At 42.3% G+C, this 144,179-nt stretch overlaps 1 protein-coding gene across 1 annotated transcript; it reads left to right on the top strand.

Moving 5' to 3' along the window:
• Positions 1 to 56,601: 56,601 nt before the first annotated feature.
• On the top strand, positions 56,602 to 97,484 carry ESRRB (estrogen related receptor beta). The gene is made up of 6 exons (XM_014893494.2): positions 56,602 to 57,007; positions 65,864 to 65,980; positions 79,928 to 80,038; positions 80,631 to 80,792; positions 86,651 to 86,920; positions 93,026 to 97,484. The coding sequence occupies exons 1-6, from the start codon at positions 56,611 to 56,613 to the stop codon at positions 93,268 to 93,270; spliced, it is 1,302 nt and encodes a 433-aa protein (XP_014748980.1). The 5' UTR covers positions 56,602 to 56,610; the 3' UTR covers positions 93,271 to 97,484.
• The last annotated feature ends 46,695 nt before the right edge of the window (positions 97,485 to 144,179 follow it).

Below are 144,179 nucleotides of genomic sequence, written 5' to 3' on the forward strand. Positions count from 1 at the left end.
CCTTTCCAACCCAAACCATTCTTTGATTCTATGAAGTATGTAGTAACTGTAATAGTAACGAAGAAGTGTTAAACTCTATCAAGTTGAGAAGTAAAAGATGAATGGTGTTGGGATGATCAGTGTACAAACCTTATGCTGGTTAACATTTCCATGCCATGTCTGATATTTGCTATAATTTGAAGAGAGAATGTGATGAATAGTAGAGGAAGTAGACCTTTGTCATGTATCCCTGTCATGTATCCTATTACATTTTGTTTGTAAGAATTAGAGTTGTCTATTGTAGATGTCTAAGAAATGTACCATAAAATCTTTTATATTTTCCCCTTTTTCTCTCTTATTAACTATCTCAAATACTCGAAGAATTTGTTGGCCTATTTAGGCTGTAGAATGTGATGCTTCTCTCAAGGATGACTAGTATTACTGTTGGCTGGTTGATGACTTGGAAAGCACTGGTTCCTATATATGCTGCAGGTAATGGTTCATTCAGGAAATAAAGTAAGGTAAACCTATCAAATATATTTTAACCTGTGTAAGAAACTGAATGTGTGTTGTTTGCAGTGGCTTAACTGCTCAGTTTTAACAGTTTCATCAGATAAATGTACTGTGAGGTTTAAAGACAACACACAAAATAGTGATGCCAGGGTACCTAAGAGAGGAACTCTCACAAAAATCCCCTTAGGCAGGGCCTTGCATTAGTGGCAAAAGGAGAGGAAAGAAAAATTTAAAAAATATAACAATCTGTTCTTGTAAGGGTCAGACAGCAAGAGGCAGCACATGTGCTGGGTGGGAGCCATCAATGAGAGCTGATTTCCCCATGGGATATACAGACCTGGACTATCAAAGTAAGCTGGGACTAGGACAAGCAGATGTTATGCCAGACACGTCAGCAGAGTTAGTCTGTTTTGCATAGGTGTCTGATCTTACTTGGCATGCTTTAAGCTCTCTTCTGAATCTCAAGGTGGAATATAACCATTATGATTTCATCCTAACTGCTCTGTTCTCCACATATGATGCAACTCTTGGGTATTACTTCTCACCTAAGCAAGCAGGAAGCTGAGGCACACTATGGTGGGTTGCCAGGTGTGCAGCCCATGAGTGTCCAACCCCAGCCACACACCTCTGCTTCCCTTGAGCGAGGGCAGGAAGGGAGCCTGGGGTCACTGCATTACCAAAGTAAACAGTCTTTGCCTACAGGTGTCTTGTTGATAGAGTTAGGAAATGTTAGTGCCCCCAAATGGATGTTTTAAAACGCCATCCTGAGGCATCCCTGCACAACAGGCACTCTGGTCTCTGGAAAACTAGCTTAGGACAGAGTGGGGTAAATTAACCTGAACATAAGGGCTAGTGGCTCTCACACCTTTGTGGCAGGGCAGGGGTGAGGCCTTCATTTGCAAAAACTGTGTCTGACCAGAGGGTATGATCCTAACCTTGCTCAGGGCCAGGCAAGTTGGAGTCTCGCTCTTACACACCTGCCAAGCAGAAAGTGTTTATTTCCTGCTCTGGATCCACGATCCAGGAGGAATGAATAAAAGTGATTTAATCTTCAGCGTGAGGAAAATCACCTGACTGAGCAGGACGCAGAGGACAAATGGGACAGGTGGCCTTAGCTTGCCTGGCCAGGAGGGATGGGAAAACAAAAGTGAGGCACAGCATCAGAATCGCTAATTGTTATTTATTATTAATTTTCTAATTTTTCTCTTGATCAGATTCCACAATTGCTGGAAATCAGGGTTCCTCTGGCTGTCTGGGTGCATCTGTGACATTGACTCTGTCTTTGAGATGGGGAGCACCCTCTGGTGGTTAAGGATAATCTGACATTTCCTGGGATTGGAGCTCATCGTCCTTACAAGCCGCCAGTTAAGGTGGACAGGAGGCAATGCTGACGTACTGTCACTGTTGGGAAGGGTATTTGGGGCACAAATACTCACTCTGACTTGCTAACCCAAGAATCTGATTCTTAGGACCCATTTTTTAGCACAGTGAAAAGCCTGTAATGTGTGTTTGTTCTCCCTGCCCTGCTGTTGTGTAAAAGCCACCTACATGCCCTTCTTGCTTTCTCCCAATGAGAGGGCAAGTAAAGCTCAATTTGCTTCATTAATTCCCAGTGAACACAAAATCATACCCTGGCTCTCTCCCTAGGGACTGTGGTTTCCTGCTTCAGCTCTTGCTCCTGTCTCCCAAAAGCTCTAGTCTTGCACTCAGAGCTTTCCCTGGCCCATTTCTGGCTGGATTTGCTCTGCCTAGAGTGCTAAAGCCAGGACAGTACAGTCCCTTGCAGGGAACAGAGGAATTCAGCTCAGGTTTCCCTTCTCCTTCCCTAAGTGGATTAACAGGCTGAAGGGATCGTCTCTGCCTGCCTGCTTCAATCTTCATTAGCGAACATGTTCCGCCAGCCGCAGTCACATCGTTGTCCGGAGAGCTGCTTGACAGGAGTGGATTCTGGCCCCAGACTCTCACAAAGGCTGTTGCATCTTCTGAGAGGTTTTTCTTCATAACAGGGCTCTGTGGGCTGCCCTGGATGGCAGGGACATAGGGCAGGAGTGTTGCAAGATGTACATTATTGCTCTGTCCCCTGCTCACTTTACAAGAACTAATCTACATCCTCTGCTGACTGCAGCCCTGCACCTCTGTGTAATGTATGTGCTGTATGAGCGGCAGAAAACGTTCCGAAGGAGCACCCACATGTGCTTTTTTTTAATCTTTTCCCCTCCTGTTTCCCAGGCAAGGGAGGATCCTGAATATACTGGGATGTCTCAGAAACTTTTGTAACCTGACTGTCACTTCTGGATGCCCTGTCTTAGATGCTTGTAGGCAGTCAATTTGAATGCAGTATTTCCTAACAGGCTGTGTGCAAGAAAGTGACCTTACCTCCTCCTCAGCTGCTTCTTCCTGTTGCTTTGTAGTAGTCATTAATGGGTTTTGCACCCTTGCACAGGCAGTCATTTATTCCACCAGTGCTGTTGTTTCCTTGGTTCAGAGAAGATATTTTCTTACATGAGTAAGATGTACACTTCAAATTGCATTGATTTTGGAACAATCCATTTAAACTACTGAAAATCCAAATTGTGGATACTCTCCTTCCAGTTTGAGAATGTTTTATTTTTGCTCATTGGTTGTCTAAACAGATTAAGTTTCAGTAGTAATGAGTGTCCCTTGCACCAGCTTAAGTTAATAAATTTCAAATTGTACCTTGAATTATACTGTGGTAACATTCTCATACAAAGAAAACCCCCAAGGAGAGGAGGTGAACAGTAGGCATCACTAATACTATCAGGGGCTGCCCAGGTAGTAGGGAGGCAAATGTTCTTGTGGTTTTGTAATCTGACCATTGCAACAGGGCAACTTGGTGTGCCATGCTCTGAAAGCAAAGGTGAGTGGCCAAGAACAGAATCAAAATGGATTTTTTTTATTTTAGCAAGTTGGAAAGAAAATAAAAAAAACATATGAATACGAAGGGGCAAAGGACACTACAGACTCTGAAGGATTTTAGAACCTAAAGCTGTATTTAGCAAACTAAGGGGTGAATTGAATTTCCCAAACAACGTATGTTAAAGCACACGAAGGAATAACCCCAGCACCTTTGAACTAACTGTGTATTTGGTTTGGCCCTGTAAAGCCACAAGTCAATGGTCAAAGCAGAACAGTTCTCTGGAGAGCCCTGGATTGCTGGTTCTAGCTCCCTGGGGGATGCAACCATCTCTGGAGCACTTCCCTCTCGGGGCTATGTAGCTGTCAGTGCTCAATGATGTGCTTCCCAGAGCAGGAAACAAAGGTTACACAACTCTAAAAACATAACCTGTCTCTGAATGGGCAGCAGAAGAATTTTCCTTTGAGAGGCCAAGACCTGTTTTATTGAAAGGAAAATGGATCCCTTTTTTACTGCCCTTTGGAGGAATATAAGCTGTAAGAACAAATCTGGTTTAATATGTTTACAAGTAGCAGAAATCCCTTACATGTGGGGAGGAGCAGACTGGGAAGGAGGCAGTTAGGACTTGCTGAAACACCCTCATGGTTAGATTTTGTGCATTTTTGATCTTGAGGTTGCCTTGGATCACTGATCTTGATGATCTCTTGTTTTTCAGTACTTTCCTTTTCAAAGGCTTCCCAAAGCACTTTATGCATAATGAGTTATTTTGCTATCAGAACTGCCTTTGCAGTAGATTTGGCACAGTAGATTTGATGGCACAGTAGGTTTGATGGTACTGATTTGAGACCAGAGTTGAGGAAGAACATTATTGCTGTGGAGTAATAGAAGATATACTAGCAGAGGTTGAGCAGAAATAAACTGGGACGGTTGATTGAGATGTGTCTAAAGCAGTAGTTTGCCATCTGCTCCTGCCCTTTTCATCTCAATCTCTGGCATTTCATCAGTAATGAATTGCAGGCAGATATGAATTAACACAGTGCAGGCTGTACCTCTCTCATAATCTGTACAGTCCCCATCACTGACCTCTTGTAACACTAGTTCTGCAACAACTTCTAGTGAAAGATTCTGGTAGTGGTTGGTAGTTTCCACACCCTTCTACCCCTCTCTGGCCCTCTTGACCAAAGCCAGAAAAAGAAGATCATCACCAGGTCTGGCTGACTGGGCAGATCTGTCTCTCTCTACAGCTTTTTTTAGTTCATTATGAAGGATCATCACTGAATACTGAAGGGTGTTCTTTTAGGGAACAGTTGATAGAAGACTATCAACTGATTCTAGGGAATAACTCCTCCTCATCCTCCAGTTTTGGGAAACAGTAAGAAATTGCATTGAGAAAGACAGTACTGTATCTTGAAAAGGAATTCTTGATACCATATCAATTATTCTGTATTTCCATACTGACCTTTTTCAATTAATATATTTCTTCATGTTTACTCTGCTAGTCTTTCCCTCCCCTTAAGATTAAAATGTTTAGGCGAGCTTTGGATATAGACTAGACTGATGTGCTTTCTGTACAGTTAGAATTTGGTTGCATGTAACTTCAGGGTTGCTTTCTCAGACGTGGATTGAATTGAGGATGTCTATTGGGAGTTTCAGGTCTTGGTTTTCTCATTGGAGGTCCTTCCATCAGGCGGGTCTGTTAAATGCTTGCTGGGTCCCTAGAGACACTTGATCTGTGTTTAAAGGGAAGCAGCTGAACCACAAGAAGAGAGAAATGGCTGTGTACTCAAGCACTATTGCTCTAAAGGGATCTTGCTGAAAGCTGTGCAAAGCTTGCATGGCAGTCTGGGTGCCTGGGGCTCTCCATGTGCTCCATCCCAGCAGAGATCTGTGTGATGCTCTTGCTTGCCTTTCCTGCTCTGAGAAAGATAAGCTGATGGCTCCAGGATGCTTTGAGCATGAACTGTGTTTAACTCTCCTGAGGCCCAGACCAGGAAAATCTCTGGAGGATTCCAAGCAGCACCTGCCTTTTTCTCCCCACTCCTCTTAAAGCTTCCCCAGTAGAGAGATCTGCCCAGGGAGAGCAGGAAGTCCATAAATAAATAATTCCCTCTGTCTCTCCTGATCAGCCCAAGCAGCTGTGATTGCTCCTGAATGCCTAGGTTGCTTTCTTCTTAATGGCTTTTAAACCAATTTTGCCCTCATCTGATGACCCAGCTTCTCATCCTAGTTTTAGAGGAACAATTTCTTCTTTTAGAGAGAGGGATTTGGGGGAAATTTATGTTGTGTCGAGAGTTTTGGCTGGGTGAAATAGTATAGCAGTGCCAGCAAAGCCACAGTTCTCTGGTTCTCTCAGGCTGCCCCAAACCTTATTTTGACAAATCTCTACAGGACATATCCAAGGGTATTGCAAATAGGATTGACCCTTGTTTGAGAGCACTGGACGCACGTGACGTTCATGGACATCCCACAAACATTTAATAACTCTTACACCACTCTTAAGACACTTTACTTTTGGGATATGTTTTACTGTTGGGAGAGCTAATCACTGAGACCTCTGAGTGCTTATCCTTTGCTCCACAATGTGTAGGTAAAAGTCTGGGAAGAAGTGTAAGCTCTCACTTTTCAGTTCAGCTGAAATACAGCATCTCATTAATGGGCATTTGACAGCTTGACAAATATTTAGAACTTTTATTGTTGCTTTTGTACCTTATGTGTATGAACTGTAGTAGATTAAAAAAAAGTGCTTCTTAAATAGCAAGTAGATAGTCAAATCTAAATATTCTTGGTTTGTATCCTAGTGCAATCCTTGGAGATATTTATTGCTTCTCTAATGGGTGTCATCTAGGTTTGTCTATAGAGAAGTATTAGCACTATCTCCAGCAGCAGAACCTACCTGCCTGGCAGTAGGACATGCAAGGCATGTTCTGAACATCCTTATGGTGCTGGCCAGGTATCCTGTGGGATGTGTACTAGCACAGCCTTGTGTTGTGTTGCAGGCTGATGACTGTCATCCCCATAGTGCCTTTGGAAAAGGCACTAGTCTGTCTGGGTGGAATGTAGCTGCTCTGCCTGTGGTTACAATGCCAAATGGGCTGATTCAGCCCAAATAGTTGATGGCTAATGACCTATAAAATGAACTGCTAGAAACAAAGTGGCATCTCAAGGTAGTATTGTTGCCTGGAACCTTCTATCTCATTAGCAAGGCATGGCCCACTGGGTGCTACATCATTGGTGGTTAATACCTCTGTATCTGAAGCAGTGACAGTCTTTCCCACTGTCTTCCTTCTGTTCTGTTTCTGTCTAACTTCTTGGTACTCTGGAAGAGCAATGTGTTTAACAAGAAGTGCTGTCCCCAGACTGTATGGTTCCGAGGACAAACCTGGTAGTAACACTTCTGAATGTCACAAAAGCCTACCCCTTACTGTGTTGCTGACTGAAGCAGTTATAAAATACTGCCAAATGTTGAGGGACAAGGTCTAAAAGATGAGTTAAGTAGTACTGAGTTCAGCTGATTGGAAATGTTTAATGGAAGATTGCTATGTTCAACAGAGGAATAGAGAGGGGAGGCATTGGTAGTCACTGATCACCACTAAAATAAAGGCGTTCGAGAGATTAGCGAAAGACCAGTACTGGATTTTCTTTTGTAAGTGATATGGAGACCAAGGGAACCTGTTGCTAGGAGGCTGCAGCACCAAAGTCACCCTCTGACCACATGGGACTGAGATTTGAATTTGCCTTAACAATGATACTGAAAAGTCATCCTTTCTACTGCTGCCATAGGAACAGTGAAGCTGGCAACACGTGACTATGAAGGATGAAGGTATTTTTGCTGAAATCCAGTGACATGTTCAGGTCTGTCAGGAGAAGATTTTACTGCTGCCCACAACTGCCTCTGTGCTGAGAAATTTTAAGATTTGCAACTCATTCAACAAGAACTTTTCAAAGGGGGCTTGTACTTCCACACAAGAGAGATCGCTGTCTTTTGGAATACGTAGAGCAGCACAAGAGAATTCAAACTGAGCTGGTGAAACTTCTCCTTTCCTTTGCATGGAAGAGCCTTTTTTTCTGGTAACCAACATCTGTCTCTGCATGATTGGCTTCTCTCTTGACACTGTATGTTCATATATTGTGTAGCTAAAGCAGGCATGTTTTTACGGTCCTGAGTTGCCTTACCTCTTCTAAGTGATGCTTTGCGGTATAAGCAAGGATTATTTTTCTCATTGTTTTTTCCTCTTTATTTTTTGGAAATGTACTGCAAAAATTCGATCATTCATGGTGTGTGGGCATAGTGTTTGAATATTAATGACTTGTAGACAGAACAGTGGCTTCCTAATGCATTTACTTGAAGGTGTTTGAATGTGGCGCAGACATGTATTTCATGATGATACTTAAAAGTATGTTAAAGAGCTTGGGATGGGGTTTGCTGGCATAGCTGTCTAATCAAATAATCGGCCACAGCAACTTGGTCCTGTCCAACAAGTGAAATAAATGTTATTCAAGTAATAAATAAATTCAAGAAGGAGCTGTGTAAAAAACCTGCATTGCTCTTCAAATGCTCAAGTTAGTACAGAACAAATCTTAAAAAAGGTCATGTACTTAACTGAGCTGTTTGGAGATTCAGAGCAGAGGAGATTTGAGGTTGTTGTGCTGCTGATACAGCATATCAGAATGAAGCTGGCCTGTCATGTGTGGTTCTAGCCAAAACCTGTAGTCCCTTACTATTAGAAACTGAAATATTCTGAGGCTGGAGATGGTGACCAGAAGAGCAGTCCTGATCATCTGATATCTCTGCTTTTGCCAGACAGAAACTATATCAAGTTTGCTAATGTCACTCGGGACCTGCAAGTTCATCTCGCTGTTAAATACTTTTGTATAGATCCAGTGTTGGTGAGCTCCTTTGTGTTTGGCCTGACTGACCTGGTGAAGTCAATAGTCTTCTATCAACTGTGCCCAGATGAGGGTAGATGGAGGTTCCTGCAGGGAAAGGAAGGTCTTTAATCCTTGCTTTCTTCATCCCTTACAGCCTGGGAAGAAAAGTCCTTTCACTGCTTTTCTTCTTTATAATGGCCTACCTCATATTCTGAAGTAACTCTGTTACTTACTCAGAGAACCCACTAAGAGGAACCTGCACACTTACTCACTGTTTTTTGTCACATCATTGTATTCAAACGCAGCCACCTCATTGCTGTTGCTGGGAAATAAGTTATCTTGCATATGTTTCCATCACAGTCTTGGAAAAATTACTCTTTGCCCTCACTGCCTGACCCTCAGTAGCCATACTTTCTTAACAATAGTAACTCTGAAGCATTTTGGTTCTTTAAGCCCCACTCCTTTCCTGGGTTGAGACACTCAACATTATCAATGCACATGCACATCCAAAAGTGTTTTCATTTTTGGCATGCAGCATAACAGTAAGTAGCCATTATTTCTCCTGACAAGACAGATATACCTTTTGATCAATTCAGTGAGTAAGCTAATACTGTGAATTTTAGCATCCTAGGGTGATTAGAATGGACGGGCTTGGTGTGCATGGGCTTGGAGAGTAAACCAGCTAACCATCTCCCCAAATCAGAGCTAGGAACAGGCACCTCCTGTTCTACTGACCATCCTCCTTGGCCTTTTGCGATACCAGACTTGAAGCTAGAGTGATTTTAGGAAAGCTAAAGTTGAAAAGATGCTCTTTGACTTTATAGCCCATCTGACAGGATGAACCACCATACTAGGAAGGCCTCGCTTGTGATGGAGGATTTGCAAGAGCTAAGTAGAGGTAGATTCCTTAATGCCTTGTGTTCTCTCCTTCCTCCTGGTAGCTGAGCAAATAGCCCAGCTACTGCCCTGTGGACACCTAGGATCATGGAGGGGGAAGGATTAATTTCTGCTTTACTAGAATTGAAAGAGTATAGGAAATATCAGTTACTTTGCTAGTGAATTATGTGTAGCTGTGAGTGTGAATAAAAATCACTTTCCAGTCAAGGTCCTGGCCATGTTCTGCCTGACCACAGTAACCCAGCTGAGGATTAGCATAATATATAATGGAAAAAAGATCACCAACAGGTTAAAATTTGGAGCTGGATCACAGCTCTCCATTGAAGTCTTCTAAGCCTACAAGGTCAACCTACCTCTCTAATTACCTGCCTTTTCTGAGGAAGGCTCCTGTCCACTTAGTTAAACAACAGTTAGGCAGAGACTGACTAAGGAGTAGGTTGACAAAACATGAAAAAAGATACACTGCTGTAATTCTGGGCAAGTAGGATAGAAGTTCTTATCAAATACCCCAGCTAACTGATGATGCAAGGAAGAGCAGAATCTATATAATTTCTATATAATCTATATAATTTCCTCTCCTGTCTCTCCCTATGTTTCTTATTACAAATTCTTCCATAATCTGGAAATAAATGTCTCTCTTCTGATCGTTTTTATTCTTTCCCATTTGGTAAAATACTCTCCACCTGCTTCTTACTCTGATGTTCTGTTTTAATTTTACAAAAGTTAGATTTCCTTTGCCTGTTTTGTGCATGTGTGTCTTTGCAGTGAACGTTCATTAAATATGTCAGCAGAAACATGTTCTGCTGTAGAACTGAGTCCTGCTATTAATGCTGCTATTAACATTAGCAAAGACAAAAATGGATTTACAGCCACACAAAACAGCATTGGCCATATACCAAAAAAACAAACACAGAAAGTTATAATGGTAATTAAAAGAAAGCCTTGACTTTTCATTGGCAATGTAGAGACTATGTTTGTTTTAACTCAGGGCTCCAAACACTGTTGTATACAAGCACAGAATTTAAGGTCCCAGTTTTGGGACAGAGAATTCTCATTTAAAGCAGGACAGTAAGGGTTAAGACACTTAGACTCTTGTGCTACAGATCTGCTCAGACTGATCTGGGGCAAGCCACACAACCTCTTTATGGTAGGATTTGGTAGTCTATGAGTTGTGAAATATAACAGGTTCCAAAGACTAGGTAATGTTTGAAGCACCTCTAAGTATGTTCAAATGGGTGTTCATTGTTTAAAAATCACAACACGAAAACAATTTTCTGTTTAAATAGATATTGAGCTTCATTATGATACCTTTAGATGGAAGCATATTATTTGCAAGGCAAATTTGATTTTTGCTGAAAAAAAACCCCTATTGGAGTTTGGTAGAAAAGAAGACATTTCTTTTGGTGGGGAGAGCAGACTGTTTTGTTTGTGTGAGTAAGAGAAAATAGAAGAGAGCCCTAAATAATGAAGGTTGGTCTGTAAGAGCCTACCAGGCATCAGGGACCTATGTTCAGAGTACCTAAGCTTCTCTTTAGGGCTACTAGCCCTGCAAACCAGGTGGATCAGGGCACATAACACAGTGACTTGTGTGAAGTCAGGCAGTTCTATTGGCCTCAAAGGTGTGAAAGGCTTGTCTTCTGAATTCAACCCAATTACCCCTCTGTAACTTAAATGAGACAGGGGCTGGGAAAGATTACTCCTCTTCCCCCAGCAGACAAGATTAAAAAGTGTATACACAAAACTGCTCAGCCCAGTTTAGGTCTACTAATTATTATCTTTTTTTTTTCCCTGTGCAGACTGCATTTCACTCACTTCCTTGTGAAAATACAATAACAGAGGCTTCACAAAAGGAAAAAAAAATCTCAAACCCTAAAAGTAACTAGATCTCTTCCTCTTTTGCATTTTCCTTAGTAGAAAAAAAAGAGGCACCTTATCAGCACGTGAAATCAAGTTTGTTTGGCATGATTTCCAGGTTACTCCTATATTAGACCAAATGAAATTTCTGTCAATCAATCCGTCAGCTTGCTAGAAGTTGATCATTATTCCATGATAAAAGTTTTTTAAAAAACTAAAAAATTAATTTATCAAAACCAGATTGGTCATTAAAGGCTGGAAAAATGTCTTCAAAGAAAGTCTCTATCCGTTATATCTTGGAAGAGCCGGGAAAATTAGACACATGTATCACAATTTTCTTTTCTTTTCTTTTCTTTTCTTTTCTTTTCTTTTCTTTTCTTTTCTTTTCTTTTCTTTTCTTTTCTTTTCTTTTCTTTTCTTTTCTTTTCTTTTCTTTTCTTTTCTTTTCTTTTCTTTTCTTTTCTTTTCTTTTCTTTTCTTTTCTTTTCTTTTCTTTTCTCTTCCTTCTCTTTTCTCTTCCTTTTCTCTTCCTTTTCTTTTCTCTTCCTTCTATTTTCTCTTTTCTTCTCTTTTCTCTTTTCATATTGCATGTCTCAAAAAACTGATACTGCCTATCACTCCATCAGCCTGTAGTGATCTGATTGTGATCTGTCAGCCTAATATTGATGGGACGTTGTTCCTCTGCATTGGGACAATGTGTGAGGAGAACAGGTGACCTCAAAAGCCAGAAGCTGCCTTATGAAAGTCATCCCAAAGGGTGGCATATACCAGAGCACCTCTGGGTAGGCTCTGTTCAGAGGCCACAGACTGAGTTGGCTGGGATGGCTCCCTGCCCCTCCTGCAGTGAGAGAGCAGCAATTCCAGAGGAGGATTTGGTCAGGGCAGCAAACAAAGGCTGCGCTCACAAACCAAGCCTGGTACTTCTGTTCTGTGTGGAGTTCTGCCTTGGATTTACCCTAAGAGAGCTCTTTTGCTTCCAAATCTACCAGCTTAATCTTATTGTCCTATCTAACTTCGTCCTGGAACTGTTTTGAAAACCACACATATCTGAAGGTTAGCCATGTTGAGATCAGTGTTTCCTTCTTTGTTCTTTGGAGGAAGAGAAATTGGCTAAAGCTGTGAGAGGAGCTCAGCTGTGTGTGGAGGTTTGTAAAGGATGACGCTTTCTGAAGTTCCAAAATCAGCTTGCAGGACTCTTGTTCTCTTTCTTAGGGAATTCAGGTTGTCAGATAAAGCCCAGCCAGCAGAGACTTATTCCTTTCCATCTTTCTCAGAAAGGAAGGGTCAGACCTCTGCACAGGTTACTCTCAAGGCAGGGGAAGCTCAATTTGTCCATTTGCACTGGGTCAGAAGAGATTATTATGATGTTTCTGCACCACTCTGCAAACGACCACCTCACCCAGGTAGTCCTCTGTCAGCAACAGCCCATTTCCAGAGTACAAACCCACTATTGTACTATTTATATCAGTTAATTCAGCCCTGTGGACCTTGTGCCAAACAATCTCATGGCTCCCTGCTTGCATCGCCTCAGCCTGGATAAAAGTTAAAGTGCAAAATTAAAACATCAGCTATTGGGAGAGCAGGACCTTCTTGCCAAGCCATTCCCACTCTGGTCTCCCATTCACTGAGAGCCTACACCAGTGTTAATCTCTGCACAGTCAGGATCCAGCCAGGGTGCACCTTTCTGAAGAAAATTTTTTCCTGTCAAAATCAGCTCACTGCAAACACCCTGACTGCTCTTGAACCTGTCTGCCTAAGTCTGCCTAAGCCCTGAGCCTGTGTGCCTCCTCCTGCCTCTCTTGCTACTGCACAAAAGGAATCCTCTTTATGGGGCAACTAAGTCACCACTCAGTCCCTCTCTGGCCTCAGCTCTCTGATGGAAACACAAAGGTGCTGTCCTTGCCTCTGCTTGGTCAGGTGTTCTCTGATGTGGTTAGTGACATTCCTTACAACCTTGGGCCCCACTGATGCTAAGGCCTTGCTAAAGCTTGTTTCTTGTCTCTTCAACATTTAAAGCATCTTAGAGTTTCTGCTGTGATGATGTATCACTTAAGTGTACAAAGGTATATGTATATATGTTTCACTTGTATTAATTCTGGTAGAGGAAAAATGTATAATCTGAATTTTGTCACCTGCAACATTCAGGTAATTTGATTCTACTCTTAACACTGGATATGTCTTCTCTGTCTCCATTTTTTAAACGAACCTGTTTTCTGTGCTGCCTCCATGTGTACCTTTTACCATAAAAGACCTCTGTCTTGACATCCTTTAAAGATAGGCGATCAGAATCACATAACTTGTCCTCACATGGCCTGGGGACATTTTAGGGCACACCATTAGTTTATATGCACTTGTTAAGATCTCTGGTAGAGGAGGTAGTTACACTGGCTTTGAATTTGGATGTTCCTCTTTTCCAAATATTCTCAGGTTTCTACAAATACTGATTGTATGAAAAGTTGTAGCCTAATTTATTCCATGTTTATTGCTTATTGCTAAGCCACATTGCATTTTCTTTCATTCTGTATTACTCTCATCATCCAAAAAGCTGTAGTCTGTCCTTTGCCTCTCCTGGTGCTGTACATCTTTGCATCAGATTAGATTCTGGGTTTTATATTTAGAAATACTCTCCTAATTTCTACTTTTTTTTAAAAAAAATTGTTTGTCTGGCATAAGAGCATGAAGCGTTTATCCAGGTATAGTTGTATGTATTTTTGTTTTAGAAAGGCCTCTTATTTATGTCTACCTCCTAAGGATATTTTTATATATTTGACCAGCAAACATCTAAACATTAACTAGAAGCATAGGAGAGATACAAGTGAGGTTTGTGAGTGCAGATCGAAAGGTAAAGAGTAGGTAGCAAGGGGCAAACAGAACCTTTAGTGCAGCTCCGTGTGAGTCAGGTGTTCAGTGCAAGACTGTGTGTGTCATATACCTGAGAGGTTCGTGTGCTTTTATGGAGAGGGACCTTCAGATAGGTGTTGGTGTGTTGCTGTATATACGCAGTGAAATTGTGTGAGTGTGAAAACGTGTGCAGGAGCTGTGAAAGGACACAGACTCTAGCAGCAGTCAGTACATATGCAGAGCTTTCAAAATGTGTCCTTCGTGAAATTAGATGTATGTGCCCGTTTTGATGTTTGTGAAGACTTCTGAGGGTTTGTAGCTATGTTTTTTGTGCCTGGAAATGTGTGCTGTTATCCTGAATGCCTGATTCTGATCTCACGTGCCACGACTTATCCAGTGTGCTTTCCTAAACTGCACTGAAGTTACATCTGAATTACACTGCTTTGAAACGGAATTCGAGCGCCCTTCTGCCCACTTTTGCAGCAATGGTATAGATATGGGAAAACAGATTTCCGAGTGCAGCGGTTGGGCTGTGCCCTGCTGAGACGCGGGTCTGCATGTGCACGAAGTGTGTGTTTGTGGAGTCGTGTGTTTGCATGGAACAGCGCCTGGGACACGCGTGTTCCAGCGGCACGCTGGCGCCTTGTGCTGAGCATGTGGGATGCTGTGTGGGCGCACAGCCGCCCGCCGGCACGCCCGTGGAAATAGCCGTGGGGCATCCTTTACCTCAAGTTTTTGCATAACACTAAACTCTACAGCCGCTGTCCACGAGAGACAGACCGGTGGGTAAGAGGGAAGGGGCGCTGCCGCTGCCGCCGTTCCCGCGGCGGGACCGAGCCGGAGCTGCTATCCCGTGTCACGCCGCCGCCGTGCCAGGGGCTGCCGGCCCGCATTGCGCCCCGCGGCGCGGGGACTCCCCTGCCCGTCCCGGCGGAGCGGTGCCGGCCCCGGGCTGTGCGGTGCCGCCGGCCGCGCTGCGGTGCCGGGTCCGGCGGCCCCCCCCGGCCGTGCCTCCCCCAGCCGCCGTCCAAGCCCAGCCCCTGCGCGGGAGCCAATAGCCGCCCTGCCGTCTCCATCCGTCTCCCGGCGTTAAAGCTACAGCGGGGCTCGGGGCGGCGAAATCCCCCGTGGCCGTGTCCTGCGCGCCGCCCGCCTCCTGCCGCCGTCAGTGTGTCCGCACGCGGGTGCGAGAGCGGAGCGGCGCTGCCTCCGTCCGCCGCCCCTGCCCTGCCGCCGGGCTCGGGCCAGCTCTTCTTCCCGGCGCTCCCCACCCTCCCAGCCCGCCGCAGTTTAGTAGTTACCTTGTATTTTTTCTTTCTTTCTTCTTCTTCTTTTTTTTTTTCTTTTTTTTTTCTTTTTTTTTTTTTTTCTCCTCCAACCGGGAATGCTCAAACTGGACTGATGGACATTTCCGAGCTGTGCATCTCCGACCCGCTCGGCTACCACAACCAGTGAGTGTGCCGTGCCGGGACCGGGCGGGCCGGGGGCGGGCTGGGAGCGGCGTTGCGTCCCGCTGCGGGTGGGATGGGGCAGCGACCCCGCAGTCCCGCTGCCCCCGTGCCGCAGAGCCGCCGCCGCCCACCCCCGCGGGGCTCGGCGTGTGCCCGGAGCCTCGGAGCGGGCAGGGCAGGGCAGGGCAGGGCAAGGCGCACCTCCGCGCCGGCAGGTGCGGCGGAGTCCGCGGAACAGCACTTGGGGGGTAGGCGTGCTGGTGTGTTTCTTTCGTGCCGTGTAACTTCTCCCTCTAATGCTTCATCTCCTAGGAACAGGCAGCTAACAGTGAGCACTGACAGTCCTTTCTGCGCAGTTTTACTTTCCGTCTGTGCTAGGATTTTTATTAGATGAATTACTAGGTGCCTATAAAGAGATGTACATATAAAATTATACGAAGCAGATCCATTAAAGCACCCTCTTTTACTTTAAAAGTCTGTTTTTCATCTGAAATGCACTACGGAAATTCAGTTTCCCACAGCCTACTGTTTTGGATAGCCTGCCCGGGGAAAGAGTGGAGTGAGTCGGAGGGCTGGCAGAGAGACATCCCAAGCTGGGACTGGTGGCTGATACCTTAGCACCTGCTACTGCTCTTTGTATTCCGAAGTGGGCTGTGCCTGGTAATGCTGCATTTAAAATCACTTTAGCGTGTTAAGTTTGGTTTGATCCTGTTGGAGAAGTTAGGAAACAAGGCAAAATCTTTTCAGCGTTTACATCCAGCTGACTGGAACAATTAATTTTAAATGCATTTCTCCGATAAACCTCACACTGAGCAGAGTCCTCTTTTGTGTGTTTGCATGTTAATCCGTGTGTCACCTATGCAGGTTTTGTGTCATCAGAGGAGGGAATTAAGTAATTTTGCCTATTTCACTGCTTTTGTCTTAAGGATACATTGTATTTAGTAAAATTAAAATAATTAAAATCAAACAAATCATTCACAAATACCCCTCTTTCCTCATTTCAGCTTTTATTTGTCTTTCTGTACCTTGTTTTCTGATATTCCATCTGTCTTTACACTCATTTCTCTTTCCTTTAATCCCCAGCTTCCAGCAGTTTCATTAAAATGAGACTTTGTATTGTTAATAGAAATTAATAATCTAACCCATGTGATTTTCTTTTCCCCACTGGTGCTACACTTGTGGCTGCTCCACTTTGAATTGAAAATAAACAAACAGTTTCTTAAGGGAAATGTATTCTGTATGCTGCTGCGAGTCTTAATATTAAGGCAAAAATAGAAGATGCATTTACATTCATAAAAAAAGAAAAAAAGAAAAGAACAAAATGGCACAATGAAAACCTAGATTTCATCACTTACTATATTGTCTCTTAACTTTTTCCTTTTATTTGTTGTACTTTTGGAATTGAGGAAAAGGAAGTCAAACAACATTAAAATTGGAAGAAGTAATCTGCATATTGTATTGCCATTCACCCTTTTTACTTTTTCATGGGCTTTCAGTCAGCTCTCAAAAATGTCAAGTGCACCTTACCCATATGCACAGCTCCTTGGCTGCTGAGTAGACAGATGAAGGTGGCCCTGGGGGAAGTGCCACTGAGCCCCTATGGCTTTACAGCAGACAGAGTTCTGCTTTTTGAGATGAGAAACTGTTGGAGAGCTCTTTGTTTCAAGAGGTGCTGGGTTCTGTGTGCCAACTGACCTTCTCTTTAACATTGTTGAGGTTTGGTAAAATAGAGAAATATAAAATTTTAAATATTTCAACCTCAATTTTTTCAATTTTTTTAATTTAAAGGAGTATGACGGTGCAGGAAAGTCTGAAAAAAGTTACTGAGAGAAGTAAGATATGAGCAGCTTTTAAAATACAGTGTATAGAAAGGTATATGTGCAGTGTCAGGTACTGATTTGATTTACATTCTGGTTTTATTAAGGCTAGATTTCACATTATATCCTGTAGCGGAGGATGAGCTGGCCCAGTCTATATCTGGTTTAGAAGTATCTTTTTCTCCCACTATAATACAATTACCCTGTGAACATACAAAGTAAATATAGGTGTTGTATTTGTGCCTGTATCCCCTAACTAGCTGTGTGAGCATATTATCCTTAATGTACTGATTTATTCTTTTGACTGCTAGCTATTGAAATTATTTTAAGCTATTTTCTTACCTTTTTTTTTTAATTTTTAGATACCACTTTTAATTCTCTGGATGGCAATTTTTGTCACATTAAACCTTAAATTAGGAACAAATTTAAAAATATTGCAAACGACTTCTTATTGTTTAGTTTCTTATTAGGCTGTTAAGCTATAGGAAAAATATGAGGAAGATGCTGGAAGAGAAATGGATGTGGTCACTCAATATATGATCCATATAGTTCCCTGGAAACTGTATTTCACCTCATAATTATTGAAACAGAGAGCAAATGAACAAGGCAAAGGAGAGGAGAAGTGACTCCTTTCACCTTGGAGTTTGATGAGATCTTAGTTTTTGTAGAAGTCAGACCCGAAAGGAGTCTGAACAAAACCTAAGCAAAGGAATTCCTTGCCTCTGATTAATTCTTCAGGTTTTGTATTTATCTTCCTCAAGCAGTGAAAATTCCTTTTCCATTGCTTGTGTGCTGATCTAGGTGATTGCACCAGGAACCTGTGGAAGGTCTGTTTAGCAGGTGTGTGGTTTTTCTCGGTGCAGAGTCTTTCAGGGAGAGTAACAAAATGCTTCTTCCTAATTTTGACCTTCTGTGCATTTATTCTAAGGCCATATATGTTTTATTTTCTTACACAGAAATCCACTCTTTAGCGACTGCTTACTACATTTTGGTACTGACCTCTGGGAGAATTGTTCCTGGGGTAGAGGATGCAGCTCCAAGAAAGAAGCTTTTGTATGAATTGGAATTTGTTTAAAGCGTTTTCAAATTGGGACATTAACAAAGGCAGTGATTTGTACCTGCAGTTTGTCTCTCAGGTGAGGGCATATGGTGAGAATACATTAGTTAAACTGTACTGACAGCGCCTGTCTGCGGTGCGGCAGGAAGGGAATGCGTCTGCAGACACCACGAATGTACACTCTGCCATATGAAACACGTCAGTATAGCCACACACAAACATGTGTGTGCATCTGTAAATGTTCGTGTGTACGTATGCACACAGGTATACGCACATGCATGTGTATGCTCATGTGGAGTACTGGTGCTGTATCTCCCTCATATGCAAACCAAAGACTGTTTCAGAAGAGAGTAGAATACGGCATTTTTACTTTCCCGTATTAACTTCTAAATCGCAGAGAATTTTGTTTTCTGCCTCATTGTATTTGCAACTAGAAATGTTGATAGGACTAAGAAATTGCCATTTCTGTTTCTTATTAATATTCTACATGACAGATAGAAAGTGACCAAGGAGCCATTATGAAGGTAAAATAAAAATCTCTGGCAAATGAGAACATCCTGCCAGGTGCTATGTCTCTTACGCTGTTTCCTCTACAAGAGGTACAAGAAAGACACGCGAGTCAATGATGTATTAAAAATAAAAATTATTTTATGAAAAAAAGGAAAAAGTTGAAAGGAATAAATTAAATATTTGATAGAGAGATGGAATGGTATAATGTTGGAATTTTAAGGCAGTAAAGGAGCAAATTCCAGACCCTGCGGCAGAGAATTAACAAAGTTGCTGTCACTGACCCTAATGCTTAGATTGAAGTAATGTGACTTGATTTCAGAGGTTACTGTAAATCTCCATATTCTGTGTATGGGAGGAAATCTGAGTCAGAGAATCTCAATGTAACTATCTGCTCTGAATATATCTCAGAGGCTAGGATTGGGAGGAGTTGTTAATTGGAGAGAATAGGATGAAGTTGTTTGTTTTGTTGACAGAATAAATTGAAAAACCTCTATAAGGAATTGGTGTAGTTACTGGGTTTCTGACAAGATTCTCATCATAAAATGGGGTCTCAATACACTAAATGTAGTGAGCGCAGAGTTGATGAGGAAATCAGTACCTTTAGAGTATTTGTATTAACTTTTCTCTCCTCTTCTAATTCCACTTGTAAAAGTAAACATGATCTAATCATTATCAATTATTGAGAAATATGGAAAGATCAATATATTTAAAAAATAGGATTTTTTCATTGTATCGATTTGAAGTAATCAATAAATATTGCATTTAGCCTGAGAGGGGAAAGACTTTGGAGAGATTGCATCAGAGAAAGTTGCTGTGATAGAGGTTTCATATCCCATTTTCTTCCTTTCCAAGAGAACGTTGTTCTACTCTCTGTGCCTTTTCCGCTGTTACTTCCCTGCCCTGTTTCTGCACTGTAACTAGTGGTCTGAATTTCATGTTGTTTGAAAATACCTGTATTCTTCAAATTATTTCAGTTCAATAAGAAGTTTTGTGCATTGTGTCAGTGGGTCTTTGTACAACATTTTCTGCGGCTTGAAGGATACAAATTCTCTTAGGGAATAGAAACAGGGAGCAGGTAAAAGGTTTAAACCTGAGTGTAGATTAAATTTACGGGTTCTGTCACGAGCAAGGTAGAATTTCTCCAAAGAGTGCAAAATGTCTAAGAGATATTTAACGAAGGAAAGAAATAGTAAAAGTAGAAAAAAAAGTGGTGACAAATCTTGGATAAAAAGGCCAAAATCCTTTCCCCATCTTCTAACTTGTGCTCCTTGGTTTAAGAGTTGGGGGTCATAGAGCTGCACATCAGCAATTCCAGTGTAGACTGCAGAGGCTAGGAAATTCCTCCCAGTCAGACCTGTTCTTTATTCTGTGGAGCTATTGGCAGTAACATTACAGCCAGGGAGCACAACAGAATTTTTAGTCTGCGCAGTGTGAGCAAGTAAATATAGCATCTGCCCAGAACCCAGCAGTGAGCTTCTTAGGTAATGCTACTGTAGAAACTGGGGGGAAAAAGGGGTAAAGATCAGACTTTCCGTGATGAACTATGAATCAGAATGGTTGTTTGTTTAGTGAAGGAACTTAATAAAGAAGATACATGCTTTTGGCGACCTTGCCAAAAAACAAAGGAAACATTTGGTTTCTTTCTGTCTTTGTGGTATTAGCTGCATTAGAGTTTTGAATGTAGTCATTTCTACGTAGCTTGCATGTGTAAAGTGCTTTGTGCCTGTCATTGGGAGCAGAACACAATTTAGTATTACTTGTTAGTAATAGCTATTGACCTGGCAAGTTTTACTTCTTAAGAATTAAATAGTAGTAACTTACTCTTTGCATTTGTTTCCATTCCTGTTATGCTCCCTCTCTTTAAAGCTTTGCCCTGTCTCTTCAGCGCAATAGAGGTGCCCACAAAAAAATGATGCTTGCAGCTGGAGCACAGTGCACTTTGATTCTTCCAGTGCTTCAGAGTCTGGCTGCTGGCAATGACTGTCCATGAGGAGAAACATGTCTGCTCAAGGTGGAAGGCACTGTATAATAATATATTTGTCATGTTTGTAATTGCAAATGTAATTAGCAAACAAGCTCAGGGGGATTGAGGACTTGAAACTTTCACTGCACATCATTTGACCCTATCTTGACTGGACCGGAGCTTATGTGTCACTGTTAACCCTTGCTGTTCTTGCAGAGAAATGCTCCTTCTGATGTGACTGCTGATAAGTTTCTTGTCTTCTCCCTCTCCTTGGCTCCTCCTCGCCCCCTCCCCCACCCCTCCTTTTTTTGGCTATGAGCAACATTGTACCTGTATTTGCTTATACCTTCTTTTGTTGTGATAGCAAGTGCTTATGTTCCTCCTGTGACACATGCACTGATATTTCCTTCCCTAGCACTTCTGACACAGCCTGGAAAGCATTCTGCAATGCCCTTTGTGAAGAGCACTGGGTACCAGTAAGTGCTTTTGCATACTGAGCTGTTCAGTGCATTCCTATCACCACAGGCAACGTTACTACTCAGTGCCCCTTGCACTTCACAGAGACAACTTGCGAAAAGCAGGTGGCAAGCTGTTATCACACAACCTGCGATGGCTCTCTGTCCCTGCTGAGCTGGAGTTTTCTTGCACTCCCTTTCTGAATGGGGGAGGAATAAATATCCAGTAAATCCTATTCATTTTATGGAATCCTGGCAAATCTCAGTCTAGTCACCCTTAGGATGACTTTTTTGTCCTACAAAAGATATTCTCGATCCATATGGATTTAGTGAACAACACAGAATCAGTTTATAAAGTCACAAACTTATGTGTGCATAGGAAGCAAAAAGGGGCTACTTCACTTTTTCATATTTGTAGTCTCTTTTTTCTTTTTTTGTTTTCAAGACAAGACTTAAATTGCAATAAAATTTATGATAGGATTGTTCTCGTTTTGGACAGAGTTCTATTTATTCTTGCATTTTGGTATACATGAAAGGAAATCAGTTAAATGTAGAGAGGGGTGGCTGTTTTATATAGTTTTTGTCATGACAGTAAGGACATGCCGCAAATATTGCATGCTGTAGGCTTGGAAGGAAAAGGAAACCTATTCTAGTTTATTCTTGGTAGGATAAGAGTGTTTGATGAGGACCCCTTCTTTCTGTCCAAATTTTCCTTTTCCATTTCTGGAAATTGTATTTGATTTACCATTTATTGTAAGAGTCATATATTTTTCTTAAATTAGCATAACCTATAATGTGGGGGATGGCAGTGGGACCTCCAGCTTAGAGTATCCTGCATAACAGGAGAACATTTCTTACAGCACCTTTTGTTTTGAATTGATTGTCTGTGTTTTACTGCAGATCTTTTTACAAGATTTTTTTCTTGCTGTATGTCTGCTGGTCTGAAAGGCTGTTTGTGCGTACAGCATATTAAGAAGTGTTATTTTCTAGGTTTTCCCCCCCTTTTTCTCATGTCACTTTAAAGTTCCCTTTTGTAATAATGGCCCTCAATCTCCGGTGATGGAGCCGTCACTGTGAACAATGCTGGTGAGTGTATTGTCTCGCTGTCCTTTCACTCAAGACAAAGGTCAAAAGAACAGCTTAAAAAAAATGTTCAATTCTCCAATTATGACTTTGTCTATGAAGATAGTTTTAAGAATGTATAAGCACTTGGGCGAAAATAAAACAGAAATACAATTTTTCCATCAGTTTCCGCTAGTACTTTTTTTTAAATGTACTGACATGAATAATTACAAACCAAATTTCTCAGTGAGATTTACATCATTTTACGTATTAAAAAATTAAAGAGCTGAAGGACACTAAAGAATTATTCTTCAACAGATTTTATTTTTCCAAAGTCTTCTGTGTTGTTTTTCTTTTTGTTCAGCCAAACTGACAAGTTTCTCTTTCTCAAACATATTTCTTTCATGATTTAAGAAATTACACTTTTCTAGATGAGTTTTTCACAGAGGTGGCAATATAGCAGTGAAGAGCATAGGATGTTACTGATTTCAGGGATTTGGTGTAAAATTTATTTTTACTGCACATAACCAGAATTAACAGAAACACATTTTCAATGTGTATATTTTCTAAATGCTTCACTTATAACTTTTTAAACTATTTATAATTTACACATTAAATTTAAGGACTTGCTGTTTTTTTTATTTTTCTTTTTTTCAGGACCATGCATGGCATGTGATTGCCATCTAGTTTTAACAGTTCGGAAAGTGTTGTAGAGGGAGAGCGATTTAATTCTTTAGACCACATAAATTCAGTCCTGCTCCAGTTCCTTTTCAGACATATATGATGTTGCTTCTTCTTTTATCCTTAAGAGTTTAATTCAGTTTCTTCATAGTTTTTATATTTCTGCTGATGAGGGTGGTTTTTTTGTTCTTTTGTCATTTTTGTAGGCTAAGGGTGTGACGGTACAGGGAGATACTGAAAAAATTCTAAAAGCATCAGTGCCTATTGCCCGACACTCTGTAGTAGGCAATTTTTGTTATCAGATTCATCAGTAGTGCAAAGGTATCGGGCTGGATGAAGGCTCTCCACACACACCTGTGTTAAACAGTGACTTGGAGCAGTGATGTGCAGCCTAACCAGGGACTGTGACAGGGAGGAGGCCACAGCTGTCTTGTGCAATCGAAACTCACCTTCAAAGCCAAGGAAATCCCGACACGGGAACTTGCATTTTCTTGGGCATCTTGAAGGATGATGACTTTACCTTCTCCGGGTTCTCTTTGCCTTGATAGATCGTAGCAAATATGATCTTATAAAAATGATGTTTAAGTGTATCATGCATTCATAGGTATTATTTTACATCGATGATACCAGATGCATCTCCTCTGAAATAATTGATACAACTTGTGTAAGTGCACCAAGCATGCTGTGGAGGACTAGGATGTGCCAGGGTAGGACAGAAAATAGTTTTCTTGCATTCAGGAATCTGTGAGTGCATGGATGGATGTGTGTCAGGAGTGTGTATACACACTTAATTTTATGTAATTGTGCACATGCTCTAATTTAACAGAACACACACATATGTAAACTATATCATTTCATATATAATCAAGTGTTCATTTGATGTTGCATAGTGAACTGTTTCACTTTTCCATCCAATGTCTTTTTGGATGCATATGCAAGACTTTCTGTGTGTGGTTATGTATTTCTGCATGTGTTAGTGTATAAATGTATAGAAAGAAATAAGGATAGGTCTGTCTGTCTTCATCACAAGATTATTCCCAATCTTTATTAATTCAAGCTTGTAAATCTGTTCATGGCCTTACATAGAAGGTGTTTTGTAAACGTAAAATGCAGTACAAATATACCATCCAGAACATACATTTGCGCTGAAAAAAATGGTTGTTTCTCTGGAAAGATATATTATTTTAGATAATATAGAATTAGGTGCTACTAAATAACTGCAGTGAGATCATCTGTTTATAAATCGATGAACTGGTGTTTTTAAAAGAGGAGTAGAGGTTTTCTTTAAATGGAATATCACAGAGTAATTTGAAAAACAGTATGAAAAATGTAGATCCAGCTATAACATTGTCAAGATAAAGATGGGCTCGAGTGCCATAGCCATAAAAGTCAGCTATTTGGAATTTTGGAATTTCTTTTTCTGTTTATTTAATTTTTGGTGGTTTTGGAAATTTTCTCTCTTTTTTTTTTTTTTTTTTTTTTTTTTTTTATGTGATCTTGGTTTTGTAAGCCACAAAATATAATGTGCTTCCCCTTATGGAACAACTTAAAAGGTTATTTGATTATTAAATATTTCGGAGGCTTTGTTTTAATTTCATCACCTACAATATATCTGAAATTTTTCTTTTTATTCTTTTTTAAAGTGTTTTTTATTTTCCTACAGAGGAGTTTCTTTTTTGCTAGAAATTACAGTTAGGGCACTGTCATTACAGAGCAACTACAAGCCCTAATCACTGCCCATGATCATTACATCTCTAATAATATGGACTGTCTCTTGAAATTTTCCTTCTTGATTTCGTAGTATAACATGGACTTGTTTCTTAGAATACTAACAAATTTAATTCCACGGCCTTTTAAAATAACATAATTATGAAACAAAAACAAAAGCTCTCACAGTACAGTGATGTGCTATCTATACATGTTTTAATGTGCTAATTTTCCTTAGAATTTTCCCTTGGGCATTTAGGGAAAAACAGATTCAGCCCTCTTAATTGTTCATTGAAAGAAGAAAAAATACCTGCTTTTGGTTCGTTTACTTTCTCAACATACTGTTACTTTTCTTCGGTCTCTGAAAAATGTTATAGATTCAATTCCCCTGCTGGACCAAGAGTTAAAAATTAATTCACAAATAATAAAAGCCAATCAGTCTTGTTGAGTTTAAGAAGGATTAGAAGAAAGATTTTTGTACAGAAGCAGTTATATATCTTGGTTGTGATATTGTTGGACTAATAGATATTGTACTAGGTCCCACTGGTTATCTGATAAAGGTAGCTGATTTGCAAATAGGATTGTTATCCTGCTGACTAACGAGTCTAACATTGGATGGGTTGAAAGAGAATGGGCACTGGTGTCTATTATAAGTTCTTGACTCCCTCTTAGAAGACAATTACTTGATTCATATGGATAGATTGGAAGGGACCAGGTAAATATAAACTATGAAGAAATGGTTCCCTCTATGATACTGCAGTTGGAATTTTCAAGTAGAGTGATCTGACTCGGGCACTGAATTCCACTGAGTGTCACTGTGCCTGTGGTGGGGAGCTGTCCATAATTGTTGAGAGACCTGCACAGACATCAGGCTACCCTGTGCTCAAAGCATGTAACTGATACGAGGATGACATAGAAAAGCTCATTAATCCCTTGAGGTAGAGGAAGGATTTGCACACAAAATTTTGTGATGCAAAACCCCCCATCCCCACACAGATCTGCTGTGCAACACTGGAGAAAGTAAGAGACTTTCCTCCTTCGGAGCAAGTAGAGTATCCAAAGTGACAGAGATATCCATTTTATTATTTTGTAATGGATTCATTGCTAAAGGTAGAGTTTAGGGGAAAGACAGTGGATGAAGATGGCTTTAGGAACAGTGCTTGAAGTATAGGAAGAAGGCTGCGAGCCCTTCGGCTCAGTTAGGTGGAAGTCTGGGGAAGGGAGAAAGAGGGTGTGGCTGCCCTGGGCAAGACAGGCTTGGATACACCTTTTCAAATATCTGCTCTATAAGAGCTCCTTAGGACTACAGACCCTTGGTATGAAAAGCATCGTGAGCAACAAATTGTTCTTGTGCATGGGGAGTTCACTGTCACATGCAAGAGCCACAGCATCTCTCTTTCAGCTGTCGTCGTGGGAAAACTTGTAAACAGAGGATCTTTGTGAGGTTAAAGACAGTGATATTCAGCCTGCAGGCGACTGGCTGTTACTTTTGGGTAGAAATAAAGGCAGCATAGAGAGGTGTCCATCTTTTGAAAGGAGAACAATTTTGCTGCCTTCAGTGCAGGACTGGCCGGTGTCCTTGGCTCCAAGTGCCCCTCGCTGTGGCGCAGGTGGAGCTGAAGAGCTCTGCAGCCATCTGCAGGGCTGCGCTGACAGTGCGCCGGGCTGCACCGGGGCTGCGGGCCGGCCTGGACACCGCCTGTCACACCTTTGTTTTCACAGGCCAGCTCTTTGGAAATGTTCACATTACTTTGTGCTCCTCCAAAAGTACATACAGGTTTCTCCTGGGCATCTTGACGGTGCTCCTATTACTGCATTAAGAAAGCATTTCCATGTTATGGACCTGATGGAGTCTCCAGGGAGACTCTGTCATCCCTGCTGTGCACTCCCTTCAGCATCTTACTAATACAAGTTTGGATGCCTGAAGGGCGATTCCACAGTCTATGAAGATCTCATGCTAAGGAAGCTTGATGGGAAAAGAGAAATCTTTGTGTTTTGCATATGTGTTTCATGCAGTCTTTAAGAAATACATTAATCTTCATGACTGCATCATTTGTGTTTTTGCACACTGTTTCCAAAGTGGAGCTAGCTTTTGCTTTCTCACAGAATCACAGAACTGTTGAGGTTGGAAGGGGCCTTTGGAGGTCATCTGGTCCAACCCCTTGCTCAAGCAGGATCATTGGGCTGGTTGCTCAGGAGCAGGTACAGACTGCTTTTGAATATCTCCAATGGGACACCACAACCTCTCTGCTCTCTGAGCAATTTGTGCAAGTGCTTGGTCACCCATAGCAGTGAAAAAGTGTTGGCTTACATTCAGAAAGACCCTACTATATTTCTGTTCATGGCCTCGTGTGTCCTTTGAGGGTTTTTATCTCCTGCTTGAGTTTACCCAATCATTTTATGGTGTCTCAAAATTCTTTCTAGTTTGTCAGTCACTTCCTAATAAAGTGATAGACAGAAATTTTAGATCCATTTAGGCTAAATATATGTGGAAGAGAAGTATCCCCTACCTGGTTCATTTGGAGTATAACTGTCATTGAGATCATTGAGAGCTAAATTGTTGGGCTCTGGCAACCTGAGCTAAGAATGGCAGGTATATTGTCTTAAAATTATAATCGGTTCACCAAAAGCATCTATTATGTCTCATGAGGATATACTGGAATTTCTTATCTAATTTAGAGTATAGCTTATCCACATCACAATATGATGAATGTGCAGGGGTATTTGTTTTAAATATCCTCTATCTTTTTTTAACTCAGTAGCTGGTTTATCATCTTGTTTATCAGCTACCCAGTCTTGTCTTAACAGGGTAAATGAATAGCAATGAGTAACAATTAAATGCAGATTTAACCAGGAACAGTCCATTCATTTGGCAGTTGCCCATTACTTTGACTGCTGTTCTCAATCCTCATTGTCTCTGGTTCCTTCTGGAAGAATGCCATCCCAGTGGTCTCATTGTAGCTTTTGTACACTGCAGATGTGAGAGTTAGGACATGAATGTAGTCCAGTGTTCATGATGTGGACTACTGAACCAGGGAAAGAACCTTGAATAGCCATAGAGAAAATTCTTTGAGGAGAATGCCATATTAAAATTACTTCTACCATGATAGAAAACCTTCTGCCTCTAATAATGTAGCCAGTACTTGCAGTCTTCTAGAAGTGACTACTGTGCTAACAGGTTGCAATCACAGCAATAGGTAATTTATATCAGGTTACCTCATCTTCTGAGAGCAGCTAACAACCATGAAATGCTGTCACTGCTGTTGAGAATTTACATGGGAAACTAGATAAGCAGAAACCACAAGATGAAGCCATCTACAAACTTTGAGCATGCTTTGGAACTTTCATTTAAAAACTGTCTTCCAAGGTACTTTGAATATGAATCTGTTGTCATTTTGGCTACTGTAAATGACAAGGAACTCTGAAAATCAGATTGGTTACACCAATGTAAAATTGGTACAAGAGTAATATTAGGCCATTCAGTTCCACATCACAGTAGAAAAAGAAGTGTGTGGAAGCCATGTAAAAATCATATTGAAGTGAGGAGGCAGGAATCAACTAAAACTTTGTATGGAAGTGGTAGAAACAAGCTATTTTCTTTCCATAAAACTCTGCCAGGTGCTATCAGTTCCTCAGATCACTGGCTGATTCTTTCAGAGTTCAGGTTTCATGCTTCTAATGCATGAAATGATTCTTTCACCCCTTTGGGAATAATTTGGAGTATGTTGGAGAAGGCTGCATAGTGGTAATTGGGGAGCAGTTTGATGCATTGCTAAAATGCACAGAGGACAAAATGCCAAATGAGGTGTGAGAGCAGGTGAAGTGTGAACTCGCTGAAGTTGCAAAGAATACTATCTGGATAAAAACACACCAGAGGTGAGTAAAGCAGGACTCCAAAGAAGCATTCCAGCATGTGGAGAATTCCAGAGATCTCCAGAGGAGAATGCCCTTTGCCAAATTTGTGAGGATGAAATCCATGGAATATGGATGAAACTCATGTCCTGTGCAAAGGAGAAAGAAGACTGTAACAGGACAGCTGGGAAGAAGAGACCCAGCTCTGGTTTGAAGCTTCTTTTAAGGTATTTATATATATATAATGCCATCAAGCCGAGTAGCAATTGCATCTTTATAGCAATAGATAAAATCAAGATAAAGAAGAAGGCAAATGTAACAAATTAAGTGCCTTAAGCGAAACCTCTCTGTGGATAGAAAGTCTTAGTACCATCTGATTCTGTAGTATCCTGAGAACTCTGATGTGCAAGGAAATGCAAGACACAATGTCAGACAATATTCTACTGCTCTACACGAGATCTGAAGGAGAGTTGATGATTCAGAATGATCTTGAGCATTTTGAGCTGTAAACAGTGGAACACTGTTGGAGCTGTGTTTGATTGGAGCTGGTGCACTGGGGGAAGGACAAGCAAGGGTAGAACCTGTGTCATGGAGCTTGAGGTCAGACTGGGACAGAGAAATGGTGGCTGAAAAGCCAGCAGAATGGCACGGTCCAGTCATTGTGGCTGTGTTCTGATTTATGACTAAGATTTTTGTCTGAGGTGTGGTAGAAAACATCTGTTTCTCACAACTTTTCTCATTTAACTTTACTGCAAATCTTCTGAAAACACACAGCCATTCCTTCCTGCAAAAAGATGGAATTTGAATAGAACAGCTTTAGGAGAAGGAGAGATCACAGAGGAGGAAGAAAGATTCTGCTAGCACATGCACAGGTTTCTGTTGCTAAAATTGAATGAAAATTGGCTTAAAAATTGGGGTCAAACCTTGCAAAACTACTGCTTTGTTTCTGTCACAGCCTTCTAATTCAGTACACTCTGTGTGGCTGTTGCTCTGGAAATGGACTTTTCTTCATATTTACAGACTGTCTTGTTTTGTCTTTCTGCTGCAAGGTGAAAGTAGTGATCAGCATGTGTGTGAGGTGAGGAAGAGGTGCACATTAAAAACTTGCCCACAGAGGTCCCTTCTGCCTGGTAGCTCTGTCGTGACCCTGTCACTGGCTGAAAGCACAGCCTATCCCCGTGGTGGGGAATCTGAAAGCTGGGTGGTGATAGCAGCAAATTGTCCTGTGGTAAAACATAAAGCAGCGGATCTTCCAGAGGGAAGAGGAGCATTGACATGGAGCTTCTGACATTGGGAAGAGCTGCTGTGTATAATGTCATGGGGCCTGGAGAAAGAGAACTGATCCCTTGGGATGAGGAGATTTATTGCAGTCTGTTTAGCACCCCTGCAACTAGAGAAGAAAGATACACATTAGCAGCTGGTGGGAGGCCTGTGCTGCGTTTCTGCTCCAGTGGAGAAGGCAGGAATGACACATTGCTGTGAGGTGGGGTGGGAGTGGAGCTCTGCACATCGGCTGGGGCAAATTAGAGGAGCACTGACTTGGCATGGAAGAAGGAAAATGTTAACTGATGTTTTTCACGGGGATAGGAATACTACAGGATATCTCCCAGAGAAAAAGCTCAGTCAGTGAGCTGGAAAACAAGAGAACTGGGGACCACTAATCAATTCTAAAAAAATTTCTGGCATGTTCTGTTGGCCACTGCTGGGTATTAATATGGTTTCAAATCTTCATGCTGTGTTCCAGGATTACATGTTGCTTACCTATTGACTCTTGCAGTGTGGTACAAGAGATGGTTTTCACTTTTCCCCAACTTTTATCTGAAGTCCTTCCTGTTGAGTGGGATGGAGGGAGCAGAGAAGAGGACATGGCAAACCTCTTCTGCTTGAGAAGTTAATGAGCTGATGAAGTAGCTTTGTATTTCCTGTTCTGGTGGCTCTTTACAGTTGTGCAGTACTTGCTCTAGAAACTGTAAAGAGAGATGGGGAAGGAAAGAAAGGTTACTTTCTGTGTTTTTACCTGGTTTTGGGGAATACTTCGCATTGTTATTCATATAAATACTTCATATGCCAATGAACATAAGGAGAGTAACATGGTGTCTGTCTTCTACTTCTTGATATAAATTAATTGCTACCTCACCTATGTACCTTATGCATGCACCCTTTGCACACCTCTTGTGTGTCTCCAGCTATGCTAAAGCAAGCAAGGATATCTTCTGTGAAGCTCTGTCTCTGTTGCAGGAGATGCTTCTTGCTGAACTGAGTCTCAGAGCATTTCTTGGCTTAAGGAAGGTACTGTAAGGATGACTTCTGTAAAGGTAGTACCTAAAACAACATAACAGGAGTGTGAATTCTCCATGAGAGAATTCCAGTAGGAGTTGGAGATTTGGGACTGGGCTTTTTGAGCCAACATTTATTTAAAGCGTCATCAGGACTAAAAGGTACTTTGTGGAGGTCAGTTGAACAGCATTTGTTCTGAGTAGCTACAGTTTTAATGGACAGGGAGTAATATAGTGCTGAACAAGAGTCTGCCACCTGAAAACCTAGTTTTGAAAAAGTCAGTTGTAAGATCTTGCTTAAACAATTTTGTTGCCTACCTCCAGCTTTCTGGAAGGATTTAAAGGAGCAAAGTGGAAGAACTTCACGGGAGTAGGAGGTAGGGCTGAGCCATGTTTGCATGCAGTGGGGCTGAGTCCCTGTCAGATATGTACTTTTCATGATGTGCATTCTGACATTTCCTTATCACTTGGGGTACAAGGATGCATCTTTTGCTCCAGCAGCCCAGCTGCCCGGAGAGAGTAAATATTGCTTTGTGGCCAAAGGGTCCTGTTAGCCTCCAGGAGACACAAAGCAGCAGCACTCAGAAAAATTAACAGCAGTAAAAGTACATTATCCAATTCATCGATCTTTTGTTTTCAACACTGAAGCAATGCTACTTGGGGCACACAGGTTATACCAGGGTCAGCACTTTCATTAGGAGAGCCTTGGTCCTCAACCCTCACCCCAGCACCCTGGATGGGTGCCTGAAGTAGGTGCAGAACTTGCCTGGCATGGATGGGTGAGGCTGGAAGCAGCTGCTCAGTTCTAGGCAGCGTGAAAAATCAAAGGCAGTTAGGTACGAGTGAAAATATTATAAGCTTTCCTGGTGTCAGCACAGGCCAGTTCTGATTTTTAAAATGAAATATGGCAGCTAATTAATCTAGATCACAGCTTAATCGCCTGTGGTGGGTTTTAAAAAAAAACATTTTTGTGTGAATTTAGCACTTATGAAAGTGAGAGGCTGGGATTTCTGCATAGACCAAAGCACAGCATGGATAAGCTGTCTCCTGCTGGCTCTGTTCATGCTCCCCTGTGGTGGCCTGCAGTAGCCACTGCTATTTCCTACAGAATTTGCCTTTCATAGCCTCATTTGCAGCAGCATCCATGCACCCAGTGTGACACACACCTGCCCTGTGCCTCCCCAGGTCCTTGCAGGAGCAGTCACAGAGGTTCAGAGGCACAGAGCAGCAGATCTGCAGGCTCACTCCAGGATGATTCAGGGAATGCCTCTTCCCAGGGCTCAGCCTGCTGTGCACTCCCAGTATTAGGGGTGTGGTGAAACATGGTACTGCCCTGGGAAAGTGTGGTGTGAATAGGGAAAGGAAAGGGACGGCAGAGAAGGCAGCGAGGCAGAGTCAGAAAGCTCGAAAGATGAAGAATTTGACAGCTCTGTTCTTTCCCTCAGACCAGCAACAGGCCTGCACTGGGGAAAAGAAAAACAATCTGTCCAGTTTTATAGGCTGAGTGCATTTATGTTTTGTACAGATTTCAGAAAGACAAACCATCATTACACATCTCACCCATCATTAGTGAGTTGCTTTCTGCCAGTGTTTTCAGTAGATGGGGGTCCTGTAGAGAGGGGCATCACAGGCACTGTTTGCAAGACAACATCAGCCAGTGGGTAGAGTGAAGTGAGGGACAGCATGGGGGAAGGCAGGTGCATGTTTAAGAGATGAGCAAAACAGATGGACCAAGCTGAGTGCATATGATGGATCACAGAAAGGATCAGGACAACGTGAGACATGACTTTCTATTAAATGTTGTGGAATTACTAAATCTGTCAGCAAAAGGACAATTTCCTGCTCTACTCAATCAACTTTTATAGTAAAAGTCTCTATAGTTAGGAGCAAACCATTTCCTTTTTCCTTCCTCCTTCATTCACACTTATGCTGAATTGTGATCCTGAGTGTTCTTGCAGGTTAGCAAAGCTGAGCAGCAGCCAAGCAAGCAAATGTGGAAGGCAGGGCAAGAGTCGGTGTTGCTGGCCAAAAATTCTTTGCTCTGAGAGCTGGCACCTCAACCTGTGATCAAGGCTGTCCTGTGTCCCTGGCACCCATCTTGGCATTGCAGTACTGATTATTTGGTGGACTCCAATGTTCTGATTAAATTTCAGCTCAGATGTTTACATTTTTCCTTCTTTTCCATTATAGTTTTAATGGGACAAACAATTCTCTTTTTTTTTGCTTCAGAAGCTCTGACTGTACACAGCAGAAGAGCTGCTGTGTTAGGCTTCAGAGATGGGATGAGTGAAATGGTCTCCTAATGTGCATACGATTTTGACTAGCCTTGTGGGTGAAACATACTGCATATTGCTTCTTATTCACTGTAAATCATAATTTCTAATGTATGTTTTTACAGTAACCTGTGAGGATAGAAAAGAAACTCTTCCATTTTGTGAAGTAATAAGGTGAAATAAAGTACAAAACCAAAAGCTTTATATAAAAATGGATTATTAATATTAATAAAATAGAATAGTACTGTTTTATACTGTAACCTTCAGTAATTATCCTGACTTAAGTGGAGCAAATACTTGGTGATTAATTTGAATTATAATGTTATTTCTTATTTTGTCGTTTAGATGAATTGAGAACATGAAGCAGTCATATTTGCTGAGGGTGTGGGGAGATCTGGAGAATACAGTACTCATTCAGTCAGTGTTTTGACCAGTAAAGTCCTTGTTTTGACCAGCAAAGAAAGTCCTGTCCTAGCATAGTAAGTAGGGAACAACGTGATCTTCAGCTTCAAAATGCAATATTCGTGGATTGGTTTTTGTTGTGTAATATTTGATCCATGAGGGCCCTGTGGCTGAAAGTCTGTAAAGCAATTTGAAAAATGTAAGGAATGTGTAACAAGGTAAGAAGTAAGAGAAGAGGTAGAGAATTTACAACAGCGTGGAATGGGTTGTAGCAGGAAAAAGAAGGGAGAATTGCACATATTAGAAAGCACTTTAAAAAGATTCAAGATACTCACATGTCCAGTAGGTCAGAAAAAATGAGAATGGGGTTTGTCCTCTTCCATGTAACATTGTTATTACACAGTACATATCCCCACAACATCTCAAATCTCACAGTTTTGTCTGAGGACAGAGTAACAGATACATGTGGTTTTGGAATACCTGTGATTTGTTCTTGCAAAACAGGACTTTGAGAAGCCTGTGGGCACACAATTAACTCATTTTAATTCAGCCCTTGTGGGAAAGGGTCGGGGTCTCTCACTCTGTCTCTTTGAAATTGCTTTGTAGAAGAGATGGTTAGTTAGCATCGACTGAGCATCTGCCATCGAGGCTCAGTGAATAATCCCGCTCTCCATTAGAAGAGGAGAGAGAAATCAGACAGGGCAAAACAGCAAGTGCAGCCTGGGGATGCATGTGGTCTAAGCAGGATTTATTTGGCTTTCTCAATTTTAATTTCTGTGTTTCTCTGTGAGCTAATCAGGACCAGGCAACCAGCAATCCCAGACATAAAAGAGCAGAGCTGATATCTCATTTTTTTTCTTCCTTAGTTTTTGTGGAGATTTTCCCCTTTTTGTTTTCCTTAATTTGTGATTTTGGGTCACAGAAAGGTGAGATCATCCCTGAAGATGGCAGCACAGCCTCCCCAAATCCTGCAGTGCTCATAGTATGGAGTTAGTGCTTTCTGGCCTGACAGAGGGAACCTTTCCCTGTTTCCTTCCTTCCTTCCTTCTCCTGCAGGCAGTCAAGTGGATGTTTCTTCTGCCCAGGATTTCCTTTTGCTGTCTGGTTCATGTTCCCAGTGAGTGGAGGTTCTCTCTACAGTGTTTTGTTTTGGTTTTTTTTCCTGACTTAGAAGGGCAGTGCTAAAATTTTGGCATGAGAAAATTAATTTTCTTTTTTCCTAGCTGTGCTGAAGTGAAACTGTATCTTTGTGTTGTTGTCATTTCTGAGTGAAAATTATCTTTCTCTTAAAATAACTGAAGCAAAATCAAACATATATCATAAAGGAAAAGAAATCCTGAAAACTGTACAAAGGTGTTTATAATGGGTTTTGGAGCAAATGAGAAAGTTTTTGCAGATTTTTTGTTGGTTTTGTTGTTGTTGTTAAAAAGAGATTTTTTTCCTGAGGTATTATGTCCCTACCAATAAATGAAATACATAAATTGCTCTTGGAAGCCCACAAACTTACTCCTGTGATTAAGCAGCTTTCCCACTTTCTGTTTCTTAAGGAGTCTGGATGCTCTAAAGCTGGAATAAGGATTGAAGCCCAGTTCCCAGCTCTTCTATAACTTCCCTAGGTGAACTGAGCAAACACTCGAAATCTCTGCTTCTCTCCCCATCTGTAAATTTTGAATCAAAACATTCTCTATCTTTTTTTTTTTTCTCTGAATGCGGGTTCTTATGGACCAAGACAGGTCTTTAATACATAGTACACTGCCTAACACTTTGGTTCAGTGAAGTGCTTTCATAATGAGAATAATGCCTTAATAATACAACCTGTCCTGTCCTAGTCATCATACCACAAATTAGTTTGTTTTCCAGTTTTGCTTTGGTGGGAAAGAAAGTGGGTGCCTTGTTCTGGGTTGTTTAGCTTGAATTTCTGTAGTAAGGATGAAAGCTTATGAACTGTGCAAATTCATCAGTGATGCCTTGACACAGATTTTTCAGCCAACAATATTCTGCCTCTTTCCAAGCATATTCCTGTATGTGTATGCATAAAGTTATATTGCACATGCCAGTCCTGATTTGCACACATGGATACTGGAGATAAGTGCATTTTGTACTTCTGCAAAAACATCCTCCTTGGTGAGGAGATCTCTGTGCATTGCAGTGTGTGCGTAAGCATTAATTTCAGAGACCTTTTAATCTTGGCAGCATCTGTATCACACTGTCTGTGTCCTGTGTCTATTCATACTCTTTGCCAAAGTCATAAATGACAAAAGGTTTTTCTTTCTTCTCCTGCTTACCTGTTGGCTTTCTCCTTTTGAAGTGTATCTGCTTCAGTCTGATCCAGATTGCCTATGACTTAAAGTTATTGGAACTTATTTTTCTGTTTCTGACAAATTTTAGAGTTTTCAGAGTTAATTTCTCTTCTACATCCCCTTTGTCCCCCATAGTTTCCGTCTTCTTATTATTATCTCACTAGTGAAATTGACTTCCCAAGACTGCATCATGTGCCTGTTAGAGCCACTCAAGGTTCACTTTTCCTCTCACCTCAGCCAGGCCTGCCCCTATTCTGCAGAGTTGCTTTGCCCCAGACTGGATGAGTTCAAGTGTTTGAATTCTACCAGTGTGAATGATATATAGCTCTGCTATTCTGGGAAGCTTTGTAACCTGAAGAAGCCAATATTGATGGTTTAATTACCTCCCAGTAAGGAGGGCAAAACTACTACTTAGCTTTATCTCCTGGGCAGTTCTGCAATATCACCATTTACTTGCCAAATTTAGGATCCCTATGGCCAAAGGCTCTTTTAAAAGAAAGTTCTGATAAGGAAACTTTCCTTGCTACCAGCACCAGAGGGGGTGGCCTGTGGATGTCTAACACTGAAGTCTCTGTACTGTGAGGCTTCAACAAATCTCTGTTCACCATCTATTTGCCTGACGAGCCCTGCAGCCACATGGCTCTGCTTGGACCCAAGCAAGGTGTAATGGTTTCCATAACAGAAATGTTACTTCCTACTTCCTTCCCCACCTAGTGGCTGTGATTTAAACACTAACATTGCATCTTCACCTGTTGGAGACTGCTGCCTCAGCAGCACTTACCTTTTTGTGGCAGGGTACTATTCAGCAGCCTACCCTCAATTTCCCAGGAAAATGGGACCACACATTACTGAACCTGAAGTGTAACAGTGAGAGTATGATGCTTGTTTGGGATTCTAGGAGATCCTTTTTCCCATGTTTTCAGTTCTAGCTGTCCTGAAATACTCACTGGAGCTAAAATGTGACAAACTGTTTCTGTAATGACAGGGGAGGAAATTTTTTTCTTTAAGAACTGAGACATCACTGAACATATCAGATACAAGAATTCTTCTTGTCCCTTCTTGTGTAGATGTGTAGGTTTCCTCAACTTGTCTTTCCTGCAGCCAAAAGTTCTGGAAAAAAAAAAAAGATTTCTATCCAAAGATTGTCATCTTGTGTAGTAGTAGGCTCCAGACTGACCTCCAGGTGAAGTAGACATTACTGGATGTCACATACAATGTGCGTAGTCCTACATTATTAAAAATATTAACAATGATATTTCTTCTCCACTGTTTCTTCTGCCTTTGAATATTGAGGTACTGCGAGAGGCTTATGCTGTCCCATGAGTTCTTCACACAAGGCAGGAAAGCCTCTCCATGTAAGGTGCACATGGACAAGACATCTCAATGCTCCTAAGGCCAGATGGTCGGCACTTCTTTCCTTTCTTTATTTTCCAATGAGTGAGTGTACAAAATGGAACTAGAGCTTCATGTAGGGCATGAAGCCAAGTCCTGAATATATCCTTGCTATATATTTATCACACTAGACCACTGTAAAAGCCACTGGGTGTTTGGAAAAAAACACAGTAATTATTTGTAAAAGACAGTGAGGAAGGTGTATAAAAATAATTATTTTTTTGTTTCTTAATGCAAATTTTTCCCTCAGGATAAGAAGGAAGTTTGATATCACCACTTGAGAGCATGAAACAGACACAGAAAACAATTTTTTAAAAATGTACATTATTTTCTGAGTTTAATGCCATTTTAATAATTTTAGGGGTATAATTTAGATTCTAATATTTTGGGTGTTTAAGTTTGGTGGCACCCCTATGGCAGGTTTGAAATTAATGAAGTATGGTGGGCTGAGCACTGCAGGGTAAATCTCAATAGAGCCTCTTAAAGTCATGTAAATGTGGGTCTGATCTGTAGTTCTCTGGAACTTCAAGACTGAAATGTCCATGGGCTGTGTTGGCAGGATGGCTTGATGTGGGACTCAAAGGTACCCATTTCTCCCTCTCCCCCTCCACATGCAGTGTGTGTTTGTGGCCGTATCCCATAATACCTGGATTTGCATCCCACCCCTTTTCTCCCCTCACCACTTGTCGAAGTTCAACAGCTAGAAAGGAAGGAAGGGACTCCTAAGTGTTAGCCCTTAGGGTACGGCAGTCGTCACCCACCCTTGGGAGAGCTGTTATGCCTGTCTTTTTCCAGCTGGAGGACAAAAACAGCAAAAAAGCTTGAGGCTCCATCCCAGATTTGGTTCTTTCTAAGTCACAAGGCAGTATCAGCTCTAGAGAGGTCTATATGCTTTCCCATCTGAGGAACTTTCCTCTTTCTCCCAGCTGTGTGCTTCTGCTGCCCAGGGTACGTTCCTGGAAGAACGCTGCCTGTGACACAGCACATCAATGGGCACAGACCCAAGTCCCTGCTCCCAAAGATCAATATGATGTTGGAGTACAACACTGGGGCTGGCATTGCCTACTCCTTTCAGGTCTGGCATCAATTAGCTGCAGCCTGCAAATAGAAGTGGAGCAGTAACACTCTGCAACCTCGGTAACCTGTCCTGAGGTGCCTGCCAGAGTCAAGGGGCTCCTTGCTGCCACTGCAGCCAATAGACCCATTTCATTAGGCTGGAAAGGTTAATTGCATTGAAAACTGCTGTCATCCTCAGCACATGATCATTGTAGAACTCCACAGTGGCGTGAGTCCTGAAGCTGTCTCAGGGAAGCCCCTCTGAGTTCTGAGAAAATTTTCTCAGCAAGGTGTCTGTGCAGAGCAGTCAGACCCCTATCTGCCACAGTTCTCTTGCTGAGGTCCCTGTACTTTGCTTAGAGAAAGCTGGTGAATTTCAATTTTTGCAGTGATTTTGTTGAAATACGACTTTCTGTTACCTTAGCAAGCATCCTCTTGTCCTTTCATTAGAAACAGGATCCTAGAAAGCAAGTAAAGACTAATGTTGGGGTCTGAGATTTGGCTTTCTAATTTGTTTGAAATATTTTGAGGTATTTTTACTGAAAATATTAAAGCAGAAGATTATTCCATGATCTGACACAGAAAACCTGGCATACCAGAGTATTCAAAATACCAGAGTATTCAGAGATAGCCTTATTCTCTGGTTAGTGGTGACTGAGCAATAGCTGGTCTATTAAATATTTAGTTGCAGCTTCTTTTATAAACCCTTCTGTCTCCCTTTTATCATCACCTTCTGTGGGCCATCTTATGCAACATTATTTTTCATGTCAGAATATTGGTTTCAGAGAAGGAAACTTGCTGCCACAGATGAGAACTTCCACTGCTAAACTGAGAGATGAGGACAGAAGTATGCGAAGATGCTGGGCACGTAGAGCAGCTGCCCTCTAAAAGGAGTCCTTTAGCATACACTGAGTCACATCTTTCTCAGGATGTGGCTGTTGTGGCACCTCAGTTGTATGTGCCCAGCGCCAGGTCAGTGCCCAGCACCTTGTGTGTAACTGCAGGGCACCTGTGTTGAAGTAGGAACTCTCCTTAAAGCTGGTCAGCTGATTTTTCACCTTGCTCACTTCTTACAGATTCTTGTGACAGGCCTAAAAGGGTTCATGTGTTCTCATTATGTCTAATTCTTAACACGTATCATGGCTCTGTAGCTCCCCTGTCTCCTCTGCCCTCTGTGCAGGGACCTTCTGCAGCCGTTTGACAGGAAGTGAATGAAAGAAGGGATTTCAAGGTCTGAAGTAGAAAGGAGAGAGGAGGATGTGAGGGAACATCTCAGGTTTGGGAGAGCTGTTTTGTATTTTGAGGTGCTCTTCCAATGTGCACAGGATTCTTGGTGGGAAGGGCACAGTGGAGAGCTTTCTCTTTAATACAGTGTGTGTTTTATCTCCGCAGACTTCTTGCAGACTTAGTTTAAAGATCTTAGCTCAATACCATTAGTGTATCTCTGCTGAAGGCCCTTTATAAAATTGATTAGAAAGTGGGCTTTTGCATGTGTGTGTGTGGGCTCTAATCTGATTTGAGTCCGAGATGGTATCTTTAATTCAGTGCATCGTGGCAACTAACTCACGAACTTCACCGAGAGTCAGAGCCCCTAATTTGGTTTGAGAATACATTAGCAAAACGAGCTCAGAAGGCCCCTTTTCGGGGAGAGGAGGAGGGGGTGTCTTGAGGGGGGCTTTGGGGAGGATTGGAAGAATTGGCTTGACAGACAGGAGTCGTGGATTTAAACAAGATCCTGGGCATGATATTTCTGCAGTGGGTCACAGGAAAAAAAAAAAGGAGGAAAGAGAGAAGTTTGATTGATTGATGGCCTTGCACAAACCATGGAGAACAAAGTGAACCTCAAAGCAGACTTAACCCCTTCTTCCCATGCAAAGAGATAGAACTGGAAATGCTCTTTATCCAGAAGTGTCTTTTCCTCTTCTCATTCCTTCATCTGCTGTGTGGGCTGCTGCTTAAAGCAGACACAAACATTGCAGAAGTAATAGTATGCTTTTGCTCTAGCAGATGATCCATACTATCAATACTTTTCAGGACTGATCCAACTTGAAGTGAAATATTAAACCACATGCATCTTCTTCCTTCCTTCTTACTTCCTGAAATAGGGAAGACAAAAAAAAATGTTAGAAAGACATAAATAGACTAGCAGAGCTGGTCTTTGCAGTGGGACAGAGAAAGCAGGGCTTTGCTCCAGGTGATGTGTAAAAGCCAGCCCTGGGAATTGTTAGACTAAGTGGAGTAGATATGTACATTCACTTACAGTTTTATATCTAACCTTCATTCCTCAGATCCCATGTTCCTGTATGATATGTAGTGGGGGTTGTGGAGCAACCAGTTGGAGCAGGGTCAGGAAGGGGAAGAAACTCTCCAGATTCTCCACGATCCTTTTAAAATAAAGAATTATTTTAATTTAAGAAATTGTTAAAATAAATGGAGGAGTAACTCATCCTAGATTCTGTTGGGTTCTATAGAAATACTCACGATATGAGTAAATATTTAATTTGAAAATGTAATTAGTAAGCTGTTAAACACAAAATGTTTGCTGTGTTAATTTGGTTTTATGGCTGAAATCTTGCACACACAGATGTCAGAAAATTCCAAGTTCTGCCTCTTTCAGTGGCAGTATTTTATTCCCCCTGCTTTATATTTTCAGTGGAGGCTCTTAAATTGTGTTTGCAAAGTATTTACAAGATGTCCATTTGATTGCATAGGCAAGGTGCTCCTGGACGTAAATGACTAATATAATTGCACCTATGTGCTTGTGAGTGAAGTTGATTGAGCCATTGGTTCTGCAGTAAAAGTGCATGTTTTGTAGCTACAATTCAGTATTTGTGTTTGTGACCCTCTCTGTGCAATGGCATGTTAAGATTGGTTTAGGCAGCGTAACACCAGATCTCCTGACTTCAGTATATTGCAAAATGTTCAGTAGAGAGGTCCTTTTTGATTCATGTTTAAATTGCATTGCTTGAGTACAAAATCAGCCTCAAACACAGAAAAACAGAGGACACACATACTCAGAGATGGTTTGAGACCCACTCGAGAAGTGCATTTTTGGAGAGGGAGCTGGCTGTGCATTCAGGAACAAGGAATCACAAAACCAGGTACCTCAGAAATGGAAGACTTTGGCAGTAGATCTTGCTGCTCTTATTTGGATATACAACTAGATCGATTCAATGCCTGAGCTCAGCTGTTGAGCCACCTTCAAGTAATTATTTTAGCTAATCTTCATGCTCTATAGATAGTTTACCATATGCATATTTGAGATTTCTTTTTCCACCTTCTATGATGAACTGCTGAGGTCAGCAATTTTATTTCAGTACCATGCTCTGATGAATTTTATTTCTATACCAGCCTTCCCATCCAGACGACACTGCAGTGCAGAGAAATAATCCAATTTTACTTGATTATTAATAATTACTCTCAGCTACTGTTTTTTCAGTTGATTGATTAGAGTAAACACTGCTCTGGTGGGATACACCAGAATCCATAACTCCTCTTCCTTTTTTACTGCTACTTTAGCTCAGGCTTCTTCAGGCACAATGTGAAGCAGGGGATTGTAATGCAAAGTGGCATTTAAAAATGTGCCTTCTTGCTGTTTTTTAACTAGGTGTGACCAAAATTCATTTATCTGGATTGGTAGAAGACTACAGGCCCTTAATAATGGCTCTGGTTTGCAAGCCAGTGCTTTTACTAAACACGTATTTTTCTCCTGTTCAATGTTGAAGCTGGACAAAAAAACTCCTATTTTTTTTTTTTTTTTTTTAGTTTTCTAAACTGATCAAAGACTATAGGTTAGCAGAAAAAAAAGTACTTCCTACTTATGATCTGGTCCCCTATCTGACTGGCTGTGTATCCTTCCAGGAAGGTGTCAGGACGTGAGTCAACTTGTAGTTGAGTGAAGTTTTTGCTGTACCAAATTTGACCGTTTATTTTTTTTTTATTTAGAAGGAGCATATTACTAGGCACTCTCTCAACTCATGGCCTGAAACCCTATCCAGCAGTTCTGCAGGGACAGAGGAACTTTAAAGTATTTGTAGATTTGTCAAGAACTTAAACACTTCAGCTAAATTATGCACAAAAAATAGGAAGACTAACAATGATGTTCATGTTTTCACCAGCTTAGTGCACAGTCAGGAACAACCTCTCCTAGCACTGCAATCCAGTCGCTGTAGCTCCCTTGCTGATTCAGCCTGTTTTGTACCATATGCTGTGAATGCCAAGGGGTGAACAGCACTGCAGCCAGTACCTCAGAAAGTCAGAACAGGCAGCTCAGGCGTAGCTAGGAAGAGCAGTGATTTTCCTACAGAGTAACTGCTGTTAACCCTGTGGACTGGCATTCTTTCTGTGGAGGTGGTTGGTACAGCAGGGGAGACAGTTTAGCTACTTGTAGCTGTTTTGATTTGCATCTTGGGTTCTTTAAATTCATTCTGGTTTGAGAATAATGCTATTTCCAGGTTGGGAAAGTGGGAAGTGAGAAGATTGCTTTAACATGAACAGAATTTTCCTCCTCTTTGCAAGCAGGAAACTTTTCAGAGGCATTTAGAGTTTTGATTTATCTGCTTAGGATGAATCCAAGGAAATAGACAAATCCATATTAGATGTTTTTAAGAAACGTGTTGTTGTTGAATTTCCTCTCTGGAGTGAACTGAACAGAGTGGAGAAGGCTGTTCGAGCTGGCAGCACATGACTTCCAAGAGATGCTCAGGCCAATGAATGTCACCTGGAGATGGAGATTTAAGAATGGATGCACTGTACCCTGTGATTTGCAATGCATAGGTAGGGCCATCTATCTGTGCAGTGTGACTGGCAGGAGAAGAGTGTTTGTTAGTGTAAGTGGGAATTTCTGAGAAAAAGTCCTCTACTGGGAAAAGTTTGCCTTCCTTTCTTTACCAGGAACATTTGAAATAAAAGTGTGTTTGGAGAAGTAGTTAAACACTAGAAAACAAGTCTCCAGAAATCCAGTAGAGGTCATAGGATAGCTGCAGTGCTCGACATTCAGATGACCTTTCAGATCCTGAGGTCCAGTTTGTGTTCAGATCAATAAGAGTCACAATTCGACTTCAATAGGAGTTGGAGCAAGTCTTGAATGAAGAGCCAGGATACTGTAACAACTACTTCTGATTTATTTCCTCTGTAGCTAGAATATTCTGGATAAGGTTTAGGTGTCAGGTAAGATACTTATACTCAATTCCAACATTTTTTCCTCAGCGAGCTGTAAAATAAAGCATTTTTTGTGGGTCACAGAGATGCTAAGAAGTAGCACTCCTTACCACGAGTGAATGAGAAAGAAGTTTCATTCAGTCTCTCATCAAAGTGAATAGAATGTCCAGGTCAATTTTTGTAAACTGATAGGCAGCCAGGGTTTCAGAGCTTCTGATCACATGCCAGCAGTGATTTCATTGTGATGGAGAGGGAATGGAGTAAAGCTTAAATGGCACCAGATGGAAAAGTGGAACTGTGTTTCTCCAACAGCACTCAGCTTTCAAATCAAGGGGACTGATTTTTGGCTGCAGGATAGTCCTTGACACATGGTTAATCTCTGAGTAATACAGGATAACCATTTTGTATGAGTTGAATGGCACAGATTCCATGATTCTCTTGAATTTCTAGAACTTTCATGTAGAATTCCACCTTTTCAGATGATTTAGATGCAGTTTATTTCCTAGTCCCAATCACTCTATATTGCCTGGCTAAAGAAGATAGCATGAAGTGTCAAAACATTTCTGTGTACATTAGAACATAGATATTTCTGAATGCATATAAGTAGAGAAAAGAGATCTACTGAGTGAAGCACAAGCAGGCTGTGTGGAAAACAGGGAGGGTAGCTGCATGGAAATTAAAATCTTGGTTCACAGAATATTTGTTGTTTGACGGTGTTATTTCATCACAAATCTGACTGCAACCTGAAATTTTAGGCAAAGTAAAAATTCCAATGAAATTTATTTTGAAGAAAGTTCCAATATTTTGTTTCATTTTGTTCTTGAAGCAGTGTGGGATTAGTTTGCCAAACAACATGAGGCACTACATGACCAACTAAACAAAGTGCTAGGAGCAAAGCAAAGTTAAACATCTAATTTTTTTAGAGTTGTTTTTGAAATTCTACAGTAAAAAACATAGCCAAAATTGACTTAGTTCTGTAATGAAACAGAATAGTATTTTTAAACAAAAATTAATTTTTTATGAAAAACTTACAGTGAAGTATAATTGTGAAAGAGAATAGAAAAATGGGTTGTATGGAGGTGTGATCAGGAGGCAGCTGGTGTGTGAAATAGCATGTAGGAGATGGAGATAGGATTAGGCAGTATTAGAGATTAGGTTATTGTGTAGACTGGGTCACAGGGGACTGGGCTCAGAGTACAGTGAGATGTAGGAGGAGGTCACAATCGGTGTGTATTATAGAAACGGATTTGTGAAAACTTTGTTTTCTTCCTCTGGCTAGCTTGCTTGCAGGAAAACACTAGCTACTCACATGACTTACCCAGGCAAACTGGAGAGCTGGTGAGTGGTGCTGCAGAAAGAGGTTCAAATTCTGCTGATAATCTGGAGCAAAGGACGTTCTGTGAGCACAGAATTTGTCTGTCCATCGTTCCATTCATGACCACCATGAGTGGTTACCACACTCATCTGCACGCTCCATTCTTTTAGTCATAGTTGCTGTTGGACTCTCAAGATGTTCCAGAGAGGTAGGTCCTTGGGGACCACGTCAGCAGGGGGAAGCAGTGTCCTGGAGAGCTGCAGTGACTTGCTGAAGTCTGTGAGAAGATCAGTGTTGAGGCTGGAATTGGACTTTGAGACATTTTGGCTGCATTTTAAGGGCTGAGTACGCTGTACTTCAGTGCCCCACGTCCTAAGCACAGATGCAGTGACTAGGAGTCACAACATGTATATGGGTCCTTGGGCTGTGTTTGGGGCATGGTTACCTAGTGGTGATCAACACATAGAATGATTCACAAAACTCTGCTCGTAAGAGTGGGCACAGAGAAAGGTTGGGCACAGAGGCAGATCTGAGAGGGAAAGGTCTACAGTATAGACTGGTTAGAGAGAGATGGGTGTGGAACACTGACTTAGTTTGCCAAGGGCAGAGGGAACTGGAAGGCTGGGCACACAGAGCAGATGAAGTGTGAGTGTGTGGAGTTATAGATCCTGTCTTTATGCATCACATTGATCTCATTCAGTGTGTTATACTTAGCATTTTGTTTATATAATCTCAGGGTGTTACAGGGGTTTGTTTATTTTTAACTCCTGGATGACTGGCAGTTTCAGTCTGAATGCTGTCTGTTTAAAAATGGGAGAAATTTGTCAAGGCCTGGCAAAATATCTTTGACAAATGCTTTCTGGAAATTGAGAGAAATGCATTTACTTAACTTATATCATCTTATCAGCTGGGAGCAAAATCCAGACAGGAAATCTGTGCATGGAGTGGTGAAAGCACTGACCACTATTTGCGTACAATGGTAAATGATGGGGTCACTTTGTTACATTTCTTTTGGGAGTTTAGGTAGGAAAAAGAAAGAGCTGTAAGGTACATTCTGCATCATGCAGGAGTCTGGTGCAAAACCAGCCACTTGGTGAAGTATGTCACATGACTAGAAGAATTTGGGACTAGAAGCTGTCTCATAACCACATGGTTATGTGGTCATGCCTGGCCTCACTGCTGGTGGCTGCTCACTGATGTAGTATTTGTATTGTGTTTCTTATTGTAGACAGGGATTGAGTGAAACCAGTCTATGGATTTGGCACAGAATTCCCTGATGTAAACAGAGTGCTCAATTAATAGAGATCAACATCTACCAGAGATTTTAGCAACACCTCTGGATGCCCCTTTCTTCCTGTATCACCACCAGATTCTCCAGAGGCAGTCGTATTTCCCAGAAGAATCCAGCAAGGATTAACAGGGTTTCCTCCCTGCAGGTTTAGATACAGAATGCTGTGTGTATCTCTAGGGCCTACTGAGCCCTGGTGGAGCTAGGCTTCAGAACTCACTTTAGAATTGACCCTGTTTGCCCTGATGGGTTGCAATGCTCACTACTGGCTTTTCACCAGACATTGATTTCTATTTCCCATTGCTCTGAACTCTTGCATGGCTCACACACAGAGAGCTCAGTCTATCTGCTATGAGCTCTTGAGGTTATTCAATGGAGGGAAAGTCTTTGGCTTTCAAGTTCTCTCACTGCCAAAACATCTGGTAAAGCTGTCTTGTTGCCTCTCCCTACCCCTTGTCCAGGCTGCTCACACCTTCTGTTCTGTGTGTTTCTGTTCCCCTTCAGCCCACTGCTGTCTGTCCATCTTCTCTCCCTGTGCATCTAATGGAGGTTGGTAATCCCGTTAGGTGCTTGCAGCGGGTGCTGCCGAATTTGCTTGCAAACGCCTGTGCCAGGTCGAGTGTCATTGCCAGCAGCACTCTTGGCGGGATGAAGGTTGCATTAGCGAACAGTAATTGAAATGCAAAATAACATTTTGATCGAGCGAGCAGGCTGTTTATTTATCAGATCAATAGCCAAAATGCCCCATCTGGAGAAGTCAGCGTGATAACAAGTGATAGCATTCCAAGGGCAAAGGGAACAAGCACAGCAGGGAGGACATGCCGGCAGGGTGGGCTGGTTTCAGTTGGGTCACACCAGGCCATCAGTTGCTGAAATTTCCTTCTTTACTTACCTTGAAGAGGGTGGGCCCCCTCCTAGTTGCATCAGCAAAGGTTTCCAGACCTCTGGAGAGAGAACAAGCTTAAATATGGGATAGGACAGATTGCAGACATATGTAAAACCATGTGAGGTCTTCTTCTTCCCATGCTCTGATAGAGACAGGAGTGTGCCTCAAGGTGCAGACTGCAGATGATATGGCTCAGTTAGGCAGTGGTTTTTGATTGTTTCTGCTTTACTGCATTATGTTTGCTGTAAATGTCTGACCACTCGTGGTGATGATCAGGAAGTATGAAGTCATAGTTTGGCTCCTATAGCAAAGCTACTGGAATGGCATCTAGGTGCATGCACATGATGAGGAAAGGAGAGATGTGAGAGAAAGGGGTTGTGTGTATTTGCACAATAAATTTATGCATATACAGAATGAAGCTATATAACATTTAAAAATATCTCAGAAAGGTACCATATGAAAGCGTAGAAGCAGGCGTATAGCTTCTTTGCTGGTGTCTGACTGCCTGTCTGCTTTGCTATGTCTGTGTGTTAGCTTCTGCTTAGCCATTAGCAGGGATGCTAAGGAATGGAAGAGGAAGAGAAACTGAGGTTAAAGAGCTTACAAGCTTGCTTTCCTTTCTTTCATATCCAGAAACAATAACAGAGAAAAGTGAAAACTTCATGGGATAAGAAAATAATCTATTCATGATGACAAAAGGATTATTTTTGTGGGGTTTTTGCAATCACATTTAAATTTTCCTACAGTGATGCCAATTTGTGAGGAAAATCAAAGTAATGAAAAAGTATTTTGCTTCAGAATTTGTTTTGGCTGAACTGGGATTTTTAGGGAGGTTTTGTTTGATTGGGGTGGTTTTTTTTAATCTAGAGAAAGGAACATGCAAGTTTTGCAGAGTATTGGGGAAAATGATGTGTTTGTTCTGCTATACAGTTTCTGTCTAATGAGCAATTTGTTGATCTCATCTCTTGGTCCAGGCAAGGAGGAATGCAGGAAGGACATTGTGAGACCTCAGGTAGGGTTGGGCTTGAGTGGACAGGAAGCTGCTTTGTCAGTCAAAGGAAACAGGGACAGTCAGAAAGATGAATGAATGAAATGGATTTACAATAAGTTATGGGGGCTAAAAGCCCCCATCAGAATTTGGGTCAGATACAGCTGCCTACTTAATATATGCAGTGTGTGCTAAGAGATCTGCTAAATACTTACCAAAGGTGGGAGTTAAGAGACTCACCAAAACTGAACATTGAGGTTATTCTAAATAGGTAGCTAAAGATAATCCTTTATGTTACAGCAGTGTAAGGTGTGCAGAAGAAAACCACTGTTTCCATATGTGGCCTATTCTCCTTACACCTGTGGTATTCATTAGCAGAAAAGGAGCCTGGTCTACAGTAACTCACAGTCACCTTGCTTTGCCACTGTATCATAGAAATCTTTCCGGGAGAGTCAGGGTTAAAAAAAAAATCAAATTAAAAAGCATTAATTGCTCTTTGTTATTTTTCCTGCTGTAATTTATGTGGAACTAATTTCAGTACGTTTTTCAAGATCTATCAGGTTTTGAGTAATGTTCTAATGATGAAGCACTTAGTTATAGATTTCTCTAAGAGCTACAGGTGGAATCTGGGCAAAGCCCATCTAATCTGTCTTGGCCAGGGTGGGAGAAGGAGGCAGAATCTCACTACAACTGTGTTGCTGAAGCATAAGAAACAGAAACCTTCCCAAAAATTATTACCAGCTCAAACCCAGAGAATATCTAAATGCATCCAGGTTGAATAACATTCAACTTCACATTTCACCTTGATAAACCCAAAGCTAGTAAGCTATTATTCCTAAAGAAATGTCAATTACTAAGTTTCTTTGCACATTGTTTCTAAGGTGATGTCTTTGATACGTATCTCCCATCCTAACTCCTTCCTCAAACATTTAGAAAAATGAAGCAATACCTCTGTGTCTCTCTTTTTTCATGCCACTGTTCACCATGACTTGTAGGCAAGGTTGAAGGGGGATGACTTCAATGAATATCTTGAAATGCAAGGAAGTGTGGGCTGAGGAATTTGTACTGGTGGCAGTTTTCTCTCAGAAATGCTGAGAGGATACTGAGCCAAAGGTCTCTGAGAGATGAGATGTTGGATCAAAAGTAAGGGATGCAAAAGCAAGTGTGATATGAATGGCAGTGCTAGAAGCTCTCCTTTCCTTGCTCATCTGAGAAGATGGAAGCAAAATTCTGATGTGTAAGGGTTTGAAATGTGCTCTACTGAGCCTCCTGTGTATGGGTCTCATTCACAGGTGTCTGAAGGACACTGAAGGTGCTTAGAGAGATATAGATTATAAGTGCTCTAGATAGGCAGTGTAAAGAAAGACACTCAAGAAGAAATGAAGGTCTAGCTGAGCATTTCTACAAGGATTGAGTTGCAGCTTTGCTGTACGCAAGCAAAATTGTGGAACTGCAGTGAATGTAGAAGTATTGGGGCAAGTGGAAATGTGAAACACAGAATGATAATGTTGGGGGGAAAGAGTGGTGGTAGAACTTGGATAGATAGTGAACATAAAGTCAGCCCTGTGGTATCAACAGTAACTACGAGAAAGAGGCATTAGCTCAAGTGCTAAAGCAATTCACTCTGGAGGAAGTTCCGTTTAGTACACCAGAGGGCAAGGTACCTTCAAAAGGCAGTGTGTTAATAAGAGAGTGAACAGATAATATGTGTCACACCTCCAGATTAATCGTCACTTCATCTGTGTAATACTTTTCACCATTTACTAACACGACTGCTGTTGTAAGGGTGAAGAGAAATTACAGTAATGAGGAGTGGGATGAAGGCTAGTATGAAATCCATAATGTCTTCTGCCCATGAGAGCCTTTTTTATTTATTAAGCAACCTCCAGACAGTTTGCTGTGGCAGCTTTTTTCAGCATGAGCTAACTTGGGCTAGAGAAGATCTACTGATATGCAGCTGGGCTCTGGTTATGCAATGGGTCAAAGGGATAAAATATCTACTGGGCATTAGACAAGCAAGTACTATTTGTGTAAGAGCCAGAATGTGAGCACTAGCTTGTCCAAAGACAAGTATGTAGTTTGGGGGGGGAGACATATTATGGACAAATGCCTTGAAAACTGGCTGTCTGGGGTTTGCCACACTCTACAGAATAGGAGCACAACCCATGCAAGCCAAAGGGAGCCATCACTAGGAAACATGACAAAACTCTTAGAAATCAGATCTGCACTCCAGAGAAAAGTAGTTAAATTGAGCTCAGTTTTGACTCTTATCCTTTATAGCAATGCAAAATACTGCGATTGAAACAAAAAATCTCTAAAGCCCATGCACTGGTGTGTTTGTATTTATGATCCTGCCCATCATGCTGGTACTACCCAAGCTCTTGCCTATTCTAGAAAGAAATTAAGTTTGTCCTGGGAAGAGAATATGTTCCTGTATGATAGAATAAGCCCAGAAAAGATTTCTGATATGACTGAGTTACCTGCAGTTATCCACTGTACAGTAGTAAAGTGACACATTGGCAGATCCCATTATTCTTAGACTGTTGAATGGAGAAAAGCTGTCAGTATAGATGAAGTCTGTAAATTATGGCTCTCTCATCTGAAGTCCATATGGGGTAGAGGAGTGTGAGAAACCAGTGTGGGTGCTGATCCCTTTCCTCCCGACTAGCACTTTAGAGGATGGTCTTGATGAGGCAAGGCTGGGAGTGTGCTTGTGAGCTGTCCATGGTAAAAGCAGGTCAACCAACAGGTGTGGCTCAGCTCTATGACATTAACTCTTTGCATAAGTGACCTAAAATTACACTGGCTGTTACTGCAGCTGTCACATCTAGCCTGACACTTGGAAAACATTATTTCTGTCTTCTGCATCTAAAAAAAAACCCTGACAAAATTTGGCATGGAGTTGCAGTCAGTGTTTGAGAAGCTGACCTACATTGTTTGTCATTCCACTGTGGATTGCAGAGCTCTCTCCTGTGGCCCACAAAAGACACAGAATCTATGTTGCCCATGATGTGCACATCCCATTTACACATGCAGTGCAAGTTTGTGCCATCTGAGCTGATAAACACCAATAGCAGAAATAAGTCTCTACCACAGAAGATAATTGATGTTTTATCTCACTTACCTTTGCTGTTTCTGCAGATTAAAGCTACTTTCGTCGTCCATGACTGGTTTAAAAATTTCTGTGCAATCCAAAGTGTGCTTTTGTCACCAGCTGGTGCCTGAAGTGAGCAGCTTCATACTGGCAGACTTCTCAGGTTTTGTCAGTATAACTTAAATCTACTTTGAGGACTTCAGGACTGAAGTGCAGTTGCACAAGTACAGCCATATGGCTCCTGGAAGTTACAAGCTGTACAGGCATCTTACCTGCAGAGTTTTACAGTTTATGGAACTTCAGAAAATCAAGATTTTGTTCTGTCTGGAATCTATATCTAGTGTGAGAGCCATCCCAAAAAAAAGTGTATTTCTGACCTTTTACATTTCTCCTTGTGCCCAGAATAGGGAAGATTTTTCCTGAGTAGAGCCTGAGTGTTTTTCTTTTCATCCATCAACTGATACTAGTTCTACAGCTGCATTTCAGTACCCATTTTAATGATAATTTCAGTCTTGCTGTGGAAAATCTCCAACATGCTGAGTTGGTGACTTTATGACTAAACCAGAAAATACTGGTGAAGGGACTGAACTACATGGCAGATCATATGCCTATTCCTTAACTTTCTTCAGGAAACTGAAGTATAGAACTGATCTATCCTTGCATTTCCTATTGAAGATGAGGTTTCAGGCACTAAGGAAGCTCAGCAGTGTTGTCACGAAACTTTTTTTGATCCAGTTTTGGAATGGTGAGTGCTGCTTGGAGAATGTAGAAGGTCAAATACTTAGGTTTGCATGAGCACTTCAGTGCTCAGATGGTATTAAGTTACTGCATTGTGTATACCTTTAGCTGATAAAAAGTACCTCTGGGGGGAGAAGTTACCTTCTGTTACAAAGCTGGGTGTTCTGGCTGTCCTGCTAAGCAGATGTGAGTGGTGGACATTGTAATTTCCAAATCCAGAAGCGGGGTAAAGAGGTGAATGTAGCTGCAAATTACTGTTTCAGGCAAAAATAATCCTGAAGGATGTGCAGTAAAATAGCCTTACCTGCATTAATCCCAAACTTGTAATCCTTGATATTTAAATGAATGAAAATCGGGGGCACTACTGTCTTAATTTTATAACTCTAGTCTTCTGTTCCTTTCTGTTCCTCCCCATCTAGCCATCCTTCCCTCTCTTACTATTGCTGTTGTTCACAAAAGATCATTAAACTCATAAGCTTTTAATGGCTAGATACCAGCCATTGCAGAGAATTAGCAAAAGATGAAAGGCTGGAGAAGAATTGAGGAAACTTGTAACATTAACCAACATTGCTGCCCAAAGGAGAGAACACTAATGGATAAAAACATAAAGCACAGTCTTGACTTGGTCTAAACCCGTGTATTTACATCCAGAGTCACTGAGGTCAGAGCATGCTTGTCTGAGGGCAGTTACAAGCACATAAAGGCTAACAACACTGTTAGTGATAAACAGCAGTGGGTTTATGAAACAGGAGTACAGCAGACAATAACCTTGATGCAATTAGATAATTAGTGGGCAAAAGGAATGCAGTGAATGGACTGACTCTGGACCATGCATGGGCTTTTGACACAAAACTGTGCAAAATCTTATTAGGGAAATTAGATCGAATTGGTTTTGATACAAATCCTGTGAAATGAATCATGGATTAAATGACAGAGTGGAAACAGAAGGGCTAGAGATCTTTATCCTTCTGCAAAGATGGTGTCCAAAAGAACACTGCTTTGACTGTAAATACTCATTAGTGACCTGGAAGAAACGTAAAAGTGGTCAGTCAAATTTACAGTTGACAGAACCAAAAGATACTAAAAAAATAAATCAGCATTGAAAAAAGAAGTGCTAGGCTGAAAAAATGAGCATTGTGAACAGGCTTTGGTAAAACAAGTGATAATGAGCACTATGCAGTTCAAAGATGATACTGGATGTACTTTGGAACAAGGAGAATCTCCAAATTTCATGTTGTGCAGAGCATGGTGGCAAAAGCAGCTTATGTTCAGAGAGGTCCCAAAGAGACAGGCTATCAAATTGTGCGAGCTGATGTGCAATCTGATGTCTGGCAAAGCTACTGCTCAGTTGGTCCATATGTCCTCCTGGCTGTGTGCTTTCCAGAGTGACTCTCCCCTGTAGTGCTGCAGCATTGTACTGTGCAGTTCAGGGCACCTTGCTGCAGCAGAGACCCAGAGAAGCTGGAACAAATCCAGAGAAGGACCACAAAGATGCTAAAGGGATTAGAAGGAATGACCTATGATGAGGAAAGGTGAAAAGAACGAAATGTTTAGAACCTCTAAGCCTGTTACATGGGCACAGAAATAGTAACGGAGTTTCCTGTGCCAGCACAGAGGAGAGTTGGATCAAGTCTCTCTCCTTTTACATTCCTATTAAGGTAACTAGAGCCAAGCAAAATGGCTGTTCATCACTTTGAACTCTTTGCAAAAAACATTTAGCTGTTCTTCTTAAAGTTCAAGATGTTGTATCTCATTGCCAGGGGACACTCTGACTGTTTAAAAATCAGCACAAGATCTCCATGACACTTGCAGAAAGTCAGAGGCCAGAAAAGAAAAGCACGTGCTCTGGAATGGCTGGAGTCACCTTAGCTGTAAACTTTGATCTATCTTGGTGTTCGGGGCTTTTGCTCTCCAGTATGCATTCACATCCAACCAGAACTCGCTATGTACTGCTGCCTGCTGGAAGGGAACAGAAGGGTCCTCAGCTGTAAGGATGTAGGGGGCTTGTTTCTTTATTCACCATCAAACACTCACTGTTTGCATGCCTTGGGAAAGAAGGCTCCTTATCGCCCTAGGCTCTTTTATTTTCCTTTTTTTTCCCCTTCTTTTTTTAATTTTTTTTTTTAATTTTATGTTTTTATGTTTTGTTTTCTCTCCACTGAAGGAAAATACCTTGGTAAGCCCTCTTGAGGTCATCCATGAATGTTGGGTTATTTGAGAAACAGAAGTTGCAATTTAGGCTCCTCTGACGGAATCTGCCAGTACAGCTCATTTCCCCGTCATTCCTGTTTCATAGTGTTTTCCTCTGTCTGCCTTGAAAATTACAACTCCAGCTGCTCTTACCATGGAGTTCCACGGTGCAGTACAGTGTTTTATGGTTGTTTTGCCTTCCATTTTAACCTTAATCTCATGTTGCTGTGCCCAGTGATCTTCATTTCTTTACCACAGATGCACTTCTCAGGTAGGGAGAGGTTCCAGAACTTGCACAGCAGGTTTCAGCTGTGCTGTGAGATGCTAAGATCTAGTCTCAGCTAGCAAAGTTTCATCTTCCTTCACACAGTCAGCTGTTGTTACACCAGAAGATCTGCAATATGTCTAAGTGCCCTGTGGGAATAGAGACGAATGCACCTGCAGCAATTTCTGTAACTGCTCCATGACCTCTAGTTCATTGTGGCCCTCCGGGCAAAGCATGGGCATTTATCAACTCATCACACTGTCTCTGAGAGGGACCAAACCCTGGATTCCTCTCAAGTAACACCAGGCAAAGCAGCTGAGGAACGTGAGATGCCTGCCCATATTCTCAAGGTCAACAGTCTTGCCAAAAAACAAACTTGGCTGATCGATCCCAGAGATAGGAGATGAGGTCAAACTTTGAGGAGGAAACAGAGAAGGGAAAATTAGGAGATACGTAGGTCAAATGAGATCATACGGATGCAGGACTGTGAATTTGCTGCATATCAAACATCTATATTCCTATCAACAGACACACAGATGTGATATATAAGAGTGTGCACTCCAGCCTTGCTGATTCACAGAATGTTTTGTCCCGTCCCCTGGCAGATTTGACCTCTTGGCAGAAGGAGTTGCCACAAATACCAGGTAAATAGGCTGAAACTGAAATAGAAATAGAAATTGCCCACATGACCATGGTGTGGTAACTTTAAATAAGCAGAGCTTCCAAGAAGTAAAGTCAAGCATCTCCAGTCAGTCAGGATTCTTTGGCCATGTCATCAGGAAAATGCATGTTTAGTTTTTCTTGAAACCTTTGACAAATTGTCTTGCTGAAGGGAAAATTTAACCTCACAGTTTAATACTATTATCAATTAAAAGGTGTCAGAGACCCTACACAGAAAAGAAAGAGAAGTCAATTTTCAGTATGATAAAGGTTAACATGAATCACCCACAAAGATCAGTATTGTGGTGTTTGATCCATGTGTTAATGATCTGGGAAGTGGGTGAACAATGAGACTGCAGGTGAAATCAAATTACCAAGGAAGACTGAAGAGCTCCAGAAGATCCTAATAAAGCGGGGTGTGTGGACTGCACAGCATAGTGGCAGATGAAATACACTGTTGACTATTGCAAAACATTGCACACCAGAAGGATTAATTTGATATTTCAAACATTTTAATAGATTCTAAATTAACTGTAGCAACTCAGGAATAGGATCAAGTGTTGCAGTAAATAACTTCTGATATTATTTGTTGAAGAAATGGTAACAATTTAGATTTTCATTTGAAGAGGGGGAAAAAAGCCAACAGTGCAAGGAGTTACATAATACATAGACAGAAAATAATATTGAAAATACTGTAACGTCACTAGGTAATTGATGGCGTGCTTTTGTCTTGTCTACTGTCCAGATCTTCATCTGGAGAAGTGATGGAGCAGTGCCAGTTTCATGCTACTGAGGAGCTGGCTCATTGAACTCTGTTCTGGACTGAACAGAAATAGCCAGACTAGAGGAAGCTCAGAGATGGATGATGAAGCAGATAAGAGATCTGCAAAAACTTCTACATAAAGAGCAATCATATAGATAATGAAGAGCTGAATGAGGAGAACATGGAAAAACTACATTTCCTGAGAAGAAAAGTGAGGAGATGTTCAGGGAGCCTGACAGGCTGCAAATATTTTATAGGCAAATAAAACCGGAATTAGTTTGTTCATAAACTGCACAAGTAATCCCATTGCTGTAAATATAATAAAATAAACATAAATGAGTAAATTCATTGCTGAAAATATCATAAAATTTAGCAGTCTTCCAAAAAAAGACTGAACACTTTTATAAGGAATAAAACTATCTGTGACTGAAATAAATATGAAGAGCTTGAAAAGCTGGCAAAGTTCTTTTCATAAACTTAAGAGTGTAACCTCTGTTTAAGAAGTGGGAATCTGTGTGTCCATGCAAAAGCTCAACACTAGTAAATAGAAGAAAGATTAAGATTTGAGACAAAAGAAACTTTTGATCAAATAACTTTCATTCTGTTTCTAAGCTCCTCTTTCAATGATGATAGTGCAGCAGGTTGGGATAAAGGGTGAGAAAAGGAGTCCAACTTGAAAATTAATCAAAGACTTCTGTATTACAAATGAAAAAATGAAAATCCAATCTGAGCAGGTCCTTTCTGCAGAGTCTGCTACTGAACTTTGCATAAAGCCAGGACAGCCCATTCTCTATTAACCAAACATCTTTTTCACCTGGTCTGCCACCAGCAAGCTTGTTTCTTTCTGCTGTCTGGGGTTAGATGGTGCTCTGGGTAGATTGTACTTCATCAGCATTCACGCCCCTTCCCAGCACTGCAGCCTGTGAACAGCCCGAAATGATGATCTATACAAAGAGCTTTGTCTTTACTCTAGTGTGAGTGTGTGGGGAACAGGTGGGCTGGTCTTAGTCAATTGTACCCATGTTCCTGAAGAAGAACCCGCACGGGGTTGAACTGCATGAGCCAACTGGAGTTGGACTGAGGTGGCAAAAGGAGGGCTCTCTTTTGACTAAGCCTGGAACCAGGTCTGGCCAGGTGGTTGCTGAGTGCCTTTGCTCTCTCCCTGCAGGCTGCTCGGCAGAATGGCCACGGAGGAGCGGCACCTCTCCTCCAGCTGCGGGTCCTTCATCAAGACCGAGCCCTCCAGCCCATCCTCTGGCATCGACGCCATCAGCCACCACAGCCCAAGCGGCTCCTCCGACGCTAGCGGGGGCTACGGCATCGCCATGGGTGGCCACCCCAATGGCCTAGACTCGCCACCCATGTTCAATGGCACGGGGATTGGCGGCGGGTCCTGCCGCAAGCGTTACGACGACTGCGCCAGCGCCATCATGGAGGACTCACCCACCAAGTGCGAGTACATGCTCAATGCAATCCCCAAGAGGCTGTGCCTGGTGTGCGGGGACATTGCTTCTGGGTACCACTACGGCGTGGCTTCCTGTGAGGCATGTAAAGCCTTCTTCAAGAGGACTATTCAAGGTATGGTGGGAAGGAATGGAAACTGAGGCATTCACTCCATAGAAATAAAGGGATGTGGCCCCAGACATTGCTGAGACTGTGGTGTGAAAAAGGGGGGAAGGGAGAATGAATGTAATGCACTTAACTCCCCGTTCTTTTGTATGCTTCCTCTCTCCTCCTGCTCAGTTCTGGTCCTTCCAAATCAATATGGACATGGACTTAGGCTATGTGATGGTAGGAACCTTTGCCAAGTTCCTAGCCTGACTGGCTACCACAACTGGGTATCTGGACTAGTGGCTCTTCCTGCCTCTGCTAGTGGCACTGATACTATGAGAATGTGGCAGCTAGTGGTGTAAGGCCTGGAAAGGAAATGCTTTGCCTTCTAATGGTGTTTTATGGCCCATTTGAAGAGTAGATGCCTCTGACAAGAGATGGAATTTATGTAGACATATCTGCACCTTGAGGTGAAAGCTCCAGCGTTACAGGAGTAGAGAAATTCTTTGTCCTACCAGTCCTGATATGTAGTCATGAACTCCAAACCTCAGCACAAATCTGGACAGAGAACTTTTGTGAGTCAGTATTTTTCTCCTTTTCCAGTTTCACCAACCTTTTTCATTAAGATGCAGATTCTTGGAAGATAAAAAAAACAGGCACTGAAGAAGATGAAGTTTTTGTCAGCCTCACTAAGGATGAGCAATTCCTCAGGCGATTTTAAAAACCTCAATGCACGCATGTGTAGGTGAATTGCAGTGTGTTGCTCCTTCATGTACAATTCATGTATGAGGAGTATGGCTGTGTCCTGACTGCTAAAAGTGTGCTTGCAGATGTGCACATGTGCAGCTACAATATAATCAAAAGCAGGAGTGCATCCAAACAACCTCCAAGATTCATGGATGCTTGGGTATACTTATATATACATGCCCCATGTGAGCAAACATGCCTGGATGTACAGATACTCCCTTTATTTCCTCCACTAACTGGAAAAAGGACAGGATCTTTCATCTTCCAGTGGAAGTATAGTGTGTTTGCCCAAGTATGGTGTGCTGACTGAAGGCAGGTCTACAGTGAGCAGGCAGCTGTGCATTTACTTGGCTGCTGGCTGGGGTTAATCCACTACATCAATACTTCCTTGCCTCCTGTGAAATTAAAGAAATGCATATATGGAGAGACCACTCACTTTGTTAATTGGATGGATCTGATTACACTCTGTTGCTGGGGATGTTCAACTCTTGAGCAGTACAGGGTGAAGTTTATCCCAGGTCTCTGCAGAAGTCACTATATCTATCTTGTTTTCATAGATTTTAGATATCTCTCCTTAATGTGGAAATACAGCTGTGGAAATAATTACTCTGCCCCACTGATACTTCCTTCTTTATTATGCCATGGCCATCCTTAGGGCATAGGCTTGTTCCCTGGCAGGGTTTCTGTGAGTTGTCATTGCTGAATCTCTGTGATTGAATGTGAACTTTTACTTGCATTTCTGTCAGCACTGACTACATCCCTTCTCCAGCCCTTGGACCCTTCCTAGTGTTTCTTTTAGGCACATTCAGGTGCTAAAACAGGGACAGGGTCTGAAGCAAAGTCCTGGGGTCTCCTAATACAGGAAGAGACCAGATAATTAACTCCTCATGGGAATGATACTGGAGGACCCCTGTGGCAGAACAGAAGAGACCTCAAGAAGGAGAAAAAGACAGGAACTTTTTAAAAGTTGTCAGACATAATCAAAAGAAAACGATGCACATGTAGAAATACATGGAGCCTGTATCAGCCAGGTGATATGCCAGCTGACTGAATCCCCAGAGGGGAGAGTGCTTCCCTCCATCTTCCTTTCCCTAGCACAGCCATATTCTTTCTCCTTGTGGTTCCCTAATTGATTGTCTGTTAACGTGTAACAGATGGGGCGAAAGGAGTAAGTGGAAATTTCTCTCACCCTGTCATCAGCTTGGGCTGGCAACTGAGGTACCAAAATGCTTTTATTCCTAAGAGTGTGAGAGTCAAGTGTGCTGTGCCTGAGGGTGAGCAATTTCATCTCTGCAGCCGAAGGCTGAGCCCAGGGAAGTGGGCAGCAAACAGGTGTGCGGACTTTGGTTGAGTCGAGAAAAGACACAGTTCCCAGGGCTCTGCTGCTGTGGACGTGATATCTGAGTATAGCCCTGGGTGTGCAGGAAGAAAGGATTTAAGGATCTCATAAAAGAGGAGTGGCAAGAGCATTTCCAAAAGGTATTTATCCTGCAACTCTGTTATATTCAGTAGCTGTTTTAGGCATCTAACAAAGTGAAAACATCTTCATCCAGGCTACCTAACATTGTAGGCTTTGCAGAAAGCATGCAGATGTGTATGTTATGTAACTGCTTTCCTGGTATCCTAGTACCAAAATCTTGCCCTGATTCAGTATGTGGGAGCAGCATTGACTTGCTTTGAGCACCAAGATGGAGCAATAACCCCAAGATTTCCCAGATGCTCAAGAGATGAGATAGGTAAATTCATCATCAGGCATTTGTGGTCTTGGACAAGCCACTCCACTTCTCTGTGCCTGAGTATTGACAGGTGAAAAAGTAATGAATACTATGACAATACTTACTCTGCTGGTATTACATCTGCATGCTGCCATAAAAAGGGTCTAAATCTGTGCTGAGTTACTAAACTACTGCAGCCCTATCTAGATGCCCCTGATCATGAAGAAGAATTTCACATGAAGTCTCCCTTCCAGCTAGCCTCCCCTCCCCTGACACAAATTACCCTGTGTCTATTAGGGGTTTTTTAGATGCATTAACTCACATAAAACCTGCATATCTTGAGGCAAGAGTACCTTGCAATAGCCTTTCGATTTCCCCTGCCACTGTAGCAGCAGCAGGAATAAAGGACATCCAAGCTGCAGACCTTCTTTAAGCATGATGACTTTTTTGCGATTCACTTTTTCACTCGGCCAGGTGAGGCCAGGCTGTCATGGACAGCACAAGGGCTGCTGCTTTTGAAGTGATGGGGAGAAGATAGACTGAGAGCCAGCATGGACATGGCTCATTATCTGAGGTCACTAATATTGCTGTGTGGGAGTTTTCTGTCAGTAGGATTTTTCCAAAGAAAAGTGGAATTTTTACCAAGTCAGATTTCCCCAAGAAAAATTTTCATGATAGGATAAAAGAAAAGAATTCAGGAAAATGCAAACCATTGATTCCCTTCTAGCTGAAATGGAGTGTTTGGTTTTCCTGAACTCGGACAGGAAGACAGGATCTCCCAATACACCTTAACCTGCCCCACAGGTTATGGGGGAGTGCCATACCTCTGTCCTTTCTTATGTTGTGTTACATAGCCCAAGGATCAAGGCCTGGAAACCTGTGTGTCATTTCCACTCGCAGTGTTGGCAATGCTTGAGAGAGAAAAGTGAAAACCTGAGGTGAGATGAGAGAACATACTCTTGGGCTGCAGGTCTTTCTCTCTGAACATCATAATTTGAACCCCAGGATAGGACTTCCCATGCTTTGAGGCAGTCAGAAATCCTAAACTGACCTGAAGCATTTTCAGTCAGCTAGACTGTCTGACAAAATTTTAATCCTGTTTCTCTATCATTGTAGTGATTCATGGGATTATATTCTATTATATATATTACATTCATGGGATTATATGGCAGTTTGCATTTACCTTACCTGACTGTGAATATTGTGGAATGTGCAGTCTAGTGCAGATAGAAGAGAATCTGAATTTCAGACATGTTTAAGGTGCTCAGGAGAGGTCTGATTTGAAGGAAAAGATTTTATATTAGCTGAATGTAAAGGAATGGATCTGTTAAATAAAAGATAGTTTGGGATATTTATAAATAAAACCTCTTAATTTCTGTTCCATGGAAAACCTAACTAATCCTTTCATCTAAATTTAGACAAAGACGAAAACTGGGTTTTTTACAGGCTAGAAATTCTCAAAGTCTATTCCTTCTCTTAATAGTTTGCTCAGTAGGTAGAGCATTATGTATCAGTCAAATATATATTCTCTTTTGTTCATTAATGGTTGCAACTAGTAGGTAGTTTTGCCTATTTTAAATATTAACTAATAACAGTGCTGGTAATGACATGACTCCTTTATTATTCCATATACTCATGACTATGACTACCTTGCATCTATTTTTCATCTTCAAATGGTGAAAATAAAGGCTATTTCTAAAATGACCCATTATTATAAAATAAAAGCTGAGCAAAACATTGCAGACTCAGAGAAGGGAGACACATTCACCATCATCTTCTGGACAGGAAAGTTGTGTGTTAGGCAAAGTGCCTGTGTCTGTGGATTTCCAGCTGGAGTCTTGCAAGCTTCAAACTCAGTGAGTGTAGCAACAGAACTGCTGTGTTAGGATGCCTTTACACCAATAAGGGGCTTAAAAAGTGGATAATGCAGCTCAGAAGACTTGCAGAGATTTATAACAGGCTTGTAATAAAGTCTTCTAGGGCTTTCTGGTTGTTGTGGTGCTTAGAGTGGCTCCCAGGAAGAGGAGAGGTTGACAGAGTTTTTCCTGAGCAGAAGAGCGTTACAATCCACATGCACAAAGGAGGTTTTGTGTCCCTGCAGTGGCAGCCACATCAGCTGGGCCCTGTCCTGACCTTCTGTCCTTCTCAGAAACGTGCCTGCTACTTTTCAGGTGGGAGTTCAGAGCTTTACAAAAACTTCTAAATCTTACTCAGGGAAAGTGCAGTATTTAATGATCTAGTGCTTGACTGCTGCTTACTATTCACAAATCTATCACTTGAATTTAAAAACCCATCTTCAGTGCAACCTCAGCTCTATTAGTCTAGTGTTTTCTGTTTGCCTCAGTACATCCTGCACAGTGAGCTCTGTGCAGAAGGATCTTTCCTGTGGAAGTTCTGTAAAATATTTCTGTGTCTGAAAACCTACAGACAAACTTGCTGCCAATAGGGAGCCCCAGAACCCCTATGTGTAAACAGGAGGGCTGATTTGAGTGAGGTTTTGTGAAATGTCCAAGCCCTCTTTTGTGAACAGGAACCACGTGTACCACCCTGAGGAGGCAAACAATGCTGATGATACAGCTAAGTGTATCCTGTTTTCCTCATAGTATCATTTGAATCCTTTTCTTTGAAAGCTGAGGCTTAAAAATTAACTTCTTACCTCATGCAGATCACTGAGAGATTTTCCTCTGATTTTCACGAAGTACCTCTCTTCACACCAGGACTTGAGCTATGACGCCTTGGTTAGAAGGACTAATTGAAGTGAATAGCAATGAAGAAGAAATGAGAAAAAGCAAGATGGGATTTTTTTAGCAATCAGAAGCTGAAAATTATTTAAGGACAGTCTTGGCTATTTTTATATAATCTTTCCTGAGTTTCCTTGCAGAAAGGCTTTCTAGAAAGGTAGCATCAGTAAGCAGGGAGTAGCTTATGTCCTCAGTGCTGTACTGATTTCAAGCCCAGTTCTCCTGAGGACCCTATCCCTAATTTAAGAAGAAGATGGGTGGAACTTTACTCCCAAGCTCAGGGAGATTTTCTTGTCTTCCCACTCCATCCTGTTCCAGAGATATAGGGTGAATATTGAATGACCAAGTTTTGGTGTGCAGTTTTCATGTGCTGCTATTATATGTGCACTAGAAATTATGTTCCAAATTGTTTAACAGTCAGAGGTCTAATTTTGCAGAAAATATGATAGTTTTGCAGTTCTCCAGCAATAAAAAACCATGATCTGTCACTTTAATAGTCCTTTGCTATTTTGTAGCATCTCTCATCTAAAGGCTTTAAAGTACAGTTACACCTTAATAATGAATAAAGACTCACAATCTCTCCAGAAGGTAGGTTTGGTGTTCATTTCATTTTGCAGATGAGCAAACTAGGACATGGAGAGGAAGAGATTTGCTCTCCAAGGTGATATATAAAGGCTTAGAAGAAATCCAAACTCTGATCTGTTCACCTACCACTTGATTTTTGAAGCAATTTTTTAGGTAAATCTTGTGCCATGCCATCGGTGAGGTTCTACCATTTTTTTCAGATCAAGTGTAAATATTTTCTAAGTAAAGGAAATCTCTCTAATAAGCAACAGCTCAAAGCAAGGCCTTGTCTATTGAACAATCCCTTTTTTTGCCCCTTCTGTCTAGGGCACATAATCTACAGTTCGTGACACACAGAGACTTGACTCACATTCTGTTGTTGCATACAGAGGTGTGTGCACCTTTGTGTGCTTACACTCTTCTGCAGGACTTTGCAGCATCCCCAGCTGCTGCAGTGAAAGGAAGCTCTCTCCGAGGCCCCTGTGCTGGCAGCTGGGCTGGTGGTGTGACTGCCAGCCACTGGGAGGCTGTTGGAATTTCGATGAGTTAATCTCATCACTTTATCACAGGGCACTTACAGAAATTACAGGGAGCTGTGAGCAACTCACTGTGCTGGCAGGCAGCCCCAGGACCCATAAAAGAAATTGAGACACACACACACACACAAAAAAAAAAAAAAAAAAAAAAAAAAAAAAAAAAAAAAAAAGAAAAATATCCAAGATCTCTGGTAAACTTTTGGAAACAATAGTTTTTTCTGGTCAAGTTCTGCTTGGGTAATGCTGATTGTGCTTTCCCTGGTGATGCTCCTGATTTCTGCAGTAATGGCAGGCATTTCCCCCAGCTGTGACTCTCAATCTCTGCAGTGCACAGCATGGTTTTGGGCCTGAAATAAAGAACTGATATAAAGGACCTGATATAGACAACTGCTTATCCAAGCTGCTCATAGTACCTTCACATACTCTGACACTCTCCCATTTAGTTGTGATGTAGGTTTTGTAGACGCTTTCCAGTACTACACTTGTCAAAGGATCCAGGGAGCAGAGGCATGGAGAAGCCTGGGGATCTGCTTGACACTGTGGAGGGACCTTGATCTTCCAGATCAGAGCTGTCACTTTCTCCTACTGCTATAAAGGCTCAGTGCCCTTACTGTAGTGTCTCTGTGTTAGGGGACAAATTTTTGGGTTTTGGACCATAAAACGAGAAATCTTGAATCTCTCCAGAGCTCTGATCCTGGCTTTGGTGAGAAAGGTTGACATTCAAACAAAGGCAAAACCTCCCAAAGTGAGACTGTGTCTGAGTAAGGTTTGCTCCTTCTCTGTTCCTTCCTGTGTGGGGCACAACAAGTATCTGATCATGAGATCAGGGCCACCATACTCACGGGTCTGTAATGTGCTGGAGGTCTGTGTCTAGAACAGGAATTGGTTTATTACCTTGAGATCTAGCTTGAATCTCAATTTCCAGCTCTCTGAGAATGTTGATACATGGCTGGCTATTGAAATTCAGATGTTGCACAATGACGAAATACATCCTGAATGGAAGCAACTTGGGCAGCACACTCTGCTCTTGCTGACAAACTGCATTTGGGGGCAGAGGAGCAGTGGGGAGAGGAATGGGGTGGCTGGGCTGAAGCTTAGGGGGAAGTTGCAAGTTTTGTGACAAAATAAGAAGCAAGAGGCAAAATGTTTATAGCTAGTAGGCTGACCACCTTTAGGCTTTGGGGGTTGTGTGCTCCTGGGGTTTCACTCAGCATGGGCCAAGAATAATGAGATAAATCAAGTGGTGCTTGCTTTCTTTTGATTCTGTGCTCTGTTTTTCCACGCAGAGATCCAGAGGGCTTTCCAATAGCTTAGTGAACCCCAAGTTCTAGTTACCACCCCCAGAGACTGATATGTATCAGATTGTTGATCTTTATTTAGAGGAGGGAATGGTCTTGCAAAAACCACAAAAATGCATTACAAAAGTCAGAATAAAAATCAATTCCTGTCCCAGTATTACTAAACTGTAAACTCTGCTTCTAATCTGATGCTATACAAAGTCCTTACTGTGTGTTCTCTCAGCTCTTACCTACACTCTCCCTACAGCTCTGATTGAACTCTCAAACCTCAGTTTCCTACTCTAAAGCATTAAACCAGCTTTTCCATTGTTCCACTGAGATGTAGAGCTTAGGTACCTTTTTCAGTGCTGCCTGATTTACCAGTAACTAGACTGCCTTAAATGTATTGTCATTGTCAATGCATCAGTGCCAAGTTTTGATTTCCAGTTCAGCTCCACAGCAAACATTGAATAGCCCTCTCCAGAAACATCAGCTCAAAGTAAATGGCATGATGGAGACAGCCATTTCTGTTTGTTGTCTTCTAGTACTACCTAACACTGTGATCCAGCATAATTCCACTTACATCCTCCCTTGCATCCACGTTTTGGTTATATTCTTGGGTTATGATAAAATGTGATGTGATTAGAAATAAATTTGGGGTGCTTCTTTCTCTTTTTGTCTTATAGGCAGTGATGAGGGGGGATCATAAATAAAAGGGAATGAGGAAAGAAAAGATAATGCTCAGTGCAGAGGATGAGAGCAGGTGCACGAGGACTAATAAAGTAAAAATGTAAAAGTTTGCAGAGAGAACCCATGTTCATTTTACAGGACGTCTTACCCAGCTTTCTCAATGCAGACATATTGCTTCCCTGCTACCTGTAGTATGCCAGCTGGCAGGAGAAAGCAAAGGAGGAAAGCTCCCTGGTTCCCTAAGCAGGACAAGAAAAGGCAGGTGACATCCATCCCACAGATATGAAGCAAGACTGGCAGCAAAGGAAATTCTAGTAATGTTTGAACTGCTCCTACTCTCATCCCTGGACCTCAGGGAACAGTACAAGTGACAAGGGGTGGAGCACAGGGGATGACGACATGCCTGAAGGACACATGCCTGGAAGCCCAGCAGTGCAGTCATCCCCTTGGCTAGGTCAGCAGGGTAAAGTCTCAGAGGATGTGTGTAAGTGAATGAGCAAACATGCAACATTTACAGACTGGTGGTAGTGGAAATATCTGGGCACTGCAGCCTGTCCCTGGATCCACGGGGGGAACATGATTCCTGGGTGACCATCTCTGTGTTTGATTACAGGGAACATTGAATACAGCTGCCCGGCCACCAATGAGTGTGAGATCACGAAACGCAGGCGCAAGTCCTGTCAGGCCTGTCGCTTCATGAAATGCCTCAAAGTGGGGATGCTAAAAGAAGGTAAGACAGAGTCAGAATAAGCATTTTTCTCCGTCCCAACAGTGCTGGGATTCCAGACCTTGCAGAATCTCCCAGGCTAACTACATGCTTGCCCTCTTTGTGTTCCTGAATGTATCTTTCTACAGGCTTTGTAAGAGAGACAGGAGGGGCAGTGACCAAGGGAGCAGTCCAGAGAAGACAGTGGTTCTAGTCAGTGCTCTCATGCTCAGATATTATTTCTAATACTTGCAAATTTGACAAATAACTGAAAACTGGTGGTGCCAGACTCTTTCCTTTCCCAAAGGAGCCTTGGGCTGGAGAGTGTTTCTCTTCTTGCCCCCCAGTAATTTTTCGGTGTTGAGGAGGAGAGGCTCTTTTGTGATCATGACTGGGTTGGCAGCTTTTCATGAGGGAAGGATGGAGTTAATGCAGAGCTGTGGCACAGTGTGCAATGAAGGTTTGCCTGTATTATCACTCAGGAGGCTTCCTGAAGATGGTTGGTAGCATAGGTTTGTCTGGGAGCTGTGGGTCCCCTGCCCTGCATACTCAGCCTGTGTTTTGCTCAGCCTATTGATCTGTTCAGCACTCTTTGAGCAGTGTTCAGCTTCTCTCCTGTGCTGTTTTTCCTCCCACACCCCCCTTTTCAATCCTTGTCCATTCAAGAAGAACCACAGGGAATTCAGTGGCAATTAAACACATTCTTATGGATTGACTTTAAAGGTTTGTTTCCCTTGGGTCCCTCTGGGAAAGGCAGTGAGGGGAGGAGGGGAAGGAAGGAGAGGCACTGCACATAATCCTCTACATTGCTATACCAGCAGAGCGAGGTCCTCTCACTTAACCACAAGAAACAGTCACTGGCTGTGGTTATGCACGAGTCCTCTATGCTGAAGCCAAGATGCCATCATACAACTTTCTTCCAGGTCATAACATCCCAGCAGCTGGTAATAAATTGTACAATGTCAGTTGAGTGTGTATTGCTTCTTGATAGAGCTCTCTCATTTCTTGAGAGGCAAGTTGATGGCAGCCAGTAAGAATGTAGATTAGACATTAAACCCATTTTGTTCTTTAATGGATGTGTAGTTTCTGTGGTTAAATATCTTCCTTCTAGAGCATACCAGTTACCAAGGGGCAGACATGCAAGCTTCTGTAGTTTGGCCCTTCCTGACCTAGGTGTAGAGGTGGTAGACTCAGAGGATCTTGATCTCCTGCTGGGAGGGAGGCACCTACTTTGTAGTTAGAGATCACTGGAAACCTGCTTCTCTTCATGTGGTAGTTCAGGGAGGGGATGTATCCCCTTACCCACTAAAGAAAATATACACTCATGAAACTGGCCTTAGTGGGAGTCCAGGTTAATGCACTGTAGCCTATTCACATGAATCCCATAAAACAACCATAAATGCCTGTAGTGGCTCCAGTCATTCTGCAGAGCAGCAGCACAGGTTCAGGCTTGCTGGCTGCCAGTGTCTGTGCTGTCCTGCTTCTGAGCAGTTGAGCCTCTTGGAGCTGGCAGCTGGGGGAACAGTCACAGGAGCTGGTGCTGGTGTGCTAACTGTGTCAGAGCATCTTTGCTTCCAGTTCTGGGAGTTCAGCACTGTTCAGAGCAGGGCCCTGTGAAGGGTTTTATGCCTTAGCCTCCAAGTTCTGTGAAAACAGTTAACTCTTTCCAGACCAGAGTTAGTCTGGAAAGCAGTGTAAATTCACTCACACCGTGCTGTGCTTGAACTCCCAAACCTTGTGGGATACTGCTCATGGCAAACTGAAATTTGTCACTGTGGCTGCTTTTGTGCTGAAGTGTATTTAGTTATTCTTATAGGGATTGATCAGGCATCATTAAAGTCACTGGGGAAAGGTGGTTTTCTATTGATGTTAGTGTATCTGTGATCCTGCCCATAATATTTAGAGCTGTAGAAAATACAGCATAAAGATTTATTGATAGCAGTGGGATACAAGAGCACATGATAATATCAAGAAGAGCAGAGGAGACTACCCTAGCAATCTGCAAATGGGGGTCATGTGTCCTAACACAGAGTGGTCAAGTGATGTTGGGCAGGCATCTTTTTGTCTTTCTTTTGCTCAGTATCCGAAGCTGAGAAATAAGGGACATACTGCTTTGCTTTGCAAAAGAATTTTGAGGACCAATTAGTTAACTTTATGTGAAGCTTGGTGGAAGCACAAAGTATTAGTATACAGAATTCAATCAATACAAATCTTTAAAAGCCAAATCCAAGAAGGGAGAAAAATGGTGTCACACTATTTGGTGTTCACAGAGCAAAGAGTTTCTAGAAAGAACAAATCCATAATTGTTTGAATTGCTCAAAATGCAGAATTGACAAGGGATTTCAGATTAGAAAAGGTTCATTGGTCTTTTCCATCTCTGATCTGTCATCCTATTAGCTCATCCATCCCTTTTCTCTGCCAAGGCACAAGAGTTCCCAACCGTACCATTCTAGTAGTTTAACTGTTTTTAAAAATCCCTGATGACAGGGTTTCACCAGAGAGCCTATTCTGCAGTCCCCAAACTCTCATTAGGACAAGATATCTCTCGATATTTGGGCTATGATTATTTTCCCTGTTAAGAGATCCCATTCCTACTTTGCCTTGGTGTACCTCTCTCCTCATCCCTGGGTTCATGCATGGCAGAAGGTTGCTACGCCATGTTCTCTGTCCTGCTTGATTATCAAAAGTTTGGAGAAATGCAGACTTTTGGTTAAAGGTAAGATCTAGAAATCAGTTCTTCACAGTTTTCTGCTTGATGTCCTTGGGCAAGCCACAGGGCTTGTAACGTAGTGGGGATGTTTCTGGGTAAAGAAATTATCCTTTTGCTCAAGGAGAATATGATATTTCACTAGTAACTAGTTAAGGGCTTCATGATTTCTTCTCATTTTCCATTATTGTTGTGATACATGATGCCACCTCCTGCCTGCTGGGCATGTTACCTCGTTCTTCGAGCAAAAGGCATCAGTACTCAAATATGGCAAAACAAATAACCATGACTTCAAGGTCTGCTTTACACTTGAAATGCTCAGCTTGATGCTGCAGGAGAGACTTGGTTCCTCCTCTTGGGGACTGCATATAAGGGTCACCAGACATCTCTTCTCCCCACATAGGCTGCTGCCAGGCAAAAAGCTGTGAATGTAGCCCTTTAAGATCCAGAGAGACTGGCCCTAACACAGACGTGCAGGTTATTCAGGCAGTGCCGAGTGAATGAGGATCAGGGCAGGAAGAGAGCCAATGGAGCAATCAATAGGTGTCTCAGATATCCAGGCCACTTTCTTTAAGAGAGCTCTGATCAATGTATTGCAACAAGGGAACTGCGCGGACACCAGAGCTTTGCTGTCTCAGGTTCTCCCGGTGTGATGCTGCAGAGCAGGCAAGACTCACTGAGGAAAGTGGCAAGCAGAAAGCTCTGCCCAGGGAGCCAAACTGGCTCAGATGTCTGAAGTTTTGGCCTGTCAGGCTGCCTGTCTCTCACTGTCCCCTTCCATCTGTAGTGTGCCCCGAGGGAGCATTAATTGACCCTAGCATGTAGGAACCTGCTGAATCTGAAGTCCAGCATTCCAGCAGACTCCAGTCCCAGACTCCAGCCCAGTGTTCATGTAGGGATGTGCTGTCCCCAGAAAACCTGTGCTCTACTGCTCTTTGCCTTCCTGAACCACCAGCCTGCAGGCAGTGGAGATGGGCATCTTCATAGCTTTGTCCAGTAGAATTGCATGCCCCTCTGCTCTGCAAAAATCAGGGAAAACTGAGCAACCAGTGATACTGCTCACGCCAAATGAAGTAGATGATATGTCTGATGTGGGGGTCTGGCCAGTGCAGGGAAAGTGTGCCCTGCAGTTTACAGTGGAGAGGCAGCATTGTTCAGAGCTGGGAATCCCAGGGTTTGTCCACTCCATTGCTTGTCTTTGCTCCCATCACTGTCTGTCTTGTGCCTACAATAAATGTAGATCTTTAACTCTGGGCTCTACAGAGTAGATCTAGATCTTCCTGGATTTCTGGAACGATAGAGAAATTTCAGTTTGGCTGCCCAAAACTCTTTTAAAAACTCAGTATACCTTGTCAGTTTTAGAAGAATATACCCTTGCCATTCATGCTCTAGCCACACATAACCTTTTTGTTCTACAGCAATTTGTTTGTCTTCAAGAGGCAGATGTAACTTCAGATGACATGATGCTTTTGTATGTGGGCTCAGAGGTTTCATTTTGGACATTGATTGGCTGGTTAAACGTGACCTCACAACTTTGCTCTCCACATCTTTGCTGCCTCTCTGATTCTGGGGTACCCCAGGTCCTCCAGAATCTGGGGCATCTTCTCTGACCTTGGTATCTGTAGGGCTGTATCTTCTGTATTTTCTCATGCCTCTCTCTCAGCTGCTTTTACCCTTTCTTGAATGTGTTATCATAGAGGCACCACCAGCATTGCTGAGCTTTGGGCAGTGGTGGGTCCTTTTTAGAGCTGTCTGGAGTGGATATAGGGACAGTTTCTGGTGTCTTCTTACAGAAACCACCCCTGCAGTCTCCTGCTACCCAAACCTTGTCCCATAAATGCAGGACTACCCATGAAAGGGAAATATTCTGAGATCATCAGAAGAGGGATGGGGATAACAGGTGAATTGCAATGAAACATCAAGGCCTCTCATTACAGAACTCATCTTTGGCTGGAAATGATAGAAGGCAAGTGGAGGATAGGCAGTATCAGACATATCAAACCATACCACACCAAAGAGAACAGACTGGCTGTTGTCTGGGTATTTAGTCCTTTCTCTTGTGGAAGCCCTGCAGAATTTTTTCTTCAAAGGATTGTATTGTTTCTAAATTCTTTTTGTGTTGTTCCCTCTTCTGTGCGGCACATCTGCAGAGACCCAAATGGAGCATAAACAGTTCTGAAAAGGAAGCAAAGCTGGGTAATGAAATGCTTTTCATGAAGTGCATGCACATGCAATTGTGTCACATCACAGCAGAAAACCATGCAGCAAAGAAAATGTCTGTAAAACAAATCTCATCCAGGCATTGAAATGCCATTGATTATTCCCCCAGCCTTTAAGTCTTGTTTTCTTTCTTAATATTAGTAATGTATATTATGTTGCTGAAGTTGTCCTCTGCTCCCTGCCTGTGCTGAGACTTGTCTCCTCAGAGTCCTGCTCATGACTGAGTCCTAAGTGCAACTTTCTGGGATGTATGAGTGGCTTCTGCCCAGTTTCTTGCAGACATCACTGGTTGGCTTCCAAGAAAGAGGACAAGGACTGAAAGGACCCTGGAGATGTGTTCTGTGATAGACCAGGTATACCTTATTTCAGAAAGTAGAAGATAGGAGTTTGCAGGAATGCATGCACTGCATGTGCTAAAAGCAGGAGTGAGGATTCCTGGGATAGGAAGCCTGCCCTGTAAGTTTTCCTCAGGCCTAGCCTCCTGGCTCTCAAGAATGACCCTTGTGTGGTGAGGATGAAGTTTACAAATAAAAGGAAGGAAGGCAGAAGAATATATAGTCTCGATCTGGATGCAGAAATGGAAGGCTTTTTAATAGCAAGAGAGAAGTTAGGCAATTATCCAGTAAAGACATGTGATTTCTCATACCTGCATGACTCTCTGTCTTCCCAAAACTGTTATGCTAGTAAGTAAGTAGTAGTAGTAAGTAGTAGTAAGTACTACTAGTAAGTAGTAGTAAGCCCAGGTACAACCATTCCTTTCCCAGGCTTTGTTCCTTTGGTCCTAATGCATTTCAATAAGAAATGCTAGAGAACATATTAAAATTCAACAGGGAACCCAAATTATTTGCTACAAATCTCCTAAGCTCTTGGACTCCTATCTGTCTAATATTATTTCTGATGTAAAGTTTGCTGGAATGTGTGGATACTGACACTGCAGCACGAGGCAGTGAACAGGAAAGAGAAGTCTACAGAAGAGAGCCACGAAGTTCATTCAGCTCATCTTCCTGTTCATTGTTCCCCTTTCCTATCTCTCCTTGGTGTCTTTGGGAATACCCTGCCTCCCAGAACCTTGCAATAACCTGGTAACCCTTGTGTTACCCAAGTGCCTGCATGTCTGTGAATGCTAGAGGTGATCCCCACTTCAGAGAGGGTGAGACTGTCATCTCCAAATTTCAGAAGCAGCTATCTTTTAAATCCATCTCCTCTTCAAGACCCAGGCTGATTAGGAAACTCTGTACTCAGTGGAATTGCCCTGGTGGTTATTCCTAACTCTTTGGTTTCCCTTAGCAGCTGCTGATGTCATAAATTTTTCACAAGGAGTCAAATTTGTCATCCTGGACAGACTTGGCTGTGTGATGTTGTAAATTTGATGCCATCACCGAGTATCTGAGAAAGGGATTCCAAGCACTGGTGATTTCAAACCATTTCCACTCACAACTTTGCCTTCATCTTCTACTAAAATCCAGATAACTGAATCAACAGCAGAGCTCCTTTTCAGCAACACAACCAAAGGGAGAGTTTTTAATTTCTGTTTTCAAGTGAAAGAATCTCTCAATGGAGCAAAGTGCTTCCAGCAGCTCTCCCTCCTGCCCCCATCCCTGCTTCCAGACCATGTGTTCTCAAAAAGATATTTGATTTCAGTGAAAGCTCAGCTGACATCCCTGCAATATGCTTGGGTTCTTGCTTTGTGCTTCCTGGGAAGGCTGAGGGCTCCTCCGGGGACCCTGGGTAATTGGGTTAGTGGCCAGCTCATGTCAGGAAATTAAAAGGTAGCCCCGATCAGGTTGCTGCTGTGTGCAATTTAATGGCTTTGTATTTATAGAGTATTCTGCCTCCAGCCACTGCCAGAAATATCACTATTGGAGGTATCCAAATGAAAAAGAGAATGAAAACATTATCTTTCTTTCTCTAAAATATCCTTGTGTTTAAAGACAGAGAGGCAACCCCCTGTCCTTTGAAACGGTTTCTCTGGGAGCAGTGAGTGGCATCTTGATGACTCTATCTTCCACACCCAACTATTTTCCAAGGCATAAATTGAGCATTTTCGGTGTGGCTGGAGCTGAGTTGTGACAGAGAGCATGTGCTGCCTTTGGAAAGTTGATGGTAATTCTCCAAAGAAGCTTCCAGCAGATGGACTGTTCACAAATTGCACAATGGGCTGAGTCCACGTGGTGTCTATTTTCTGGATACAAGAATGGCACATTCAGGACCATCTCTACACCTTCTCCCTTATCTAATGGACTATGAATCTATTTAATTTGGTTCCTCTAATTCATTTTGAATTTTGTGGTTCTTACCACACCTGGCTAGATCTCTGTTCTTTCAAGCATTGAAGTCTGGGTTCCATCAATATACATCTAGGTGGGTTCAGAGAGGCATTTATTATGATAAATATTTTGTGTATTCTGTCACCAAAACTGTGCTTAGCGCTCTTAATCACAAATACAGAAAAGAGGAAACACATAAAAACTGCAACAACCATCCTGGGATTTTTAGAACCCAGACATTGTCCTAGAAGCTTTTAGGCAGTTTTGACAACACAGCAGGTAAGACCTTCAAGGTAAGCAAGAATGGGATGGGACTGAATATATGCCCCCACTGCTCTACAGTAACTTTGGGCATGTGCACCGGTGTGTACAGTCACCTATGTGTGCCAGTGACTCAGCTCTGCTGAGATTCTCAATCCCTTTCCCTGACTCACCTTTGAAGACTGTGCCAGCCCTTGACCTGCAGGATATCCTGAGAGGGTCTTTATTCAGAACTTCCTGGCACAGCTGTTTCAATTTAAGAATTCAGTAAGAAGTGGACAATAGGTTTTAGCATTAGAAAAGCCACTGCTGAGGTGAGAACTTGAGGAGGTGCTTCAAGGCTCAAGCAGAGTTGCTATTAGAGGCTGGACAAAGCAGAGCATGGTGGGTCTAACTCCCTCACCTCTGTGGATCTTCATCACAAGTAGACCTCTTTCCATGTAGTGGTGGGGGGCTCTCCATTGTGTCACATATCAAAAATGGTTGTTCTTGATCCATGCTTATGCTCTTCTACTTGTTCCAAAATCTGCTCCACTGAAATACACTGAGTCAGAGAACTGAGCTATAGATAGCACTGGCTTCACCCCGCAAGGCTTCTCTTGGTAGTCAGTGAAGTATCTGTCACAATGCCTCCTCAGGTAAGTGTCTGGCCAGTGAACTGAATGTGGAGGTGCCTTTTTCTCTGTTGCCTGTCAAGGAAGCCCAGAAGCACAGAAGGGAGCTATCAAAGTCTAAAGTGAGTTAAATCACACCTAGGACTTCAGGTTCCTCTAGGCAGCAAACACTAGGCAGCTTTGGGGCTTTGTCTCTGAGCTCTACCTCTTGGGAAGTCAGTGGGGCTGAGACTTTGTCATCTTTCAAGTCCTGTTGTGAAAGGCAACCTTGGTCTTTTCCTAGCTGGCATGTGCCTGCATCTGTTCCTTTTGCACAGTACTCCTCAGCCTGCTGTGTGCAGGCATTGTGGCCATGGGTGACAGCCAATAGAGCTACTGACCTGCTTCAGAGTGTTTGGAGGGCTGGGAGAAGCAGTCAAAGGAGAACGTTTGCATGGACCATGGACACAGAGTGAATATGTGGATGTGTGGCTTATTACAGAGAGTTGTTGCAGAGAACAAGGTAATGAGGTATTCTTTATTCCCATTTGCCCTTGAATCCGTTGTTAGTTCCTGAGTTTCCAGAGGGAGCAAAGTGAGAGGGGCTCAGCATGGGAAGAAAGATGTACATTTGAGAGACAGCAGTGGCTAGCACTGCAGAGAGCCCTGCAGAGCTGGCAGCCATGCAGCTGGCATTGGCAGAGGAGAAGGACTGGTTTGCAAGCTCTGTGGGTTTCACCTGACTCTGTATGCTTTGGACCAACCTTTTGGAACATGCTACTTGTGTTTCTGTGTGTGAGGAGCTGACATCTTGTGTCACTGCTGCAAGGCATCTGAGAGCCTCTGGGACCAGGTATCATCAGGTATCACAGGGCTAACCTGTCTCTAAGACTCCAGGGACTCTTCAGTCAGCCCAACAGAAGAAACTTTCCTACATGACTAACATAACCCTGAAACCATCAAAGGTTTCAGAAGACTCTCTAGGGGCTGGCCTCTTTTGGCCACAGTGTTAGAGCCTAATAGTATAAAGGGATCTTTCCTCATTCCCAAGCTGGAATCTGGGTAACAAAAGGGAGCCTAGTTAGTTTGCACCCTCTCCATTCCTGTTAGGCAGAGATGCTTTTTCCTATAGTCTATTTCTTTCTCCATCTTGGCAGGCCTGACTTTTAATGGTCATCTCTGTTTTCTGTTTCCTTGACAGGCTTCCTCCTGGCTCACTCATCCCATTACCTCATGCTCTTGTTTCTCCTGAAGTTCAGAGCAGAAAGGAAGAGGAAAAATTTGTAGGAGACACTTTGGATACAACATTTCTCCCTTCCTTTCCTCTCTGCTCTTAACCTATACATTCCAGCTTCCTTGGCCAGTACCAATCCATGTACTTTAGACTGCAGCTCCCAAAGACAGGTGCTCTTCTACCTACAGACCCTGGGAGAGCAAGTAGCGTGGGAAGTGCAGCTCAAGGATTAGGTGGGCAGTGGACACAGGACCTGGCTAGTGTATCAGAGAAGCTCAGCAAAAGCAGCCCTTTTGCTTCCTGGCCAGCACTTGCCCTGTGTTCCCTTTGGTTGTGTCCTTCTTGGTCTAGACACACATTGTACCATGCAAACCCTGTAGCTTGGCTCCTCCGTTAGCTCTTTTGGCAAGATAGATCTTTCTGTTCCTATCAATCCATGGGCATGTGATAGGACTCGATGGAAAGTGAGGTGAGGCTGGTAATTTGACACGACAGCTGATATTGGGCCTTGACTGCATTTCCCACTGGCCAGGGCTTAGCTTCACAGAGCTTTTAAAAGTATTTTTAGTCCCCAGAAAATAAAAGAGAAACTAAACCTGACTCTGCGTGCTGTCGCCTCTGCATACTTGGCTATTTTTACTTCCGACAGTCTCGGCCTGGGTCCAGCTTTTAAAAAAAGATGGAATTATTTTACTTCCATTAAGAAAAAAACCCCAAGGCCTGATGTTATCAAGTCGGTAAGGGGACATCTGATCCCAAAGTTGTCGGGCAGACGTCTCTCCAAGGGGCATGTCAGAGCAATGCAGGGAGCTTGAACGATCAGCAGATCAGCTCTCCCACTGCAGAGGCTTGGTGCTGGCACAGACCTCTCTGCAAGAGTGCTTGGAACACGAGTGGCACCCACAGGACACTTAGAAAACTGACATCCCTGCCCCAGGCAGGATGCTGGGCTGAGAAGTCCTGCACAAGTCCTGGCCCTGCCCTCCTCCCTGCAAGGTCAGAGGGTTTTGGACAGGCAGGGGAGCTGAGAACAACCTGCCAGGGAGCTGGAACTCAATCCCTGAGGTGTACACCAGGGTCAGCTCCATAGCTAGTCTGATGAGGAGGACTTTTATGAAGGGTTGCTCAAAATGTAACAAAATTGAATGAACAGCAGCACTTTCTTGCCATACAGGAGAATGGGAGGAGAGGGCATGTTTCCAGAATAGATAGCCTTAATTTGAAGGAACTGCCAGCAAGATAAGTTATCAAGGAGTGGTGCTTTCGAAACTTTGTCCTATACTGTTGATCTCAACTCCTTGCTGACACAAAGGGGGGCCCAGGAGTGCCTGTAGTAGTGACACTTTTGTAGGATGTCTTCTGTCCTTTGAACTGGCCAGTTGTGGTTCATGTGAGCATAGGGTTTGTGCAGGAGCTTTATTTTGCTGCTGTCTTCTTGTGAGGCTGCAGTACCAAATCCTATATAAGTCTTCAGTATGGACAGCTGCATCTCATGCATGGCTGCTGCACCTTGCAGGTAATGCTCAGGTGGCTGCACATGTGGTGTGAAACCTGCCCTTGTGATTACAGCATACATGTCCCTCAGTTTTGCCCCAGCCACTCTTTTGTCTCCCTTCTCCTTACACTCTCTCACTTCCATTCATATCCCAGTTTACATTCCCCTCCATTTCTTCTCTGCTCAGTCTTTTCTTTCATGCTGCTTCTCTGAGTTCACCCACCTCCCCACTCCATTTTAATGTCTGTCCTTTAGTGTCCCACTCAGAGCTGCACTGTAACCAGCCTGTCTTAAAATCAACCACAGAGGAAATCTAGTAGAGCAGCAGGCATTAACCCAAGTACCTACATACCACAGGTTCTGATTTTTGGCTATGCCCTTCCCTTCCAACCCATTAGGTTGTCAGATCTTTAGAGAAAGGATTTTACCATGATGCTTATGTCTGGAATGTCACAGTCAGAGACTCGAGGGTTGAAATGCTTTTGTTTACTGCAGTACCTGTGGGTCACTGCACTCAGCAGCTGGAGCTGGGATGTGCTGTGTGGGGCTCAGCCTGTTCACCAGCTCTGTGGCTGGAGTGATGACAGGGTGGAATTGTGGCTCTGCAAGTGCTGATTGAAAACGTTTGCCTCAAGGAGTGTCGCACAGGAAGGGGAACAAGAGGAGGACAAACAGTTGTTCAAAATTAACAAGATGAAGTCCTTGGGCAAACAGACCTCTATCTGCTCAGTGGGGGAAGGAGGGATGGAGGGTAAATCTCTCTGCATCTTTCTTATCTTTTTTTAATGCACTTAAGTCCCTTGTGTCCTTATAATCTGATTGAGGGTCCCTAATACTGCTGCAACCTGTGCAGCCATCCCTCTGCCAAGCACTGGAGGATGGCATTCTCCTTGGGAGGAGGAAACAGGCTCCTTCCCCCATTCCCTCCCTATTCCTCCTAGTTCCCCCTCCCCACTGCTTAGCAAACTGCACAGCAAAAGCATCCTGGAGGGCTGTGTGTTGGTTTCTGCTGGCTGAGAATAGCATCTCCCTCTTTCCCTTTTCCTGACCACTGGTGTGAGGGAATGCACCCACCTGTGATCCTTATCTGGTACAGTCCTGGGAAGATGTCAGTCCCGAAGTCTTGGCAGCCTGTTTTGGATTCCTCTATAATCTTCCAACAGTGTAGTCCTGACCCTTTTAATTTTAATAACTGGTTGTTTGGTTTACTGTCAGTTCCAGAAATTTGTGTCCCTCCCTTTTCTCCTGGCTTATAGCTAGGTGTCATTCATTCAGCAAAGCATGGAATAGAGTCTTATTTTTTAAGAAGCCAAGGCACATTTATAGAGGGAAAGAAATCATGGATGGAAATGAAAATTTCCTGCTTCATCCAGGATTTTATTACTGCTGTTCCTCAGGGATCTCCCTCGATAACCTTAGGTTTGGGATTCACTGGCTATCCTTTTTGAAATTGCTCTCTGAAGCATGTTTGGGTTCCCGGGAAGGAGTCTTGCCCACAGGCTACCTGCCACTGGAAATGGAAGTAAATGCAGGAACAGGCATCATTTTCAGAAACAATACCATGTAATGGAAGAGAAAGGTGGGATTAGGGATGTCAGTGAACTCTCCATACAGAGTAAGAAATAGTAGATGGGGTAGGGGAAAGAAATTACTCAGTGTGACCTGAGTTCACCTGTATCAGCTTCATACCTTTCTCTCCATCTTCACCATCTGCTGTCCTCTCACAGCCGCCATGTGCAACAGCAGTTCCCTTGCTCTGCTCATTCTTGTTCCTCCTGCTCAGTGGGAGATACTGCTGCCAGACTGAGTGTTGTTGGCCTGCTATTCTTATTGCTTAGGGGGCACTTGGTAGTCAAATTGTTTTGGTGCTCTAGCCATGAAGAGTATCAGGATCTAGATGTTGTTTCAAGTAGCAGTTTCAGGTGGTGCAGGTGTGGTGTGAGCATTACAGTAAAAGCTTTCTCTTTTCCCTGACAGAGTAAGCAAATATAGCATTGAAATGCAGTGTGACAGACATGCTCCCTTCCAGGGTAGAATATTTGCCAGCTGACTGCGGATTTTTTCAGTTGTATAGGTTGTTCAAAAAGTGTCACTTCAAAACTGATGAGTGTTTGCTTTTAGTTGTTTGTGTTTATGTAGCAGTATGATTGCAAAATATTAATGACTTCATGTGATTAGTAAGTGTATCACATAATTGGTTCCCATGATCAGACTAGATAAACTCCTGTGTGTTTCTAAGGTAGTACTTGTATAGTGTAAATTCAAAATTTTATTCTAATCACATGCTCCTACATTTACCTTGGAAGATTTTTTTTCCAAAGCTGTTTCTCCCAGCAAGACTAAGTAACCGCAGTTTCACAGACTGATTATCAGAGTCCATATGGCTGCTCAGAAATAACAGACAACTGCACAAATATCAGTAGGGTTTTTTTCAGAGTTTAGGACAACTTAGTTGCTGTTCCTGATCTATTGATGATGCTATGGTTTTTTGCATGATCAGTGACAATCACTGGTACTTCCTAGTCACTGTGAATTTTTTTCAGAGTGCAGTTTCCAGTTTGGTTCACTGTACTTTGAAAGAGCTGCAACAAATTCTTCAGTGTCTCCCTACTTCATCTTTATCATTGCTTCATTGTAGTCAAGGTTGTTTCTATTTATTTGGATTCTACTTTTATTACAGTTGCCGTACTTGATCAAGGCTGAAACATCTTTGTTGAATTCATAGTTCATTATCTGTTTGCTATAGGTCACTTTTTTCAAATATAAACAGTGAGAGGTCACAGAACATTTAACTTCTCATTTTTAAGAACAATCTAAAAGCTTATTTTTATAACTACAAGTTTGATTGACATTTAAAGTCTTTCTTTTTAAAAGCAGGATCACATGTAGAGTGCATCGAGGTCTGAAGCTTTTCATTTGCCCATCAGATTTATAGTGATTCAAGAGTTTGAATGGGTTAATTTCTGTCTTCATTAATGTTTTGAATAAAAGTAAAGCTCAGAGCAGCATGCTTAGAGCTGGAGGCAGTCTAGCTGGTATTGAGATTGATGTGTTCAGCTGAGATCTCAAGTGTTTGGGAGAGGGAAGCTCCCTGGAGTGTGGGGAATATCTTACTTAGCAAATTTTAGTATTTGCATGTCAAGGTTCTGTAAGGCACTAAGGAATCATGAGGACTTTTTTGGTTGTACCTGCAGGTGTTCGTCTGGATCGAGTCCGTGGAGGCCGTCAGAAATACAAAAGGAGACTGGATTCTGAGAGCAGCACTTACCTGAGCTTACAGATCCCTCCCCCAGCTAAAAAGCCATGTATGTATTGGTCTTGAATTGTGGTCCTCTGAGCTGCCACTATATTTCTTTTCACTGGTCTCCCAAAAGTACAGTGTAGCAATTGTAACTTCCAGTTCTTTTATCAGTCAACAGTACTTGAATTTTTTCTTACAATCATAGTGTAGAGGTAATTAGACAGGCCTAGGTACAGCTCAGGTACTGTATTCATTGCCCCTAGGTTAAATACCAGACCTTTCCTAGGAGATTATGTAAATCCATTTAGTGATGTTCTGATCTTTTCTTTTACCCAAGCTATGTTAACAAAACCCCTCCCATGCTGATTTCTCTCTTCAACACTACCCACAACTCTAAACTTTTCCATAACCCATCAACCTTTTGCTTATACCTCCTTCTCCCCTCACTGGACCTACCTGAGACAATGACTGCAGCAGCTCCCTGCTTTTGTCATCCCTGTCCAGAGCTGGTTTGGCATAGGCAGATCACTACAGCTTGTGTGGCTGCAGTGTGGTCGTCTGTTGTGACCAAAACCATTACTGAGGTCCTAGGGGCTCCATAGTCATGTCACCTTATGTCACAAGAGATACAACAGCTTCTCCTTTGAAATGTGCAGTGACTAAGATCGTCTCCCACTTGCTGGTGGCTGAGCCAGAGAAGATTTATGCCATGCCTGATCCAACCATGCCGGAGAGTGACATCAAAGCCCTGACAACCCTCTGTGACCTGGCAGACAGGGAACTGGTGGTGATCATTGGCTGGGCAAAGCACATCCCAGGTAAATGGGGAATTTCAAGGGTGTAAACATGAACAGCAAAGGGAGCTATTATTCATCTCTGTGCTTATCAGTTTTGGCCTCAACCAGGAGGTTAAGGTTTTTCCTACAGTGATGGGTGAAAAGCACTGTTACAAGAAACTGCTAGTGATGGGCTCTCATTGGTAACAAGCTCCAATGCAACCTATGATGGAGGTACATAAATGGATCACTGTATGTGTTTGTGCCCTGGGATTACACAGAAGGCTTTGATATGATACTATGAAGTTTTCTGTCATTGACTGGCCCAGTGAAAGCACTTGGGAAACAGCCTTAGGGGTGGTATGGTGGACTTTCATGGTTTTGCACTACATCAACATGACCTAGGTCTGTGTGTTTATAGATGAATAAATATTATGGCAGTGACTGGACTTTATTGCTAATAACACCCTCTCAGCAGTGGGCATTCTTGTCCAGACTCAGGAAAGCTTGTCATAATGGATTTGTCACAGAACAAATCCCATTGCCATAGATGACATGCTATTGCCACTGAATCTCAAGGCTTCTTTGTTAACAAATAACGAGGACAACTTATTGGCAGTGTGACTGGCCTTGGAAGGCTCACTGACTACAGGCAGTGTGTGTCTGTGTGATTGAGTGACATAACAAGTGTCCCACAACTTCAGGTAGGGTGGACCAAGGCTGAAGGAGCAGATATGGCCCTCAGTGTTGAGTTCTGAGTTCTTCCCAGATTTGGATTGGGAAGGGAAAATGCTCCTCTCTCTCTCTAGTCTCTCTCCAACCCCACCAGGAATATACAGGTTGGATTTGTGTGTGGAGAAGGCTAGCTAGGGAACTTAGAGGATATCCTTGGGATTTACAAGGCTACTTTCCAAAGATTGCTTCACACATTCACTACGAACAACTCACTAAAGCTATAAACAGCTCACTTCTGCTATCTTCTGCCTTCTGTCCCCCTTCCTTTTGTCAGGAGAATATATGAGGCTCTGATACAGGATCACAGGATTTACTACATGTTGTCTATGTCTTCCACTGCATGGGTCTGTGTTGTTTTGCTTTGCTTCTTGTCTTTAAGTTCTTCATTTTTTTGATGAAGCATCTTAATATGAGAGATCAGACAGTTTAGTTTTCCCATGTATTTTGTTTTTTCTGTTGCTCTTCTTTTGGCTTTTTGGTAGCTGCTTCTCTTTTTCTGTAGAATGTTTCTCCTGGGACCCAAGAGTTAATGGTTCTATATGGAATATAGATTGTTATGAGATGGGACTATGAAGTCTGAAGTAACTTTTTCAGGACAGTATTTCTGAGAAGAGGTTAATCTTGGTGGTGCCCTTCTTACATGAGATCTGCCATATCTGCAGGGATTATACCCATCACTAGTGCTGGAATCCATCTGGGGCTGATTCATCACAAGTGGGGTTACAGTGATGATTAGAGAACTCAGCCTGGATTGCTCTACTAACCCAGTACTTGGTGTGTTAACAGGAGTGGTTTTAATGCAATGCAATTAGCTGCTACGGCTGTCCAGTGAGATGCTGTTGTACATCCCTCTAACCTTGGCTATTTCTGTTCACACAGAGTGCCCTGCTATTGTTTCCTACATTGTAACTGTGGGATGAGCCGAGTTCCCATAGAGTTTTCCGTCCTGGCAATACTATCCCAGAACAGAAGTACAGTAGAGATTGCTCCTGCACTGTGAAAAGGACTCTTCCTCTCCTTTCTGAAATCAGGACATACCAGCTATCATCTCAAATTTCTCTTTGTATTTTCCTCTCCTATCAAAGGCCCTACAACACAGTAACAGCCACAGTAATCAGCCTGGCACAGCTGAGACCAGCAGCAGTATTTTATAACGGGACTGTGCACAGGCAAGAGCTCAAGAATTGTTACATAAGAGATCAGTACTGAGAAAAAAAAAAAAGATAATCCATAATAATGGGACAAAAACTCTGTAGTTCTGCAACAAGTATGAAACATACTGAGTTATGCAGCAAGGGGGCAGAGCAGAGCAGGGCCAGGAGCCTGCCAGGTGTCTAAATTATCTATACCCTGTATTTCTGCCTTCCAAGAATTTTGAGCAAAACATTACATTGCTTCCTGTGTGCATAAACTCTTGGTCAGAGAGGGATGGAGAAAGGAGAAAAAGTAATATATTCCTGCCTTATAGTTATGCTGGAATTAGTAAAGAAAGATGTGACATTAAAGTCATACCAACCCTGAAGGATCCCAGGTGTCAACACAAACTTCTACCCCACAGTATTAGCAAATAAAATCAGTAAAACTTAAACACACTTTCCCGTGATAACAATAAAACATGATTTAATTGTGTTTAGCAAATGTTATCAGTTCAACAACCTTATTGGCCATGAGCTCAAAAGCCACACTTAGCCAATGTGGGGCTTCTGTATGAGGCCCCCTCTCCACACTACTCCCCTGCTCACTCTCCCCTCATGGAAATTGTCTTGGAACAACATCCACCTTTTCTTCTTTCTTTGATGCAGGGTGACAAGACTTCTCTTGAGGGGTGATGATGAAGGCTCTCCCAGGGTAGCTGTTGTGCTGTTCTCACCAGGAAGACATTAGTACTAGCACAGAATGAAATATGGCAAGTGGAGTGACAGCAGCTGTGTCTGGAGTGGCCTCAGATCCTATAATTACATCTCCTTTTATTACCTCTGCTAATGGCCCTCCAGGATGACAGAAATGATAATAAATTAACAGATTATGAACTCCACTTGCCACAAATTATGTGATTTTTTTTTTTTTTAATTCTGGGAGCTCCCACTGCCAAACCACTGAAAGAATAATAAAAAAAATAAAATAAAAAACCACCAACCTGAATGTTCCATCAGCTATTGAAAATAAAGCAGCTTTTCTCGAGATGTACCTGGGAAGGAGGGAAATACGTATGCAGCTCTGTGCCTACAGCCAGGGGCTTCTCTTTTGGGGCACTGGTAGATTAAGCACCTTTCAGGGTCAGACTTGAGAAAAGCAGCAAGAAATGGATCACTAAGGGCATTTTCTGGATGCTGGGCCATCAACAGCTCAAGGATGCAAAATAGTTGAATTCTAGCAATTCCTGGGAGCTGTAAGAGGACAGAAAATTTCACAGCTAGAGGTTCCCCAGTGTTAAAATCCCATAATAAATAGCAAACCTGTGATTTTGGTCAGGTGAAATTAACATTTACTTTCCCTGATCTCAACTCTTATAGCTTGAGAGAATTATATGATTTCACCTTTGCTGCAGTGCTTCGGGGACAGTCCATTAGTCCTTGCACTCCACATGTGTGAACGCTGGAGGGAAAGGCTCCCAGTTCTGTCAGACATTTCAAGTCCAGGCTTGACACCATAGCGCTCTCTCTTCCCACTCGCCTGCTGGAGCTGGAGTTGTTGGCTACCTGGGAATGCTTTTGGCCAGGGGCTTTCCCAGGTGGGTGGGGCAATTGCAGTTGGCTGTTCTGTTCTTCTTGGCAAAGGGTAAAATATGGTGTCTCCTGTTCTCACCTGCCACAACAGCCTCTGGGAAAGGGCAGTTAATAGAGATGCTGTGTGTACTGGCTACTGCTAGACTTAAATAATTTTTTCTTCTTAATTCTGTAGCAGAAAAGTACAAACCATGCCTGTCCTGGATCCCCTCACTCTACTACATGACTCAATCTTTAAGAAGTGTTGTTCACAGACTGCAGTGAGGCAATGCCCTAATGCCTTTTGTAATTCAGATGGGGAATGAAGATGCAGAAAGGCCATGTGACTGATCCAGAAAATGGACTTAAGGCAGCAACCTAAATGTTGGACTTATGTCCATGGTCAGAGCTAGGAGACGGATGACCAGAGGAGAGATCTCAGCTTCTAAAGAGTGGAACAGTGGCTGTGCACCTTTACTCTGATCTCAGGGCTAATCTCATCAGTTCCCTGTGCAGCAGGCAGACGTGTGGAGACAGGATCCCAAGTATTGGAGCTGCACTTGGACTGAGTCAGGAGAACTGCATTCCAGGGCAGCACAGTTCTCAGTGCAGGGCATAAGGGGCAGAAGGGTGAGGTAAAGGACAAGGCACCCACCTCCCAGCTTGAAAAAGAGGTGAGATTCTTCAGGGCTATGTGGAGCACAGGCTGTGCTGTACAGGAACCAGTCTCACAGTAATGGAGCTGGATTTGCAGCTCTTCTCCCCAGTAGCCTCGACTCCTCTTTAGCTGTTCCCTCTGGCACTCCTCCCCAATGGTTTATTGATTCTTCCCTCCCACCCACTGCTCCCCTCAGACCTTGCACACACAGCACGTGACAGCTGATTGGTATCTGTTAATTAATGTGGCCTGGGGCCTCTTTTCTATTCAGTGGCCTGATAAGGGAAATTGGATGTCCAAGGGCTGCCAGGCCATTATCACCCTTTGCTTCCCCTGGCAACACAAACACAAAACATGGCGTAGAGATAAATAAATACCACTAACCCATCCTTCTGCCTTCCCTTCCCCAGCTGAGATAGTGCAGATAGAAAAGGAGATCCCACAGTCAGTCAATATAGCAATCATCAGCTCTTTTGTTAATTGCCAACTTGATAACAAGAGAAATCAAATGATCATCATGGTGGCTGTGTACATAAGCCCCGATGTGGGGCCAAGAGCTATGAACAGGGGTGGGGTGTGGGATAAAGAAGTCCAGCTGAGTCTTGCATGCAGCCAGCAGAGTTGGGAGGCTTCTGCACAGAGGCTCATGAGTTCACAGGTGTCTTGGTGATCACCAAGGCTTCATATGCATCTGGGGGGAAAACTCCCTGGGGAGGCCGGTGGAGCATCACCCTCCCAGCTAAGGCATGTCTGGGTGTCCCATTCTTTCACAGCCCTAGGAACCTTTAGAAGCAAGGGGCTGCCATAAAAAGTACAATTTCTGCCTGTCCATGCTGGGCAAAAGCTGCCTAGAGAGAACCAACACACTGTGATTGACATTCCTGTTTGTAATGACTCCCAGGATCTTTAGTGGTCTGGCCTTCAAGCATACCAGGTATGGAAAGCATAACAGACAGTTTTCCTTCCCATGCACTTTTTTCCCTACCTTGAGGTGGACATTGCCTCTGTATTTTTTCCTCTTCACTTTCTCAAGTGGACTCTGAGGTCGTCAGGGTCTATCTTTGCTCTTTCTGTATTTTGCGAGAATATTTGGTTCACTGTGGGGGCTGTTCCATTGCTACCAGGTTTGGCTATGATTTAGGTACTTGTATGGCACCACAAAGGTATTCTGTCTCTGGATAGGATTGCAGGCAGAGCTACTGGTACGGAGATTAAAGTGTGCTGAATAGAAGAGGATTCTGTTCACAAATGTATTAATTTTTGGACACATTTTGGTACTTCGTTGTACTTTTTCTTATCTTTGCCAAAATGAGAGATTCTAGTAATACAAGATACTTGTAATTCAGGCCTGTGTCATTCCCCCCCATCTCATCAGAAGCCCTCTTTCCTGCCTTCTGGAGCTCTTCTCTGCTCATTTTTGAGCTGGGACAGACCAAATGGGCTGCAATACAGACCTGCAGAGGAAGAGAGGGAAGGTAATGTTGTACAAAAGAGTTGCTGCTATGAAAGAAGCAGTGGTCATTGAAAAGAGGTTGTCACCAACCTTGGGCTCCCATAAATGCAATCAGAGCATCAGAACTCCTGTTTAAGACTGTGGGTGGGCATAGGAGCAAAGAGAAGGGTAAGGTCCATGTGTGCTGATTGCTACATAAACAGGGTCACTTTAGTGAGTTGTTTGGGTTTTTTAAAGCAGCAGGTCAGTAGGGAAGAGTGCATGGTTTGAATCTTAGGGAAACTAAGGACCCTAGTCCTTAGGCTTTGCTGCACACCCATTTTACCCTGCTTGTCTTTTGCCCTGTTAGGGTTCTCCAACCTCTCCCTCGGAGACCAGATGAGCCTTCTGCAGAGTGCCTGGATGGAAATTCTCATCCTGGGCATTGTGTACCGCTCCCTGCCATATGAGGACAAGCTGGTCTATGCTGAGGACTACATAATGGATGAAGAGCATTCTCGTCTGACAGGGCTGCTGGAGCTCTACCTGGCCATCCTACAGCTGGTGCGCCGCTATAAGAAGCTCAAGGTGGAAAAGGAGGAATTTGTCACACTCAAAGCTCTGGCCCTCGCCAACTCAGGTACAGCCCTGGCCCAGCCACTCTTGCAACTAGGCAGTCAAGGCTCATGCTGTTATTTGACCTGAGAGGAGACTAGAGCCTACTGCCTAAGAATCTCTGCCTGTGTCATGCAACATTCTCAAAGCTCCACTCTAAGCTGGAAAGCAGGGAGAAAGGAGGCTTACTGCTGCTGGAGCCCTAGCTGTGCTCTGACCCTCTAGTAGGGAGTGGAACAGACAGGGATGGACTGGTTGCTGGTTTCAGGCAGTAAAAGGATCTGTGGAGGCCTTTTCCACTAGCAAGCCAACTCCAGTGCCATGAGCTCAGAAAAGGGATGTGAGCCACACTTGCATCCACCTCAGCAGTGTTGGTAAGATACAGCAATCAGGGAAACCCATCCCAATTTCAAAAAGCTGTGGGGTTGGGGCTGCCTGGCTCTGTCCTGGAGACGCTGAGGTACCAGAGGCACTGAATCCCTGTTTAACTGGGAGACACTGTAGATGTGGATCCAGCAGGCTGCATTGTATCAAAAACAGCCAGACACAGATTTGCTCAGGAGTCCCATCTGAAAGGGAAACTGCTAAAGCTACTGTGTGACAAGGGCTCCCTCTACATCCCCTGAGTCTCATTGTCTCACATCAGATCTCTTTGCCAAATTTGCACCATGCAGGTCACAGAATTCACTCTTGCAGCCCAGCCCTGAAACCGGTATCTGCATTTGGCTAAAGCTACTTTAAAGAAAAACACCCAGGGTGAAGCTGGAAGATTAAAAGAGGGGGAATCTTCATCTTGCTTGGCAGCTGACTCTAATAATTAATCATTCTCTCAGCTAAAAAACCCAAAAAAAAGCAGCATATCTTAATGTCTGTTTGCCTGAGTTCAGCCTCAAAAGAAGGATCTTTGTTGAGCTGGGTCCTATGACTCCGGGTCTTTTTATACCTGACAGCTTGATATGATAAACTTCCTGTTCCATAGTTGTGTTCCTTGGATATGGATATATGGATATGGACGTGGTCCAGGATTCTGGGAGGCTGCCTGACTATTTTACACCATTCTGTCCCTGTTTGCCATCCATCCATTTCTTAGCAGTAGCAATATAAAAGAAAAAAAAAAATTCCTTACAGTTCATTGATACAAATGTTGAGCAGCAGCTTGTTTTTTTACTGATCCCATGAGAAAACTCCTTCTTCAGGGATGATTCACCGCTGATAGCTACTGTGAGATCTGTCATCTAGCCAGTTACTAATCAATTGAAAGTGTTCTTTATTGATATTGCATAGTGCTAATTTTTTAATGAGAATGTCCTGTGGTCCTAAGCCAAGTGTCTTATAAAAACCTAAGTCTATTATATCTGTGCAGTTAACTTTATCAACCAAACTTGTAATCTCATCAGAGAATGAAATCAAGTTTGTTTGACAAGACCTCTCTTCCCAAGTATCATGTTGACTGGCAGTAAAATCACAGAATCATTTATGATGGAAAAAAACTTTAAGATCACCACTTCCAACTGTTAACCCAGCACTGCCAAGTCAAACACAAAACCATGTCCCTAAGTGCCACATTTACATGTCCTATAAATGCCATCTTATTAGTCTCAATTGAATGTCACCTTTATTTTTTCCCGTTTTTTTTTTTGCCCTGGCTCACATCCGGCTAGCATAGAAATTATCAGATAAGACCTGGGAAAATATGTGCATCATTAGAACATTTCCAGTCATCTTGAATTTCTTAAGAATACCAAGACTAATTAATCTGCCCTGGATGACCCTCAGCCAGAAATTTTAGAACTTTTAAAGCCAAGTTATCCAGCTCTGCTGATTTCTGTGAAGTTTGTCCTAATACCTTCTTGCATAAACAACAAACTGAAGTCTTGATCATCTTCATATAATACAGGTGTACAAAGCTTCTCTTTTCCAAATAAGACAGAAATACTCATACAGGACTTCTATCTACTCTGCACTGCTATTAATAGGTTAATCATCTCCAGCTGAAAAGAGCCCCCCTACAAATGATCATTTTTCTTCTATTCCTTAAATATTTATAAAACTTCTTTACTGTCCGTTCTTTACTTAGCCCTTCTAGACATGGCTTATCCTCGTATGTCCTTCATTTCCCCTATTGTTTTTCTGCACTTCATAACTTTGTTCCCTTTCTCAATTTCTCATATATTGCTTTTATAATTTTAATTGCTGCCTTCACTTTGCCAGTGAACCAGGATGGGCAGATGGCCAAGGCTAGCCTCTCTTGTCTGTGCAATGGTGGCTATGGGTGATGTCATCACCCTGTTAAGACCCTGTCTACCAGGAGGGTCACAGGATTGAACAGGGAGAAGGGCTCCTCAGAGAGGCTGAAGTGCTAAGGTAGCAGATGTGACAGGAGAAGTGCCACACTGGGACATTTAGCTGGCCTGTGCTGTGGACACTGTTGTCAAGTTTTTCACAGTGCAACAGAAGCACTCTCTGCTGTTGTTGCTCACTGTGCTTCCAGGACTAAGCCCAGAGTAAAGCTTATGAGACATTCTCCACAGGAGGGGAGTAACACTGAACAAAGACAGAGCAGAACAACCAACACTCATCAGATGCTTTGGGGCTCCATTTCCAGTGCTGTGGAGTAAAGAAACCGAGGTAAGGGTCAGGAGGCACAGGCCAAAGCATGTTCTCAGCTGGATGGAAAGAATCACTCTGACTTCACTGGTTTCTCCTAGTGCAGCTGGAAGTGTAGCTATGCAGAAATATAATTCACAAAAGTCCTGCTTTGTTATTTGTATTGAAACATATGAAAGCAAAGCATGGGATTTTGTTTTTCATGTAATTAAAGCTTCTTGCAACACACAGATAAGGAAGCTAGAATAGGGCAAGTGTATTTTTCTGTTGTAACCTAACATTGAACCTTCACATTCTTTTAATGCCAGTTATTTTTCTTAGTGTATTTTTGACAGAGCCTGCATGTGTGTGCTTGCCATGCAAACAGTCAATTCCTACAATAGGAGGAGAGCAGTTTGGGCCAGGCTTCAGCTCCCTTGGATCAGAGATAAGCTCAAAGATGAACACCTAGATTAGCACCTGTGCTGCCTAAAACTGCTTTCTGCCTTCCCTCCCATGTAGATAAATTCTGGGTATAATTGCTCAAGCAATTCTAGGGACTTTTATAGCCCTATGTATACTGACCGTTTGGTTCTAGGAATTCAAACAAATGAAAATAGAAGTGGGAGCTCACTCAGAATTATTAGAGAAGAAGCTGACAGTAGGCTGATCTCTGAGTCCTTGGTGTGACGCACCAACAACACACCTGCTGGGACTGGCAAAGATAATTCAAGGGATGTCTGTCCAGTAAGTGCATTTCAGAGAGCTGAGGGATGAATTCTTAATTCCCAGAGCAGTAGGCAAGTCCCAGACCATATGATCACCCATTTTTTTAACAGAGTAGAGGTGATATAGACCTAATTTGTTACCCTTCAGAGTCAGCAGTCCATTTTTAAGCATTCCTAGGTCCTCTATCCTGAGGAATAAAAATTGACCAGCCTATGTATTGAGGAGCCCTCTAGGTTAGCATACAGCACACATTCATTTTAGGACATCCCAGAGTGGCCAAAATTTATTTCCCCTTTTCTTTCTGCAATGCATTTTAATGCTAAGATAGAGTGAGCAATGTCTGGGTCTGGCAAAGGGATGCATAGCAAATTTTAATGGGTATTAATGGGTCCTGTAAGGTTCCTATTCCTGTCAGAAGCTGCAAGAAGAGAGTTAGGTAAGGAAGCAGTGGGCCTTGTCCATTCTCACACCTGCCCTGTACCCCATGCCAGCAGTGCTGGAGACAGGCTCCTGGTATGAAGCCCAGCTTCTAGGCCAGCTGACCCTCAGGGACATGGTCAGGCAGCCTGCCCCCAACCTCAGCGCTCTGATAGCTGTAAAAATTCATAGCTATTGATTTCGTAATTAACAGTTTATCAATGCCATCGACACCAGTTCACTGATGGATTGCAAGGAAATTAATCCTGCAATATTCTTTTATTTTTTGCAGTCAGATGCCAATTTTGAGCTTCTTTCAGCAGAGTGTGGTGGGGGTGGGGCAGACTTTGATCTTTATTTCCCCAGTTTCTCTCACTGTATACACTTAGTTATTTAGTGCTTTTAAGTCTTGTCACCTTTACAGAAGCCAGGTGGCAGAAGGGAAGTTTTGGCATTCTGTCTAGTGTACAGCAGCAGTACCCAAAAGCAGAGCACCCACTTCACCCTGAAACATGGCTAATTGCACAGCAATTCTACCATCCACTGGGATCTGCAAACTCTGACAGGCTTCAGATTACTTCTCCCCCTTGTGACCCTAGCCAGAAGGACACTCAACAGAAAGGACAGAGGACATTCCAGCTTTTGATATTTCCAGCCTTCAAAACGACCTCTGCGAGGTTTTCTTGGCAGGAAACAGATCCCACTTACTTCTCTTGGATTGTGCATGGAGATTTTTCAGAGATGCTACCTGGCTGGGAGAAGTTGCCCAGCTGACTTGGAAACATGCTTCTTTCTCCCTACTTTTCAGAATCAACCTCTGTGTGTAGCTCAGGTCCCTGTGATGACCTAGCAGCCCTCTTCTGAGCTTCTTTGCCTGGTCTCTCGGATGAAAAGTGTAAATGTATCAAGAATCGTTCTTCAGTAGGCTTCTTGGGGATACTTCCCTTTAATACCTTCTTAATTAGTGCATTCCTTCTAAACAGCTTCTTAAACAGCTTTCTTGCTAGACATAATATTTTCCCAACTGTTGTAATACTTTATAAATCATGAATCATAAATAGCATTTTTACCATAAATGTATCTTACAAAATTCACAGTCTCTAATTTGTGTTGTGCTTTCCATAAAGATGACACATGTTTCTAGAGAGATTTTGGCACTTCAGTCTGCTTTCCTCCCCTTCACTGCTGTCACTCTGGGGAGCCCATGTCCTCACATTTGTGTTTGTGTGTAGGCTGAGCCAGAGCACTGCCACACTGCAAAGCCCAGGCTGTGATGGCAGGTGGTGCAACTACACGTATGTATGTGTGCTTGCCATACTCTCTCTTTGCCATTGCTTCTGTATTTGTTGCCTTGTGGCAGGAATCTTTATCAATAGGTTCAGTATTGATTAAAAGTCTCTGAACAATGAAGACAAGGCATCAGTGTCTCCAGCTCTGTCATGGTTGTAAGAAAGAAGCACGTATCAGCAAGATGAAAAAGGAGAAAACCTTTGGTGATGCTGTGCCTCTCTGCTCTTCAGTGCTTCCCTCTGACACCATAACTTACCCCACAGGTTTAGCAGTCTGTGTTCAACACAGTTCCCTATCGCAGCCCTTACCAGCTAGCTACCTTCGCTTCACAGCCACACCAAGGAGCCTTGCAAACCCTGCTAGCCCCTCCAACAGCTCATAGAAATCCAACTGGCAGCCTAAGGGAAGAGGCCTTGCAGGAGCCATGGGTTTCCTCTATTCCAGCAGGAAGCTCCTTGAGCAGCTGCTGGCAGTCTCTGAAAACAGGGGCATATGCACAAAGGTGGGTCTGGCAACACCCCTGGGCACACTGGCTGTGACCTACTGGGGCTTTTCTGTTTTGCTGACACCCTTAGCAGCTGCACGGCAATTAGGCAGTTTAGACAGATGAAGCGCTATAGCAGCGTTAATTATTCTTAATGAGATTGCTCCCAAGCGGCAGCACAGCAGCTGCTGCCCCTTGCAGGGTGACTCTCCCCATAAGGAGCATGGAGGGCAAGTGAAAGTGCAAATCACAAAGGCCCCTGCCTGACCCCTGCATTGCATTGGGGTGGCTGGCAAAATTGGCAGCACACAGGGCACGTGTGTCACCCACCTACCCCTGGCAATCTTACTGTCCCTGCACTGCTAGGGCCAACACACAGGGCTGCTGCCAAACTTCAGGCAGCAGCACCACCCCTGCCAGCAAGCTGGTTTTTTTCCACTTAAGAAACAAACCAAACAACACCCCTCAACCCCTGCCCTGGGGAGGGAGGGAACAAAAACAACCCAAAACCCCCCCACAGGAACAGATAAGAAGGAAAGAAAAAATCATTAGCTTCAGAACCATAAAGGATTTCTTTTCTCATGTCTGACTTGTCTGTTTGCTGTCTTTTCTCCCTCACCCCAGACTCCATGCACATAGAGGACATGGATGCAGTGCAGAAACTCCAGGACCTTCTCCACGAAGCCCTGCAGGACTACGAGCTGAGTCAGCGCAATGAGGAGCCCCGGCGAGCAGGCAAGCTGCTCCTGACCTTGCCCCTCCTGCGGCAGACGGCTGCTAAAGCTGTGCAGCACTTCTACAGCATCAAACTGCAGGGCAAGGTTCCCATGCATAAACTCTTCCTAGAAATGCTAGAGGCAAAGGTCTGACAGCCCCAGCACCAGCCGACTGTGGCCGGGGAACAAACTAGAAACAAAGATGCAGACAACGGAGCAATCCAAACAGCAGCAGCAGCCACCGCCGGCTTTTATCTCCAATCATTTATTATGGAAGAATTATTTAATGTCTATCTGTCGGCGTGACTGCAGAATCTTGTGTACAGGAGGGGGGAAACTTTTAATCAGTCACCTGTTTCTCTTTTTTTCATTGTTTTCTCTGTGGGAAATACCAGATTATGCTCTTGCACTTGTTGAGGCATCATCGGGGCTCAGCCCCTCTGATCAGTGATGCTCTCAGCGCTGTCCAGGCTGCCTGCTTCCCAGCTCCCTCTGCCAGATCTGGTGGGGGAGTGGGGCAGAAGCAGGAAGAGAGGAAGAATACAGTCAATATAAATTTTATCTGCTAGTGTTACGAGGAGTCAGTTAGAAAGGGAAGCAGCCACGGTCCTTTTTTTTTTTGCCACCTTTCTGACTCTTACCATAGAGTAGATGCTCCTTTGGAGAGCAATGCTGCTGGACCTCTCCTGAACAAAAAGGCTGCCTCCCAGACTCCTCTAACACTTGTACATACAGGCCCCACTCCTTACTGGGAAAGATGCTCCTAACTGTGTAAGATATTCTGCCACCTTGTACAGTGTGTCATTACGCCTGGCTAGTCCCTCCCATGTACAACCCTCGCAGGCCCCTGAAGAGGTAGGAGGTATGTACCTGAGAAAATGCAAGTCTTTCCCAAATGGCAACAGAAAAGAGCCTGATGTTATGCTTCAGTGCTGGGTTGACTTGATAATCTCTGCATCCTCTCCTATGTGGTGCTAACTACAATTCTTCCACACTTTTCACCCCATAGTGTATCACACCTGCCTCTTCAGCTCAGCTGAGTGCCATTCCCTACCTGTTCCTTGTGGCAGAGAACACAAGGCTTTGTCTGCATGGTTACTGCCCAAGTATAAATACACTCCAAACCAGACCTTTCCTAGACTCATTAGAGCTCTTTGGCTCCACAGAGACTTTAGGCTTATTGCCAAATTCTAGTTAGGAGTCAAGGGCACTGCTTTTCAGAGGAGGCAGCTCTAGAGCCTGAGAGGTTGCTTTCTTGTGGCAGCCTAGGGAAATAAATTAGAGGGTGGCATGAAACCCCTGCTACTCCAACTACTGTCTTCACCTGCCTCATCCCATTATCCTCAGCAGCAGGAAAAGAGCTAGCATAGGTTAAACCTGGGGCTGGTAAGAGGTTATCTTGCTGATCAGAAAGCAAATACCTGACCTTGAGGTGGTGAGAGAAGAACAGGGGGAATGTTTATTTACTCCTCTTATGTAATCAGGTTCCTGCTGTCTCCAAGACCTGGTTTAGATCTGCTGCCTAAGCCATAATTGCTGCATTCCCAGTAGCCAGAGGGGAATGTAGGTGACTGAAAAAACTGACTGTTGGTGTTCTCTGAAACTTTATTTTCTAGGTCACTTAGTTTTAAGCCATCCTGAGCTGACGAAACCTGAGTATATTGTCTTTTCTTGTGGTCAGCAGCATGACACTAGAGGTGAGAAAAAACCTCTGATCTACATTTGAGACACCACTAACTCTCTTGCCTCTGTTCTCCTCGAGCTTCCACCCCTTCCTGACTTCCCCAGGAAAAAGGTGGTGTGTCAGAGGAGTAATTTGCCCTCAGGAGGAAGTCTTCCAAACCAGGGTTGAGGTGTTTGATCAGAGACACTGGGTGCTTGTTTTCTGCTGGAGCAGAATGTGTCCCAGCAGGGCTGTCAGTACTGCAGGACCCTGCCCTGGCAGGCTCAGACACAGGGGTGCACATGGTGACCTCTCAGCTCTCACAGCCAGCCCACACCTTGTACTTAAGTTAGTTCCATTCCATCTCCTTTGAGTTCTTCCTATGCTACACAGTCACTCATTTTGTACTCACTTGATAAAGGATTTGTCTTGCTTCAGGCATATTAGCAAACCACCAGAGACCTAAGGGGCAGAAGGCACATGGGGCCTGGGATTCCTTCTGTGCTCACAGCAGCAGCAATTACACAGTGGCCTTGTGCTTTGAGCAAATACTCGTGCTTCTCTCCCCCATTCCCTCCCAGAGGCAGCTGGGGAGAAAATGAGAGGCTTTTGGTTGCACTCGTGATCCCTGTACCCATCTGTGACTGAGGGACCAAAGTGAAATGCATGCCACCATTACAGAGCCAGCCTGTCATGTGCTGTACTCTGGCAACTTTTTCTGACTGTGGTATAATTGCTTTCACAGATGTGCTGGGTTGCATTAACACCTATAAGTTTGACTCACTTGACCACTGCTGCAATGCTGCCAAATCCCACCCAGCTGAGCTGCAGCACATTGTGTCCCAGCCTGCTGTGCAAAGGTAGCTGTCCCAAAAAGGGGTTTAAAAGATTCTAAGAAGCTATTCTTACTCTGTTGGGCCCTGCTGGAAAGGTCACTTACTCACACACCAACATACCCACCCAATCCCTCCACCCCCCCCAAAAAAAAAAAACAAAACCAAAATTACCCAGAAACAACCCCAAAAGCTCTTCTAGCTTTGTTGTATTTGAACTCAGGCCTGGTCTCCATAATAGGAAACTATCTACAAAACATGATTATGGAGAGCTGCTGAGTTAGCTTCTAGCTCACAGAGACTGCTGGCTATTTAGATTAGGACAATGGGATGGAGGCAACTCCTGCCTTGGCGCAGCAATACCAAGAAGATACCAAATACATTTTTTTCCAGGAACTTCTTTCTCCGTTAAAGCTGCATAATGTTGGAGCCCATCTGAATATTCTTCATGGCTTGAAGATAATATGCAGGGAAATGTTTGCATTTCTTCTGAAATAGGATGAGAAGTGAACCAGACAGGATATATTAAACTCTCTAACCGAGGAATGCAAGCTCTTCCCCAGGAACTGGGACACAAACACCTGTCTAGATTTAACCCTTAAAAGGCTTGTAACATCCTAAATTGGGAGGCAGGTCAGGTCTCTTGAGCCCTGCAAACAAGAGCAGGAATCACAATCATCTCTTCCCAGTTACTCTGATCTGCTGTGCATCATTGGTACTATCACACTGACACAGCTGAGGAGCATTTCCAGCTACACAATGAGCTGGGATTGCAGAGGAGTGTAACATAGTGTAGTCCCCCCAATGCACTTTGAAGTAGGAAATGAAGCTTCAGCAACTGCTTAGGTCTTTGAATGTTCACAGTCTCTTACAAAAAGGTCTGGGGATGTGGAAGTGAGACATGAACTAGGAAATGGGTTCTGGGTCAGTGCCCTTTATGCTGCTCATTTGTAATATAGGATTCCCAGAGTCAGTGTCACACAGCTGTCCTTCTTCATGGGGTAAAAGATGATGGAGCTTGAGCCTTGGGACACAGATGGGCTCTATGACTTAAAGAAAAGAGAAGCAATAGAGGTAAGTGTATCAGTGACAGTGAATAAACTCACACCAGCAACTATGGTAAAAGCAGCTCCAGCCCCTGATTTGCATGCGTGGAAAACAGAAACCACGTACCTGTCAGCTACTACAAAAGGCAGTTCTTCCCAAGTGACCAGCGCTTCTGTTTTGGGCACATTTTCTCCGGGAACAGCAGTGTCTGACCTGTAATGCAAAACAAATTTCATGGGGATCAATTAAAAGGTAAATTACTACTCTGGATTTAGGTTTCTGGGGAAACCTGGGCATTACACCTCCTAGCAAATCTGTGAAGCTACAAGAAACGTCCCCACAACAATCAGAACCTTGCAGTATTGCTCATGCTAAGGGGGCATTATTTTTCTCTTTGTAAGCTATGTCATCTTTTTTTTTTTTTAACTGTTATAAATATATAAAATAAAACATGCTTCACCAGAAACATGTAAGCAGCTATTAGAGGGGCAAGTAATTGAGAAAGACCCTAGAATGTAACATGTTGAGCTTGCATTACCAATTGGAGCTAAGAAAACAGAGCTTCCACTTTGTATCCACAAGCTATAATCAATTGTATGGCCAAAGGCCGCTCTGTTGTTCTTGTGGCTAGGTTATGTGGTGAAGCCAGAGACAGAGGCTGTGAGAATGATGCAGAGAGTCATAGACAGTCAGTGAAATAAACAGTATCTACTTAACTATTATCTGCTCCTAAAAAAATAACAACCTGTTAAATAAATTGTATTCCTGTGGTACAGGTCATTTCAAACAAAACGAGAAATAAAACAAAGAATTGTAAAAACTAATGCAGACAGAGTAATGTTTATTGTGTTTAGGAGCTGCTCTGTTTTGTCCCTCGGGATGCATATGGCTCCACAGAAAAGGCTTCTGTGGGGGGGAAGGTGTGATCTCTCTGTATTTGCTGCAGAAGACCAGGAAACCCCCAGCCCTCTCACTTAGAAATGTTCATTTCATATTTTCCCATATAAAAAAAATTCTCAGCAAGCTTCTAAGTTTTCATGAGGTGAGCTTTGCTGAAGTCTTTGCCACAGACCAGTCTATTTCTCCCCCTCACTCCTTTTCTTTCCATGTTTTACACTTCACTGGTGCAAAGAATAAACAGGAGCTAGTGATGAAAAAATCTTGAAGTTGTTCCAGTGGGAAAAAAAACTTTAATCATAAAATAGACCACTGGCTTAAACCCAGCAGTGACATCATGAATGTTGCAATATTACAGCAGCTGCCCAGTGCTTATGAAGTAGATGCAAGTGCTAAAGTTGTGGCATTCGCATTGATCTGGTGGTCAGGCAAGAGGGAAAGCTCATAGCTGCTTAAAAAAGCAGAAGGAAATGCACTGTGCTAATTGAGGCAGAGATGTGAGAAACAAGGACCCCAGGTTTTTGTTCTACCTCTGGTTCTGTCAGAGGTACCAGACACCATCCCACCCTGTTTAAGAACTTCTAGCTCCAACACACCTCAGCCAACGCTGCTAATGTCCTTGTTTTGGGCAGTGGCACTCACTGGGATGATGCATCAAACCAGGCAGTCAAGAGGCTGCTCAGCCTGCCCTCTGAAGAGGAGGTGGTGGCAGAATTAGTGGTGGCCAGTGGAAAAGGCCTTGTGCTAAAAATGAGCCTGAATGAAAAAACATGAGCATAGAGCTGCAGTGGGACATGAAGTGTGACAAGCTTTTTCTACACTGGAAACAGCCACCCCCAGCCCCAACAGTCAGCAGCACCCTGACTGTGATGGACGCAGTCTCAGAACCAACACAGTCCCTTCCAGGTTCTCATACACAGCTCACAGTCACACACAGCTCACCTTCATTGCCTGTATAAGTCCTTGGAATGTTGTATCCATTCACAGGTTTGGATTTGGCCACCTCAGTAGGACTTTTAAATGGACCCTACTTCAGATTAAATATAGCAAAGGAATGTCAATTTGTGGCTTTTGGGGTTCTGAAAAGTTCATGGGGCACTGGAGCTGATGGTGTCAAGAGACAGGTAAGGAGAGCCAGTGGACTACAGAGAGCTTGAGCCCCAATGTCAAGAAGAGAAGGGGGATTGTCTTCACTATAAGCCCATGTGGCATTGAGAGAAACCGAGGCCAACTCTGATATTTCCTCTTACAGATGAGCTTCACAGGAAATAGTAGGAAAATACTCTTAATTTCTCTGATTAGCTGGAGAGGAAAACAGGTTTCTTTACTAATCAATGTTGAGTTCTCTAAACACATTTCTCTCACCAAACTTAAGGACATGCTTAACTGCTGGGGTATGTTCTTAAATTTCAAATATTAAAACATGAGTGCAGTAGGTTTTTGTGGCTACCTACACACAAAATAAAAGGAAAACCAGCAAGAGAACTGTCTCTTCCAGCTCAGGCCATTCTATGATCTATGATGATTTTTCTCTTTCAGGCCAAGCTATTACACAGGAAATCAAAGCAAACATTGGTTGAGGTACAGAAAACTTTACTGTTCAACTTCCAGTAATGGAAAGCTGGAGAGTTTGCACTGTGTGCCTGGCTTTCTTTAGAAACACATTTTCTCCCATTGCAGTATTTTTGAAATGACACCATGGGAAAAGTGGAACAGCTGCACCTAGGGAGCAGGAGGACTAACCTAGCAGTGTGCTGAGAGTAGCAGCATCCAAGTAATTATGAGGAGAAGTGAAGTTACAGGAAGGCTCAGAACTGGCTAGAGGCTCAAAGCATCTTGTGCAAAAAAAAAAAAAAAAAAAAAAACAACAGAAGAAAGAAAACAGCTACCAATGACATATCACAGTACTTCACAGAGTCCTACATAAATATGAGTCACACATCTCTTGGCAGCACACACAGCTCATGCAGGAACATCTGTGTTGGTTTAGACCATAGACCCATTTAGCCCACCACCCCCTTTGATAACATGGCCAACAGCAGATGACCAGAGAAGAACGTAAAACCATGGCAAGGAGGTATAAGTTACCAGCAATTATAGGATAAAAGGTCCTTAAATTTAAGGATCAAAGGTCCTGCTCAATTTTCCTTACTATTCACAGTCTTCTAGGTCCCTTGATTTCACCTACAGTCATTTATTTTCAGGAAGGGAGCACAGCTGCCAGCCTTACCCCTTCCCTGGGTATGCTCAGCACCAATTAAGTTAGGAAAATGTGACAATGAGAAAGGCAAGTAGCTACTTTCCACCACTTGATTCTTAAAAGACAAGTATAAAAATCTAATACCTATCTGAGATACACAGACACATGGAGACCCCTCTTTCTGTAGCTAGCTACACACAAATGTACTCACCTGCTGCATTATTTAGTTATGTTTTCATTCACAGCACTACTGGAGCTCACAATTGCCTTCGAAGTAACTTAGAAACAAGATTAGCCTATTTAAATCACGTTTTCCTAATAATAATAACAACATATTGGAATCCTTTCTCCTTTATATGGATGCAGTCTTTTCCTCAATCTTTTTCTCTTTTTCATCCACCTGAAAAACAGAGGAAACTAATAAGGCACCTTTTCTGATATAATCCTTTTATCATAATACAAAGGAATGTTTTAAACCCGGGATATTTTAATGCATTCCTTGACATATTGAACAAAATAATTTTTAATGTATTTTTTCCTATTGCACAGTAAGAAATTGATTTCTGTTTAGAAGTCCCATTAAGCACAAACTGACATCCCATTAAGCAAGAATTAAGCTTGCTTAATTGAGAAATACCAACTTCTTAATTTTAAGTGCTTAAAATCAGCACCTTGACCATTCTATAAAAAGGCTCAGAAATTAGTTCATAATTTTGATGAATGAAATTATTATACATTTTTTCTCTGATTTTAAGAAACTGGTATTATATTTTCAGCAAGCTTTTTCATACATCCCTGACATAACTGCAATTTTTAAATTTTAAAAAGCAGGGCAGTAATCAGATAAGGAGAAGCCAGGACAGTGTAAACTCAAGTCACTTTGCCTAAATTGGCAAGAATCAACATAAAACAAAGCTGCATTTAATAGATCAGTTAGAACAAACCATATAAATCATGTTTTTGAGAGCAGTTAATTTATACCATATGCCAATTAATTCAAGTGCAATACTAAGTTATAAATAATCTCATTGGAGTGGAGAGGGTTATACTTGGAATGAAAATTATTTAACTGAAGCAAAAATTATAATCACCTTCAATAATTGCATTTCCAGCATTGCAAATTCTTTTCCATCACAACACGGGAAGCAGTTAACACTGCAAATAATTTTCTATTACTATTTACATTATTAAACTCAAACACATCAACCAAACTCTTGTTTATATTTTTATCAGTAGTGAATGCTACTACAAATCAATGATCATCTGGGTCAGTCTTAGGAAATATGGCTTCATCAGGTATTTTTCAATCTAATGAACTCTTGTAACCAAGACTTGGGTAATCACTTATGTCCCCCATTGGTTTTGTCATTACACCACAAAAATTCAGCAGTGTCCTAAGGGAGTGGTGGTTCCAGCACTGGCACAGACACCAGCTTTTAGGGGTGCTATCCTCAGTTCTTCTGCTGTCTTGAGCTCTTCTAGCTCAGACTCATTTTTTCTAGCTGCAGAAAACCCTAAATTGCTCCTTCTGCACATTTCTTCTTTTCATCACAGCTCTATGATTTCTCATCACAAGGTTCCTGCTCTGATCCAGCCTGTTTCCATGGCTAGCTTGGATATATTTTTGGTTTTTACATTATTAGACAGTCTCTTTTTCTCCTGGGTCTCTCCTCCAGTCCTGTTTCTGGCACTGCTGAAGCTTTGCTCAGATGTCTTGGCTTTCCAGTGCTGAGAGAAATGCAATGTCACCCAAATTCCATTCTCCAAACCAAAGGAAGGACTACAGGAGGATATTTGTAAAATTACAAATTAGGTCAGGTTATCCTTTCCTATCATTCTCAAACTTATGTCCACAACCAGATTAGATCATAGCAGCTGCTGCAGCAGCATTAGTTAACTGGACAAACTATGCCAAACCAGAGAAATACCACATTCACCTCAGGTTCCACTGCACAAGTCAAGAGAACCTCAAAATCCTGCCAGCATAAGCCAGTGAGACCATGCAGCAGGACAGCACACAGCCACATGTGGTGTTGCCAGTGCTTTAACTAGAACAGTTGCATTCCCATGAAGCTGTGTTTGCTTTGCAAATAGTTATTAATCCGAACTGAGTAACAGCTATTATAGAAATGCTATGAAATTCACAATAAATGATCACAGAAAAGAAAAATCTTCTATAAATAAATCATAGACGCTTTCTAATGTGCATAGAAATGTAAACATGAGAGAAACAAACCAGTAAAAAAGAACAAAGCCTGCCTGGACATACACTAGGCTCTGTTTCTCTATTTGCTTGAATCAAGAGATCACTCTACCTTTTTAATAGAAAAAGAATGCCTGGACTACCTTAGAACTGGGTACCAGCATCTGCAAATGAGCAAGGGTTAACCAAAACCTCAGTGGCCAGGCAAATAAAATGTTTTGAGTTTACCAAAATGATAATGTTATTATCATAACTATAAAAATACTATGTAAAATTTTAATTGATAGATCATTCAATGTGATACCATTTGCTCCTTTGAGCTCACCAGCCTGTGCTGCAAGCAGAATAAAACTATGTGAGAGGAATACACCCTGAGTGTATTCTGAGCTCTGTAAGACATATTGCATTACCACCTCTGCCCAGCACACTGAGCCATTATAGCTTACCACTTCCTTCTGCCATCCATTGCCTATTGCAAGCATTTTGGGCAGGGTCCTCCTTTTCATTCCATGACTGCTCACTGCACACACAGCAGGCCCCTGGTTCACCTCTTCTTCCCCAGGGAATGGGGCTTGCAAATAAGTAAAAAGTGACTGAAAACCTAATATAAAAGATGCCTGGGACCTGTCGAATTCTGGGAGACCTAATCACTGTGTTGGCTGAATTTACTTGGACTGGGACTTGACAACTGTCTTTGGGTATTGCTTTTCATGTGGAACACATTCACAAAAGGGCACATCAATAACTCATTCTGGAGCTTGTGATTGCTGTGTGTTCTAGAGCATTTTGCTGAGCTGCTCCTGTCAATCCTCTGGACATTTTCACAAGCAAAGATATCTCCACAAGCAGGCTACCTACAGCTGCCTGCTGTGTGTATTTGTTCCAAAACAAGGAATAACTTACCCTCAAGTTGTCAGTGACATCATGCTAGGCATTGATGCTGTCACCTCCTTGGTAGCAAGTCCCATACTCTACTGCTTACATTAATTCTCCCACAAGCCATCACAGCAAATGCTCTTTTCACTGAATCTGGCTCTGCACCCTCCACAATACAAATTGTTCATCTGGCAGACTCAAAAGAGTCAAAGAACAAAAACTTCAACAGAAATTGTCTGGGCTATCTCTGTGAATAGTTGTAATTCACCTGTTAGATGCCAAGGGAGAGCAACTAATCTTCACTGGGACAATGCCTCACAAGGTGAGCAGAGCTGGATAGATGTCCTTCACAAAAGTATCCGTGTGACCTCCCAGCCCTGATGGAGAAATTAAATAATCATGTCTTCCATGAGCACTCATCAGGTAACTCACTACCCGGCAAGTCAGGAACACATAGTATCTCTGAAACAAACAGGAGAGAAAAAATATAATAATAACACAAAGGGAACATTAAGCAGTACCACTGCATCTTTGTGCTTCAGACTTTGCTGAGGAATCAATCACCCTTTGCAGATAGCTTTATGCTTCACAGCTACTGCTGCTAAGCAGGTTAAATAAATAAATACTCTCTTTTCTGTTACTTCTCTCCTTCACACTCTCCAACCTCCAATTATTAATGGGAGTAGGGAGACATGGGCACAATATTATTTTCTGTTGGATCGTAGAATCATAGAATCGTAGAATGGTTTGAGTTGGAAGGGGACTGTGAAGATCATCTAGTTCAAACCCCTCTGCCATGTGCAGGGACACCTTCTACCAAACCAGGTTACTTAATGCCCCATCTAGCCTGGTCATGAGCACTTCCAGGGATGTGGCAGCCACAGCTTCTCTGGGCAACCAGGTCCAGTGCTTCGTCACCCTCATAGCAAAGAATTTCTTAATATCTGACCTGCCGAATATTTAATATCTCTCTGTCTAAAAAGCAGAATTTAACCTGTTATCCCAAATATGTGTTTTGATAGCCAGGAGCAAAGAATACAAAAAAGAGGAAGTGAGGAGTGTTAGAAGTTCTGGGACTGCTTCCCAGTAACAAAAACTGCAGCTGCTGAAATGCAGCTCAACCCGTATACATTTGTGTGGGACACAGGGTCTCCTGCTCCCAATTCATGTGGTTCCTAGTACACTTCTTTGTGGAGAAGAGATTGCTGTGTCTCTGCAGCACACAAGAAAGAGACAAGTACTTGCCCAGACGTCAAAAGATGGTGCTTCTCTGTGCCAGACTGCACTGGAGAGAGACCCACTGGAGTGACATGTCTCTTAGAATTACCCTTTCCAAGTAATGAAGATGAGATACCTTCTGAGCCCAAAGTGTCAGGAGAGAAGATGTTCGAACAAGCTGCTAAATAACAGATAAATCACCAGCACAGTGTATCATGTACATCCAAGAGATCTGTAGGACTTTTGAATGGAAGTGGCTTAGCTGCTGAAGACATGAATTCTCTCATTAAAGTCAGCTGTTATACTGGAGTAATGAAGGGTAGCAAATGCTGTAAGTTGTTCTAAAAAAGGCATTTGGGATGATCTGGAAAGTCACAGACCACTGAACTTTACTCTGAATCAGTTAAATTGGTTGAATTATCAAGTAAAATTAGAATCACAGGGAAGAACTATCACAAAGAATTTATTTAGTTTTGCTCCAGTGTCCTTGCCCTCTTCCCACTGCTTCTCACTACTTTGAAAGTCCTGTTGATTCTTCTGAAGTCTGCTTAGGTTACTCCTCTATTTTTTTGTGCATTAGGCTATGTCCTGCAGGAAAAAAAAGGCTTTTCATCTTCCTTCTTTCCACCTAATTCTGTCATGGGGAAAACTGCATAAAGAAATATTTGTATTTATTCATGTCATAACTCTATTTCCATTGTGGGTACTACAGAGAAAAGTGGCAATAGCAGAAATCCTACCCCATGTCCCAGTGATCCACCATCAGTCTCTCACTTGTCCCAAACTTAACTGACAAGAACCATATATTCTAGGAGGACAATTGCTTAAACTACTGTAAACTGTGCTTTACTATGTTAAGACCATGCAACCACCTGTAAGAACATTTTAGCAAAGAGTTTTCTACATTAACCCTTACATGATTCCTGCTCCAGATGGAGTCTTAGGATGAAACGAAAGGCCAGATCACATCTTCAGTTTCCTTGGTAAGATACACTGATGAGAATGATCCACAAGTGTCTCAGTTCTGTGCCTGACTCAGGATTTGCTTTTATATTGCAGCACCTTTTTCTGAACAAGTCGTGGGAGGTAGCAGCAATCTATGAAAAATGCTGGCCAAGCTATGGCCAGGCTATTGAGGGCACAGCCAGGAGGTGAGAGTCAGGAGCAGAGCATGTGATAGATACAGAGTATGCTCCACTCCAGGAACTGGGAGCAGGGGAGCTTGAAGCAGAAGACAGAAATCAGCATGGGTTTCTTCTGGGACAGCCAGGCAATATGTTAGGTTCATACCCATGGGGAAACATCAGAGGCTAGAGGCAGAGTAGTAGAAGATCCCAATCAGAAAACTCAGGAGCTCAGGTATATGTCCTGCAAAAACCTAGCTTGGAGGCACACAGGCACCCAGCCTGCAGTTGACATGCCCTAAAAGAGCACAGACAGGCACTATTACAGTTTCACATCTTCTTTTTAGATCTTTGCACCATGAGTATTTGCAAACCTACCCTATCTTGAATAGTTATTGTTGACTTAGATCAATTTAAGATTATATAGAGCCCTAATAAACGCTCATTAATTTGGCAGGTTTGCTTCTGGTACTACAATTGCTTCATAAAATCACAATTACTTAAGTAGAAATGAAATAAGTTACCAGTCTTAGCAGCTATAATTGTTCAAGCAGAGCGGATAGGATTTTCCCTAACACCACTTTATGCAGTTCTGTGATGGAAGTACCATCCTGAAGAAGACATAAAAGAATCATGTTGATCCCGTACCATTTTAGCTATTTTGCATATTCATTTTCTAATTACTTAATGCTTCTAACACCTAATTTTGTAAGCCCCAAATGTCACTAAGTAGTGGCATTAATGAATATGTTAGACTCTAATTCATACTAATAACCCATATTACTTGGGTCAAACTAGCCACAGTGTTTACTCGGACAGTACTGTAGTTAAATTGTTATTATCATTTCACTCCACATTTTGATAAACATTCTGACTTAACAACTTTCATAACTATCATGACTTTGTTTTTATTTCTAACTAATAAACAAGGGTTCCAGAATTTTTCTGACTAGACGTTAGCTTCCATGTATCCACATGATGGCAATGCAATTCACTTTCAAACTCCTAAGGTCTAAATTTCTCTGTTTGGATTTCTGAAAAATTCGAATGCTCTCTGTAAGGTCACTGCAATGCTTCCTTTTCACTGAAGTCCAAAGTCTAAGTGGATATTGGGATTTCTAAAGATTATGACTTTTATGGCTTGGGAACTGGAGTATCTCTGTTCTTGTCTCTCAGTCACCATGCACCTGATGCCTCACTAATTCCCAAGAGGTTTGATGTACCATGGCACTGAACAGCTATAATTACTCCTGGAAGCCAGCTGCCACTCAAGTGACAAAAAAGTCTGCAGAGCCATTCCCCCAGCCCACGTCGCTGAGCACTAAGACCATTTGAATACAATATTAAACAGAACAAGACATGGGCAATATGTTATTTTTGCAAAGCTGAGCTTGTCACATTTGCAAAATTAATATGGTGTGGCATGAGATGAAAGGGCCACCTTCACTGTGGAGCTCCCACATCTACAAAGCCAGACAGCATGAGCCCAATAGTGAAGTGCCTGGTTTTGCACAACCATGAAATTTTCAGACATTAAATGGGCAACTAGCAGTACATGGCAAGTCCTTTAAGATAAGCACAAAGATGAGAAAGTAAGGACAGGAATGTGTGAAAACAGGTATTTCCTACTAAACCTCATCAAAACTCTTCTGGGTCTCACTGGAACATTGTGCCAGTCTGGATTTTGTTGAAGGTGATAAACCCTCGAAGTGCAGCAGGCAATCTGCAAGGCAAAGAGCACTGGCAGCTTCTAGAGCCATCCTTTCTGGGACCACTAGACAGTGGATGTAAGTGATATTTATTTATTTGGCCTCCATAGTGATCCCTGTACCAGAGGGACAAAGGGGAGGACTGAGTGCCTGCTCCAAGAGACTCACAGCCTCAACTACTGCTGCTGTTTAAAGGGGCTTACTTTCTGGGCAAATTTCCTTTTGTTTTGAAAGAAAGAAAACAGTATATAATAAGATAAAACAACTGTCACTTTGCAATGCAATCTGTGATACCAGCAGTATCACCACATATTTATTTTTGTTCATTTTGTCCTTCCTTGTAACAGAAGTTAAACATACCCATTTCCTCCCTTGTACACTTTCCTCTTCAGAGACATGGCTCAGGACAACCCCCTCCAAATCAGAATTTCGCTTGGACACACCCCATTAAAAAAACCCACAGCAGAAGCTGTAATAAACTATGACACCTTTTGCATCTTTGGACAATTTGCAAGATGGATTTTTCATTTTAGATATGTATATGGGGAGGAGGGGTATACATGTATAAAATATACATATAATGCATACATATAGTATGAAAAATGCTTGTGGATAATATACACATATATTCAGTGCTCCATGATGCAGTCAGCTCATGTATTCCCAAGACAGAGACAGGGGTGAACATGGTGGGAGCCTATTTTGAGCCTGAAATCGGACAAGGAAAGACTGAAGGAAACTCAGGTGGCTTCAGGCTATGTAACCCGTATGACATTCTTAGTGGAAGCCTGCCAACTGTGTGACACTGACCACACAGCCCAGAACTCTCCACAAGCCACTTCACAAGACAGGACACACAACAGGTTTTACTGTCATGCCCTCAAACAGAATGTGGGTCAGTGACCTTTTCTTCATCCCACTGCAGTGTCCTTTGAGAAGGAGAGGCCATTTCAAGAAAGGGTAGGTAGTTCCTATGCTGCTACTGGGAATCCCACAGAGTGACAGAGAGCAGCAATTGCTTTGTTTAAAATGCAAAATGTGGATGTGTTTAGAGGAGGTACCAGCATCAATCACTGTATGCAAATACCGCCTGTGGAGAAGAGCTTCCCCTGTAAGTCACTCCTCAGTGCCCTAATCGAGTTAGCACCAGTGACTGAGGGCATGTTGAATGCTGATGGGCCACTGATAGTGCTGTCCCAGGAGAAGATTAATAAAAGGCAGCAGGAGTACTTAGCCCCAGTTGGGCACAAAGTCAGGGAGGGAGGTGAGGGGGGAGGACAAGGGTGTCTTTCAGTCTAACAGCTGTTGCCCATTACCACAGACACACAGAAAAGCAAAACTTGCAGCCTTCTCCCACAATCATTATCATAATTGTGGAGGAAGGTCAGCACAGACCACATGCACTGACTTGAACAGATGACATTGCTGACTTGTGGTTTGTAGTCACAGGGGAACATGAATCCATAGGAGAGGTAAAAAAACATGCAACTCCACTGCTGTTAAGCTTATACGGACCTAAAACAGGGGACTGCATCCAGCCTAGGGACCCACGAGATGACACGAGAAACTAGAGTTGCATAGAAACAATGAAGGATTTGTTAAGCATGTCATGAAGGAGTGAAACAATTGTACACAGACCAACAGTCACTAGGGGGAAAACACTACAACCCTCATTGTACCAATTACAAGTGAACTTCAGCCCTTGTCCCATTCTGGCAGACAAACTGTAAGTACTGCTAATGATAGTCATTAACATCATTCTCTCCCTTTCTCAGCAACCAGAGCAGTAAAAGGAGAGTGGGGAGGGTGCAGAAGTTCGCAATCTTCTCAGTGCTGAGAGCAGAAAAGGAATGGAGCACTGCTTGCTAGGCTGGTTTTAATCCATTCATCAATAGCAGTTTACTGGCCCCCAGTTCCCTTTCTCTTACTAGTCAAGTCCTAAGACTTCTACCTTGCCACTTTCTCTCAGCTTCTCTCATCATCACCCTGGCCACATCACCCACACCTGCTTCTGCATGAAATTGTTGCCAGTATCTTCCCTCTTCTCATAGCCTCCTGTCACAGACTTCTGCTCTGAGCTCCTCTTGCACCATGTTGGCCCTCAGAATGTGAGTTATTGTCCCCTCTCTGCAATATATATGAGATACTGTCAGCATTCTGAAGAGAGAGAATCTTTTCTTTTATGTATCTGTAAAATGCTCAGAACCTTTATATTGCTCTATAAATAAGGATAGTAAGAGTCTAATGCTGGCAACTCCGGCAGGTGTATAGGAAAAGGATGATGGCCTGCCCATGGAATGAAATCATTCTGCTTACGAGAAGATTTTATATAAAAATGGGCTTCTGCATGAGGTTCAGTACCTATCAAAATCCTTCTCTGTCTAGCAAGAGCAAAGCTAGTGCTGTGTTAGGAAGCCAATTTGATGCAACAATTCTCACAAGTGCACATCTGGCTGCCAAGCAATACAGAATTACAAAGAGTTCACATAAGAAGTAATGTCCAGGGATACCAGACAGTGAAAAGTAACTTCTGCTTCCCTGGAAAACATAGAAAGCATAGAGCCACTCTGCTCCACGAAGAGCTTGATATCAGAGAAGGTGCCATCATCCCAGCTGCAGATTTGTGATGTATGCCCCTCTAAACCACTAGGAGGACACCAGACCCCATCCTCCCACCAAAAGAGCTCCCATCATTAAAAACCTCACAGAGCTGGCCCTTCTGCAAGCAGTCTTACCATCACAGGCTGGCTCTCCAAGGTGGGTGAGGAATCCATACAGAGTGTACACAATATTTCTAGAAACACAATATGATGTTTGTAGGCTTCTAGAGATGAAACTTATCATTACTGCTGAACCAGGAGTGAGACAGGGAAGGGAGGAGAAACAAATCCAGAAATCCTTCAGCACAGCCCATGTTAACACCACAAACAGTAGCAGTGTGCTGCATACCTCTAGCCCCAAACTACATTTTTGTAGGTTTCAGGCTGTTGCTATGTGAAAACATTGCCAGAGAGAAGGAAGGGATGAATGGTAAGTCTCCTTCCTTCACCCTGTCATCTCCCAGTCCTATCAGATATTTCTGCTTCCCTCGCTTATCCACAGAAATTGATATACCATTGAACTGCAGTTAGAGGGCTGCCTATGGATTATTTGAGGACATGCATACAAGACAGAGGATGGCAGGATCCTCTTTCAGTTATGTGCTAGCCCCACATATTCCACAGCTCTGACACATGCATGCAGCCCAAGCAGCTTTGAGATACTCAGCTGAGGGAAAGGTATTTTACACACTGCATCCCCTTCACCATCTCTAGCATTTGAACGATTATGTCCTTCCACAGGCACCAGCTACATAAGAGTGCCCTGGATTCAGGACCAACTACCATCTTTATGGGATAAAATAAGGTTACTATCAGCTCTCCACTTCATGATTGGAGCTGCTCCTCCAAAACTCAAGAGCTGAAACCCAGTCAAATTATCACCATTGATCACAACAGTGATTTCAGGGAACAAAAAGGATCCTGTGTCTTTTCTAGTACCCAGTGGACAGACAGTTTGTTTCTGGCATACAAGCAGTTTCGCTACCAGGGCAGGAGTGGAGGGGGAGCAGAAAACCTAACATAGAGGGAGGACGAGTGAGCAGCAGGTTCTGGCTTTACAAGAGGATGATAAATGATAACAGCATTAGGAACAAAACCAAACATCTTTCATGCTGTCAAAGCAGTGAAACCAGCAAACACCAAGACATGGGCACAGGGCAGTGTGGTCATTTTCCAGAGAAGCACACAACGATCAAGTTACTTCTGCTCTGAATCAACAGACCAATTCATCTTCCCCGGGTTCCTGCAGAAAAGGACAGGGGAGAGAGAGGCAATCATTTCTCTTCAGTTAGCTAAGAACTTCAGCTGCTCCATAGTGCATTGAATTCAATAGACAGGGTCAGGACAGCACTGATGCCAGTGCAGAAGACCTGTAAGAAGATATAGATCACAGAGCTCTAGATGATCATGAACTTTTCTCATACTGCCCTAGTAATTAGCAAAGGGTACTATGGGAGACTGCTGTAAGACAGATTGGAAAACATACTACAGAAGATGAGTATCACAGTGTCCAATACTATTCAGTGCATGTCCAGATTCAGATTCCACACAAAGCTCTTCCTTCCTGCAGAGGAGCTTAAAAATCCCTTCCTGGGGCTTACCTCATCTTCACAAGAGGAGGTCACCAGGGCAATGGCAGTAACTAGTGAAGGCAAGGCTTCCAAAGCAATCGCCTCTGTCAGGCTTCCTGAGGACCAGATTTGATTAATTAGTGTTCTGCTCAGTGCAGCTGCCCTTGTAGTCCAAGGCTTAATACTGAGGAAGAAGTTACTGGACAGCACAGAATTAAGAATGGGATGGGGCATCATGCCCAGTTTTGCCTTTACCAGCTCCCAATTGTCTCCTTCTATGACCCACATTGGCCCTGTTCCCACACTGAATCCAACAGAAAACATGACACTCAGTGAACCTGTGTGCCTGAGCCAGGAAGGACTTTCAAGCACTACTGTTCTGACAGATCATTCTTCTCAATATTAGGTGGCACTGGAAAGTAATTCCTCCTAAACTCCAGTGAAAATATATCCTGCTAAAAGCCCACTTCTCTTAAACAGAACAGGAACAATACTTGGTGATTCTTCCGCTGGCAAGCACATCTCATTTTACTCCACTAATGGCAAGAGACACAGATAGCTGTTACTGTTCTTAGCCTGCATCTGGGGAAACTGAGACTCTGCAAGGGAAGGGAGCTTCCAAGGCCAAACACAGCAAGGATTCATATATAGGCTTTTTCAACTCCCTACTCTTCATACTGTTTGTAATTTCTTTCTTTAGCAAATGCTCTCTCTCGAGCTGATCTAAAACTTTTAGCAACTGTCATGATTTTACCCCAGCCAGCAACCAAGCCCCAGGCAGCCACTCACTCCCTCAGGTGTGATCAGGGAGGTCACCAGAGTGATCAGGGAGAAAATCAGAAGAGTAAAAGTGAGATAACTCATGGGTTGAGATAAAAACAGTTTAATAGTAAAAGCAAAACCCACACATACAAGCAAAGCAAAACAGGGAATTAATTCACTGCTTCCCATGACAGGCAGGTGTTCCAGCCATCTCCAGGAGAGCAGGGCACCATCATGTGTAACAGTGATTTGGGAATAAAAATGCTTTCACTCTGAGAATTCCCCTCTCGTCTTTCTTCCCTCCATTTCAAATACTGAGCATGATGTCACATGGTCTGGAATATCCCTTTGGTCAGCTGGGGTTGGCTGTCCTGGCTGAGTCTCCTCCAGCTTCCTCACCAGTGTGCAGTACACAAAGCAGAAAAGGCCTTGGCTCTGTGTAAGCCCTGCTCAGCAATAACAAAAACATTTCTCTATTACCATCATTGTGTTCAGCACAAATCCAAAACACAGCCCCATACCAGCCACTGTGAAGAAAATTAGTTCTACTCCAGCCCAAACCAGCACAGCCAACCACATATTTAACTGTCCACAAAGTAGGCAGATACCTTCATCTCACTGCAGACAACAGCTCTGTAAGGCCCCATCAAGCAGGAAGGCTTGGACTTGTTTTCTTTAGGATTGAGGACTGCTGGCTACTTCCCATCCTGCTGTGAAGGGTGACCATGGACACAGACACTTTAACAGACTGCACTGCTAAAGACATCTCATGATTAAGAGCACAAGCAAAATGGGAAAAGTGTGAGAATTCAGTGGAAAAGACAAGTCTAGAAGAAAGCAATAGAAAGAAACATACAAATTCACATAGCAGGTAGAACTCAACTGAGCTTGTCTGGGGAATCCTGAAAGCACCTGCTGAACTCATTACAAGTAGCTTTGTGAGCAGGGGCATCAATGAATCCCGGCTTCCTAGAGATTTGTGTCTTGTGCTGAATTTATTATGCTGCACATCAAAACAGATAAACTCCAGTCACAGTTTTCCCCACAACTAAGATGTTCATGCATCCCCTTTTCAGGACTTTTTGTCTCTCTAGCAAATGGTGAGATTAGAGATCTTTCAGTCAGAGCTGATACTGAAAAACTGTCATCTCTGTCCAGGGAAATTGATGGGACCTAGCACATTTAAGATCCCTGCATCTCTTTCAGGTTTATTTATTTGTGGGTGAGAGGTTCAATTCAAAACTTATTGTGAGGAATGAGTGAAATAGACAGATAAAGACTGTCATGGACAGACAGTATGATCTCTTAAGCCTTGTTTCCTTTGGAAATTGGGCTTTAGAGGAATTTAAATCTCCTCTGCATCCACTGAAAGTTTACCAAAAAATTGGTGGTTCTTTAAATTATGAAATTTGCATTTTAAAAGAGAGCTTAAGGAAAACAGTCACTCTGTAAGAAAACAACACTGTTTCTTTCACAACGAAAATTTTGAGAAGAGATTGAACTTCAAATTATTATTTTCCATTTATAATGATGAAGCTTGGAAACAGCAAGACTCACAGTAGGAAGAACTAGGGGGAAAAAATAAATTCAAAAGCAACAATCGCCCAGGATTTTATGTCATTTGTTTGGGACCCCTAAAAAACAGAACAGCCCTGCTACTGAGACAAAACACAATATAGAAATAGAATTTGCTACTCTACAGAGTAAATTCCAGCCACCTACCCAACCTCTACAAAACAGTAAAAAAACCTAAAAAACCTCAAATTAGTGAGGGCAAAATCAGGCCATCCCAAAGAGAGTAGAGCTTCCTCTGGAAGCCTAGCTAGAGATGTTCAGTATGCCTGTGCATTTTGAACTGTTGAACACATGTCCATTTGTCTAACCACTAGTGGTCTTGTTATTCCAAGTAAGGATGATCTTCTATCAAAGCACCAGTGCTTCTCTGCAGGGAATGTAGTTCATCTTGGTCTACTGTCCACACTATTATTTCCATGTCATTGCAGCCTAGATGACTGTGCAATGCCACAACGCCTCTATGGCCAAGCACTCAATTCATCTAGTGCATGCCTACCTCTCAATCCAACTCTGGACCTTTCTTGCCACATAAAATGGATTTTTAAAATGCATCTTTAACTTAATGGAATTTATATGCCACTGAGGAGAAATTCACACCCTCCCCTGAAATGAAAGAAGGAAGAAATATAAAATCCTGTCCTTGCTGTAACCTTTTACATGCAGCATCTCATCAAGGATGGAATTCATTCAGCAATGGTTCACTGTAAGTTTATTTCTATATCACAAGGGACCAGTGCCTGATCCACGAGCCAATTATAGCCTCCAGAACTGTACATCAGTATGGGATAGCCTGGTGACTCTTTTGTCACTCAAATAGTTTCCAGTGGTTCTTTCTAAAGGTCCCAGTGTCCAATTTGAGTTCTGTGGAGCACCACAAGGATTGCTATGTAGATTTTCTGGATTGTATCTCTTTGTCCTGACATGGGCTATCTTTAATTTGTTACACTGGACCCTATCATCAATATTTTCACCAGAAAAATAGTGGGTTACAATTCCAGCTATCTGCAAGGTCCACAACTCCAAGGTCTCCTTTAAGTGTTGTTCTCACAGGAAATGCTGTGTACCCCATAGGAGCATACACAGGGTTAACATTCTTGAATTTCTTTCCAGAGACAAATGGTTTGTGTTGAGGAACTGCTGCTGGGAAGGAAGAAAAAAAAAAAAAACCACCCTTTTTTATTATTCCAAGGTGCATTTTAATTTGCACAAGCGACATTGTGTCTGTGATGGATTACACGAAGGGAAACATTACAGCCCAGCAAGCTTGGCAAGGAAAAAAATAGGGAGATACGGGGAGGATTAAAAACAACCTATTGCAGTGCAGAATTCTGATAAGGAATCCATGGTGCCTCCAGAGCAGGAGCAGGTGGAGCTCAGGGTGCCAAGGAAGAGAAGTGGCACAGTATAGAGTGAGGAAAGGGGAGTGGGGTGGAAGTACAGATTGGAAGAAACTCTTTGGTTGTGTAGTCTACTCTCTTCCATTACAGAAGACCTTTCATAAAAGATGAAGTTCCATCTTAAAATTTATTCTGTTTCTTTTCCCTTGGAAGTCTATTACAGAATCTCACTTCTCTTTCTGATGGCTAGAAACCTTTGTTTAATTTCCAGGCTAATTTATTCTCAGCCATTTTTTCTTGTGCCAACATTTCCTTAAGCTTAAGTAGCTGTTCTCTCTCTTGAGGGTTTTGCAGTTTGATGTATTTATAGAAATCATATCCCCTCTTTCCTAATTTTGCCTGACTGGACTAGCAAATTTCTTATACTGCAAAACACATTGCCCATATCACTGGTCATCCTAGTACCTTTCTGGGCTCAGTTCCCTTTGTACACGTCCCTCTGGGATGGTGGTGACTGGAACTGTATGTGCTGCTTCAGGAGTGGTCATACAGGCTTTTGGACTATTGCACAATAATTCCATTTCTCTACTGGAAGCATCTCTATGCTGAAAATGCCTCTTGGCTTTGGACCTTTCATCAGGACTATGTTGATCATTTTTCCAAGGCCAATGGTGAAGAGAAGATCAGTTCTGAGAAAAGTTCCTTTCAGCATAATATTTCGACTTTCAGCAGCATCTGTTGCTGTCCTCCCACTCAGTCACCGCTATGATTCCTCCACTAATCACCTCGTGCCACCTTATCTAAAGATTTTCTGAACTCATGATAAACAAGCTCTAGCCAGTTATCTTATCAAAGCCAGCTATCTCTTTGCTTTTTAGCCCATCTTCTGTTTTGCTCTTGTGCAGGCCCTTTTCCTTTAAGAGTATAAAACTACTGTATAAGCTAGAGAAAAATTCCTATTGCCAGCTAATTGTATGTGGTGTACAGCACAATATTAGGGAATTCTGTCCCCTTTTTGGGGTGAGCAATGGTGATATGCAGTGGACTCTTTACCATAATATTATATTTTCTTACACACTCTTGAGGGCTCAGCTGCATAACCAGACTCTTTGTACTTCTCCTTTTTTTTTTATCTAGCTTCTTCTTGTTTTGACTTAATATAAAAAATAATTTCTCCAGAGATATTAGTGTCTGGAATTAAAGGAGATGATAGTTTTCTAGCACTTAGGGATGAAGGCATTTAACAACAATATAAATGCAGCTGGGTAGGTGGCCTGAGAAGTGCCCTCCCATAGCAGGAGAGACTTGAGAAAGCAAGATGAATTAGGCAGGCCATTGGTTTACAAAGCATCACATTTCTGTACTGTGAACCATGGGGAATATTTGAAGTGACCACAAGAAACATTTATCTGTTAATTTATGGACACATCTTATTATAAAAATCCAGGTATCCTCATAGAAAGGAATAAAAAATCTCCACCCAGAACATCCTCATTAATAAGACATAAATAGAAAGAGCCAGGCTACCCCAAAATCTAGCCAAGCTCCAAATCAGAATAGCACTGAGTACCTGGAATCACCAGCTACTTCACTGAAAGCTGCACAAGCTCAAAATCTTTCCTAATCAGATGTTGAAAGCTTATTGCCAAAAACCCTGGAGGCTTTTTCTCCAGAAGAAATAGATGAGCTCTGTAGAACTTCTAAGGTCATATAGCCATAGCTGGGCTCTGGTACACCACAAGTTTCTGTTGAAAACTTCTGGCCATCAGTGCATGCTGCAATGCATACACATAACTATTTATCTCTCCTGTACTTTTAGAAAAGAAATGGTGGTGAGACCCATATGGGAAGGTGTGAATACTTGAAGCCTAATGACTTCAAAAATTATGCGCTTGTTTTCATAAAGCTATCATTACTTGTCAAGAGTAAACTTAATCTAGTCTTACAAAATCATGCTGTATTCTGATTCCTCGTACCTTGTCAGTAAGAAATGTTCTACTGCATAAATGTGTCTTCTGACTAAAGCTACAGGCACAATCCAACTGTTCCCCTTCCTCCCTCCACGTCTGTTCTGGGAAGTCACAGATTCAGTTGGTAAGGGAGGAACAGAAACCTGCATCCTTTCCTCCTGACTTGATCAAACTGCAATGTAAAACATCACAAATGCTTCTTTTTGATTCCAAAGCCAGTAAGATTATCTCTACATAACTTCTAACAAAAAGGTAACACATTCAAAGACAGATCCTAGAAGTGTATTTTCAATTTTCTCTGTTATCTGTGGCTGTGGTATTATACTCTCTGTTAATTAAGACTTGAGTGTTAACACTGTTCATGACAGAGCTAAATTCTGCTGCTCCAAGACTACAGACAGGTCAGTGTTACATTTGTGGTTGTCATAAGAAATACCAGAGTCAACTTCCAGAAAATGCTAAGTGAAAAATTTTCATGGTGTATTACTTCTGAAATCCACTTGTCTTTCTGTACCTTGCTGTCCTTCTGATAAAGTTTTTGCAAGCAGCAATCTTGTATGCTTGAAGAAACTGTGTTTCTCTCCTTATAGCACACATAAACTCCACTTCTTCTGGGGGAGTAAAATGGGCTTCTTTAAATAAATTCATTGCAGAAAATTAGTAAGTATACAGTATTAACTGGAAAATATAATGTTAGATAATTAGAAAATGTCAGGTAAGTGTTGGTGTAGGAAGGGACTGAATGCATTAGATCAGTCATTCAAACTATGCTTAGGCAGATCCAGTGCTGACTCCTGTCCCTTTACAGTTATATTGACACTGAAAACCAAAAGAACTAAAAGGGGCATTTTTCTAGGTAAGGATAAGGATTCTGAAATAGAGCCATTTTCCTCTATCCCAGTGTATCTCTAATCCTGTCAGCTCCTTTTTTTCCTAAGTGATGGTTAGGTAAGCAGGCAGTAAAGCCTAATTGGTTTTTCTTGTGATGGACATATGAGGGGATCGGTTAAGGAGCTCCATGATAACCTTCTTCAGTGAGATTTGTTTTCAAGACAAAATGGATGTGGCAGGTAGTATTAGCCTGAAGATCTCTTGATATGGGAAGGGCCCATTCTCACAGTGATGGTATCATAAACATTCAGTCACCTACGGAACAAATAGAAAGTTCTCAGCCCCCTTCTTGATACATAAACACTCACCCAGCTGAGGTGGGAGGGACAAATCTTCTGTCTAGGACTTTGAGCAAAGTATTCTCACTGGAAGGTGACTGAGAACAGGAAGCCAGGAGAAGCGAAATGGTCATTGCTTCTGCCACAGTTGCTCTGCAGAGGAAGCCCTAGGCACATCTATGACACCACATCAAATCTAGGTTTCAAAAAAATATTCCACTTCAAATTGAATGAGTGAAACTCTCAGATTTGCTCTTGCTCCCAACCAGCTGAGTCAGTACATTTTGAAGTGGGGAGTGGACAGCTAGTGTCACACAAAAGGAGGGTTGAGAGTTGATATAGAGAATGCAGTGCCCTTGCTTCTTGTATATGGGGACCCTGGGAAAGCTCCCTATCAGGTCCAAAGGAAGGTGAGATGAGGTGGGAGACAGTCCAAACAAACCCAGCTGTCTCTTACTGCAGTCTTAGAAACCTCTACCAGGTTTCAGACTGACAACACTACTGTCTGTCTCTGCCTGGACACAAGGCCTTGTTTAAAGCATGTTTACTGCCTTGATACTGTGTCAGAAAAACACAAGCTGCAGGAAGGAAACAGAGATTTCTAGCAGCCAAATTTTCATAACAACAAAAAAAGAACCCCTTTAAAAGTTCTTTCCATGGCAGATTTCATAAGGCCATAAAACAGTGTACCTGTCAGAGCATCTAATAAACATGAGTTTAAGAATGCTTGATTCAAGGCAAACTAAGGTCACTCTCTCTCTCTAGGATGAGACTGCTATGAAATAGTAAGGATTTCTGGGGAAAACTCTGAACATTAAATCACACACAGAGTTATCAACAATGAGCAGAGCAAGGTAGTGGATCTGTCATGTCAATGTTCAGTACATGCCAGGTCCTTGGGAGGAGCCAGCTGGAAGATTAATCTACTATCAAACTACCTTTTAAAAATATGTTCAAAATGTATAGGTAAAGCTTCAAGAATCTTTGTCTAAAAGAGACATGTGGTGGTGAGGGCCCTCTGGTGTGTCAGATGTTAACACAGTGCCCATATGCCTGAGTAGAGTGAATCTCACTTGTTCTACAAGTCATGAAACAACTTATGGGCTAATTCCATGTGTAATGGATGACTTTGTCAAGATTCGGTCAAATGTTTTACATTATTAAAAACAACAGTGTCAGGCAACAATTACTGAAAAGTATCGAGTCACCAAGGCTTTAGATATTATATCCAAAACTTTTAAGTTTTCGTGTCCCTGGACTATTGTCCTGAAAAAATTAGTTTGAAGGACTATTATCCTGAAAAGAGGAGTTCAAAGACCTGCTCTCATTAACTCTTTGGTGACTTCTAGCACCTCCTAGAGAGCTGCATAAGCTCCACTTTTGCTGCACATTTCAGGAAATTTGACATGTTGGAAACACCTTGCACAAGTGCCATTTGTGTATCTTCCCCTTTTGATTCTTTGCCAACATATTTCTGCCACAGTTCTATGAAAAGAGGATCACCATTGTCATCTTCATGCTTACACAGGCCATGTGCACTAGGATACTTCCAAGTCAGGAATAATTCAATTTACTTTAGTACAGTTTCCACTGTGATGCCAGCCCAGTACTGGACACCTGACAATATCCTGGGGTGCATTAGGAAGAGCATTGCCAGCAGGTTGAGGGAGGTGATCCTATCCCTCTGCTCAGCCCTGGTGAGGCCACAGCTGGAGTGCTGTGTCCAGGTCTGGGCTCCTCAGTACACGAGAGATGTGGAGCAGGTCCAGGGGAGGGCAACAAAGATGCTTAAGAGAGAGAAGCATCTCTCTTACAAGGAAATGCTGAGGTAGCTGGACCTGTTAACACCTCAAGAAGAAACAACTGAAAGGGGTCTCATCAATGTCTCTCTAAGTATCTGAAAGGAGGATGCCAAGAGGATGGAGCCAGGCTCTTCTTGGTGGCACCAAGGAACAGGACAAGAGGAAACAGGAAGAAACTGATGTACAGGAAATTCCACCTGAAAATATGAAGAAGAATTTCTTTACTGTGTGGGTGGCTATGCACTGGAACAGGTTGTCCAGAGAGATTGTGGAGTCTCCCTCACCAGAGATATTAAAGAAATGTCTGGATAAAATCCTGTGCCATGTGCTCTAGGATGACCCTGCTTGAACAGGGAGGTTGGATCAGATGACCCCCTGTGGTCCCTTCCAATCTTACCCAGTCTGTGATTCTGTGATTCTTCTATCTTGAGCAAAGTCAGCTTTTTAGATAACAATATCAACAATCTCTTTCTCCATTATGCTTCTAATGATAATAAAGTATTATTATTAAAGACAGGTAAACAGAACACACTTCATCCTGACAAGTCTTGACCTTGAGCCAGCAACTTTCCCTGCTCATCAGAAGCATGGTGATTTTTTGGCTCTGTTTTCATGTGCATAATCAATAGAAGAATTAAGAATTACCTTGTATTGCTCTTAAATGAAAAAGATTTCACATGGAAAGTGCACCTCTGCACACTTTTTGGGTGCACTGTAAGTACACAACATAATATTGTCTTTTGGATCACAGGAAGATGCTGTAAGATGAAACCAAATTTCCACCATCTCCAAGTACCTCTTTTTTATGCATGGATTTCCCATTCTAGAATATACTGAGCTCAGAGTATCACTGGTCTTTAGGGTGATGTGGAGCACTATTATTGATTACTGAGCTATGTAGTGAATGCCAGCAACCATTCTTTCCCTGACAGGACAGAGGGACTACATATGTATCATGTGGCATAGGAATGACTTGAGTCATGCTCAGTTAACTCCTCTATTTCCTTATTGAAAGATTCCTGCAATACTCCTTGGTCAGAAAATAACACTTACGGCTTTAAAGAATGTGAATAAAGACAAAATGAGAATAAAAGGGGGAAATGAGAACAGAGAGGATTTCCCCAACTCTTTCCCTGAAGAGAACAAGATAAACTGTCCAATAAACATGAACTGATGTATTCCCTTTGCCATTCTTGTTTTGCTGTACAAGCCTTATGTCAAGAAGCTGCACCATAATTAACTCCTGTTTTGTCTTACTGTTTATGCATAAAGGCTGTGGCTCCTTAGATGGAGATGGTAATACCCACTGCAGAGCGTGCCAGCTATTTTCTTGCTCATGGGTTCTGGCACCAGCCAATTCCTTTGTGTGATTTATCACTTGGTAATCCATCTCCTCCATCCATTATCCTGCACAAAAATCAGCTCTGGACATCCACTTTCGCTGCAGCAGAGCTGTCACTTTGCCTACCCTGCTCTCAGCAGGGCAAGGGAATTTTCTCTTTTCAGACTCAGTAAGTTTCATGGCAATTTCATTGAATGTCTTACAGGTGGAAATAACAGTTCTGTGCACATTAGGCCAGACTGATGACCTGTATAAACATTTCCCTTCAGGTGGGATGGCTCTTTCAACTTAGCAGCTGCCAGCATCTGCTAGATTCATGCTAGTTAGCCCTCCTGAACATAGGCTATTTAAGTCTCAATTAATGAAGCATCCAGAAACTCTTTTGCTACAATCAAACAGAACTGTTGAGTCTGTGCTGAACGCATAAATGTGATGTACAGTGATTTCAAACACTCTAATGGTAGCCTGTACAAACATTCAGAAGTAATTTATGCTGTGAAAAGAAAATGTATAGAAGCAAAACAGTACATTATTGTATGCCAGTTCTTTGATGTTTAAAATCCGTTTCTAGGATTTTTATAAGTGCAACCCAAGTGCACATGTATGCAGCATCTGAATAATATACCAGACTTATGATACACTGGATTACCATTCATTAGCAGCATCAATGATTTTATAATAGAAAGGTGTAGCTGTATCTTTATGGATATAGCTACACCTTTCTATTATAACACATGCTCCTAAAGTAGATATTTGCTAATTAGTACAACCTTGGTTTAAGTTGATTTCATTTATGAAGTCATTGAAGCTAACAAAAGTTTCTTGTGTGAGCCTTTTCTAAATTATCAGGGTTTTGGTACAGGTCAGTCCTTCTGGATTTGTATGATATCTAGCTAGAAGTACTCCAGTGTAAATATTAGCAGTGGTGAAGCATACACAGAAAAATTACACAATACAATATAAATTAAAATTCTTCTGCCTGCAGCTGTGCAGCTCATGAAATATCTCCGTTCTGCAAAAAGTTCTGTGTACAATAAAGAAAAGGGAAAAAAGGAAAAAACCCTATATTTTTCTTCAAAGACTCAACAAAAAGCAACATATTCTTTCAAGAACAAGACTTTCACCTTTGATACAGCTGTACTGGGTCTAGAATTCATCATGTGCTTAGGGAGAAGACTCACAAACCCAAAGAGGGTTCAGGTTTGGGAAAATAATTAATTTCTATTCCTCTCCTTCAGCTCAGTCAACCTCATGGGGGGAGGTGCCAGAAAACATTACTGCCCTCCCTTTCTTCAAATTAAAAAAAAAAAAAAAGTAGATGAGAAGAGAAAGGGGAAACAAAGATACAGAGAGAAACTGGGGAGGGGAGGAGTAGGAACAGGGAGCTGAGAAGCAAGAAGGAAAAAGCATTTGTAAAATTAAAAGGCAGGGGCCCATCAGATTGTGTCGGGCAGGGGAAAGCGTGTCGTAGGCAGGAGTAATTGGTAATCGGAGCAGAAGTGAAGAAGGGGATGATTTATGGGAGCATGGAGACAGGGGTGGAATAATTTTTGGAGCAGAACGGGGAACTTACTGAACGCCTGAAACTCAGCTACTTATCCACTCGTTCCCGTGATAAATTAGCTCTTGTTTAAAGTAACCGGAGCTCCATTTTTCATTCTGATTACTACACTTGATATCTCTCTCTCTCCTTCTGTTTCTCTCTGACCACTGCCCCTTAGCAGGTTCTCTGAGCTGAGGCAATGGGTTTATGGAAACTCTTCACCCCTCCATTACACTGTTTCCCCCCTCTCCCTCCCAATTACTGTAGGGTTAACTCTTTAAGTTGTTGTGTGTTTCTCCAAGCTGCTTAAACTGTTTCTGAGGGTTGACCTGGGAGCATATGGAACATGATCCTCCATTTATGCTATGGAGGGGAGAAGGTGGGGGGCATGGGGGGTCCCAATGCTTGCAGGTGTACAGAATGAGCACAGTGGTACATCGCGTTTCACTGTGTGCTTGCCATGTTTGGAAGGCAGAACCAGGTCTGGCCTAGACCACATCATCAGTAGGAATGATTTATTTTATGGTACCACTCAAAGCCACCACAACTCTCTCAAGCACAGGGTCTCACTGTTCAGTTTACCACTTAAATTCATGCAAAGGCTCAGTTGAGGTACAACATGCCAGACTGAAACAAGTGGCAGAAAGAAGGTGGCATGCACTGACAGACTCGCCAGAAGCAAGAGTAGATGACTTCAGGAAAAAATAATCTTTAAATATGCTTTTAATATAAAATTGTAATACAAATAAATACTAACAAGTATCAAGTTTCTTACTGACATCAGAATCAGTTATTTTGCTAAAAACATCAAAATATGGAAGTGGATCACAAGAAAAGATTTGAAAGATGAAGAGGTTTTGCCAGTCATTTCAGGGAATACAAAAGAAAAAGTATAAAGGATGCCAAAGAAGACAGATCAGCTAGATTTCTGCTATCTTCCCTCGTGAGTAAGAAACATGAAGTACAAATTGCTGAGGATATTGAGGAACAAAGAACAGGAAAAGAAAAGCTGGGAGTTGGGTTGTTATTTCCATTAGTCTAAACTAGAGTATAAAAGGAAGAAAGGGATATTAGCTGCAATAAAAAGATGACTAATATTTCTAAACGCAAATAATTTGTGCAATCTTCACCTCAGTTGCTATTAATGCCAGGAGCTTGACACAATTTAAAAATGTAAAGCAGGTCCAAGGATAGATGTAGACCTATGTAACTGAGCCCCTGCACAATTTCTGATATACAGTCTCAGTAGATGTGAACTTACAGTCCAGCTGCTCCTTAACTTTCCACCTGCCTGAGTCCTTGCGCTTTCTCAACTGATTTTGCAACAGTCACAACAAAAGACAAGGAACCAGGTTAGCAAAGGGTACCAGGTCTGGCACACCACAGCAGCACATGACCTCCTATCTAGGGCAGCACAGCCATAAAGCCTTGTGGAACAAGTAGGCTGCCTGCCCGACAGCTCACACTCAGGGAAAACTCCATCACATACAACAGGACACAGCACTGAGTAAACTGCACATGCAGTTCTAGCTCTTGTGAAGGAACTCTGTTCTGATGAGTCTTGGTCTGTCTGATTTGCTGCTACTCTCTGCTCTGTGACATTTCCCATCCTGCCAGACCAAACACACTCTCCTAGGTAAAGATTCACAAAATCACACTGAGTTACATTCAAAACTGAGCTAGGTCCAGTAAAGCTTGTATAAACTTATATTTAATTTCTCTTTGATTTCTCAGATTTCTCTTATATTTCAGGAGCCAGCAGGTAATATAACCATGCCTCACCATCTTTTTGCCAGAAAATATTAATATTATGGATAGGAACTTTGGACCTTAACAAAAATGTATTCATACTATTGTCTCTCAATACAAGGCTTCTTCGTATGGGCTTTCAATGTTTTGATTTCCAAGTTCAAGCAGAGCCCCTTCTCCATCACCTCCTTATTCATACAAATACAGAACTGTGTGTTAATGAACAACATGGGAGCACTGAACTCCTGCTATTACCTATGTTAGTGTGAGAGGCATTCTTTGAATAAGAAATTACAGCTTGAGTTATGAGATGTCTAGGAGGAAAGTCTAGGTAAAGTAGAAAAACTAGAAAAAAATCTATAAGCTTTGTCATTACCAAAACCAGCAGGTGGGCATGTTGCTTGGAAACAGTGATGGAGCCTCTGCCTTGGAGGAGTTATAGACAGCATATGAGCCCAGACCCCCTGAACACATATTTACAAGTTCACAGCCTGATGTGGTTCTCACAAAGCTCACCAGAAAGGTATCTTTGGAAGATAAATGGGACCAACAGGTATTACACCATTAATATTTTGCCAGTGATGTCAACACAGCTACATTGCACAGGCAGGCACTACAGACCAAGGCCCAGAGTAAAAAGCAGCTGCAAGAGAGGCAACAGACAAGGACAAGGTGTGCAATAAAAGGTGAAGATAATGACCGTGAATTTACTTTGAGGTGAGTATACTGCACATCCTCTAACCTTGGAGGATCCCAGGGGGTTTTGGAGGGGGGATGAGGGTGGTTCACAGTTGTTAATACATTTTTATTATATATCTTATTATATTAAGTAGAGGGCAAACTGATCACTATGACCAGACAAGGACAGGGAGATTAGCCTTACTGCAGTGATGGGCAGTTTCTTACTCAGAAACCAGACAGCTAATCTACCCCCCACGTTTCAGACAGCACTCACTTTATCTGTACATGGGAGCCCAATCCCATCTCTCTTTCTCACACCTTTGATAGCAAGCAGCTAGAGTTTCATAGATTTCAAAAAGCCAAAGTATATGAAGCAAATGAAAGTTGAAAGTTTTGCTTTTTTATGCAGCAATTTCAATGCATGTGTATTTAGCATAGTCTCAAAGAGGAAGAGTTACACCTGAAAATCCAAATCAATCTGCTTAAATGTACTTAAAACTTCCCATTTTGAGGCAAATGATTATATATCTGTATTTTCAAAGAGAGAGTCCTCACAGCTGTAGAATAGGAAATGACATATATTTAAATAATTTAATTTTTTAAAAGGAACTTTCAGGATTAGCCCAGAACCAAAACATCAGATTTCACAGGATAAGCCAAAAATCAGTAAAACAAAATATCTTCTCCTAAAATTTCTGTATAAGGTACTAATCCAAGGGAACAGAACTGGTGGATTTCAAAGAATGGTACTGGCTTTCCTTCACCCTGATCAGTGCTCCTTCACAGGCGTATATGTTTTACACCAAAAGAATAGAGACCACACAGTAGCTTTCACAAGTTTTTGAACACTTCAAGTAGAACAGCATGAAGAAAGTATGTAAACTTTAATCTGGAGAGACCAGTTTGTTGCAGACACAAAGGCAATGATCTTGCATCCCCTACCACAGCTCATAGGAAGACAACAAGAAAAATAATCTTTTTCTTTTTTTCCAATGCAGAAGTTCTTATGTTGTCTTTAAGGAAGGGAATTAGATGGGTCCTAAATGAGCTGTATAGTTAAAATCCAACCTTCATGAAATTTGGTGTTCCTGTAGTTTAGACTGGCATCTAGAGCAGCTTGGGTTTTGAAAAAACAAACAGACATTAATTTTCTCCTGAAGGACTCTTAAGTGGTGAAAACTTACTTGGCAGGTCTTGCTAAGTGATCATATGGAGGGAATGATTCCTTTCACAGACTGTTTTATTTTGCCTTGTGGTTATTTTCTAAATGATCACTGCCATGGTGGTTTACAGCCATGGCTCCTTTCTTCTAGAACTAACTGAACAAAATATTATTAAGATGCTTTATGGACAAACCAGAAGCAGCTGAGTGTAAAATGGTGTACTAGTTATCTCTGGCACCTGACTGCCTTTTACTGCCTTGGCTCCAACCTAGCCAACAAACTGTAGAATCAGAACCAATCAACTGAGCAACTGTCCTTCATGTGCTGGCAAACTCATTCTGTTCAGCCTGGGAGCTGGGATGAGCATGCAAGCAGGCATTATCTTCACAACCACTGCCTTCCTGCACAACCAGCCAGCCTTTGGGGGAGCATCCAGCACTCAGTGCAAGGGAGTAGCTGAAATATTCAGATGGTGTCAAGACATCTCTTCCTTATAAAGAAAGAATGCATTCATTTATTGGACAGAATCAAAATTCCATGCCTCTGCTTTCTGGTCCTCTCAAGAGTGAGAGAAATCACCATTACTCAGTGGACAACAAAAATTTCTCCCTAGTTATTTCCAACACGAATTCAATGGATAAAAAGTTTTGTGTAAACTTTTTTGAAGAAAACTAAAGGTTCTTAGAACTTCTTCCATTTCTATTGGCCTTTTAGACAATACTGGTATTCATATAACATATCTGATTAATTTGGGGGGCTGTAAAGGTAGAAGGGAGAGGAAGGTGGAGAAAGGAATCCTAAGATACAATGGATATATTTATTTTTTTAAGAACTATCGTTGCTCTCTTCTATGCCCCCTCCCCTGGCAAAGGTGAACTGCATATCTTTAGTTAATAATTAACTTGTCATGAGCTCCATCAATATCCCATCATCTAAGTGACAGAGGGAAGGGAGGCGATGGGGGAGGTGATCAGCACGACGTGCCAGCTCTGCCCGCAGCCTGGATCTCGTCTTGGCCATAATAAATAGGATGAAATGCGCTCCTGATAAATGCCCATGTCATGGAGAGATTTTACCTTCACTCAGAAACAATGTAATATCTCAGCTATTACCCAAAATAATTTATCAATGTGTAATAGCTTTGTGCAGAGCTCAGATAGGAGGGGAGCAGCGCTGCCCGAGATGGATGGATCCTACCTTCTGCTTTTAATTTTTAATGCTCGTAGGCAGCTTCACATTAAAGGCCAGGTGTCATATATAGACTTAATGTAAGAATGGAGTTCATGAATTCTAATCAGGGGAGAATCTCCCTCTCTCTTCTCTTGCTTTAGTCACTTCTCTTTTTTTTTTTTTATTTTTCAATTTTCCTCTCTTTCTGTACTCCCATCTTCTTTGCTTCTCTCTTTTAGTCCATTTCTTCCTCCCTATTCTTCAGATATGTCTTACTCCCTGTCTCCACAACATAACTATTTGGGTAGCTATTTGCTACTTCCAAAAACTGTACCACCACTTAAGGATAAACTACTTCTGCCTTGGTCCTGGTGTCATGGTTTTTTACATAGAAGAACAAACCATACATGTACCAGGTCAGCATGTTAGAATTTTATATCCAGGCAAAAAACCCAGGACAATAGTGATCAAGCATGGAAAAATCACAACCGAGTTCATCCAAGTTCATTGTGGAATAATGTTACTGAAAAGATCCTGTCTTTAAAGGGCACATGTGGAGAAGGCACATCCCAGCTACCAGCTGAATCACACAGCCTTGCAGAGAAACATGTTTCTTCAGCTGGCAAGAATGCGGTACTGGGATGTGTGGATCTAAAAACTGCATGGATGTGTGGATACCAAATCACAAGGTCTCATTTTCCCAGTATTTCTAGTCTCTTTCCAGCCATGCCAGCCACACAGATGTTCTCTTTGCATTCAATGCTACCCACATAAACTCAGTTGAGATGCATCTCGTCTGGTGGACTGCATCGGAGGAACCTATTCAAGGACCTCTGTAGCAGTAAACGGACAATGGGATAATGCCAAGAAGTGTCATTAAAAACACACCATTGGGACTCCCATTAAGAAATACCGTTACTGTGTCAATACACTACATTAAAGCATGACATACCGTCTGGGTAAGACACACCTGAAAGCACCAGCAATGCATGAGAGCACTCTCAGCTCTGCACAAAGAAGGGAGCTGCAGGAAGGAAGGGGGGAGCACCACTTACTGGCCAGAATGTGCAGCAAGGGACACGCTTCATACAAACAGCAGACACAAAGATCAAAGAAGTGCCACAGGCTGCAAAGAGGGAAAGATCGACTGCTCGGACTTTGGTTTGCACTCAAAATGAAGGAAAATAAAAGCACACCAATGCAATACTGCCCACGGGAGGAGCACTGCCAGAGCTGCAAACCTGTTTACAACCACTTTGCTGACTTGCAAGTTACAAGGACACCAGTGCTGAGAGGAACTTGGGCTTGATTTCCTACCTTCTATTAACAAAGGTAATGTTAACTGCTCCATTTGTTGGTTGGCAGTGCAGGGACCACAGACTGAATTATTCTTGAGAATTCGATCAAAACAAAAGATTTCTTGTGCTTAAAAACCAGGATGGCATAAAAAGACTTGGCTGGTGCTGCTTCCATGTCCTTTTACAGATAAACAGAGGACAACTACCTTTAAGGGTTGCATTGTCAGTTAATTACTTCTCTTTCCCTCTCCATGCAGAAATCTTTCTTTTCAGAACATGAAGAACTTAGCCTACCAAAGCAAAACAGTTTCATAAGCAACTTTCTTTTAATGTTTCTTACCTTCCACAAGGTCTCCTCTGTGAACATTCCTTTATTTTCACCTTACTCCTTCCCAGCACTGCATGTTACACAGTTTAGAGGGTCAGATCTGACCCAGTTAAAACAAGTACCATGTGCAAAACTACATTGGCTTCACATGGCTTTTCAATGGGTGTTTGATGAAGGGTAAAGAACGGATGGTGTCCCACTGTGCCAAATCCTTTCTGCACAGAAATAAGCCATCTCTATAAAATATGTTTGAAATTTTTCTCTAAAAATTTTTCTCTAAAAAACAAGTTTTAAGAAAAAGTGATTGCATAATTGATAAAAGCCAATACTTATCTTTGTGAGTGACAGAAATAGAGACTGCAAATCTTCAAACAGTGTGGTACCAGAGTACAGGGAACTTGTGGCTCTTTGTGGGCAGAAGCCCTGGAAACTTCACACTGTCTGTAAAGATCCCCAGGACTGACTTATCAAGCATATTTTGCTCTTCTGTGTCTGTGTATAAATGCATCATTGCAAAGGCAAAACACCAGCATCCCCTGGTGCAGCCACCTTAGGACACCCTCTGTGATACATGATTACCTGAACTAATAAGGAAGAGAGCTGTTGTCTGAAGGGGACAGAAAGATCGGGTTACCTCCCCTGAACACCGTTCACTTAGTGGCTGTAGCCTGGCTCCAGGCCAGGAGGAGAGCAGCATGCCCTTGTCCGTGTTGAATGAAAGCCCATTGCCTGCTGCCAAACAGCCTCAGGCAGACAGACAGTGATTCCAAGAACTGAACTAAGCTCTAAATTCATTCATTCATGGTCCAAGATCTTTTCTAACCCCAGGAGGAGTGGTAGACAAAAAAAGAAAGGTAACAGGTAACAGTCCCCCAGGTAACTGTCTCTTGCACCATGCAGCTGCAGTTTAATCAGGGTCTATTGCTGTCTTATTCCATTGCTAACACTGTGACTCTAACTGCCGTGTACTACAAATTAATTCATTCCTTCAGGCCTTGCTGTTCGGTAACTGGCTGTCACAGCAATCTCCCGAGGAGCTAATTGAGAGTTGTGATCCGTGCAGTATTTCCATTAGTGCTGTAATGACAGGCAGCCAGACACACACATGCATGCTCACACACAGAGCACAGGTTCTTCTGTACCCACAACGAGGAGCAGATAACAAGCCAGTGCCATCTCAAGTGTTCAGCAGCAGCTGGGAAAAAGGGAAAACAGGAGGAACAATATCCATGATTCAGACTGAGGTCACCTAAACTTGGCCTGAATGAGAGCAATTTGCTCACAAGACAAACTCCTAATTTTCTACAGGATCCTTCACACAGTCCTCTTCTGTCCAGTGGCACTGTTCCCAGAGACTACAAATCCCACCAACAAGTCACCTCTATTTGAGTGTCCCTCGCCATTGCATAGTGGATGTGATGTAATCTCCTTAGAGATGCTTCCTGAGGAAGGGCGATTGCAGATGTAGCTGTGTGTAGCACTGTAGAAGAAACTAATATGAGAGTCTTACAGGTTCTGCTTAACAAACTAAAAGAGATGCTAATTTGGGAAGAATTTATTTGATCAGTTATGACGTGGTTCATTCAGGAACCTGGATGGCTCAGTTTACTTGTGAACTTAGTCTTTTTTTTATTTGTTTTTCCTTTCATTTGTAGTTTCAAGCAGATCAACAGAAAAATAGTACATGCAGAACCTTCTATAGCTGTGCCACCTGCTAGTAAAGATTCAGCCATGGGTATGGAAGTAGTTCATGCTGGGAAAATATCAGTAGGTGAAGGTAACCTTGCTTGGGACAGGGCTACTCACACAGTCCTAAGTTTCCAAAACTAGCCTTTTGTAAGGAAATGAGCTGCAGATTCTTTGGAGCATTCCAAACAGCAGACTATGCTACTCTGACTGCCAGTGCAGTTTAGCTTTATAAAAATAGGGAAGATACCCATTCAAGGCACATAAACAGCCTTTAGGGCTCAAATAGAGGATTAAATTAGTGAGCCTTAAGAAGTTGTGGCATACAATCCTAGCTTCATAATTGAGCATGTGCATGCTTCTGGCATGTGATAAATGCTAGGTCATTTGACTTAACCTAGGAGAAGACAGCATCAAGTGGAATTACCCCATGTCTGCTGCAGGCTAGTTGTGCACACAGCTGTTACCACAGCTCAGCTGACACACAGCAATTTGTTCAGTTGTGCTAAATGTTACTGCATGTACAAACCCCGATTCTGCCCTCTTGTGACAACATTACAGGAAAATTCAGTTATTTTAAAAGTCAGATGAATTTGATAGTGGAAACACAAATTTTAGAAAACTTCCACAACTGCATAGGGCCCCTGGAAATTGGGTTAACGTAGGATGTTCTGAGATATCCATGTAGACCCATACTGCAATATGTTTGGCCCTCCTTTGTATAACCATAATTACAATTTTCAGTTGGACATACCTGCAATAGATATGATCTCACAGGGACAGAGCAGAAATTAACAGATCAGGTATATCTACCTCTTCTACAGGTAATGAGGCTGAAAGCTCACACAACACCAAGAGCAGGCCTTACCATCACTCATGGCAAGTTCTGGAAAAAAGGCACATATAGTTACATAGCACAACAGGATCACCCCAAACAACCTGAACCAAATCCTGTGGCCATAACATGTTAAAGAAGGCCTGTTCATGTCAGCATTTAACATCTCCATAGTCTTCATGCACAGCATAATTTCGAGGGCTGACTGTTTTGCTGCCTCTAAGTCTCAATGTCTGTGTATCCTGAAACATAATCCTGTCAATATTTGCACAAATTTGTGTTTGGGTTTTATTGCCATTGCTCACCAATGCTTGAATTTATTCCTCTTTTAAAAAGAAGACGACCTTAAGCCTGACAAACTTTCAGTCCTCACTGCACTGTTCAGTTAAATCAGTCAATCACATTTCCATCTCCTTCCTTTGAATGTTCTTGCAATAAGCAGTGCAGTCACAAGCAGAAGAGCACTTGCATATGTGCTGTCCCACAGCTCAGTCATAGGCCAGGACGGGCTGAAGAGGAAGCACACTTGGACTCACTTGGTACATAGGCACACAGAGAGAACTTGTGCACACAGCCTCAGGAGAGTCTGGGAAGATCTTGCATGGTGCAGTGGAAACCAATTTTTTAAAAGATATTTTCAAGTTGGTGCAACAAGAACTCTGGGCTGTTCCTCCAGAGATCCTAGTGTGAAACCTGGGTGAGCACTCAGCCAGCAAGTGCACAGCTACTGCACACGAGTGTGTGGCCCTGCAGAGCCATCATGCTTCCTCCTGGAAAGGGTTGGCATATCCTGAGGGGCAGCTGTGTGACGGAACAACGTGGAAACGTACAAAACCAAAACGGAATAGGTCTGTGATACGGTAATTGGTCTCATATTCTCTGTTTGATCCAACAACATGAGGTCAGCCAGTCTCCATGGTTTTGTCTATCAAACCCAAGAAGAGCAGGAGAACATGTCTATTTGCAGCCTTAGTAATACACCACTGCAGTGAAACTCACCCTAACAATTAATTTTTGATAATCCAGGCAATGACTTGTGAAACTTTTTCATCCATATAAACCTAGCAGTGAAGTCTTGAAAATAATACACAAACACTTGTATATATGAAAAGGGTTTACCAATTCAACCAAAATCCCATTTTAAACCAGTTCTCTACCTTCAGCAGCCAAAATGTCAGGAGCTGCTCTCACACTCAGACGAGGATGTTGTAGTGGAACAAACACTGATTTCACTAAGCAGATGTAGAGGTCATCTATCAGCTTAATTAGTTGTCTCAAACAGGCCTTAGTCTTCCCATTAAACATTGTATTTTCAGTGCAGCAGGGACAGACAGTGCTGCAAGTGTCATCAACTGTCTGTTGGGCTGGAACTACAGGTCCTTCATATTCTTCTTGATCTCCAGGAGACAATGGATTATTGCACCCCACTACAGTTTGATCTTCCCAGGGTGGTTCTAAGCTTGAGGCCAAAAGCTCCAGAGGGAAGCAGAAGAAAGGGCTGAGCTGTGCAAGGTTACAAGAAACACACATTGACTTCTGTAGCAGTTCCTAAGGATGCTGCTGGCTCCATGCCTCTGATACACAGAGCAAGAACATGGAGGCAAACTGATGTGGAGATGCAGCAAGCCAGCAGTTTCCCAAAAGAAAACAGATACAGCACCCAAAGCACCTTCACACCACACCTTCTCCAGCAAACCCAGGCCAGTCCCAAGGTGCAGCACAGGCCACTTGTCTCAGATGAAGTGGTCCTTGCAGCATTGTTTGATGTAAGACATCTAGCTACCCTATGAACATATCTGCTCTTCCTGGGAGAACTGGGGTCTTGAGAGGGAAGAAATAATCATGATGCAGTGACCTCATCAAATCATTTGCAGGGAAGCTTTGGGGGACCAGTCATGAAGTGGACATCTATCATCACTAGAATTTGCCAGCTGTGCCTTTGTCTAAGTGAGTCTTGGAAACTTCCAAGGACTGAACTTCCATTGTATCCATGGGCAATGTTTTTCATTGCAGCATAGGCTCCCTAGGGAAGTTTTCCCTATGCCTGCTTCAAATATCCCAGGACAGAGGATGTTCTGCTGGCCACAGCTTGCAAAAGACCAAGTCCTACCCAGACTATTTCAAAAATAGAAAGCAAAAAATGAGTAAAATTAAGCAAACTTTGGAAGCAGACTCACAAAGAGAGAGTACAAATGTATTTCTTATACTACCTGAAACTTAGCACTAACTACAGGAACTCCTTCAGGATTTCTGTTTTCAAAAGCTCTCTCAGTCAGCAGAACTGAAGAAAGATTATGGTACTCTGATACTCCCTCTGACAGAATAAAGCAGCACAAAAACAATCAAGAAGACATTAAAGAATGTCTGACTGCAAGCCTAACTTCCATGGCATTCTCTGTTCAGTAGGGCGTTTTACAGAACAGGGATTTAAATCTCTGATTATGACCCCTCATTTATGCTACTTAGTTCTCTAAAGTAGTTATCAAGCACAAATAAATTCACAGGGTCACACTTGTCCCCTCTAGTTCTAATTAATGCCACTGAAACTCATCATTAGCTAGGTGTATGAGGGCAGCTCATACACATGCAACCACCCATCAAGAAAAGCATTGTATAATACCAAATAAAGCATGTATTGACTTCAGGGAGTCTTTTCTTCAGGATATTCTCCTGATTCAGTTCAGGAGAAGGCTAAAGAGCCAAAACTCATATACATCACTCAGCTCCTTGTCCACTTCTCTGGCTAAAGCAAAGAACTAGCTTTAGTCTGCTCTGCCATGTTCCAAATTAGCTCACTGCATAATTTAGTGTAGTTGTCTTATAAATCACACTTAGAATCACAAAATTAGGATTGGAAAGGAACCCTAGAGGTCTTCTGATCCAAACTCCTGCTCAAAGTAGGCCCAGCTTCAGACTTACATCAGACTGCTCAAGGAAATTGTGAGTCTCTTCTCAAGAAGACAGCCTCCCTGTAACCACTCCCATTATGAAGAACTCCTTAGAGCTATCATAACTCCCCTGGTGCAGGTTGTATTCATTGCCTCTCATTCTTACTCTGGGACTCTGTCTTTTCTTTAACTATCCATTAGGGAGTTGACGACTACAATTAGATCTCTTTTAGCTTTTTTTTCCTTGCTGAATAAACTCAGGTCTTCCAGTCTCTCATTTTATCTCATGTCCTTCAGTCCTTTAACCACCTTTCTCATTGCTGGCTGGACTTGCTCTGCTTTGTCAACATCTTACCTATACTAAGAAGCCCAGAAATGAAGACAGGACTACAGGCACAGTCCTGTGATTGCTGAATAAAGGGGAATAATCACTCCTTGAGTTTCTGGATAAAATCCCATTAATGCAACCCAGTATGTGCTCAGCTTTCACTACCCCAAAGTCACACTGCTGATTGATCTTCAGCATGTGTACCTGAACCCCCAGGTCCTTTACTGCAGAGCTGCTCTCTAACCACATGGATTCTAACCCACACTTCTTGCAAAAATTACACACACTTTTTGTCTTATGTCTTAGCAGCACTTAGGCTTCAAGCCTGTACTGGAGATGAAGATAGCTGCAGGGGACAATATAGGGCACTATAGACTATATATAATCTGAGGCTGCAGCTTGGTGGTCATAGCAGTAGAAGAGCTGATGGGAATTTCCCGTTCTTCACAAGATGATCTGTGGTAAGATGGATTTTATGAAATGGGATTCCTCATATTTCTTATTTCCGTTTTCACCTCTTTCCCTCATATTTTATAAAAGCTCAATCTCTTTTATGTGACAAACAAACAAACAGCAAATGAGAGTATAATATTATATCCATGGCATCACAGCACTCTGAGACAGACACATCACCACAACAGAAAGGAGAAGGAGGGGAAGTTCATACAAAATACTGCCTTGCCTCAGAAGGCAAATATACAGACAGAAAGAACACCAGCACAAGTGAAGAAAGCCCTCAGTTTGCCTGGCTCTTGAAGCAAAGGACTGGAGCAGCCTACGATTTGACTTAATTGTCATAAAACAGAGCACATGACAGCAGTTGATATCTTCAAGGATAAGCAGCAAAACCAGATTATATACCCTGCCATGCATGTGCATGTTGCATTGCAAGAGCCACAGATGCTACATCTGACAATCAAGTTTAGATGACAACACTAGGTGCCTGGACTACAACTTGATGCAAAAAATAAACATCTCTGTGGCTCACTGTTGAACAAAAGCTAACACTTTTCTTGCAAAACCATTTTCTGTTTAATTTCCCAAATGGAAAGCCAATTCTGAAAAGCATAGATACAATGTTTGCTTATCTAGATATAGCTCTATATGGTGTACTGCTGGTGAGGAATCTTTCCGTCCCTTGCTAACACTCTGGCATCAACTCTGCTCAGGAAAAGCCCAGTGTTGCTGACTGAGATCACTATTTATACTGGATGCCCATTAATTGCATTGCTTGAAATGATTTGCTGTGGGTTTTCTTTTTTTATTCTAGCTGCATTATGTCGTGATCTGATGACTGATTGGGTCCTGTGAGCAATCATGAGCCCAAGCCTATTGCTTCTAGCTTGATAGAGTGTATATCTCTATTTCATATTCAATAATGATGAATGGTCATGGCTTACATTTATATAGGGCCTTTCATCCAGAAAGATCCCAAAGCACTTTACAAATTGATTTACTGTGCAAACTATGGGGTTTATTCTCCGCTTCATAAGCTCGTATAAATCCCATTGAGTTACTTGCACTTCATCACAGTACTTGGTATTGCCCAAACAAAGCACAAGCAATACACCCAGCAGAGAGTCAGGGAACACTTATAAAAATATGAAAGAGTTCAGAACTTCAGTTCTATGTCTTATCCAAAAGGCAGAATCTTTAGCAGAAGAGCATCCACCTAATGCTAGAAAAGTACTGTTTTCTGCACTACTTCTAATAAGGTTTCCTGCAGTAAAGCATTCCTTGGAGAGGACACAACCCAGAGCTGAGTCTGCCTGCTCACATGACTGCACCCTCAGGCAGTAGCTGCTAAAATTCATCAGTTCCTTCTGTTTTAAAAAAATACTATTAAACAGAAAACTACTAGCAATGAAACATCAGTACCCATCAATACATGTTGCTCATGCTTCTTAAGAGTTGCAAAACGATTAAACAGGAAGAATGCTCAGGCAAATTTTCTGGCAAGAATTTCGAGCAAATATTTAGCCACAGTATGATGCTCTGCACTAATGTTTTCAAGCAAATCACCCAGTTCCCTTCTCCCCTGTTTTACTTGGAGTGGGAAAGGAAATGCACCAGGTACGTGCTTGGGTTGATCAGCTGCTGTTGTTTCCTATCAAAAGGGAATCTCAGATCTGGGACCTAGCCTTTATATTTCTTAACCTAAGGGATACAGAATGGAGCAGGAAACTCATGACTGAGATCATAGGTAATCAACTCCACCTACTCTAAACGCTTTAAAGGAGCAACAGCATCTCTACCTCCATGACTCTATCAGAGAATTAAATGAGGTGCATTAAAAAACAAATAATGCAGAGATTCTCTAATAAATATGGTGCCTGTGAAAGTGAGGTGCTGACAGTGACTATTGCCATGGTGTAAGCTGAATATCCACCTTCGCTCCACCGTATCACTTTTGAAATGGCTGCAGTACAAATGCTGGTTCTAATCTGACCAAAGTCATGCCAAATTATCCAATGTGGGTGAAAGACCCACCTCCTCAGGGATTTTAACCAAAATTTGTTCTCGTGGAACCCTAAAAGAAATAGCTCATAGATATTTGAATGTAAAAGGTAATAATCTAATGCTAGAATTACATAAAACTTCCAGGTGTTGACCATTGTCTTTTCTTTTTGGGCCATCAGAATTAGCATGCTGACATATTGCAGCAATAAGTACAGTCAAAAATAAAAATAGAAAAAAATATTTCCCTCCTTTATCACATTATGGACTGATTGCCATACTTTTTATTAACACTAGAGCTAAAAAGAAATGTGGCAAACGTTAAGACAGGGCAAAAAGTCCTTCCAGAGGATTGGCAGCATCAGCCTCAAAGGTCCCGTGTAACATGCATTCCTGGGGCAGGTGGAAAATATTGAAGGATTTATCCAACAGTTTCTTGATAGGTTAAGGCGAATGCAGTTGCTATCAGTCCCCAAGTTATGTGTGTCCCATCTCTATTTTGGTCACCTCTAGCAGCTGGCCCAATACCTTACACAATACCAAAATATGTAAAATCTTCTGGACATCAAATGAGGTTTTAAGGAGGCTGTAGGTAGAGAAGCCTTCCATCCTTAGAGGGTTTCATGGTCCAGTCTAATCTTCCCTACACACATTCCTCTGCCCATCCAGCACTTTTCCCAAACTCCTGCCTTCTCATTTTACTTTCCCTGTATTTTATGTTCTGCATGACAGTGGCTCCTTTTTCTCCTTCTGGCTTTGATGCCAGTATGAAAGACTATAAGAGCAAGGCTTCCAGTTCTGGTCTGTAAGATGACAGTGCCCTTCAGATGTTTAGAGAAAGAATGACATAGAAGACCAGATCAAGGCCTACTGACCTAGGATAATACATATAATTGCATCAATTGATGCATAACATAATGAAGGCTGGTACTTGCTTGTTACAGACAGCCCTATGAGAATTTAGCTGCTAAACACTAGCAAGCAGTTATTGTTTTCATATGAGCTATGGGAAAAAAAATCTCAGTAAGTAACCTACTTTTTATAATGCAGGGATACTGAAGAAGGCATAATAATGCCCCTTTGCTTTTTTGTAAATCATGGAATCAAAGAATGGTCTGAATCAGAAGGGATGTTAAAGATCATCTCGTTTCAACTCCCTGCCTTGGGCAGGGACACCTTCCACTAGACTAGCTTTCTCAGAGCCCCATCCAACCTGACTATGAACACTTCTGGGCATGGGGTATCCATAATTTCTCTGGACAACCTGTTTCAGTGCCTCACCACCCTCCCAGTAGAGATTTTCTTTCTAATATCCAATCTAAACCTACCCCCTTTCACTTTAAAGCTCTTCTCCCTTGTTCTAGCAGTACATCCCCTTGTAAAAAGTCCCCCTTGAGCTTCCCTGTAGCCCCTGTTAGGTACTGGCTGCTCTAAGGTCTCCTCAGAGCTTTCTCTTCTCCAGACTGAACAACCCCAACTCTCTCAGCCCATCTTCATAGGAGAGGTGCTCTTTCCTTCTCAACTTCTTTGTGGCCCTCCTCTGGGCCCTCTCTAACTGGTCTGCATTTTTCTTGTGCTAAGGACCCCAGATCTGGCTGGAGTACTCCTGGTAGAGTCCCAGGAGAGCAGAATAGAAGAGTACTGGGCCTTTGATGCAGCCCAGGGTACATTTGGCTTTCTGGGCTGCAAGTGCATGTTGTTAGATCACATCAAGCTTCTCAGCCTGACATCCTTACCCCATTACCTTCACGCTACAGAGCTATTAATGAAAATGTCATTATAGGGACAAAGTACACACTGCTGGCATACGTTCTACAACCTAGTCAAGTTTTTCTAGCTGGATGACCCAGAGTGACACCACCAGAGCAGGGCACCAAAAGGCAACATAAGGCCAAACCAGGTAGCTTCTCACCACAGCTGCACCAGGAGTGTTTGGAAACTGAAGACCACCACTAAAAAAACCCACAAATAAACAAATTACAAAAGCTCCAATAACTTACCTCAGAGCCCAGGTTGTCTATAGTTTTAGGAATCCTGAAAGATTACTAAGCACAGCAAAAGGACCTCCATGTTAGGAGACACTGTTCAAATCTAACTGTTCAGCAAGTAGCTGTAAAGATTTCAGGATTTTTTTTATCCTTAGAAAACTTGTTAACAGTGACAGGACATCTCATCAACACTGAAGAGCAAGTGACATAAAAACGACAAAGTAATTGTAAATTAAGGAAATCACATAAAATTAATTAAATAAACAGGGATTTCCCAGCAAAATTGGAGAAAAAATGCCTTACAAGAGATGACAGCCGAAATGACAGAGATTAGATTTTACTGGCACTCAGCTATAAAGCCAACGACCAAAACCAATGTTGGAGACTGAGATTCTCCTGAAGTAGGAGGCTCCTGACCTTCCATAGCAGGTGACACATTCACAGGGGCAGGGATACTAGGAAAGCCTGCATCACTTTTCAAAGCTTTGTTTATCCTAGGGATAAGGAGAAGATTCTCACAGTCCTGCACATGCGCCAGTCTATTCATCTTCAACAGCACTGAGCTCACGTGATATCATCACAGCAAAAAATGAAGACGTAGGCAACATTTTTGGGAATGAAAACAAATACTTCCAAAAGCTTTGCAAGAAGAAAAGATGACTGGTAGTGCTCAACAACCTTATGTTTTATATACACAAATAAGAATAAAGCAATATGACACAAAGTTTTCAGTTTCTTGGCCTTTGCAGACAGATCTGTTTGGACAGAATGTAACAGTGCCCAGTGCACTAAATATCTCAGCGTTCAGTTTCATAAGTCTGAAACATTCTTGTATCTGCCTGTAGTAGCTCCCATTTAGCCAACAAACTTTTCATCCTGCAGCTCCCCGGAGATGGTGTGGCATCTGGATGCCCACAACAGCCAGAGATAGATGCCTGGTAAAGCTCTCCTAGCTGAACAGGACATGGTAATCCCGGATCATCACTACAGGAAGGGAGTCCAAAAAAACATGAACTGAGGACTGGGAAAACAGTGTTTTACAGGAGCTTGTTGCAAAAGAACATTGAGACCTACAGGGCTCCTGAGGCTTTTTCCTTCCCAAAGCAAGACAGTGCCAGTTTGTAGCACAAGTCCTGTTTGTACAGGATGCTCTTCAGACTGCCAGTGTGGAGAAGCATGTTGAGCAACACCATCCCCCTGCAGCCCTCCCTCCCTCTCATCCGCCGTAGATATACAAGGCTAAGTTGATGAGCTGTTCAGCTTAGTGTGAAATGTGTTACATTTTCCCCCCAGCTGCTTCCTGATTGCAGTATTTACTTTTAATCTCCTCTGCCTCAATGCCCGATAAAAACTTTGTCACATTAGATGGTGACAGATGGGAAAGAGAAGGGGGGGATCACTGCAAGGGAACGTCCTGGCTTCCCAATAATTTTTCACAACGCCAATTATGTCCTTCAGTGCTTCCCGGCATGTGCACCCATGTCAGCAGAGAAGGAAATAGAAAGGCATAAATAAAGACAAAACCAGGCGCTGCGTGGCTTTAATCTGCAGAATAACATTTCTCATTTGGGTGAAATATTGTTGGATTCTCTCCTGTGCTAGAAATGGAGACACACACACAAGATATACACAGAGACACAGATGCGCAGAGTTCACAACTTCTTTCCTCATGCGTGGGTACTGCCATCCTCACAAGCAGCTCTCAGCATTGTGATCAGGAAAGTGCAGATGTCTCCTGCTTTCTGAAAGGTATCCATGTCCAGCAAGCCAAATCTTATGCCCTCTAACCCAGTTACCAGTGAGCAAGTAGGAGTAATGTGAAGATTCTCATTTTTAAGGTTTCAAAATGGTTCTTAGAAAGTTTCAGATCATTTTATGTTGTACTTGAGGCTCCTTGCAAACTACAAGCCTAATCCTGCATTCCACTACATTTGCCTCACTTAGATGTTCCACCCAAGATGAGGGGCTACAAAGGATGATCTTTTGAATCTGAGTCACTTCTTGCTTAGATTGGAGAAATGAAGAATGTAGCAGCAACCACCTATACAGGTGGACGTGTTTATAGTAGCAGATGAAGGTGGTCACAGAAGCAAAGAGAGAGCTTCAGGAGGAAGGTGAGAGACACCTTTAAATCGGGCTGAGATTTATCTAGTCATACCAGTACAAAAAAAAAAAAAAAGCCTAAAACTTTTTGTTTGCCAGTTAAGTAAACAAGAAGAAGAAAATCAAAATACAGAATTTCCCCAGACATCTTTTCCTTTGAACTAAGAGAATTATGTGCTTTGGACAACAGCTACTACTGTCTTGACAATTTAGGTGTGGATCCATAGAGGGACAAGATCTTGGTGACTTCCATCCCTAAGCGAATGGGCAGGCAATGTCAGAGAGAAGCCCAAAGAAGCACAGCAATGGACATGATGAAGGGAGAGGAGCCTCAGCTGAAACAGAAAGAAAGGGAAACTGTCCTAACAAGTGAAACCTGTCATGATGGTGTACATAAATGTTCACAGGTAGGGCACATTCATGCATCTTTCATTAGGCCAGAACCTGGCCTGGAGGACTCTTGGTAAAAGCCAAGGCAGTGTCCTTGTCTACATTACATACGAAATAAGAGATGTAAATACGTAAAAAAAAGCAAGTACTCCCAAAACAGGAGATTTCCAGGTAGCTACAAACTGGGCATCAGCCAAAGAGTTACTCATTCAGTCTCTAAGGAAAAAAATATGAATGAGAAGTCTCTGGGCTCAGAGCTAGAGGATTTAGTAGATATCAGACAAAGGACTGTGAGCCACAGAAACTAAGAAGAAGTCACTGATAAAATGGACTATGCTGCATTAGCATCCAGGGAACAAACAGCTGGAGCTGGAACAGAAAAGATAAAGGACTGCCAGTAAGTTCTTCAGCTGTGTTCTTCAACTGCAGATTTGCTCCACAGAAAGTAGCTAACTAGTAAAGTAACAGAAACATAATGCTCTTAGAGCATCCTTACGGTTGTGCATTACCAGATTTTGGCAGTCATATCTGTATTTACATGCCTGTCACTTTGGATGCATTATAGGCAGGTTTACAGAAACGATTATGCCAATGAAACTCCTGCAGAAGCTCAACTACAGCAGGTTCAGCATATTGTAGTGGCAGTGAAAAATGCCCTTTTCCCTACAGAGAGAACCAGTGAGGTCCCTGAAGAACTTGTTGAATGACAAAGGCACAAATTAACAGCCCCAGGCCAGCTAGACCTCAATGGATGTAGGAGCAAGAACTGCCATTTACAGAAGAAAATTAGTATGAAGCAAAAAGAAATGTCAAGGCAGAGAGATTTAAGAAAGGTAAAACTCAGATATGAATAATTTTAAAAACCCTGTTGCCTTCCAAATTATGATGGCTGAAGGCTGAGAACTGTGCATGGGCCCTACAAAGATCCTATGCAAGGTATCTGTGACAGAACTGCTAAAAAAACATCATGATGTTTGCAAGCAGATAAAGCAGACAACTGCTTCAGTGTGGAAACATGTTTTAGGATGACATTCAATTTTTATAACTACATTGACTCCAATCACTTGTGGTTCACTAACTGATGAAAAATCTAAAAAAAAAAAAATGTAGGTACATCCAAGTTATCTGTTTTCATCTATCCTCCAAATTAGTTACTTAGCAGTAATATGCTCAATTCTTCCTGGCAAGGTATTTCTACCAAGAAAGAGAGGAATAAAAGCAAATATCTACTGTTCTAATGTAATTTGATCTAGAAATATCTTTTTCTCAAGCAGAAGAGCTGAATCACATTTTCTTTCTCTGATTCCTTTTAGAGATTGTCAATTGGTTTTACTTGAATTTGTTTTCATTTGCAAATTAGGTTAAAGAAGTGGGACTGTCCTAGGAATTGAAGGCAGAAAAGATGTGTTCCTACTCACATTTTGATTTCCTTTTAAATGAGAAGGATAAGAAACCCAAATACAAAAGGCTCTTTCATCCCAAGGTATTTATCAAGCAATACCCATCCCATGGTTTTTCCTCAGTTTAGCTGTGTTACCTTCCACATTTTAATACATGATCAAAGAATTTTTTGTGCCCACCTATCTTAGTGCTTACTCTTAGACTGAGACTAAAGCACTGTCAGCAAGACAAAGAAGTCTTATGTTTTTACTGTTATGAGGTATGTACATTTATATGTCACTTCCGCCCCCCCCACCCCCCAAAAAAAGAAATTAGACTTTCTTTCATTTAGGCACAGTAAACTTCCTAATGATGAGAGGAAAACAACTGGCAGACATTCAGTGACTGTCGTGCACCAAGGGATTTCACTGCTACCCCATTAACTTCAGTCTCTAGAGAAAAGACAGGAACTCAGCTTCAGTATGTGCTCACCTTTGTCCTGCCCCCACTTTTCTTAGTCAATATCACCAGTTGCTCAGTGGAAAACTTCAGCCCTTGAAAATTCACTTATTTTCCTCTAACCACAGTCTAGTACAATAATGTAAGGAAGAAAGGTAAGCTAAACTTCCAAGTCAAAGATCTGTTCAACACAAAGCATTGAAGACTACAGGGACAAAATGGTCACTATATAACTTGCCTCTCAAAAGGAAGCATATGCAGGTGAAAAACATTTGTGATACTTTAGTCAGCTGGTACTTTTGAGGGATTCAATGAAGTAAATAATAATTCCTGTCAAGGAGCAAAAGGCAACACACTCCCTGCCCTATAAGGCATTGAAATCAAACATTGGAATGCCTGCATTATCCACACTAAATTCTCAGGCTACGCTGCAGAGCACCTGGATTCCTAAAAATATTCACAAAATAATTACAAAAGACTTCCACAGGAAGCAAACCCATTGTCAAGAGGCTGTCAGTATGGGTTGTGGGTCCTCCTCTCAAAGGAGCCCACATATTCATGGAACATTGTTCCATAAGTCCAAAAACTTGTAAATTAAATTGATTTAGGAGATAATAATAGATGTTTACAAAGCATCTGTATTATTTTGTTCCAAAGCAGGTTCTTTACATTTTCTTAAAGGATAACTAAACATATTTAGAAAGAAATCACAGTGATA

This window comes from Sturnus vulgaris, chromosome 6 (assembly GCF_052056855.1).
Source record: "Sturnus vulgaris isolate bStuVul1 chromosome 6, bStuVul1.hap1, whole genome shotgun sequence".
Lineage (NCBI taxonomy): Eukaryota > Metazoa > Chordata > Aves > Passeriformes > Sturnidae > Sturnus > Sturnus vulgaris.

Excerpts from the sequence above, each read along its gene's own strand:
- ESRRB (XM_014893494.2), top strand. The coding sequence starts at position 56,611 with ATGGCCACGGAGGAGCGGCACCTCTCCTCCAGCTGCGGGTCCTTCATC. Across the intron at positions 65,981-79,927 it reads AGTGGGGATGCTAAAAGAAG|GTGTTCGTCTGGATCGAGTC; the intron begins GTAAGACAGAGT and ends TTGTACCTGCAG. Across the intron at positions 80,793-86,650 it reads CTGGGCAAAGCACATCCCAG|GGTTCTCCAACCTCTCCCTC; the intron begins GTAAATGGGGAA and ends TTGCCCTGTTAG.